The sequence below is a fragment of the Cinclus cinclus genome, chromosome 14, assembly GCF_963662255.1.
Source record: "Cinclus cinclus chromosome 14, bCinCin1.1, whole genome shotgun sequence".
NCBI lineage: Eukaryota > Metazoa > Chordata > Aves > Passeriformes > Cinclidae > Cinclus > Cinclus cinclus.
Genome location: NC_085059.1, coordinates 19,688,806 through 19,826,614, shown reverse-complemented (window position 1 = coordinate 19,826,614; position 137,809 = coordinate 19,688,806). Strand labels below are relative to the sequence as shown.

At 55.7% G+C, this 137,809-nt stretch overlaps 6 protein-coding genes across 6 annotated transcripts; 2 read left to right on the top strand and 4 right to left on the bottom strand.

Annotated features, from left to right (window-relative positions):
• Window positions 1-9,952: 9,952 nt before the first annotated feature.
• Window positions 9,953-10,594, top strand: IL17B (interleukin 17B). The gene is made up of 2 exons (XM_062502393.1): window positions 9,953-10,212; window positions 10,336-10,594. Exons 1-2 carry the CDS (start codon window positions 9,953-9,955, stop codon window positions 10,592-10,594), a joined length of 519 nt encoding a protein of 172 aa, XP_062358377.1.
• Window positions 10,595-11,700: 1,106 nt separating this feature from the next.
• PCYOX1L (prenylcysteine oxidase 1 like) lies at window positions 11,701-14,795 on the bottom strand. The gene is made up of 6 exons (XM_062502284.1): window positions 14,687-14,795; window positions 14,037-14,243; window positions 13,421-13,595; window positions 13,130-13,341; window positions 12,901-13,041; window positions 11,701-12,359 (listed from the first exon to the last, which is right to left on the bottom strand). Exons 1-6 carry the CDS (start codon window positions 14,793-14,795, stop codon window positions 11,701-11,703), a joined length of 1,503 nt encoding a protein of 500 aa, XP_062358268.1.
• A 5,411-nt stretch (window positions 14,796-20,206) lies between these two features.
• Window positions 20,207-27,924, bottom strand: GRPEL2 (GrpE like 2, mitochondrial). The gene is made up of 4 exons (XM_062502245.1): window positions 27,846-27,924; window positions 23,772-23,940; window positions 22,580-22,661; window positions 20,207-20,562 (listed from the first exon to the last, which is right to left on the bottom strand). Exons 1-4 carry the CDS (start codon window positions 27,911-27,913, stop codon window positions 20,207-20,209), a joined length of 675 nt encoding a protein of 224 aa, XP_062358229.1. The 5' UTR covers window positions 27,914-27,924.
• A 2,330-nt stretch (window positions 27,925-30,254) lies between these two features.
• AFAP1L1 (actin filament associated protein 1 like 1) lies at window positions 30,255-47,543 on the bottom strand. The gene is made up of 19 exons (XM_062502051.1): window positions 47,528-47,543; window positions 37,568-37,696; window positions 37,032-37,115; window positions 36,616-36,713; window positions 36,375-36,486; window positions 35,916-36,014; window positions 35,326-35,537; window positions 34,796-34,975; window positions 34,059-34,145; window positions 33,748-33,841; window positions 33,463-33,615; window positions 32,855-33,066; window positions 32,463-32,608; window positions 32,090-32,168; window positions 31,865-31,979; window positions 31,544-31,708; window positions 31,171-31,349; window positions 30,815-30,943; window positions 30,255-30,562 (listed from the first exon to the last, which is right to left on the bottom strand). Exons 1-19 carry the CDS (start codon window positions 47,541-47,543, stop codon window positions 30,539-30,541), a joined length of 2,313 nt encoding a protein of 770 aa, XP_062358035.1. The 3' UTR covers window positions 30,255-30,538.
• A 2,755-nt stretch (window positions 47,544-50,298) lies between these two features.
• ABLIM3 (actin binding LIM protein family member 3) lies at window positions 50,299-94,023 on the bottom strand. Its single transcript, XM_062501984.1, has 30 exons — window positions 93,931-94,023; window positions 93,071-93,096; window positions 89,936-89,995; window positions 84,086-84,147; window positions 83,776-83,907; window positions 74,112-74,212; window positions 71,706-71,839; window positions 71,358-71,590; window positions 68,828-68,965; window positions 66,443-66,626; window positions 66,182-66,294; window positions 64,045-64,171; window positions 63,869-63,962; window positions 61,022-61,109; window positions 60,442-60,500; window positions 60,155-60,226; window positions 59,651-59,806; window positions 58,782-58,811; window positions 58,207-58,336; window positions 57,340-57,438; window positions 56,062-56,112; window positions 54,710-54,844; window positions 54,393-54,457; window positions 53,720-53,867; window positions 53,077-53,106; window positions 52,635-52,693; window positions 51,763-51,823; window positions 51,571-51,578; window positions 50,753-50,833; window positions 50,299-50,412 (listed from the first exon to the last, which is right to left on the bottom strand). Exons 1-30 carry the CDS (start codon window positions 94,021-94,023, stop codon window positions 50,299-50,301), a joined length of 2,883 nt encoding a protein of 960 aa, XP_062357968.1.
• Window positions 94,024-107,580: 13,557 nt separating this feature from the next.
• On the top strand, window positions 107,581-121,139 carry SH3TC2 (SH3 domain and tetratricopeptide repeats 2). Its single transcript, XM_062502186.1, has 17 exons — window positions 107,581-107,839; window positions 109,587-109,691; window positions 109,907-110,034; window positions 110,425-110,530; window positions 110,819-110,962; window positions 111,067-111,268; window positions 111,756-111,829; window positions 112,550-112,745; window positions 113,903-114,039; window positions 114,443-114,484; window positions 114,738-116,441; window positions 116,536-116,716; window positions 118,194-118,344; window positions 118,808-118,930; window positions 119,421-119,571; window positions 120,514-120,710; window positions 120,948-121,139. The coding sequence occupies exons 1-17, from the start codon at window positions 107,581-107,583 to the stop codon at window positions 121,137-121,139; spliced, it is 4,092 nt and encodes a 1,363-aa protein (XP_062358170.1).
• The last annotated feature ends 16,670 nt before the right edge of the window (window positions 121,140-137,809 follow it).

Here is a 137,809-nt window from a genome sequence, read left to right as displayed (position 1 = left end):
CAGCCACTGCCGGTGTTTTGGGAGCAGAGCAAGAGCACAGAGGCAGCCATAAACCCCACAAAGGCAGCCCTGAGGGAGGAGAAACTGCCCGGGGAGCCTTTGTGAGGCCATCAGCCCTTCTGGCCACCACCTGCTCCCCTCCCCTGCAGCCAGGACAACGCTCAGCTGCTGACCCACACAGAGTCACTCACACACTCTGCAGCCACCACTGCAACTCTGGGGCTTTGAGGATGCAGCCACCATTCCCCAGGAGAGAGATGGAGCCAGGAAAACGCCCCTGGCTGGGATAATGTCCAGTTAGAGCCATTCCTGGAGGAGGGGGAGAGGCAGGGAACAGGCTGGGGGACCCCAGAGTCCCAAAAGCCATGAGCAGCAGGATGCTCCCAGCTCCCAACACTGAGCTCCAGCCCCATTCCCTCCCCAGCTCGTTTTCCCAAAAGCGGCAGCAGCACAGGCGACCAGAGGAGCCAAGCAGGGGTTCCATGTCCCCGCTGTGTGAGGAGCCCACCTGCCTGGGCTCACCTCTGGCTTCCCCGTTTTTCCATCCCATATATCCACAGAGCAGACAGCAACTCCTCCTCCATCCCCACATCTGAAAAGCTGGGCGAGCCCCACCAACCCAGCACCAGGACGGAGCTATAGGGACAGATTTTTGGGGAACCCCTTTGCCCAGGATCCCCTAACCCTGAGGAGGCTTTGGCCAGCTCAGTGCCCAGCAGCTTTCCCTGCTCTTAGCTGTGCTCCACTCACCTCCCCAGAGCTGCTGGGCTGGCACAGGGGGATACTGGAGGCGTTTTCCAAACGGGCAAAGCTCCCACACCACCAGAGATCCAACCTCTCCATCCCCACTGCCCCACACACCCAACCCCTACCCCCTCCCTCTCCCTCCATCCTCAGCCACCTACCTGCGACCCCACAGCTGCCCCATGGCACCATGGGGACACGGCCACGTGCCCGTCACCTCCTCTTGGCACACCACAACCCGCCACTGCCACCCCGGCCGCGCCGCGCCGCTCTTTTTGAAGCGTGCCGGAATGGGAGCTCTGGGTGCAAAAAACTCCTCGCGGGCTCTTGAGAAGCTGGAAAAACCTTTTTGTTTTTACCTTATATGAGCTGGCGGGGGAGGCCAGGCCGCGGCGGGCAGCGCTGTCAGGGGTGCTGTGGGGATCCATTGGCTGGGGGGCCATCACGTGGGGACACCGCCACCGCCAGGGCCTGTGTTGCTTTTACCCCCTAAGGAAGGGCCGCTTGACAATTTTCATATTTCTTCTAAATTTGGAGATTTCAGACAATGCTGGGAGGTTTGGCTCAGGCTGCCAGAGGCCCATGTGGAAGTCATTAAGGCGGAGAGGGGGAGAGGAGGGAAGGAGGGTTGGGGGAAGAGAGGGGGAGGAGAGCGGACCAGGGCTGGGAACCTGGGGCCATCCCGGCCGGAGAAAGTTGTTTGGAATAACGCACTTCCTCCCGGCATGGTGCACGGGGGGGACTCACATCCCACTGCCCGTGGGGAGGGGGTTCAGCAGGGCTGGACGGTGACGGGGAGCCGGCCAGCAGAGGAAATGGAGACGGTCCCTGGTCTGGCTGGAGGGGTCCCGTGACTGCAATGGCTTTGAAAAGCTCCATCTGGCCTGGGAAAAAAGACATTGCAGCAGCTCTGGGGCTCTGCTGGGAGTCCAGGGTGAGGTCTCTGGGATGGGATCCCCTGAGCATCCCCAGGGATGGGATCCTCTGAGTGCAACCAGGGATGGGATCCCCTGAGCGTCCTCAGGGATGGGATCCCCTGAGCATCCCCAGGGATGGGATCCCCTGGGTTTCCCCAGGGATGGGATCCCCTGAGCATCCCCAGGGATGGGATCCCCTGGGCTTCCCCAGGGATGCGATCCCCTGAGCATCCCCAGGGACGGGATCCCTGTGGGGTGGTGGTGGCAGGGTTGGGGTTGTAGGGCTGGTTCCATGTGGGTCTTTCCCAGGTCCCAGGAGCACAGGGATCCTGTGTGGGAGCTCCACCACCGGGCCCAGCCCCTCCTGGTCCTGAGAGTCCATGTATGGCCTCCAGCCAGCACTGGGGCCCCTGGGGTGTGGAACACCCAGCACTGAGTGCTTTCACCCTTTGCTCCATCAGCCCCTGGTGTGGCAAGGAAGGAGTTTGTCCCTGCTCTGGGCACTGCCTGGGTGATATGGGGCTGTGAATCCAGCACGGAGCTCAGCTCTGCAGCTGCTGCATGAAATAACTGAGGGAGAGCACAGGGACACAGCTTCAACTCTGGCTTTCCAAGGTGGTGACGTTCCCCGAGGGAGAGCAGAGCTGGGTCCTGGGCTCTCATGTCCATCAGAGGGTCCTAGCTCATGGGAAGGAGGCTGATCCTGAGCCAGGCACAGGCACAGGCACAGTGGTTGCTGTAACCTCGGTGGGGACAAATGTGGAGTAAGAGTCTGGCAGGGCAGGACTTGCAGCAGAAACACATCCCAGAGAGTGCTCCTACCATCCTCGGACCTCTGAGCCTGTTGGGACAGCCCCCAAAACAGGTCCAAGGCCTCTCTGCCATTATTTCAGGTTTTGTACAGGGGTGGTGTGGCGTGCTTGGCATCCCTGAGGCTCCCCCCAGACTTAGGCACCACCTCAGCACCAGAGCCACTGCTGCAGGAGCTGAGCATCCCCTCAGCACTTCTGTGTGTGTCCAGGGATATCCCTCATCCCCGAGGGAGCTGCCCTGGCAGCTGCAGGAAAGGAGAAGCAGGGAACTAGCCTGTGCTGGATGAGGCACCAGGAAGCTGCCAGGAGAGCAGGGATGGGAGCAGCACTGCCTGGATCTGCCAGCAGCATGCCCAGAACTGGCAGAGAGAGGCATCTGGTGGCCTCTGAGGAGCCAGAGCCACCAGCAAAATACCTGGCCAGGATTATAAAGCACTTCCCAGGGGCTGCTTGGGAAAAAGAAAACAATCCTTTTTTTTATATATATAATTGTTGCACACACAGAGATGCAGCGGCCCCTGGCAGCACAAGCCTTGGTTTTGCCAAGCTCCCAGCAGGTCTGCCCACTGTCGCCAGGGCGGAGATGAGCCCAGGCTCACCGAACTGCAACGGGAATTGCACAGAGCACAGCCCAGAGCAGGACATCCCCTTCCCCTGCTGCAGACGACCTTGCTGCACTGCACTGAGCTGGGACAGCACCTGTGGGATGTCCCCAGGACACGCTGGGGCTCTCCCTGGGCACAGACCCTCCCTCACTGCTTCCAATCCCCAAACCCATCGCTCTCCCCAGTTCCATCCCCATCCCACACCCTGGGAGCCAGCAGGGAGATCTCCCAGCCCTCTCCCTCTGATCTCCCTCTGCTCTCGGGGGGCTGGCTGTGAGTGAGGCACAACCAAGGGCTGCCATTAAACAAACACTATAATTAGAAACCAGGTTCCCTAAATGAAGTGAAAAATGTAACGTTAGCCTCTGTTTGTTCGCTGGATGCTGCGCTCTTGTTCCATGACCCAGAGGGGTCGTGCCCTGTGGTTTCTGAGAAGCCTTAATAAGGTAATGTTTAGGAGGTTACTATCTTTACAGCTCTTGTCTTATTACAACTCCATAAGAAAAACATTTGGGGCAAAGCAGGATTCCTTGGCGAGGGTTTGTTTTTGTTACTCCTTCACTAAGATGCTGCCCAGCCATCCTTCCTCACCACAGATTCAGTTTCAGTATCTCCACAAAAGTGACATTTTTTCCCACCTCCTGCTGACCTCCAGCCTCTCTGGCTGGGTGTAAGGGCAGGGGTCAAGTGGCAGTGATAGCTCTGTCCCAGGCAGGTGGGGAGGGAACCACTGGCTGCACAAGGGGTGACACCACAGGGCAGCGATGGAAAGGGAGCCCCTGGGCTGCTCCCACCTTCCCAAGAGAGCCTGGAACGTGGTAGGAGAAACTGTTCTCCTACAAGCCCTCTTAACATCCAAACACACCAAATTTAGAACCTTTTCATCTGCTGCCCGACATCAGAGGGGCTGCTGGAGGGCAGGAGGGCATTTCTCAGCTCGTATATTATTGCAGCCCCTGCCTCTGTCACCCCCTTGCTGGGGCAGGACAGTGATTAATGGGTGAGCTGGGCTGGAGCAGCTCTGAAGGTGACCTTCAGGACTGGCCAGTGCTGCCCTGTAAATCCCTTCCCTCCCTGGACTGCAGCACGCAAGAGCAGGGAATGGGGAGCAGGGCAGGAGATTGTCTGCTCAGACTTCAAGCCACCAGTTCCCACCTGGTGGTGATTCCCCAGCAGTTTGAGGGTCCCTGCATGGGATCTCTTGCCCAGGGACACGGAGAGAAGTTTGGCTTGATCACAGCTCTTCAGGACAGACATCAGTGCCACTGCTGAGGTTTCCACTTATATCCACCCTTCACCTTGCCCTGAGAACTGGGAACTTGGACTCCTGCCCACAAGAAAAAGCCACCAAAGCCCTTCAAATAAGAGCCTTTCTCCTCAGAGACCCAGAGGGCATTGCTTTCCTGGCAGCACATCCCTGGGATCATCCTCCAGCCCCCTGGCCTTGCAGGGAAGGTGGTGGGGATGGCTCCAGGCTGCTCAATGTGTCTCACACGGGGCTGAAGGACCAGCCCTTCCTCCAGCCTGGATCTGGGACGCAGAGGGTGCCCTGACAGGACAGCCTCATCTTTGCAATCCTGCACAAAATGAAGCCACCCCTCCAAAGCACTCAGAGGTTGGTGTCCGACTGCTTTAGGCTCCAGGGGGAAAGAAAACAGAATTATTTGGAAAACCAGCATTGCCCACACATGCTGTGTGCTGGTGAGCAGGGGGGAACAGGCAGGACAGGCTGGAAAAGGTCAGAGGACAAGCACAGGGGTCACGGAGGCAGCAGGGCATGTGGCCAGGCAGGATGAGGAGACCCACGGCCAGGTAGTGCCTCAGCGGTCCCTGCAGCCTCCCAGCCTGGAGGCGACCATGGTTCTGTCTCCCTCTGTCCTATGGGAACATGACTGACCCACACAGAGCTCCCAGAGGGGCTCGCTGGGACCAGGGTCTGCCCCTCCAGCCCTCCCCCAGTGCCACCAGCAGAGACCAGACACGGGGCACCAGTGCAGGGAGGCACCGGGGCGGCCACCAGCCCCGGGCAGGGACGGAAGGAAGGGGCGTTTTTCCAGCCCGGGGAGCGGCAGAGCAGGCTTTTTCCATCAGGTATTCTGTCTCCAGCAGCAGGAGGCAAAAGAAAACAAAAGGCAAGAGAGGAGCGGGCCAGGAGGAACCTGCGCGTCTGGATCGTGTAAAGCAGCAGCGCCGTGCTGTAAACGCCGGGCGGGTGATGGATGTACCGGAGGGGCAGCGCAGGATGCGCCGGACGCGCATCTTCCCCCGCTCCACCCGCCTGGCTCCGGTCCCCCCGCAGCCTCCTGTCCGGGGTGCTGCTGTCCCCCAGCCTCAGAAGAGAGTCCGGCTCAGCTCTGCCTCCCGACGCCCAAATCCGGCCCGAATCTGGCCAGAATCTGGCCCAAATCTGTTATCTGCCGCGTGCGATCCAAAGGGTGTGATTTACAGCCGCGAGCATCACCCAGCTCCCCGCCCGGGGAGGCAGAAAAGCTGCCGGGAGAGCTGGATTAGGGCTGTATAAATAATATTGTGCAGTGATGAAAAGCCCCGGGCAGCGAGACCTCGGGCTGCCAGCGTGCTCACCCCTCCTGCCCACCACACCCTGGCACCACAGTGGGGCAATTCCCCTTCCCTCCCTCCCATCCTGCTAGGAGGAGGGCTTCTGGGACAACAGGGGCACAGAAGAGGATGGGTTCTTGTCCCACAGCAGCAGCTGGAAGGAGAGCACCCATCCCTCTCGATGCCAGCAACAAATTCCTGGCCGCCCTGTCCAGCCGTGCTGTGTCTCTGTGTTTATGCAATGGCAGGAGCCGGCAGAATTAAGCACTTTTTGTTTTTCCCTTTTTTGAGAATGGGGAGATTTAATTCCCACCAAACAATGTTCTTTTTCCAGCAAGCTTAAAATAAGCCTTTTTGGCTCAGGCATCTCTGGAGCCGTTGTGCAAATAAGGATGTGAGCTCCGTGCTCTGGCTGGGCCAGCACTACCTGCCAGGGGGGTTTTGGGGGGACATGGGAGGCCCCCAGGCCTGACCCTCCTCCCACCACGGCACAGAGCTGGCTCTGGCCAGGACAGCTCGCTGGAGCTTTCCTTTGATGAGTGGAAAATGTTGCTCACACAGAGATAGGGGTGAGGCGGTGCTGGAGCCTCCTGCCAGACGCGCCTGTCTGGCCCCAGGGTGGGTGTGTGCTCAGGTGTGCTGGGGCCTCGCAAACCCCATGAGGAGCTGGGTTCTGGAGCAGCCTGGTGCCTGGAGAAGTGGCCATGCCCTGCAGAGTGGGCACCAACAGTGATGCTGCCCATTGCCCTGTGCAGATGGAGGGGCAGACCCCACACCAGCAGCTCCCACTCTTACAGGGACATTCCTGCTGGTGGGAAACTGCACAAAGCTATTTGCTGCCAGCGTGGAACTGTGGCCTGACTTCCCCCCGTTCCCTCACCTGCAGTCCCCGTGGTGTGCTCTGCCACACGATCCCTGCCCGGCTCATCCCTGCTGCCAAGCACGAGTGTGGCATGACACGGATGCCCTGCATCTCCTGGGCTGGGGTGGGTTTCATGAGGGTTATCTGGTAAATAAACACAGGCGGAGCTGTTCTTCACAGCCTCTCCTGCCCCATTTGGATCCCTGTTCCCTATGTCCAGGCCCTGCTCTCCACCCAAATTCCCCATGGCTGTGTGGCAAAGCGGTGACAGATGAGCACGTACAAAACCTGAGAGCTCCTCTCCTCTCCTCTCCTCTCCTCTCCTCTCCTCTCCTCTCCTCTCCTCTCCTCTCCTCTCCTCTCCTCTCCTCTCCTCTCCTCTCCTCTCCTCTCCTCTCCTCTCCTCTCCTCTCCTCTCCTCTCCTCTCCTCTCCTCTCCTCTCCTCTCCTCTCCTCTCCTCTCCTCTCCTCTCCTCTCCTCTCCTCTCCTCTCCTCTCCTCTCCTCTCCTCTCCTCTCGCCTCCGAGAAACCCCCACCCAGGAGAGCCCTAGGGGGCTTTCCAGCACTCCAACCCCAGCACACCCTGCTCCCTCAGGGATGGCACTGCAGCCAGGATGGGCACAGGGAGGACCCAGCCTCCCCATCCCAACACCTTCCCTCAGGCGAGGCCAGTGGGGAAAAGCCTCCCTCGCCCGCCCCCTCCTCCCCCAGCTTATCAAATTTGGCCATGTCTGAAAAGGCCTGGTTTCCTTTTCACCAAAAAAGATCAAAACTGGGTAATTGGCTGCCGGCACAGATGCCTCTGCGCCTCTCTCATGTGTAAACAGCATTGCCGAGCGCTGACACAACGCAGGCGGCCGCGGCACACGCAGGCGCCCCGGGGCTGCCACCAACCCTTCTGGGGTGCCAGAACTGGGGGTTAAGTGGCTAAGTGCAAGTAGGGGTTGGCCTAGCACCCCAAAAAACGCTGGTGACCAAAGGCAGGGTGCTGCCGTGCTCCTGAAGCACAGGCAGGTGGTTGCAGGGCTCTTCTGGCAGGTCCTGAGGTGACAAACGGGACACTCTGCGCTCAGATCTCAGCCAAGGGGACAGCAAAGCCTCTGAAATGCTGTGCTGGGGCTGTCCTTGGGGATGTTAACCCGGGCTGGAAGTAGCCAGACTGTTCCCTGCTGCATCCCAGGGCTGGCAGGAGGAGTCGGACAATGTGAGTTGGGGGTGCAGAAACCTTTACCCTATTTATGGGGTTTTCTAGAGGCACAGCTCATGGACTGGGAAAAGGAGGTTGGAAATTTCCCTCTGCCCTACAAAGCTCAAGGGCCTTCAAATCCCTGGGGATGCACAGTGAGGTGGGAGGAGAAGGGAAACATCCAGCGCTGCCAGCAAAGGAGCAGGGCAGAGCCTGCTGCCCGGGAGCGTGGGGAACAGCGCCGGGCATCCTCCTGCGGCTGGGGCTGGAGGGGAGGAGAGAGGGGAGGAGAGAGGGATGCAGGGAGGGATGGAGGGCGGGATGCAGGGAGGGATGCAGGGAGGGATTCAGGGAGGGCGGGATGGAGGGGCGGAGGGATGGAGGAAGGGTTGGAGGGAGGGATGGATGGAGAGGAGGAGGGATGCGGACGGGAAGGACGGAGAGCTGGGAGCGGTCGCGTGGCGGACAGCACCATCGCGTGGAACTTGACCGCAGGGACAGCGACAGCCCAGAGCAGAGGTGCAGTGCCAGCCCCTGACCCCTGGACGGGGAATTACAGCCCAGCAACCCCGTGCCTCAGTTTCCCCCACGGCAGCACCCTGCACCGCGGTGCTTGGCTCCGGGGGGACAGAGCAGCACCCACCAACACCCAGCATCCTTCAGACCCACGGCCAGCTGCGGGCACAGCTGTTGTGTCCCCATGGCAGGAGCTGGAGGACAGCAGAAAGGGAAGGGTTTGGGGCCAGACAGACAGGGGTACAGGGATACCATCATCTCATAGCTGGGCAGAAGGGTCTGGGGGCACCTGGAGACAGCAGAGCTGCTGCCGGTGGTGGCACAGAGGTGACAATGGGCTCTCAGTTCCAGGTTACCTGCTTACCTTGCAGGACACAGCCACCTCTGCTCCTCCTGCTTGTCCCTGCTCGCCAGCCCAGAAGCCGTGTGTCCTTCCAGCCCAGGCAGGGCTGTGACCATGCTGGTGGCACCATCAGAGCCCAAACCTCCTCCCCAGAGCATGTTATTGCCAAGAGAGCCCCTCAGGACTGCCTGCTCCAGAGGGGACCCGCCACTGACCACAGTCGCCACCGCCAGCGGAGCCAGCGCCCGGGGCGGCGACGGGTGGCCGAGTCCCAGACCACGCTGGCCCCCTGCCCTGTCTGCTCCGAGGCTCCCTGGCACCTTGGGGACCGGACACACCTCTGGCAGGGCACAGCCAGGGGCTGGGGCTTTCCCTTTTTAGCTGCCTGGCTTGCAGGGACCGGCCACACTGCAGGACAGCGGCCGGCACCGCTCCGTGGCCATGGAGCGGGCTCCAAACCTGGTAGGTGCCTCCTCGGCAGCTCAGGGCTTGCTCCTCGTTTTCCTTCTCTAATAGAATTATTTGCATGCTTGTTTACCTGGGGTTATTTGCTTTGGAGGCGCCCGCTGTGGCCTGCCAGGGCCATCGCTCCCGTGCCTGGCAGGGTGAGGATGCAGCAGCCCTGGGAGAGCAAAGCCACGCCAGGCCAGCTGGACGGTCTGAACAGGGAGACAGGGACAGGGAGAACAGCCCTGGCCTGGAGCACTAGCTGCCCCAGGGCACTGCACACCCACGGGCAGGGGCTGGGGCCGTCTGGGCCACTGCAGGGATGTGAAAAGCAGGGAGCAGGACTAAAGAATGCAACTTTGTTCCCTGCTGGGCAGCATGCCGGGTGGCAGTGCAGAGCTGCTCAGCCGGGCGAGGCTGGAGGGAGAAGGGAAGGAAAAAACCATCTTTTCTCTCTCACCGTCCTCAGAGCACAGAGGGAGGGAGAGGAGGGTTTGGATAAAGATCCCATTCTTGACTGCCTCATCTCTGTAAGGCTCCTTTTAAAGCAGAGGCTGCCCAGGTACAGCCTGAGCTGGGTCCATCCCAGCACACAGCTGGGCAGGGAGGGGACCGGGCACAGCTCAGGCAGGGACATTCTGGGCATCACAAATTGCCAGCTGCAAGGGTGAGGGGCAGCCACACACATGAGCTCATCATGACCGTGTGCCCACCATGCCTGCAAACTGCCCTCAGGTGTTTCTCACCTGCAAGCCAGCACTGCCTTTGGGCGTTGTATGTGCCCAAATGTGGTCTTGCCATCAGGACGACAAAATCAGGTCTTGCCCATTGTGGTCCTGCCATCACCTGGTGACCCCTGGGAGGATGGAGAGCTCCCCTTCCATGGCAGTCCAGCAACCCAAGCAGGTACTCACCATCCTCCTTCCTCCTCAGCTTCTCCTCTGCATCTTCACCTTTGCCATGGTCCTGGTTCCCGAGGCCAAGGACCAGAGCAAGGCAGCCAAGGGCAGGAGAAGGGCCCTGGCACGGCCACCAACAGCCCCCCCTGCCCTGGCCTGGGCCCCAGATGACCCCTACACCAGCATGGCAGAATACGAGCACAGCATCCAGGACATGGTGCGCCAGCTGAGGAATGGCTCCGAGCCAGGGGACGCCAAGTGCCAGGTGAACCTGAGGCTCTGGAGGTCCAACCGGAGGAGCCTGTCCCCCTGGGCCTACAGGTGAGCTTGGAACAGGGGCTGTGCTGGCTGCTGGAGGCTGCGATGCAGAACCCATTTCACCCCGGCCACCCACTGCCCCCATCACCATCTCTCCAGCCTTGTCTTGCTTTCCTTCTCCTCCAGGATAAACCACGATGCCACAAGGATCCCAGCAGACATCCCCGAGGCCCGGTGCCTCTGCACCGGCTGCATCAACCCCTTCACCATGCAGGAGGACCGCACCATGGCCAGCGTTCCCATCTACAGCCGGCTGCCCGTGCGCCGCCCGCTCTGCCCGGGCCCGCCCGAGCTGGGGCACAGGACCTCAGGCAAGAAGAAGTGCCACAAGAAGTACCAGATGGTGATGGAGACCATCGCTGTGGGCTGCACCTGCATCTTCTGACGCTGCAAAGCTACCCCCTGCAGCTCCCTGTGGGCATCTAACCAGCTTGCTCTCGCTTGCCCAGCTTGCCCAGCCCTTTGGGAGAGGCCACCTGGCTGGGCATCAGGGTGAGGGGAGGTCCCTGCGCAAGAGATCCTCAAAATTCCCCTGCAGACTCCGTCAGCCTCAGCTCCAGCAGCTGCCTTGGGGACACCCAGTCCCAGACACTGCCCCAAATCCCCAGGGAGGAGCTCAGCTATAGGCTGGGGGAGAGAGGGAGCCAGCTGCCCGTGGTCCCTCTGGCTGGGCAGGATGAGGATCAGGACCAGGATCAGGCCTCCTCCCTTCCCAAAGTCCCCACTTCCCTTTGTTCACTCCATCGCTGCAACAGCTCTGACAACACCCAGCCCTCCTGTCCTTCCCAGCCCTCCCATCCTTCCCGATCCTCCCCAGTCCTCCCCCAAGTTCCTCTGTGCCAGGCCAGGCAGTCCAAGGAGCGGGGTGAGCTGCTGGTGGTTTGGACAGCTTCTGAGGTCTCAATAAAGTGCATTGCTGGCCCTGGTCTGAGCTGCTCCTGCCTTGGCCCCTCACGCTGCCCCTCTGCCCTGCTCAGCTTCTCCCACTGAGGCTCTTCTGCCCCCCAGCACAAGCCTGGACACCCCTAGAAACACAGAACACCTGGCAGGATCTGGGACAGCCCTCCCTGCATCCCTGGGGCACAGGAGCAGGGTTAGGGAGAGCCTGTGGGATCTCCAGCCCTACCTGTGAATTACCCAAGGGCAAAGGCAGGCAGGAAGAGGCTGGTGGAAGCTGGGAAGCTCAGGGGGGACCTATGTGCTGCTAATGCCTGCCAACCTCGCCCCTGAAAGCCCCTCAAGATTCCTCCCAAACACAGTGACCCTTTTTCAGGAGAAGGCACAGGCTCCTTTCAATGGAGGGAACAGGGAAACTGAGGCACACGGCACAGACACAGCAACACTGGGCAGGAACTGTATTCCCTAAGGCCTTCAAATCACTGGGACACATCTTGTCCCTTGTGTCCCAGCCTCCCTGGCCTCCCCAAGGCAATAAATACTCCCCTAGGCTACCCCACACCAAAGCTCCTGGCCCACCACCCCTCACGGATGTCACAGCTCCGTCTTCACTTTGTGCATCAAGTCCTTCTGGTCGATCTTCTCCAGGTCCTGATGCCAGCGGTTGTAGGCTAGCAGGGCCACATTTTTGGCAGCCACTGCTATCATCTCCATGGAGCTGGCCACCCACTCCACACCGCTGAGGTAGAAGAGGTTCTCGTGGAGCACGATGGGTGGCAGTGCCTTGGCAGCGTCGTAGCGGGGATACGTCGGCCACTCTGCCACCTGCACCGAGTAGTAGGACCTGAAGAGGGTCTTGAGCTGGTGTTTGTCCAGTGGCTGCTGGGACAGGACTCGCCACACCGCAGCCTCCTGGGGCTGCTTGCGCCGGAACGCCGCCGAGATGTTGACGGGGCAGATGTTGTCCATGGCGTGGAAGAAGAGGTCGGGGGTGTCGGTGGTGAGGATGCTGGTGAAAGGGAACAGCTTGGGGTCAGGGAAGCCAAAGTAGGAGGAGTTGAGGTAGCCGTGCACCACGGAGGTGACGGAGGGATGGAAGGCTCCGGGAAAGTCAGCGATGGGAGGGTCGAAGTTCTCGAAGGTGAAGTTGCTCCTGCTGGGGTGCAGCGGAGTTGTCACCACCACCATGTCGTAGAAAGCCGAGCCCTGGCCTTCTGTGCTCTCGTAGTGGACCTGGTACAGGGCTCTTCCCTCTGAAAAGAGACAGGGGACAGTCGGGAGCAGCCCTGAGGCCCAGCTGGTGCTGCCCTGACCCTCTTTCTTCCAACCTGACCTCCATCCCCTGGTTTTCCAGTACACACCAGTGCTGGACCACAGCACCTGATGGTTATGGAAGAGCTGCTGATGCCTTAGGGTGGCAGAAAGGCTTCACTAAGACTCTGAGAAAATGTTTCCAGAGAACCCCAGCCTAGTGGGTCAAAGAAGACTGGGGGAACACAGGCCATATTCCAGGCCTCAGATATTCTTCTGCTGTGGTGGAAGGATGGACCACAGGTGGAGGTGTCACAGGATGAACCTCAGGAGGGAGGGAGGGCAACCTCAGGGCCGAGGATGTGAGGGCTGAGGTGCTGCAGGGTCCCCGCTGGATCAGACAAAGGGAGAAAGACAGACCCTCAAGCCCTCTCCCAAATGCCTCACCAGGACAAGGACACCCTCCAGTCACAGCATTCCCATGCTGCCACCACCAAACTCCCACCCTGGTGCACCCAGAGCCACACCTGTGCCCAGGCTCACCCGAGCTGTGCAGGGAGATGCCCGTCACCCTGGCTGAGATGACATTGGCCTTGGTCAGCTTCAGCAAACCTGAACACACCAGCTTATTCCCTCCTTCCACCGCCCAGGTGCTGCCCTGGGCTCCCGCCAGCGACATGGCTCCTGCAGAGAGGAAGACGAGGGTGGCTCCACAGCCTGGCCGCAGAAGGGACACCGAGGAGTGTCACACAGCAAGAGGAGGTGGCTTCACCTGCGAAGGCGGGCACCAGCACGGACTGGCCGTAGCTGGAGCGCAGGACGGCGGCGATGACGTCGTCCACGAAGCGCTGGGTGACACCAACCTCCAGCAGGGACTCGGCCACCGAGCGCTGGGTCATGTTCACAAAGGCCTCACCCCCCAGCGAGCGCAGCAGCTCCTCCAGGCTGGAGAAGGCGTAGCCATGTGCCTGGTACTTGTAGATCCTGGAGCGGACAGGAGCAGGGGGCACCCGGTGATGCCACGGTGCCAGGGAAATCCCCCCAGCCCAACAGGTGCTCCTACCTCATGAACTTCTCCATCACCTCCTCCACCCACATCTGCAGGCGCAGGAAGCTGATGCCATAGTGCCACCAGAGGCGGAAGAGGTTGAGCAGGTACCAGTCGGTCTCCTCCAGGACAAAGTGCTCCCCGCTGAAGATGGCACTTTTCCCGGCCACATCCCGCCGGTGCTTGAGGCCTGCAGGAGCACAGGGACCACGTGTGGCTGTCCCTCCCTGGGGCTGGCTGGCTCCTGGGAAAGGCCAGCACTGGACACATCCCAGCAGGAAAATAGGCAAGGATGTTCATGGGGGAACATCAAGAATGAGAGACCCCAAGGGTTCCCAGCTACATCATGGTGGGTGTCTCATGGAGCTGCTGCTGTCCACTGGGACAGACTGGGAGGAGTTTGTGAACAACACCCCAACACTAAAACCACCAGGACCCCCTGACGGTGACCACCCCATCCATCCCTTTCTCCCTCCAAGGCACAACAGAGCAGGGGTGCATGGACAGCAAGGGGATCACCACATGCCTGGGGTGCCAAGGGAAGCTGGCAGAAACCCTCCCCGTTATCCCAAGCACAGAGCCCGGGGGTGTCCCAGCCCCCCAGCTCAAACACTGCGACGCCCAGTCTCACCCAGGATCTTGACGAAGTCCTGCATGTGGAGGCTGAGGGCGTGGATGGAGCCTCCCCGGCTGTCATACTGCTGCTTGTTGACGGTGACGGTGGCCAGGCGTCCGCCCACGCCCGCCGCCTCGTACACGTCCAGCTGCACCTGCGGCCCGAAGTGCTGCTGCAGGAAGTACGCGGCTGCCGAGCCCCCCAGCCCGGCGCCCACCACGGCTGCGGGCGAGAGGCCGGGTCAGCAGCACCCCGAGGGTCCCGCCGCTCCCCCGACCGCGGTGGGGAAGCGCCAGCGCCGCCTGCCAGGGGGGACGCGCGGAGATGAGGACACGCAGGGACGGGGATGCGCAGGGACGGGGACTGGCAGGGACGGGGACTGGCAGGGACGGGGACTGGCAGGGACGGGGACTCGCAGGGACGGGGATGCGCAGGGACGGGGACTGGCAGGGACGGGGACTCGCAGGGACGGGGATGCGCAGGGACGGGGATGCGCAGGGACGGGGATGCAGGGATGCGCAGCCCCTTCGCCGCGCGGAGGTGCGGAACGCTCCGTGCCGGCCCCGGCGGGGCAGAGAGGCGGCCCGGTGCTGCCGGCCCTCTCCTCGGGCTTCTGGATGCCCACCCCATCGCACTTCACCCCATCCCATCCATCCCCCGCGTACCGATGGAGCGCGGCGCGGCGCGGGCGGCGGGCACGGCCGTGAGCGCGGCCAGGAGCGCGGTCAGGGCCGGCAGCAGCGGCAGCGGCAGCGCGGCGGGCGGCGGGGCCATGGCGAGCAAAACGGGGCTGGCAGTGCCCGCCCCGGCCCGCCCATCCCGCAGGCTCGGCCCCCGCGCCCCCCGACCCCGCCCCGAGCCCGGCACGGCCGGGAGAGGCGGCTCCGCGGGGCTGGGGTGGCGGAACCCTCGGCGGAGAGAGGCGTTGAGGGGACGCTGGGGACAAGGGCATCGTACGAGCATCCCGCTGCGCTGCCCTCCGCTCCTCGCACGCATCCCACAGCGCGGAATCAGGCCGGAGCTGCCCCGGTAGCAGCGGACCGAGTTTTCCGCACGGGTGATGCTCACAAAGCTCGGGCTCCGAGGAACAGGCTGGGTCCTGCCCGCCTCGTGCTGCAGCAAGGACGTTTCAAGTTTTCTGTCTCTCTCGGACTTTGTGCCCCGGGCAAAACAAGGTGACTGACACCGAGAGGTTTGTGCCGAGGGCATCCCACGGAAGCCCGCTGCTACTCGTATTACAAAGGCCGAACAAAAAATTCTCGAACAGGTTGGACGTGTAATTACAGATCCAGGGCTGGCTGGCTCCTTACCACGGGACAGAATTTAATTCGAGAATCCACCACTTGAACTTGTGTCGCTGGAAAACACAACACAAGCACAGGCCCCTTCCTTTCCCCAGCCAGGAGCCACTCCAGACTTCCTGCACGGGGAGCAGGTACAACCCTGAACCTCAAATGTGAATATCTGGGGTGGGCACAGACAAAAATTACCCTCGCTCAGCTCCCCCTCACAATAGGCAGGATCCCACCGGGCTGGGGATTTGGGGTTTCGATCCCCGAGCAGCTCAAAACACGGCACAAAAATATCTTTGTAGCACGACTCGGGTTTTAACAAGCTCTTACTTAACCAGTCTGATTTCCCCAGGGCTGTGGCCGACAAGAAATCTGCTGTGCACACAGCAGGGCTCCCAGGCAGGTCAGCACTGCTCCCAGTCTCCACCCAGCTTCCAGAAGTTCTGGAATATCATGCCATAAGCAAAACGCTTTGCCCCAAGCTCCGAGGCTTTTCTGCAGATGGTGGTTTGAGAACTCCCAACTCTCACTGTTGCTGCAGAGAAAAACCAGCAGAGCCAGAAATTGCCTAATGCGGCAGCAGGATTTCCTGGGCTGGGGTGGTTATACCAAACAATGCCCGTGCATTTTAGAAGGATGAGGAACAACAGCCCCTGTAATGGGCCAGCACCCCTGCATCACGGCTGGCTTTGCTGGCAGATCTTTAGCACGGAAATATTGATCTCACCCTCATAAAGGCTATTTGTAAATGGTCTTTTTGCAAATGCTTTTTCTTGCAAGAAGTGCCCGGGGGCATCCAGAGCTCTGGGAGAACAAGGCTCACCCACACAAGGTAAAAGCAGAAATGGAGGCCCAGCTATTTTTGCAGAGAATGAAATCTGTTACAAACAAACCCTTACAGAGAAAGCCTCGTCTTTTCTCCCACAAATCCTGAAATCACAGCCTGCCCCTGTGGGTACCACAGTGTGAATGCACCCTGTAAATTAACCCACCCTTAACTGCACTGCTGTACAATCCTCTGGCTGCAGCACAGCACACTCAGGAGCAAACAGGCAGCAGAGCAAAGAAAAATCCAGATTTCAGCTGCTGGCAGAGCTCTGCTGAACCAACCACCACCAGAGGCTGGCAGAAAACATTTGTCTCCACAGTCATCCAGGAACAGACACAGCAGAAGGTGTGGAAATACCATGGACTGACACACCTGGGCAGGTTATCAGTGCAGGAAGCACTGACACCAACCCTGTGCCTGTGCATTTCTGGGAGTCCTCCTAAAGCATTGTTAATAAAATGTTCAGCCAAATGCTGCTGTGGCCCTTTCACAGACATTGAGACCAGGAACAGCAAGAAACATTTCCAATGTGAAGTCTCAGCTGGCTGGAGTTGGAATGGGCAGCAGTTTGGGGCAGAGAAAAAGGCAAGAGAAGTCACTGCAATTCTTCTGTTTTATTAGCAAATGGACAGTACCTGGACATCTAAAGGAAATCAGCCATTTCCAACATCAACTCAAATGTCATTGTCAATTCCTTGCACTGCTCCCGCACATCTCTGTTTCATACAACCAGAACCTTTGGGTAAACAAAGAGCACAGAAATTCACAAAAAATACAATATATACATGTTTTCCTGCCACCTAAATGGCCTTAGATTTTTGGAGATTAGCAAAGCTTTGCTCGTTTGACTTTGCAAGTAATACCAAAACACCTTGAGTTTTAAAATAATAAAAAAAATACTACAGTATTCACAATATAAAACTTAAATACTATTTTTTTTTTTAATTAAGGGACTGCTAAGAGCTGTTGAGTGATCACAGCTCTTCCAACAGAAGCTCTGCTGCTGAAGGACTGGGAAGTTAAGGTTCACAAAGCAACATCCATTTCATTCTGCACTGCTCCTGGTGAGAGTTCAGATCTTGCCATGCTCATGACAGTGCCACTGGAGACTTGTCCAGGTGTGGAAATGGCTAAAAAGTACATGACACTTCCTCTCCTCTGCCCTGTTCATGTATTTCTGTGTTTTGTTAAACAGTCACTGGATAAAGTGACTGCAGAGGAGCAACTCATGGGTCAGTCCCTTCCCTGCAGGAGTTACAGAAATAGGGCAGAAAAGGCAGCAAGAACCAAGGAGAAATTCAACCCATCCTTCCACAGCCTCATCCAGGACAAAAACAACACATCATTAAGTGGCTTGAAAGGCAAGAGAATCAAATTTTACCTGTGAAATCTGGATTCTGTGATGGAATCCAGGTTTGGTTATTTCATTTTCACTTCACCTTTCAAAGGAAGCAGAAACTGGGACGAACAACAGCTACAGGATTTATCTCTTTGGTAACATCTGTGAAAGAGTCTCTCAGCATTGGCTCCATTTCACAGGAATCATAAAACCTAACAGGATCCTGTAGCAGTTTCACAGGTTTGACTGGGAGAAGAATTTGCCCCAAATTAAACAGGGCCTCTGTGAGGGTGGGAAGGACTGCACAGGAACTGGATCCCTCAGATTCCTGCTGCAGCCACACAGCAGAGCCCGTGAGAGCAGACACCAGACATAAAGCTGAATAAACCATCTCTCAGAACAGACAGAAGGTCTGGAGTGCATTTTAGGGTACTTCCTTAAGGCAGAAGTGGGTGAGTACTGGCTGAGGAGACAGGCAGAGTCAGACTGAGTGGCTGTAACATTTTTTTCACATCCAGTGGCTCCATGGGTAAATTTAAAGAGGATTTGGATCCCATCACTCCTGGTCACACCCAGCTGCAGGCTCTCTGTGACAGAAAACTGTCTCCTGTGTAAAATGCCTGTGCTTCTGTTTGGTTCCTTACAACTGGTTTTTTGCTTTCAAAGTTGGTTTCCAGCTCTCCCCTCACACTGCAAGACTCAGCTGGTACAGCAGGGGCTGAAGAGGCAGCAGAGACCCCACTGTTCCTTCCAGCTGAGGACATGGGATCCTCACTTTTGAGGAAGATTTGTAGTGCCACATTTTGTATTTTACCCATTCTTCTCTGGAGAAACAGTGTACCCTGGTGATCTCCTCAGCACAAATGAATAGGAAGTGCTGTTTATCTCTGAAACTTCCAAAAACACAATACAAGAAACTGAACAAGAGGTTTCACCATGAGCTAAAGCTGCCAGAAGTGCTGTTTCAGGGCTGAAATCTCCAGTACCTCCCTCAGAACCTGCTGCAGAGGCAGAAACCACACTCCAAAAAGGATCCACTACAGACTCACACCACAGTTGCTGCTAAAAGAGTTTGCATGGAGCAGGTTAGAAATGTGCAGATTCTTTAAATTTCTGGGATGCCAAGCCACCAACTGCACACCGTCTCCCCAGGTGAAAGACTGTCAATATTAAAGGCTGTGACAATCTTGAAGTCCACCACAAAAAGGTTTTTCAGCTGAAGCCTGCAAATGAGTGGGAGAAGAATAAATTTTCTTCCAAACCAGGGATGGCATCCACTCTAAGCAAGGAAGTGCATTTGTCAGGTTATGGAACCAACTGCAGAAAGTAAAAAGGAAGGAATGAACAAATCAGTAACAAAACAGCCTGAAAACCAACCATTCCTGGTTTTGTGGCTGTATCTATTCTTCTGTCATTTGACTGCTTGTTGCTCTACAAAGGGTTAAATTCTGATCCTCCTCAGTGACTGCATCCTTTCAGCTGAGATAAATGAACTCCCAAGCAATAGGGCCAGTGGGAAGTACATATGTGCTGTGACAACAACATGCCTCCAACCAGGAGGACAGCTCGAGGTCAGCTTTCACTTCCTCAGCCTTCTGCTTCTCTTGCTTTCTTGTCACTGATGCTAAAATTGGTTCAAGGGCACTTGAGACTTTGGAGCAGAGAAGATTTTTTCTCCTTGCGTCAAAACCCAAAAGGTTTAATATTTACCAGGATCATTGAAAGTGGGATCAGAATGTGGATTGGAAGTTGGTGTAATCTAAGGATCTCTACTGGAGAGATGAGAAAATAGAACAGTCCAGATTTCCTGCTTAAGGGCACAGCTCCATTTTGCTAGCAGCTGCAACAAAGAGCACACAGTTTATCATGCTTGAAAGCTGCACAACTACCCACCAGGGAAGAGAAATTACTCTCCTCTAAAACATACATTTAGGTTGGAGATTAAGAGATGTGAGGACAGTTTTGTGGCTCCACCACAAATCACCACTCCCTGCTTTACCTTTGGGAACCAAGAGTCAAGCTGGAATTTTACCTGGAGAAGGGATATTGACATTAGTCTGACCTAACAACTGAATTCTTTTTAAACCCTCATCTCTATTTAACTCTAGTATGACAGAGGTTCCATGAATTCCAGATTGTTTTCCTGAAGCAATGTAAGAAAAAGCTGCTCCTAAATGTCATTTCAAGTGATCATCTTCACTCCATCTGAGGGGTCTGGGGACAAGGGAAAACATCAAATCCAGATGATAATAATACTCATCCATCCCTCTGGACTTTTCCCAGTGCTTTGCACATGAAAAGCCTCACCACATCCCTGTGAGGTAGGTCAGTATTATTATTACAGTCCCTTAATACAGCTGTGGAAAGTGAGGCAGAGAAGTTCCTTTCCTGGAGGCCACGGCAGGAGTCTCCCTCAGAGATGGAACAGAGACAAGAAGAGGACTTCCCTTTCTCTCCTCTATTCCTCACACAAACCTTCATGGAGAAATAAGCAGAGAAAGAGGCTACAAATTTCTGACAGACAGCAGGACGCCTCCTACTACTCCACGACCTCCATTTAGGATTATTAAATACACAAAGTACCTCGGAACGAACGGCGACACCGCCGCGCACGCGACCCCGAAACCGTCACACGACACAAACCCAGCTCAATAAATAAGTAAATACATGAAGCTGTGACTGTCCCCAACTCAGGAAGGTGCCAGATGGAGCAGGTGAAGCCACATCACTCCTGTGCCTCCACGGCCACGCCGACCAGCGCGTGCCTGATGGTGCGGCCGTGCAGTTTGTAGCCGTCCTGCGTGACCAGCGCCACCGTGCCCGGCTGCATGCCCTCAGCTGGCACGTGGCAGATGATCTCGTGGTCGTAGGGGTCATACCTGCCACCAACAGGGTTCATCTTCTGCAGGCCATGCTTGGCAAAAACGCTCTGCAGCTTTGCCTCGATGAGGGAGAGGCCCTCGTAGATTTTCTTCAGGGTGGGGTTGGGATCGCTGGGCTCCGCCTGGCCCGCAGCGCTCTCGGTTGTCTTCTCCAGGATGTCTGCTACCTCCACCAGGTCCCTGCAGAAACTCTGGATCCCTGCAGGAAGGAAAGGAAGGACAGCTTACAGAACATCCAGAGCTCCTGTAGCAAGGACAAAGTGACAGTGGTTTGAAGGCACCTTTAAAGCTGCTCATTGATTTGAAGTTAATTTAGCGAGAGCAGGCGGTGTCTTTGGTTCTGGTTCCTGGAACCAAAGCTTTGACATTAAGAGTAAATCTAAATTAAATTAAATCTAAAGTAAATTAAGAGTAAACCTAAAGAATCCCCAAACCAAGGTATATGCACATCCATACCATGAACACACACACATATATATATATATATATATATATATATATATATATATATATATATATATATATATTTGGTATTCCTGACAAAGCAGAGCATTAATGTCTCACTCCAAACAGTTTTTTGCAACTCAGATTTGTCATTTAGGTCTCTGCTCCACATCCCCTGCCCCCAGTCCCACTGACAGAATTTTGTCACACAAATGCCCATTCCACAGGGAACAAACACAATGGGGGGAAGCAAAAACAATGCATGGCTATTCAAAAGTACAAAATCCCCCATTTATTCATAGTTTAAAACCATTGTGGAAGGACTGGACCAAAATGGACCCCGAGTTGGTCATGAAAAGCCAGGCAGGTTTTGTCATTAGAAAAACAGGGTTAGATTGGCTGCATTTCCAGCAGTGGTTTCTTGCACAGTGCAGAAATTCCAGGAAAAGCAGCCTCCCTCAGTTACATAAATGTCATAACTCCCTGACTGGAATGACACATTAGGGAAACAGAGAAAATGAGGCAATAGTCAGGTGCTGTCTGCAGCTGTACATGTGAACAGGCACAGAACAAAGGGAGAGGAAGGAGATGCAGCAAAGGAGCAGACAGAAGCCCTGCAATTAGCACTCCTTTCACGGAATCAGAGTCATTCAGGCTGCTCAAGACCTTTTAAGATCATCAAGTCAGCACTGCCAAGGTCAGCACTAAACGGTGTCACTGAGTCTCTTCAACAGCTCCAGGGATGGTGTCCCCACCTTTTCCCCGGGCAGCCTGTTCCAGTGCTTGGCAACACTCTCAGCGAGCAAATTTCTCCTAAAATCCAATCTAAATCTCCCCTGGCACAACTTTGAGGTTGTTTCCTCTTGTCTGACCTCTCATCAGTTGGGGAAAAGAGACTAACCCCACCTTGCTATGACCTCCTTTCAGATTTTCCTCTTACCTACAGAACTCCAAGTCTCACTCTGGAAGCAATTTCGAACAAAGAACTTATTTTTTCTTCATGCTACATATCAAATCCCAAGAGTTCAAAAAACCGTCTCAAAATCAATCATCCTGTTGTTGACTATCCCCAATCTCAGCAGCCATTTTATAGCACCATGGATGGAAGGTAAGAAAATACATCAGCTCTAATTTCAAGGCTGCTGGAATTAACTAACAATAAATCTCTGGATATTCATGCATTAAGGAGAAAAACAGGTTTTTGTTCTCAGAGATGGTTCTGGCACAGTGTAATGCCTGAACAGCACTTTCTTCCCCCTTCAACTGTTTCTTCTGCCAAAGCTACAAATCCAGCTCATTTCACTGATGCTAAAATATTTCTTTTAGTGGTTTTTAATATCCAATCTAGAGATTGACAACTACTGCCCCAGGCTGCATCTACCTCCAATGAACTGAAGCAGAGGAGGCTGTTAATATAGTAAAGGAGATCACAACCTGATGACACAGCTGAGTGTAAAATATACCCTGCCAGAGCCAATCCTCAGCACACAGCAGAACCTGCATTTTCAACCAAGTCAGCAGAACTAAACTCAGCTGCACTGGGACTATTAAAAAAAAAAAATCACAATTCTGTGATACTGTAAACCTGATAGGACAGGACACAGCTGGACACAGAGAAAAACAGATATCAACACAGATATCAAGAGTCCAGGCCAAACATCACAGCAGGCTTTAAAATAAATGAGGCAGGGCAGGACAGGGGGACAGAAAACCAGCTAATCAGCATCTTCTGGTCAGGCAGGCAGTGCAGTAAACACAGCTCTTCTGCTCACCAAAGAGTTTGGCATCTTCTACAAACTTCTGTGTTCTCCTCCGGACATTCTCGGAATCTGCCAAAGCTTTCCGGTACCGCTCCTGTAGGCACAGAGGGGACACATCAAACCAGGACCTAAAATCCCTTTCCCGACACTGGAAAGCCCTCAGAAATGCTTTAAAAAGAGAAGAAGGTTGTGCTGGGCTCCTGCATTTTCATACGAAGCCAAGTCCTTCTACGGATTAACCAGAAAGTGCAACTCCATCAGAAGATCCAAGGAAGGCCAAAAATGCGCTGGGCATTGAATGACTGAATTTAGGTGAACAGGCACTGTTAGGCTGCTGCTGAGATTCTCCTTTCTCTGTGACAGCTGATTTCTCACTCAGTGCAGGATTCTCAGGGTGATTATCTCCAGAACAGCCCCAGTGCTGTGGTATTTAATCTCCACCTCTGTCACATGTGGTCTTCAATATAGAACCTGATTTCCAGCTCACATGGGCATTTAGAAGGACTTCCCTTCTTGGATAATCTGGATCCAGTGTGACATAAAACTATTAAGGAGTGTCCAAAGGAGGGGCATGAGGATGGTGAAAGGCCTGGAGGAGCAACTGAAGGCACTGGGATTGTGCAGCTGGAAGAGACCCAGGGGAGACTCCTTGGGGTCTGCAGCTCCAATCTCTGTGACAGTGGCAGGAACAGCACCCAGGGAAGGGCTGGGGCTGGCTCAGGGAAGGTTAGGGGTGGATTTTAGGAAAGGTTCTTCCCCCTGGGCGCTGCCCAAGGATCCCCAGGGAATGCCAGAACTCCAGGAGAGTTTGGACACTGCTCCAGGGATGCCCAGGCTGGGATTGTTGGGGGGGTCTGTGCAGGGTCAGGAGCTGGACTGGATGATCCTGTGGAAATTCAGGATATTCCATGATTCTATGCCAACATGTGACACTAATTAGCACAAAGCCACTGCCATAAGGCTGTAAAAGAAGTGACCAGCTCCAGCACACAGCTTTTCCTGCCAGGATCACACCATCAGTGCCCTGCTGCTGGCACTGCTGACAGATGGTGTTTTGGGGAAGGCAGGGTGGAATTTCACCCTCTCACACTCCGGCCACAGCTGTTCTGGAGCTCTGTGTGTGTCACAGCATTTAGGGAAAAATCCAGGGCTAAAAACCAGACCATGCCAAGGGGACTGAAGCAAAGGCATCCAGCACACTCACAGTTAAATCTCGGACTTGCTCTTCCAATTTGATGGCTTTGTGCTCCAAGGCACAGTCAGAGAGGGGGTGCTTGGGCTCCTCACTGGGGTCCTCTGGGCCACACTCATCTCCTGTACTTCTCTGCTGAGCTGCAGTGCTGAAAGCACAGGGGGACCCTCTGAAATACAAACTAGGGACAAAGAAACAAAGCTGAGTTAACTTCAGGGTCAAGGAGAATTCAAGATTAGTGTCATTATGAAAAAGCAGGTTCACTTAAAAGAGGTACACAGGATTCTAGACACAATGGTAGTTCTTTTCAGAAAACACACAATCAGCAAAGAAACACAAAGAGGTGTTTTAAAATTCTTTTATTTTAGACTAACATGGTACACAGAGGCTTTACACCACTCTTTTGGCCTACCTCGAAAAGAGTCAGATTTTCACAGAAACACAGAATAAATGAGGTTGGAAAACACCTTCAAGACAACCAAGTCCAACCTGTGCCCAATCCCCACTTTGTCACCAGCCCAGAGCCCTGAGTGCCACATCCAATCACTCCTTGGACACTTCCACAGCCTCCCTGGCTTTTTATAACATAAATAATTCTGTGATTCCTTGATTGTGTTTTACTCTCCCTCCTACTACACCTGCTTTTACAAACCAACCTAGACAGGGCTCATTCCTGCCAGAATGAGCCTCAGCTCCACCTCCCTCTCACACCTTACACCAGGAAGAATCTGCAGGACAAAACAGAATTTACTTCCAAACCAGCTCCATTCAGGAAACATTTCAGTACACACCTAACAATGGAGGGTGTATTTTCCATTTTTGGAAATACCTGAGCTCTTCCTCTGAGCAAAGCTTTCAACACCTCCTTCATGCAATGTTTTATATTCCCTCTATGCAATGTTTTCCATACATTAAGTGCACATCTACCCCAGAAATCCCTGTGCTGGTACCAGCTTCACTCCCTGTGTTTTTACAGAACAATTCCACCGTGCAGAGACACGAATTTAGATCCCAGAATCGATTCAGCTGAGTTCACATTACCAGGCCTGCACTATGAAGCATTCTTCCTCTTTAGCAAGGCTGCATTGCCCAGGTTCAATGTCACAGAAGTGCACAGTTTGTTCTGGGGTCTATCATGAAGCCTCAGTGCTGTTCACCCCCCATTTATTCCAGTACTGGAGCTGAGCAGAATTCAATCTCAAGGAGTTAAACCAGCTGAAAAATAACCCTATAAACCAAGGGGACTTCTCCCTCAGTGTCCCTGAACAGGTCTGCTGACAGACCAGATCACTGCAAGTGCCAAAGAGAAGCCAAATATGTGAGATATGAGGCAGGGAGAAGGTGTCCCTGAGGTGGTTGGGGTTCAACCCTCAAAGCCCAGCTCAAGAGATCTGTATCTGCCCAAAGACCACCAGCCATCTCCTCCCACCCTGTGTTTAACAGTGAGGATGCTTCCTCATTTAAATTCCTAATACCAGGTTGCTAAATGTCCCACAGCACTAATGACAAACTTCCTTTCCCCACCTGAGGACATTTGCATGTGCAATTTTTGTTAAGGAGGTACTTAAAACATCATCTGTGTGTCAAACCACTCTTTTTCAACAAATCATGTGCCAAATAGGAACCTGAAAGTGCTTTCTTCTACTTACACTTGCTCTAGAGTAGGATGTTCCCCAGAATAATCTTTAAAGAACCAACTGGGTTCCAGGAATGCCAAAACAGAAAAAAAAAAATCCCCACATTTCATCCCTGGCTGCTGTTTGGGACACAAGACATCCCCATCTTGAATGATTTTTAAGATTTCTGTCTCATTCATTTTATTGACTGATTAACAGCACTTTAAAAGTCAATTAAACTAGAGGGGAGGACAGAGCAGGACCCCTCTACCAAGCCTTCAAAACTCAATCTGAGGCTTTCTTTGCACATAAAAACATCCATGGCAAGCACCAGCTACAAGCTTTATCCTTGATCATCTCACATTTCATTTCAAAGAGCTGCAGGGATGGAAATCAGCCACGCCACAGATGAACCAAAGAACCTGAAACGCAGCTGAGAAATCTCACTGTGCCCCTCAGAGGTGAAACTCCCGTGTTTTAAAAATAGGCTGTGCAGCTCAGTGAACTCCTCTGCAGCCAAGAAGCCAAAGCTGGTGAGGTATTTCCCCCTGCCAGTGGTTACAGTGCAGGGATGGGTGTGTTTTGCGTGGGAGAGGGGCATGGAGGAGCCAGTCCCAGCTGCCTACGTGGAGCAGGGAGCTGCCTGCATGGACTCCTCTCTCTGCAGCCTCTGAACCCAAATCCCAGAGTGCTCCCGCCATGCAGGGACATACTCTGGCTTTCACCTGCTGCCTGGAAAAGTTATGGCCAAGAAATCACAGCCTGACTCCAAAGGGAATTCTTCGGGTTTGTTACTCAGAGTTAAAAATGCCGCTCAATTTACTCCTTCCTGCAGGATGAAAGGAATCCTTCCCAGCAAGTGGCAGGAGCTATTTCCAGGCTGTCCGCTGACTGGGCTCCATCTTCTAAAGGCTGGTTTGATCACAGCTCCCCTAAAAATAGGCATGGATCCCACGGGAGGAAGCTGACACATCCTGAAGTGACAAGACACGTGGAAGTCGCGGGGCGTGCTCAGGGGGTCACACAAGTTGGCGTTACAGAAAGATTTACAAAGCCATGTCACAAAAAGCCAAAGAGATAAGAAAGAGCAGAAAAGCTGATTGCAGACATATGGCTTAAGCCAATTGTCTTTCAAGGTTAATATTTCAGTGATGAGATGGGGTTTCTGGTCAGAGGTACAATGGTGTCACCTCTTTCTGGAGCACCCAACCATTCCAAAGTGACCATTCCAAAGGGACAATCGGCTCTCTTGAACTTCAAGGGTCCCTCCTCGCCCCTCCTGGAACACCCCCAAATCAGCATGACAAAGCACTCGGGTGCCGAGACACACAGAAACATCTGCACTGGTTTCAGCTCTGATGAGCCTGCTCTGCAAGGAAATCTGATTACTCCCAATTCCTCCTCGCTGTTTCATCGGGGAGTGACTCCGGAGATAATCCAGTGCAAGGAGGGCACTGTACCCCTCTGCTCTGCACTGGGGCAGTTTTGGGTGCCAGGAAGTAAGAAAAACCTAAAGCTCTTTGAGACTGTCCAGAGGAGGGACATGAAGATGGTGAAAAACTCATTGCACCTCTTTTAGGGGGGCAAAGCACATCCACATATTTGGAGAATTTCCCAATGTGCATTTACATTTAGTCCCAAACACAGCTGCCTCTATTATGTACTGCCTCTTATTATGTACCCCATATTATTTAAATAGTCTTTAAGTGATGTTTCTCTTCTAGACAAAAAAAAACATTAACAGGCATTTTGGCTTTTTTTCTTTTCACCTGCCCACACTTCACTCAAATAACCAAAGCACCTTTATGGATTTCTCTCTTTTAAGCCATATGTAAAAAAGCATGAGTGGACACTGTTCCTTTGCCTAAATATTGACACAACTAAATGGATTCTCTCCCTGCGACCACCCAAATCACACTGCTAGCACATGCCCTGCCACACCACCAAAAACAAAACCCGAGGAGCACATTAAACCCGTAATTAATGAATAAATGGCTCAGCCGGGCGAGACACAGTGGAAGGAAACCACCTCCCAAACGCGACTTACTGAGCGCGGAAAAGCTCTGCCTTAAAAAGGAGCGTTAATTTACGCTCCCCCACCCCAAAAAAAATAATCACTTTTCCGAAAAAAAAAAAAAAAAAAAATCTGTTACGGGGTGGGGGGGGTGGGTATTTCTGCCGCAGGGAGAAATAACCTCCAGTTGTGAGGAGCGGAGCAAGTGTGGGGTTTTGGGGGTGAGATGGGGAGCGGCGGGGTTCGGGTTCGGGGTCCAGATCCGAGCCAGGGTCGTGGTTGAGGTCCGGGTCCGGCTCTGGGTCCGGCTCTGGATCCGCTCCCGGCGCGGCGCCCGCCCCGGCCCGGCCCCACAGCACTGCCACGTCTGTCCCCGACCCCACCGCGGCTCCGGGCCACCCCTGTCCCCCCGGCCCGGCTCGGCCCAGCTTGTCCAGTCCCACCCGCCCCACGTACCTGTCTGTGCCGGCTTTACCGGCCATGGGCAGCAGGGCCCTGAGGCGCCGCAGGGAGCGGGTGGCCATGGCCCCGCGCAGACCGGCCGGGAGCAGAGAGGAGGCGGCGGCGGCGACGAGCCCGCGTTAGATCGGAACTACAGCTCCCACACGGCCCTGCGAGCGGCCTGAGGGGAAGGTGACAGCCACGAGCCCGCGTTAGATCGGAACTACAGCTCCCACACGGCCCTGCGAGCGGCCTGATGGCCGAGGGGAAGGCGGGCGTGAGGGGAATGCTCCGCCCGCCGCCGCACACGCCGCTCTGGGATGCCGGCGCTCGGCTCCGGGGCCCTGGGGGGTGGTTCCGGGCAGGGCTCCTGTGCTCCGAGACTCGGATCTGGACATGTGGCACAGGTCCCCGGGACTGGGAGCCGGACAGGTGGTCCACGGCCACCGTGGTCACCCTGAGGGGATGGATTAGTTGGGGACAGGTGAGACAGGTGGGGACAGGCCCTGAGGGACACGTGGAGGGGATAGGTGGTGCTAGCCCAGGGCCACCGTGGTCACCCTGAGGGGACAGGTGAGACAGGGACAGGTCTGGGACTTGTGTGTCCCAGGTGTGTCCTTACCCGGGTGTGGTGCAGTGTGCTGGTGTCACCACCCAGTGCGGTGATACCAGAACGCCCTGTGAGTGTCCCCAGGTGTGTCAAATGTCCCCCAAGTGTGTCCCAGGACAGAGCTCCGGTGTGCCAAGGATGACCTGGACACGCAGCACTGATTTTCCATCCCTGGACGCAGCTCTGGTGTTGCAAGGATTGGAGCTGGACGTGCAGCACTGTTCCTTGGAGCTTGGCCCTGGACACTGCTCCATGCCCTGGGACTTAGACCTGGCTCCAGCTCTTATCCCCGGCAGAGTCCAGATCTAGACACCTGGAACACAACTTTGGTCCTGTGGCTCGGACATGGGCACACGGCTCTGTCCCCCATGGCTCAGAGCTGGTCTCCACAGGGCTCAGACCTGGACACAGCTCTGGTCACCCCAAGACACAGCTCCTGCCGCTGGCTGGGCAGGTTAAGGGGTGATAACAGGTCAGGAAAGTTCAGGAACGGACTGGAAGAGACTGCGAGTGTTCCTTACCCGTGGTGAATAAATATTAACCAAAGCCCAAAGCCTTGGCCACAGTTACTGCGGGCTGCCCACGGGGAGGATGAGGGGGATGGCCTCACACTGACAGAGAGCAGGGTTAGATGGGATATTGGAAAGGAATTCTTCCCTGTGATGATGCTGAGGCCTTGGCCCAGGGTGTTCAGAGAAGCTGTGGCTGCCCCTGGATCCCTGGCAGTGTCCAAGGCCAGGGTGGATGGAGGAACCTGGGACAGTGGAAGGTGTCCCTGCCCCTTGGAATAAGATGGGCTTTAAGGTCCCTCCCAACCCAAACCAGTCTGGGATTCTCTGATGTGCTTTCAGGGTGGCTGCTTGTCCCAGCAGCTGCTGCCACAGGGGTGCTGAGCCCACCCCAGACCCCTTCCCTGGGAGCAGGAGTGGCATTCCCATCCTGTTCCCTTAGCCAGAGGACCAGGCAAGCCAGTGCCAGCGTTTTTATTAAAAGCTGCTTACCTAGGTACTAACACAGGGCTGTAGAAGAGTGAGCTGCAGAGGTTAATTGTGGCAGTCCATAGCAGGAGAGTGTGATGGTGACTCCTTTGTTCCCAGCACAAAAGCTGGGACCTTTCCTTTCCATTCCTGTCCCTTGTTTCTGTCTGTGCTGAATGACCTTACTCTATTTCACTTTTCTGCTCCAATAGCCCTGCTGCTTTGGTTTATTTCTTAACTTTTAGACTTCCCTTCACTCCATTTTGATCACATGCCTTACCAACCTGTGTCTGAGTGCAGCAGCCGGAGTGTGAATGTGCTGTTCAGCCCTGTCCTGTTCCCTGCTCCCCCCAAAACCACCATGGGAAAAGGGCAGAAAGCTGGCCTGCCTCCATCCCCATCCCCCTGCAGCACTTCTAAGCTGTTTAGCAAAGGTAAAAGGTGTCCACTGTTAATTTGCGTTCCAGTGCTGACACTTGAGCTTCCTTCATTCCAAGGGAAGGCAGCATGCCTTCACCCTTGCTGCCTGGAGAACAAGAAGGAAATATTGGACAAAGGCAATATTGGTTGAGGCACAGCAAGCTCGAGCCATGAGGCACCCTGAGATGAGACCCTGCAGAGCTGGGAGCAGTGAGCAGGGTGAACAATTGGCATCTCCCAAGTGGCTGATTCTGAGCAACTCCTGAATCCCAATCCTGAGGGGGCCAAACCCCCCAACGAGTCCATGGTTGCTTTGGCAAATATTAGCCTGAACACATGCTGATCCCAAAATCTGGAGCACCCGCTGGGCAGTGCCACCTGCCAGCCCCAGGCTCTCCCCTCCTTCCTTCTGCACCCAGAGTTTGTGTCGGAATCCTGGCTCCGGGGCAGGCTCCCCCCAGAGCTGGATTTCCCAGCAGTTTGTGATCCTGATCCACAAGGAACTCCCTTCCCCACCCGCTTCCCAAATCCCCTCCCGCCCCCTTCCCCGGGTTTATAGTGGTGGTGGTGCCGCAGTGGTGGGGACTGGGAGAACGTCTCTTCCCACCACGCCTTCCCAGCACCCTCCCAGTGTCTTGGAGAAAGGGGGCTGGGAGCTCCTCTGTGATCCCCAGTGTGTGTTCGGGGTTTGGCAGCCTGACTTAAGTCTGCTTCTTTTCCCATTCCTGCAGAGGAAAAAAAAAAAAAAAAAAAAGTGAAAGAGATGAGGAGACATCACTAGAAAAGGAACACTTCGAGGTATCCCTCCCTACTGGGGGCTTTGGACCCAGCATTTTCCAACCATTTTTATTCAGTTGTAGGGGTGATGCTTTCCCTCTCCCACCCAGCACTGCACTTCCAGGATTTCATGGTCAAATAAGGGGCAAAGACTGAGATTTCCCGTGGGGCCAGAAAGGAGAGGGAGGGCTCAGCAGGACCTTGGCTTTCCGCAGCACGCTCCCCGTGTTGGCTGGGATGATGGAGGGGCTTCTCTTCCTCAGCTCTGCTGCACAGTTCACAGGGACCAGGTGCTCAGGGTGGGTCCCGTTTGGTTTATTTGTAGTTTCCTGTGGAAAAGGGGGAGCAAGAAAAGCTCGGGAAACCCAGCAAGCATCGACAACAGATAAAAAAAAACAAAAGAAAACAAACAACAAAACATGAACTCTAATGAGATAAAAATTGAGGTAACCAAACTGTCCACAATGGGACAAAGCCACGCGTGCTGCTCCCCACATACCCCAACCACAGTTTCCTGTAGAAGTTGAGTTCTGAGTGAGAAAAAAGGGAAGCCTACCCCATTCTCAGCCTTGCTGGTCACTGCCAGCCCCAAGGCCGGCCCTCCTGCCAGCGACTGCTTCAGCTGCTCCTTCACTTCGGTCAGCTTGAGCTCCAGATCGACCCGAGACTCCTCCTTCTGCCGGCACCGCTCCTCCAGCCCCGCCACCCGCTGCTCCAGCTCCTGCAGCCTCGGCCCTGCGTGCACAAGCACCCAGCTCAGCGCTGGGAGAATCCACCCATCCTCCTGCACAGGGACACTAGATGGGGCTGCCAACCCGGCAGAGCGCTGCAGCCGGCCCAGCTCCCGGCCACACTGTCCCTGTGGCCAGCCCGGTGTCCCTGGGCCGGCCCAGCTCTGTCCCCGAGCATCTCGAGTGGCTCCGACCTACCCGTGCTGCCCTTCATAGCTTCCCGCAGCTCCCGCTTCTCCTTCCGCAGCAACATCAGCTCGCTGCGGATCGCTGCCTTCTCCTTCTCCAGCTTCTCCTTCTCCGTCAGGAATCGCCTGGCGTCCTCCTCGGCCCGGTTCTTGCCGTACCTGTACTGGTTGGCACCTGCAGGCGCAGGGGAGAGCCCATGAAGGGCTGCACCGATGGCACCCGTGGTCCAGCTGAGCCCACCCAGCAGCCGTGGCTGCACGTCTCTCTGGGGAACAGCCCCGTCCCGCACTGGCCACGAGCCCTGGGGAGGTTTGTGGCCCGGGGACTCACTGGATGCATGTCTCTTCACTTTGACTTGCGGGTCCACCCGCCGTGATTTCTCGCTGCAGGACGAGGCGTGGCGCTTCACCTGAGCCCCCCCTGGCCGCCCTGGCTCCTCCTCCGCCTGATGGGAGGAGAGAGAGTGAGCTGAGACACCTGCAGGGCCGTCCCAGCCCGGCCACGGCTCCCTGAGTCACTGTGGTGGGAGACGATGAGCCGTGAAGTCGTGCTCACCTGAACCTTCTCATAGGGGACATCATCGTACACCACCCGAGAGGAGTCTGCTCGGTGATCCTGGGAGGAGCTGGCCCACCTGCAGAAGGAGGGGTGGGGTCGTCCTTTCCAGAACATCCTAGCCAGCCCCTCAGGGAGCCCCTCCAGCTCAGAGGGATTCCTGCATCCCACGACCACACCCCACCACACCCTTCATCAGCATGAAACCCTTTCAACTTCCCATCTTGCCCAAGGGAGCAACCCCTGGGGCACTGACTGTCCCTGAGATCACAGCCCAGCCTGTGCCCGTTCTAGGAAATCCCAAGGGCCAAGGATCACCCTGCCCAGCCCAGCACAGCATGCAGCCTCTGGCAGAGCAGGAGCACATCCTTACAGGTAGGAGTGCCTCACGGCCGTCACGATGTTGGCAATGGTCTCCACATCCACGTAGTCATAGTGTAAGGCCTCTGGGGCTGTCTGGGAGCCTGTTTCCACCAAGAGGAGACCCAGCCAGCGGCCCAGATCTTCAGAGCAGCTTGCCTGGAGGACAGAGGAAGAGTTGGAGTGCATGCCCAGCTCCCAGCCACTCATCCATGCTGCCTCCCGACACAAAACTCTTCTGTGCACAAAGCTCCCATGCGGCTCCCCTAGGTCACCCAGAAGCTGCCCTGAGCTTTCCAGGGGAGCACAAAACAAGGCACCGCTTGCACAAGACATCGATCACCACAAAGATTGCTCCTCCATCCTCACAACCCCATCCTCACAAGCCTGTTCCCCCCCGCTCACCTCCAGCGCCGTGACCTCGTGCCCGTGGCGCAGGATACGGAAGGCAAAGGGGTGTTTGGGGCCCAGCCCGGGGACCACCTCGCAGCCCCGCAGGACGATGGCGTTGACGTGCGTGCGCAGGTCCGTGCGGTCCTTGTGGAAGTAGAGGGTGTTGCCCTTGAGGCGACACCAGCGCTCCTTCCAGCACTGGTTCACCAGCACGCTGAGGTAGCCTGTGGGAGGTAGGGGGAGGGAAGGGCATCACCACCTGCTCGGCTGGGCCTCAGGCAGGTTTTGAAGAGACAGAGGTTAACAGCATGGCTTCCTACTCATCCAGCCCTTCTGTGCCTCAGTTTCCTCCCCAGACAACCAGCTGGGCCCAGGGGAGCTGCCAGCTCAGTACCACACAATCCCCCCAGGCTGTTTTTGGGAACATGGCTGACCACTTGCCCACTCGCCACTGGAATTTGCAGAGCCAGGCTTGGACAGCATTTCCCAGCCTGTGGCAGTGTCACAGCCCCACAATGAGTTCATACCCACCTCTCAACCCCTACAGCCATACAGGGGGAAGGACATCACTCCCCACTGATCCCACTCCACTCCCATCTTTGCCCCCAGCCCACACGAACCGCAGCAGGGGATGTCCTCCTCAGTGGAGGAGGTCTGGGTGTCCTCAGGGGATGGCTTCTTCTTGGAGAAGCTGATGATCCTGGTGATTTTCTTCCCTGCTGCCCGGCTCATCGAGCCCTTCAGGTCAGCCAGACCGCTCTTTTTGCCTTTCCCTGGAAGGACAGGGATGCTACTGTGTGACCCTGCTGCATGTCCTGGAATCCCACCTGGCTGCAGAAGATTCTGCCCAGCTGTGGGCACACAGCTGGAGCTGGCTGGGTGGGCAGTGGGGACAGGGGCTGTACCGTGCTCGCCGTGCTCTCTGCGGGTGGCCGGGGACCCGGTGTCACCCATGGCCACACTGTCTGAGTCCGAGGTGTGCTTCTCCTGGGACAGCCGCTGTGGGAGAGCAGAATCCCATCAGCAGCATCCCCGAGCCACTGCCAGCCCTTCATCCCCCTGCACAGGGCTGGGATATCCAGCTCCTGTTCCCCTTCCCAGCCCTGCAGAGCTGCTGTGAGAATGGCAAGGGCTCCTTGTGCAGCCTCAGGAATTCAGGGTCCTCCAGCTCCGTGTTCCCCGGGTTTGTCCACACGGGACCCTAAGAAACCATCACCTTGTCCAGCTCCATCTTGCACAGCATCACTGGGGAGGTGGGGGCTTCCATCCCGCCTGCTGCTGGACTGCTGGCTTCCTTTATCACCTGCAGAGACAGCCCCAGCTGTCACTTCAGAATGACCTGAGGGCCAGGGCTGCCCTCCCTGGCTCAGCTCCTTCACTATCACAGCCATGATGACTCAGGGGGACAGGTCCTGGTCCCCCCACATCTCAGGGCAGCAAACCCAGATTGGGACTGCTCACACCTTGGCCCCTTCAAAACTTCAACAAGTGTCATGGATTTTCTCAGGGATCTTGGAAATCTCAGAAGGGAGAGACTTAGGTGCCAAAGCCAGCATCATCCTGCCAGTGCAGGACACTGTTTTAAGGCATGGCATGTCCTGGCTGTGTAAAACAAGCCCGTTCTCCCACATTTGGGGTGACGGCTGCGCTAGTGGTGTGCTCAGAGGCTCCTTTCCCACCCGCCACCCTTTCCCCGCAGTCCCCACTTCCCGGCCCCGAACAAAGACAGGAAAGGGCCCTGGGGCAGAGGAAGGGGCGAGCAAACATCCCCCCAGCCGGGGCTATCAGTGCCAGAGCCACCCAGGCCCTGGGAAGCGGCAGATAAGAGCCAAGAGCAAAGCCCCCTTCCCCTTCCAGCGGGGCAAGGCCATTCCCAGGGCAGCCCCCTCCCAACCTCAGGCAGGGAAGATGCCAAGGGGAGTCTGGGGATGCTCCTGGGAGGAGCAGTGGTACCTTGAGCCACTCCTCAGCCTGCTCCTTGCTCTGCACTGCCAGCACCAGCGCCTCGGCCCCCGGCAGTGAGAACCGCAGCTCGTGCTTCTTGCGCCGCCCGTCCTTGGGGACATAAATGACGTTGCAGGTGGTCAGGGGCACCTCCACGTGTGGCTGCCGGTCCTTGGAGCTTTTGTAGCACTAAGGGAAGCAGAGAGAACTCAGATAAACCTGCCTGGCTGGCTGCCGTGCTGGAGGGAGGTCTCACAGGAGGCACTGGGTCTCAGGGTCCCTTGCTGGTGGCACAGGTGGAGGTGGCTCAGGCCATGCTGTTGCCTGAGGATACCCTCTCACTCCGTGGTGTCCCAAAAACAGGGGAGCCCTCTGTTCCCTGGCAAGGTAAGCGAGGGCAGCTGCTGCTTGGGTGGCAGCCTTGGGGCAGGGGTTTTGTTTGGATGGTGATTTTTTTTCTTCTGTTTTTGCTCAGCCACCCTCCCAACCCCCCCCCCCTCCCCCCCCAGGGGGATCCTGTGCCCCCAGGCCAGGCTCACCAGCAGTTTGCCATCCCGGATGATGGTGAGCTGCTTGGCCCACTGCCCAAAGCGCTTCTTGCGCAAGAGGAACGCGCAGATCCGGCAATCCTTCACCAGGTTCATGGAGGCCTCCTCCGAGGGCCACTGGTGTGTCAGCTGCTGGCCTTTGGCCTCCTCCTCCTCTTCATCATAGGACTCGTAAGAGCTGCTCATGGCATCCGAGTCATTGTCTGGAAGGAAGCAGGGGAGTCACCCTAAAAGGTGCCACACACCCTGGCAGGGTTCCCCATGCCCAGCAGGCTCCAGACAGAGCTGGGCTGGGTGCCAGGATAGGTGGATTCTGTGTCATCCTCTGGAAACAGCAGCGTTTGGCACCAGCCCTCTCCATTTCCCGTGGAATCTCAGCAGGACACTCGCGGGCTGAGTGCCAGCCCCAGGTGTATCTATCCAGAGCCTTGGGCTCTGTTTATGTCTTTGCAAGGCTCACACTTTGAAATCCTGGTTCTCCAGCCTCAACCCCAGCACCCCCAGCCCATTGCTCAAGCCCCACCTTGGGCTGGACTTTGCCAAAACTCTCCCCTCTCTGTTGAGGACATCCAGATACCTACAGGAATTTTTTTGCTCCCCGTTTATCCTGGTGACAGGGTAGTTGCTGTCTGCATCCTCGTAATAGCCGTCCTCGATGGAGTTGGGGGGGCTGGAGCTATCTGCAGGGGAAGCAGAGGGAGCTGGGGCTACTGCACCCAGTTTTCCCTCATGGATGCTCAGGGGGGCACAGCCAAGCACACCCTCCTAGGGCATCCCGGCATTGGTCCTCCCATGGCTCTGATCTCTGCCCATCACCTCATTCCCAGTCTGGCTGGAGCAAACAACTCCTTGCAATAACAAGTGGGATGGAAGGGAGTGGGACAGCAGCGGTGCTGGTGGGAGTGGTGACAATTCCTTCCCTAGGATGAGCAGTCCAGCCCACTGAGAGCTGCCTGCTTCTTCAGGCAGGTGAGGGATGCAGTGGGCAGCTCGTGGGGCTCCCCCCACCCTCCTGCTGGCCTGGGTGGAGCAGGACTCACTGCGGGAGGTGATGTACTCGGGAGCCTTGCCCGGGCCCAGGGGCAGCGCTTCCTCGTAGTAATCCTCAGGAGGGGGAGTGGTGGGCAGTGGAGGAGCAGGATCCACAGGAATCTGGAGCAAAAACACCTCCAGCATGAGCCAGGCAGCAGCAGGGGCAGGAGCCCCAGCAGGGCACAGGAAAGGTCCCGCTCCCTCTGCAGGAGCAGAGCAGACCTGGCCCAGGGACAGCCAGGCACTTACAGGTTTGGCTGTCTGGTTCCTTGCCAGCTCCATGCCAATGCTGTCACTGGTGTCCCCCTCCTCCTCCTGCATGTCCTGCAGGTCCCGCAGGTCACAGTCTGCACAGGGTGAACAGAGAGTGAAGGGAGCAGGAAAGCAGAGCTGCACATCCCAGCCGTGCCCTCCAGAGATCTCCCTCCAGAGCCCTTCCCTGGGAAGGTGCTGGGAGAAGGGAACAACTGGTAAACACAGCTGGAGCATGGATTCCCTCATGGCCAGCCCCCAAACAGCCACAAGGGAGCAGGAGCAATTGCCCGGAGAGACGATGCCCAGTCTGGATACAAGGATGTAGCTGCCACCCTTCTTCCCAAGGACCCCAGGACCAGCATACACCCAGCATAACCCCCAGGGCATCCCTCCAGCTTAGCGACACGTACCAAACTCCTCAAAGAGGGACTCCACGAAGCTGGTGCCATTGCCCAGGGACGCTGTGTTGACATACATGTAGTCCACATCCTTCCCTGGAATTGAAGGGGATGCTCTGAGCCTGGGGCAGGCACTGGCACCTCTTGTCCCCGCAAACACCAGCCCAGGGGACACAGAGCAAGCCCTGGGGTTGGAGGAACCCCCAGGAGAGCAGGAACGGGGAAGGCTGTGAAGCCCCAGGTGCACAGTGCCGGCCTTCCCGCGGAAACCCCTGCACTCAGCACAAACCCAGGGCAGGAAAAGCTCTGGGAAGCAGCGTTTCCTCAGGGAGAGGATCCAGCCCTCCTGCATCCAGGGCAGGGCTGACGCCAGCCCTGCTCCGGGGGCAGGGAGGAGCTGGGAAGGGAAAGCAGGGAGCAAAGTGCCCCGAGGGGGTTGAGCAGGTGCTGGGCTCATCCCTGCCCTGCAGAAGCTTTTCCCTGCACTGCTGGGGACAGCCACTGCCTTTGGGAACAGCCACTGGCCACCACAGGAGAGGGACACAGACCTGCAGGTGGCTGCAGCTTCTGCAGGATGGTGGAGACAGCCAGCTTCTTTTCCTGTGTGGTGGCACTCAGGTACTCATGGTCCAGCAGCTTGAGCAGAACGCTGAGCTCTGGCAAGAGTTGGTCCAGCACTGAGGGGAGCAGGAAAAATCACATCAGCTGGGGGGATGCTGGGGTGCTGGGGTTAACACAAGGCAAAATGGGCCTGAACTCCAGCAAACCTGGAGCTCTGGAGAGGGCAGAAAGAAAGAGCTGCAGTTCCTCCCAGTGCAGGATCGCTCCTCTCCCAGAACACCCCAAACCCCAGGCTGTGGTGTCACCAGCATCCCCATGCCCTGCCACGTGTAGGACACGTCCCATCACAGCCACCAGCTCCGTGTCAGGGCTCTGGGCCAGCCAAGGGCACGAGGGCAGCCTGGTTTCTATAAATAGTGCCAAAGCAAGCGGGGAGGGGGGCGAGGGGACCCTGCTGGGCACCAGAGCCGAGTGTGCCTGATAAGCCAGGGCTGCTGGCAGGGGCTGAGCTCAGCAGCAATGCCCTGAGCTGGGCACACTCAGCACGGACAGAGAGCTCTGAAGGCGCCTTTGTTTCCCCCCAGCTGAGCTGTCCCCTCCATCTCCCTTGTTAAACATCCTCCAAAATACAAGGGGGGGAGGGAGGGGGCAGTCAAAGAGGCCTGTGATCCCAGGAGGGCACGTTGAGCAGAGCCTGGGGGAGCGCAGGGAGGCAAGGAATTAATTTCCTTTGCTCGTTAGGCTTCCAGCCTGAAGGAGCTTAATGGGGGGGGGGGGGAAGGCTGCAGGAAGTGAGGGGAAATTGCTGCGGGGGGCAGCAGGGGATGGTGTGACACCCAAGGTCACCTGGCAAGCCAGGACCAGCACAGACACTTGTCCTAGAGCTGGTGGGAGTGAGCAGAGACCTGCAGAGCTGGCCAGGGGACAGGGAACACGTCTGCTGTGCTGGGGGTGGGCACTGGTGTCAGTGCGTTTGGGGGCTCTGAGCCCCGGGACAGGGACAGCAAAGGGCTCCTGGGGAGGAGGGGCTGGGATGTCAGTGACCACAGTGACACAGCTGGAAATGGACCCTGTGTCCCCTGCTCTGGTGCTGACCAATGGCTCCCACTGGCTGCTTTCTGCTGGGGCTTCTCCTGCATCCACAATCTGTGGGATCACCCCACTTCCCTGCAGTCAGGCTTTGAACACAGACACCCCAGGACAGACAGTGACGCCAGAAACTCCCTCCTCTCCACGTCTCAGCCTGTCTGAGGCAGGATGGGAGATGTCCATGAGCTCCCTGAGCCTGGGAAGGCCAGGACTTGTGGCAGCAGATGGCTTTAGCATTAACTAACAGGGCTGGATGGGCTGGGGGGGACCCAGGGCAGCTCTGCTAGGGGATGGGGTGACCCAGGGGACAGCACCAGGACACTGCTGCCATCCAGGACACCGGGGCAGTGCTTCCCCTGCTGCCAAATCCTGCCCTGGCAGCAGCACCAAGCACGGTGCTGCAAAGGAGCCGCATCTCCTCCAGCTCCTCTCCCCACCCTACAGCAGCCCAGCTCTATTTTTAGACCCCACAAGTGCTCCCCTCCTCAGGGACCCTTTCCCCAGTACAGAGATAAGGTCTGGACACAGCCTGCAGCTGCAGAGCCTCCCTGCCCCTCTCTGGCTCTGCTCCAGCACAGCAGCAAAAATCAGGTCCTGCTCCAGTAACCTGCAGAGAGGAGGAAGAGGAGGAGGAGGAAGAGGAAGAGTCTCTGGCCAAACCAAAGCAGGAGTTTCCTGGTGTAAAAACACAGCTTTTGCAAGGGGAGAGATAAGACAACCCCATGGAGTTCTCCCTCCAAGTAAAGCCCAGTCTGCAGCTTGAGAGAGCGCTGGGGAAGGGGAGATGCTGAATCCCAGCTCTGAAATGCAGTGGGAGGTGCACAGGGACTCCTATCCTGTGGCCACAGCTCTCCTGCCTCTGGCCACACTTCCTCCTGCACCAGGTGATGACTGGGGCCGAAGGCGGCCGGGGGAAATCGGATGCTGGGAGTAACAGCCATTGTTTGTAGCTAAAATAAAACCCAGGCACAAATAAATCCTTCCTGTTGGCACAGGCAGGGCCCTTGGCCGCTCTGCCTGCTGGTACAGGGCTCCTTCCAGCTGCCACCCACAGCAAACAAACCTTGAGAGCTCCTGGGATGCCCTAAATTGGTGGGGACAGCACCCAGTGACACCCCAGCCCCTGGGGGAGCCCTGCAGGGAGATGCCCGTGGGACAAACAGACCCAGAGGAGTTCTCTGCAGCATACAAACTGTGCTCACCTGTCCACAGGTCGATGTGGAGCCACCTGCAAGAGCCACACAGTGCTGGGACGTGTCCTCATGCCTTGCTGGGTGCCCCAGCACAGGCATCACCAGAGGGGTGAGATGGTGGCAGCCCCCTCCAGCCCCAACACTGCTGCTCTTTGAGGAAGCCCATGGCCTCCTGAGTACTTTGCTGAGCTCCCAGGGCAGTTCCTGTTCCCATCCCCATTCCCAAGAAGGTTTCTTCCCACCGGGGAGGAGGAAGTGCCTTGGTCGGGGTAGCTTGGAGCTCCCAGAATTGTTCCTTTGTGCAGGGGACAGGAGGACAGAGCTGCCTGCACCCTGCCCGCGGCCACTGCTGTGGCACTGCCCTGCCAAGTGGGCAGGAGAGGGGCAGCACTCGGCCCCGGAGGTGGCAGGAGCCAGCCAGGCTCTGCTCCCATCACTCAGCACCTGCTGGGTGTGGGGCAAACTGGGATGGACTGGTAGGGCCAGGAACAGCAGCCTGGAAACCACCCCCGCCTCCTCCCAGTCTGTCCTGCTCCAGGCCGGAGGGGTTTTAGGGAAAAGCCAACCATTAATGATCACACTTGGACCCTGGCAACATCCCCTAAGAGTGGAAGATTTGCTGAGGGGCCACTCGGTGCACATGAATCATCTCCTCCCTGCAAACAAGGGCCCCTTGAGTGGGGCGGATGGGGGGAGCCTCTGACTCTGCATCCAACAATTCCAGCAGGATCTGAGCACTCGGGGCTGGCTCCTGCCTGGCTGGGACCCTGCCACCCTCCCTGGCCCTCCAGCTGCCCCTCACTGGGATAACTCAATGTTCCTGCTCCCAATTCGGGTGCTGCAGCATCACTGAGGGGCACAAGGCAAGCTCAAATCTCAAGTCTCAGCATATCCCCACGGCCCCACCAAGCAGGAGCAGAGCAGCCATGCACAGCTCCTGGGGCCCTCATCATTGTGGCCTTGCAGTAATTAATATCCTTAGCTGATAGCCTTGGAAAATCAATCTTGGGAGATGAATGTGAAACCTGATTGCTTGAAGGGGGCACAAACCCCCCTGGTTCTGCCTCCCAGAGCAGCAGCTTCTCCCCTTACACAAGGAGCCCGCAGGGCTTGGAGGGCTCCTCTGTCCTGCTCTGGCTCCAGGAGAGGGGCAGATGAGCCACCAGAAAGGTTCAAAAGCACAAAGAGTGTCCCGGCTGTGCCTGCTGAGCCTCCTCCATTGATCCCTGGGGATCCCTTTCCCAGCACAGCTCCGGTAGCACCAGCTCAGCCATTCCAGCTGTGCTCATGGAGGGTCCTGGGGCTGTCCCAGTGCCTCTGCCAGCACAGGCTCCTCTCCCCAGGATAAACAGCCTTGCACAAAGCCTTATCTCATGGCCTTGCTCCCACCCCAGCAGAGACCAGTCAAGCCCAGCCCAGAGCTGCTCCCTCAGCCAGGCTCTCTCTTCCAAGTCCCCTGCCTCACCCTGCACAGAGCAGTTCTGAGTCCTTACCACCTCCCAAAAAGGGGGGAAGAGCAAAGGGAGCTGTGGGACACACCTGGAGCCACAGCTCTGCCCTGCACAAGGGAATTGGACACGAGCAGGGCTCCAAACGTCCCCCTCTGAGCACACTCTTTCCTGGAGGAGATGCAGTTTCTCACATCCTCCTCCCTGTCTTAAACGAGGAAACAGGAGTCCTGAATAGAGGGAAGTGTAATTACAGCCTGATAGAGCGTGCAGAGGGCAAAGATTATCACCTGCATTCGTGTCCCTGGCAGCTCACACACTGCAGGACCCATCACTCACTCCGGTGAAGCCTCTGCCCTGGTGTAATTAGATTAAATAGGAACGAGGGGGTCCCACCCCCGGGGCCAGGAGGACAGCCCAGAGGGATCCCCAGGCTGGGTCCAGGCTCTCCTGGTGGTGCCACCCACTCAGTTCACCCTTCACACTCCCCTTGGCACCCAGTCCCTTGGGCAGTGCCTCCCCAGCACAGCCATGGGGCATCAGAGGGACAGAGGCTCCCTGAAGGGACACTGTTTCTGGGACAGCCCCTGCTGGGTTGCAGGCAATGTCCTTCCTCACAGCAGCTTCAGGAGTGCTGCAGGTAATAATTAACAGGCTGATTAAATCACCAACAAGCACCTCCGTGTGACCCAGGCTGCCAGTGACCCCCCCAGTACTCCGTGCCATGGCAGGACCCCTTCTCCAGGGGCTGGTTCCCCCTTTCTCTGCCTCCTGGAGAAGTTTGTGGCTGTTTGCTTTAGCTCTCCCAAAGCAAACTTTATCCCCCTGACCTGGAGGCTGCAGCTACCCTCAGCCCAGAGGAGCAGGGGATGGTTGCTGCGTTGTCCCTCTCACAACTGAGCCCAGCAAGATGCTGAGCAAATAAAATCACCCAGGTGAGAGATCTCTGAGTGACCCTGCTGTGTCCCCAGAGGGGAGCCTACAAACTCTGTTCCTAACCCCAGGTACGAGGAGTTTCCAGTCCAAGCTCAACACAATGAGCCCTGGAAAATCACATGGAGCAGGTTTAGTACTCCCAGACTACATTTTAGAAGTCGGTGCCAGGCCCAGACTACATTTCAGGACTCGGTGCCAGGCTCAGCAGGCTCATGGCAGGATGCTCCAGCCTGGGAGCAGGGCTCGGAGGCTGCTGGCTGGAAAACACATTTAAATAATGAATGAAAAGGAGAGGTTTGAGATGCCCTTTAAAGGAATAGTCAGTCAGGGGCAAGACCTGCTGAGTAATGTATAAAAAACAAGCTTCAGGCAGAGGAGAGATGTTAGGATTACTCAGAACCCAGAATAAACTGTGTTTCCTCCAACCAAAATTTTTGGTGTCGGCCTTTTCCAAACAAACTCCAGCTACAGGTTGGCCTGGGCTCCTCTCCAGCACTGGGATGGTGCCCAACCCTGTGCCCACCGTCCGTGGTGGGCAGAGCAGTGGGAAGCTTCCCTGGGTCACACCTTCCTGCCTGTGGGGACCTGAAGCTGTCACCTCCAACCTCAGCTTCTGGGAGAGTCAGAATTCCAGCTAATTGCAGGAATTCCAGCTCATTGCAAGTGTTCTAATGGGAAACCCCAATTCCCACCAGTCCACAGCACCACTCAGGGCTGGATCCAGCCCCCACATCCCCAAAATCTCCTCTGTTGGGGTTGGAAAGCTCTCTGCATCCCAAGAGACACTTCTCCACGTCTTATACATCCCCAGACCCAAAATCCAAGTTCCAAAATGCCTTGGATGCAATTCCCAGCCTGCAGGAGTGAGACATGGGGAGGCCACCAGAGCTGGCACATCTTGGGAGGAGAAGTCACACGGGGGGGGCGTGTGACAGGATCCTGAGAAGGAGGGGAGGATCCAAACCCTCACCTAGCCGGGTATGGGCAGGGATTTGCAGGAAGGAGCTGCTGGGTCAGCTTTCCCAAATCCCACTGCACATTCCCAAATGCTGTCACCAGCGGGATGTGGATCCTTCTTTACAGAGCTGGTGGGAGAGGAACCACGGATGCCAGTGGGGGAAATATCCTTGTGGAGCTGGGAAGGGAGATGTGCCCTTGGCATCCCTGCCCTGACCCCGACAACGGCCAGGAATGGCAGAGCTGTGCTGGACACGAGTCCCCCTGCCCGGTGGGGGGGGGTCGGGACCCTCTCAGTGGCCACCTCAGGCTTGTCCCCATGTCCTCAGGGCAGGGCACAGCACAGGGTCTCGGTGTGCGGGGGCTGGGGCCGCGCTGCCCCTGAGGACACTCGGTACAGAGCAGGATAAAGTTATTTTCTCAGCCCTTCCCTTTCCTTCCCTTGCCAAGCTCCGCCGGGAGCATCAGGTGCAGGGACAAGGCCACCATCCGACAGCATTTCCGACCCGTTTAACCCCTGCAGGGCAGGGCTGGAGGGGCAGGAAAACCGGGATATCCCAGCGGGAAAGGTGACAAGGTGTGGCCGACTGCTCTGGTCACTGCCGGTGGTTCCACCAGAGCTGGGACTGGTTCTGCTTTTAACTCCGGGGCACCAAATCGAGCTCTCAAACCTGTTGCTACTTAAGTTCTATTCCTTGTTCTATCCTTCACAACTATGGTTTCCCAAAATTTTGGACCACGTAAAATGAGCAGCTGCTCCTCCATCACAAACTTGGGTGGGTTTAATGCTCAAAGAAACCTCCGGAGAAAGTCAAAGCCACTCTACAAAGTGCTCCTTACACATCTCATGCTAACTGCCAGCAATCAGAGCACACCAGCATCTCCCCCAGCTCCCTCTCATCACTTCCAGGATCGCATGCACATGAAAACCACTTCAAAAAAAAAAAAGAAAAAAAGAAAAAAAGAAAAGAAAAAAATTATTTTGAGCATGGAAACCCCTTGCAGCAAAGCTGTTTTTGTTCCAAACTGTTACGAAACGTCAGTGTTTTCCCTCGCCTGCCAAAGAGCCGGCTTTGATGCCATGGGAGGCTTTATCAGGAGCAGGAAAAGAAGGGGCTGCAGCAGCCGTGCCTCGGGGAGAGGCTCAGAGAGGTTATTTTATCCTTTTATTTTATCCTTCCCCGCTGCAGATTGTCAGCCCAGAATCCACAGAGGGACCTGAACTCCCCAAATTCCGCTGCTTCCAGCACCTCGGGGTGATGACAGGCGGCTGCTGCCGGCCAGGGTACCCTCCCTGCTCTGTCACCTCCTGGGTGCCAGCCCCTTGTTTGTGCAGGGCTGGCAGCAAAAGGTTTCCAGCCCCATTGTCCTGTCGTTGGCCCGGGACAGTGGCATTTGATAGATATTGCACAGGACAGAGAGTTGTGTCGTTAATTTTTAAGGTTCCTTATATGCAGGAGAAGATGTGCTCCTCAGGAGGGAGTTTCAGCTGTGCCAGACTAGATAATAGGGAAGGGTTAAGGGGTTAGGACACAAGTCTGGGATGCCAGAAACCACTTCAAGCCTCTACTCTGCTCCACTGTTATCTCCTGTCCCCAGCAAGTGATTTGGCTACTGAACAACCGGCAGAGCTCGGGTCGAGCCCAGTGTTCTCCTCTGAAAAGGCTTCCCACTGCTTGGGATGAGACAACTTCTTCACAACCTTAAACAAAGTTTTCCTGGGCAGGGATAGGAACCTCCTGCAGGCCCATGGGAGCTCAGCTCCACAGCAAAGGGCACGGCAGCCTCGCAACTCGGCACGTTTGCACAGGAAAAGAGCATTTCCAGGTCAAGAGTGGGAAAGAGGCAGGTTTTCCAGGCACTGCAGGCAGACAGGACAGTCCCCAGAGCTCCTGGCTGGGGGCCGTTATCCCACAGTGTCCTTCCCCCCTCCAGCAGCCCCTCCGTGCCCCTCCAGAGCTTCCAGGAGGCTTCACACGAATCCAGGGATTCCCTGCTAAGGCCACCACTGCACGCAGCAGGATATTGGAAAATCCAGAGAAGCAAACAACTCCAGCCCTTCATCAGCATCAGCATCCTCAGGACCACCTCCTCCCACCCTGTTTTACCCACCCCAGGGAGGCTCAGATCCCTTCCCCACCACGCTGGGGCTGGGAACAGGCGGTGGCTGAGTTTCCAGCGGAAGGAATGGCTGCAATGCGGAGGAGAGCTCGGCACTTGCCCGGTGCTAACAGCTGGCCCGGGCTGTGCTTCTCACCAGCCCAGACCCCTTCCTTGCACCGGCAGGATTCCTGCTGCCAGCTCGCAGGCGGCAGGGCAGGAATGATCCCGGCTCCCTCCCACCCATCCTGCAGCCTCCCCATTCCTGCGGGCGAGCTGGAGCCAAGTTTATCCCTGACACATCTCCGCAGGCTTTGCTGGATTTAGAGCCCAGATAAGTTTGGGGCAGGAGCTAAATTCTGGTGGCTCAAAAGGTCAGGGAAGAGACACTAATGAGGGAGGAGAAGCCATGTGTGAGCACAGGGGTGTTTGAGCAAAGGATCGCTTCCCAAATCGCACATTAGGAGCTGGGTTCTCCATCAGCACAACCTGAGAGAATTCTGCCAACAGCCCAGAGCACCATTCCCCCCAGTTAGCCACTGGTGTGGAGCTGGGCCACACACTGGGCACTGCCCAACCTGCTTGGCAATGAGAAAAAACTGGCAGATGATAAAATCAGGATATAGCAGAGCTCCAGGTGAAGGAAGGGGCTGCCAGAGAGCAGAGACTGGGAATGGGCATGGAGCTCCTGCCTAAGGCCAGACCCATCCTTTTATTTGGGAAGGGAACCTTCCCTCCATCAGTCACAGACCCCAGAGGGATCCAGCAGCTCTGGCTGATGAGCAGGAGGGGCTGGGGGAGGTTTACATTAGCAAAGAGCCATCCAGGTGCCAACAGCAATTCATCACCAGCACTCAAAACAAAGCAGGCAGGCACCAGCGACGGGGATAAAACAGCTCTTCCCTGGCAGGGTCAATCTGTGGGGAGGCCAAACCATGCCCAGACACGGCTCCCTCAGCTGGGCACACCCTCCTTCTCTGCCATGAGGTCCTAGGTTTGATTTTTGGGGTGGGCTGAGGTGCAGAGTGGGGATTTCCCCTCAGCTCACACAGCAGGAGAATGGGGATGCTCTGCTGCCCCGTCCCCAGCAGTGATGTCCTCTGGGGCCCCCAAGGACACCACCAAATGTCACTAACATTCCCCCTCATGCCACAGCTCCCTTCAGAGCTAGCAAAGCCACCCTGGCTGGACACAGCCACAGGGGCTGGCTGTCCCTGTCACCGTCCCTGTCCCCTCCTGGGCCGCAGCCACTGGCACTGCTCCCCAAGCACTGACACCGTGCCTGTGTTTCCAGCAGTCCCAAACTCCTCAGAGCTGTTTCCACTGCGGAAACGCCACCCCATCCTTTTACATCGGCAAGGGGAACTCTTGACCCCCTGGGTCTTTGTGGTGCTGACCCAAGGCTGCAGACACAGCACTCCTGAGCTGCCCTGGGACTTCAGTGTGCTCTAGCCCGTGCAGCCAGAGAGGCCCCGGCCACCCTCTTATCGTTTTTGGCCAGTGTTTCTGTAGCACCTCCAAGGCCAGGTCAAGGGCCAGGACCCCCGTGCTCCATCATGTCACCACCTGCCCCTTCTGTGCAGCCCCAGGCAAGGAGCAACCCCCGTGCAAACCTCCCTCTGCTCCCTGCAGGGACCTGGCAGCCCCAGCAGAAAGCCAGGACCTTCTCTGCAGAGTTGGCCCAAAGCCCTGGCAGGTTTACACAGATCCCAGATCAAAGCCCAGGAGCTCGGAGAGCCCGATGCCACAGGCGGGAATCACACACGTGTGGGAAGGCAGCTGCTCCCCAGCAGGGTGGGGATCAGGCCCTCCGTGGCTTTTCCAGACAGGGAAACCCTCTGAACCCCATCAGCTCCATCGGGGAACGTCACCTCCCTTTCCACGACCACAATTTCTCCTAACAAGTGCTTACACCCCACAGCCTCCCTTGCAGGATCTTGGCATTTTACCCATCCGACCAGCAAAGAGAAACTGGTTCCAGCTCATGCCCCAGCCAGCCCTGCTGGAGGACTGAGGGGCAGCAAAGACACGCTGGGACCAGGGTCGCACAGGGAGCCGCTGGGATGCAGCCGCTCGGTTGGGATGGGATGCGCCACCCGCGATTCCTGCGCCTGGCACGGGAATCCCCTGTGCCCTCCGCGTGTGCTCGGGGAGGGATGCGCGTCCTATTCCGTCCCGTCCCATCCTATCCCATTTCGTCCCGGTTCCCGTCCCGGTCCCTTACCGCTGAGCCGGTCCATGGTCCGGAGCCGCGGCTGCCCCCGGGAGCTCCGGGCGAGCGAATGTCCCGGGCAGCGGCCGCCCGGCGGGGCCGGCTCTCTCTCGGGGTGGCCAATCCCTTCATCCGCCCCTCCCTCCCTCGCTCGGCAGCGCCGAGCACCGGCCCGGCCCGGCACGGCACGGCACGGCACTGGGGACGCCCTGTGGGGACAGCCCGGCCGCGGCTGGGGTCCCCTGCCTCCCCCGCCACCGCAGCTCCGAGACCCCCCTGGGAAGGGTGGGGGGTCTTGAGCGCTCCGCCTCCACCTGCTCGTCTTGGGCAAGTTCGGTTTAGGGGGGAAGGAAATCTCCCTGACCCCTCCGTCCTTGTTTCCCCCGTGCCCAAAATCCCGTCCATATCTGCTCCCTCCTGGTGTCCCTGCTGTGCCCAGCGTGTCCCTGGCCATGCCGCTGTCATTGTCCCTCCCCAGCACAGACCCCAAGGGAGACTTGTGGGGTGTGTGACGCACGTGTGACAGTGTCCCAGGCGTGGCAGCAAGGACAGAGACTCCTGGCACTGCCAGGACAATCCAGGTGCAGATGAGCCTTGTGTGGACAGCAGGATGGGACAGAAACGTGATAAGGTTTCACATGTACCCAATTATTATCACTTGGGGAAGCAAGAATTGAAACATCAGATGTGAATTAGCAACTGGCCTGGAGAAATTCCCCTTTTGGGGCAATTTCAGCCCAGGACCACTCCCTTTCACCCCCTCCATGCCCAGCTGGGAACCAGTTCCTGCATGGATGGTGTTTGATGGTCTCTCCATCCTGGATTGAGCCCCAGTTTTCTTCCACAACTTGGGATCACCTTCGGGGCTATGGTTGGGGCAGGAATCTCAGGGCTGCCAACACTGCCAGGCTGCTTTGGGAGTTGCAGGGGCAGCTTCCAGGGCAGGTGGTGACACCTGGGGTGTCCCTGCACCACCCCCCAGGGCAATGGGACACCAGCAGGGACCCTTGGAGTGTCTGCTGTCCCAGAAAGGAGCTGCAGAGCCTGCCCTGGCTTTGAGAGAGAGAGAGAGAGAGAGGAAAAAAAAAAGCCCTGCCTCAGTTTCCCCACCTTTGCCTTGTGGAGGAGAGTTACTGTCCATAAAATCCTTTGGAAATGAAAAGATCCTGCTGTTGCTGTGTTACTACTGTTATTAATAACATCCCCCAGGCTTTCTCACTGGAGCTGCTGCTGGAGAGGGAGGATTCCTCCAGCCACAAACAGTTGAGTTTGATTTAGAGAGCCCTATTTTGTATGAGTGAAATAATTATAAATAAACTCGGCTCATTTACTGCTGCACTAAAGCAGATGAGCAATCATTTCCCAGGGCAATGTTGCCACCTTCTCCTCAATCCCCAGCCCTTTCCTTGGCATAAAGCTCCAGAGCTGGAGTTGCTGCTGATGGGAGAACTCCTGCCCTGAGCCCCTTGAACTCAGGCAAACCCCTGCAAGGGGAACCTGCGGGTGGATTTTTGTGCAACAAACTGGGCAGCTTTGGATGGCAGGGAGGGCATTGAATCCACTTCGTGGGGCCACCAAGACAGGAGGGCTCCAGAGGGGACCAGAATGCAGCCCATAGCACAGTGAAGGTAAAACCTGTGCTGTCCCCTCTCAGGAACTCTGCTGACCCAACTCCTGCTGGTACCCCATGGTTCCCTGGCATGGTTTTGGGGCTGTTCAATCCTGCTATATGCCTGAAAATCCTGCAGGATGAGCAAATAGAAAAGCACAGCACCACAGACACCAGGGAAGAGGTTTGTGTGGAAACGACCTTATTTGTTTTATGAAAAAACAAACAAACAAAAAAAAAAAGTTATCCCATAGAGACTGGGATATAAACATGTTGAGTTTGCAGTAGGGGGAATTTGCCTTCATTCCCAGAGGGATTCATCAGGGACTCAGGCAGCTGTGATGGGGAATTCAGGACAACCCAGGAGAGGTCCAGCAGGTAGTGGGACCTGCATTTCCCACTCCTCTCCTCTGGCCTTCCCTCAGCTCCCAGCTGGAATATCCTGGAATACTCAACCCTGGACAAACCTGATGAGCAGCAAGAAACTGCACAAGGCAGGAGGTGGCTTTGGCTGCTCCACTTAGGAAGGGCTGGATTTGGGGATGGAAAGTGGCTGTTCTGGAACCTTGGGAGGACAAACTGGATCTGGAACAACCCATGCTTTGCAGGGAAAGCCACCAGCCCAGGAGGGATTGGGACTCAGGGTCACACCTTGGCCCTGTGGGGTCCCCACCACTTCTATCCCCTGCCCTAAGCTCTGCATTTCAGATCCTGAAGTGCCCCCAGTCCTGGCCATGTAAAGCCAGGGATGGATTTAAAGAGCCTGGAGTCAGATCCCACTTTCCTGCCATTGTGTCCAGAGCCTTTTCCACCTCTACTCCACATCCCAGCTGAGCAGAAGGGGATAGGACACCCCTATCCCCAAGCCCTGCTCTCTTCAAGCTCCAGGAACCATGGCTGCAGGAAAATCCTCCCCTCTCTTTGTGTCCCTCTTTGTGGGACAGCAGTGACAGACACCAAGTGTGGGGAGAACCCAGGCACGGATACAGAAATCAGGCTGGAAAAGGAAAGGAAACACAGAGCATCGAACGATCTGCAAGACTCCAATTCACTCTCAGTGGGGCAGAGAGGGGCCCTGTGCCCCGTACAGCCCCGAGAATCATACAGAGCTGCCATATAGAGATCTCTCTATGTATATATTTATAGGTATGTATATATTTATAGTGCACTGCATTTAAAACAGCCGGGCCTGCTTCTTCAGCTCGTTCCTCTTCCACAGCGCCAGGCGGTCGAACTCGGCGATGGTCATCCCGAAGATCTGGTAGAATTCCTCCTGGGATAGGTGTCTCTGGGGAGAAATGGGAGGCTGGGCCAGAGCTGGGCACCTTGCAGGGTCAAGCAGGGGATCTGAGGGTATCCCCTTCCCGCTGGGACAGTGGGGTGACACAACCCCCAGCACCGCTCCCTCGGGAAAGGGGCAGGACCTGCCTCCCTCCTGCCCCTGCCAAAGGCACAGGGGAGCAGCAGGAGCCCTGTGACAGTGCCCTGGCACTCCTCAGTGTGCTCCTGAGCAGATGTGGAGATGCCCCTGACATGGCCACCAGCCACACACACTGCGTGCCAGGGCCACCCCTGGGATCAGGTCTCTCTGTGCCCTGATTGTTCCCAGTGAAAAAGGCTCTTCTCACCTCTAACCGAGTCCTGTCCACATCTTTGGGCAGCTGGTTCCTCCCCCTCGTCTTCACCAGGAGCAGCTCGTAGGGGTAAATCTGCACGGGGACAGGGACAGGGACACTGTGGGGCAGCCATGAGACACTTGGGCACACTTGGGAATGAGGGCAAGGCCTCCTGCTGGATTTAACAGGGTTTGGGTGGCACAGCTGACTGCAGGGCTTGGATGGGACAAGGAGAGCTGGGAATTGTGTTCAGGGTGACTGAGCCACCCTGAATCTCTGTGGTGGCTCTGGAATAACCTGCTCACTCTGCTCACCCCAGGCATGAGTGTGAGCACAATTTTTCTCCAGGGCTGCATGTGAAACTGCAAATTGCTTTTTTTCATCCCTTTTCTGGGGCTGCTCTGACTCCTTTATCCCCTCTGCCAGCCGACCAAGGCTCTGCTGCCCCTCCCACAGCTATCCCTGTTGTCACTGCCAGCTTTTGCCCCATCCCTCACAACAGGGACATGGTCCAAAGTCACACTCGTCCCCCACTGAACCCACTCTGCTGCCCAGAGCAGAAGAAGGAGCATCCCACCATCCACCAGCACAACCCCCTTGCTCTGTTCCTCACCCAGGGGACAATTCTGCTCAGCCAAGCACCTGGGACCTGGTAGGAGGGGAGGGATTCTGTTCTGAGCTCCTCAATCCTGGGCTCAGTCAGGTCGAGGATGGAAGAGAACAAAGGCAGAGGGCAAAACTTCCCTCTGCAGAGCCTGGGGGCACACGGACACATCCCTGGGACTCCCACCTCTGGCTGGTGGCCACTCCTTGCAGCAGAAGGGTCTTACCTTGTACTCTGTGGGGAGAGAAAACAAACGAGACGTGAGCCACAAGGACCCCTGTGCTGCCACTGGAGACTGCGGGGACCCTGCCCGTGTCCCCCCATTCTCCCTCCAGCCTCCCCCTTTCCAGAGCTGCCTGTGGGGGGATTGGCAGCCCCACAGCATCCCCGGGGGTCCCCAGCCCCGTGCCCCCCATACCTCTCATCCCCCAGTTGACTGCATTCGTGCTGTCGTAGTGGAAAAGCTCCGCGCTGGGAGGCTGCAGGAGGAGGGCAGAGAGGGGGCACTGAGAGAGAGGGAGGCTCCTCCAGACCCTCAGAGTGACACCTTGTCCCCACCCACCAGCAGGGAAACCCAGACAGGAGGTGAAGTGACAAGCCCAGGTCACAGAATTCACAGAATTCACAGAATTCACAGAATTATTAAGTTGGAAGAGACCTTCAAGATCATCGAGTCCAACCCAACACCTGAACTAGACCATGGCACCGAGTGCCACATCCAGTCTTTTTTAAACACATCCAGGGATGGTGACTCCACCACCTCCCCAGGCAGACCATTCCAGTACTTTATTATTCTTCCAGAGAAAAACTTTTTCTTAATATCCAACCTAATTTTCTCTTGACCCAGCTTGAGACTGTGTCCTCTCCATGCCCAGCACCTCTCATCAGCCCTTTCCTCATGCCATTCTTCCCTCTCCACCCTGCAGACCTCTCGAGGGGCTGGGGCTGTGCCGGGTGGGACAGAGGGATGGACAAGACACAAGGAGGCAGGAGCACAACTCCTGATCCCAAGCAATCCCGAGCCCAGGATATAAAGCAAAACTCTTCTGCTGGAAAGCAATACCAGCATCCCTCTGGAAATTGCCCTGTGGGAGTTTCAGGGCAGACACTGCCTGGACAGGGCACTTTGGAGCCCAACGAGGCTCATTTTGGATTGGCACAGGGCAGCAGTGACAGCAGGGATGCAGAGAAGGGGAAAACAGGACATCCCAGTCGTGGAAAGGGAGCACTAGGGGCTTGGAGGAGCCTGGGAGAGTAAGGAATGTCTGGGAGGATGGGGAATGCACTTACCCTGTGCAGCCCGTTCCTCCTGTAGGCAGGAAGGGAGGCCGACTTAGAAATGAGGGGATCTGCAAGGAAGCCACCGAGGGGCATCAGGGGAAAAGCAGGAATGAGCCTCACACCCCCGGACAGACCCTCTGCCTCTGTGCTCCCAGTTCTGTCTCCTTCCAGCTCCAGCTCATTTCCAGCCTGGCTTCCTCCCACGCTGATCTTCCTCTCCCCAAAGTCCCATTCCTGGGGCAGCCGTCCCACCTCACCCGTCAGAGCATTCTCATCTCCCTGTTTCCCCGACTCATCCTCTCTGCCCTGCTTCACTCTACCCCAACCCAGGCTTTCAAGGGCTCCTTCTTTGCTTCCCTTTACCCCTCCCTGGTCCCAGCAGCTCCTCCAGCTCAGGCTCTGGACCCTGGGCTGGGGGAGCAGCTGGGGAGGGCTCAGGTCAGGCACTCACCGCTGTCGGCCAGGTAGTGGGTTCGGGGAGCTGCAAGGAGAGCAGAGCCGTCTGTCAGGGAGGGCCAAGCACCCCATGCCGTGCAGAACTGCCCGTTCCCAGCCCCACAGATCCTCCTTGGGGCTCCCAGGAGGGCACAGGGCTGAGGGGCTCCCTGAGCATCCCGAAACAGCTCCGGGAGGGCAGATGTGCCGTGGGGAAGGAGAGTATGGAATGGACAGGGCTGTCTGTGCTGCCAGGCTCTGAAGTGCCCTCCCAGTCCTCCCATGGCCCCAGGGGCAGGGCTGGGTGCCCTGAGCAGAGCAGTGCAAGCCAGGCAGCCCTGGGATGCCAGGAGGTACCAGAGTTGCCAGCCCAAAACAGGTCACAGCAACCTCGGCGTGGCTGTGCTGCCAGATTCCCAAGGGATCCTTCAGCCATTCCATGAGGCACTTCCAGGCTGCCCGGACACCACTGAGCAATTCCCCATCCCATCTGGGGCACAGGGAATGGACAGAACCCTCCAGGGAGGAAAAGACCACCCTGAGATCCCAGCTCCATGCCCAGCACCTCTCATCAGCCCTTCCCTCATCCCATTCTTCCCTCTCCCGAGGGGCTGGGGCTGTGCTGGGTGGGACAGAGGGACGGACAGGGACGGCCTTACAGCCATTGAGGGAGCCCTCGTAGCCCACTGTGTGCAGGGCCTCTCTGCTGCTGGCTGAGCTGCGAGGGGGCGTCCAGGGGTCTGCGTAGGAGTTGGACCGAGCCTTCATCTCCTCCCTCAGGATCAGCCTCCCGATGCCACTCTGGATCTGACAGGGAGGGAAAAGCCACCTTGCACCTTTTTCCTTTCCTTTCCTTTCCTTTCCTTTCCTTTCCTTTCCTTTCCTTTCCTTTCCTTTCCTTTCCTTTCCTTTCCTTTCCTTTCCTTTCCTTTCCTTTCCTTTCCTTTCCTTTCCTTTCCTTTCCTTTCCTTTCCTTTCCTTTCCTTTCCTTTCCTTTCCTTTCCTTTCCTTTCCTTTCCTTTCCTTTCCTTTCCTTTCCTTTCCTTTCCTTTCCTTTCCTTTCCTTTTTCCCAGCTCTCTGGGTATCCCCTGACATGGGCTTGGCATCTCCTGAGGATGAGGTGCTGGGGAGAGAGGGGTGCCTGGACAAGGGGATGCTATCCCTCTCCTTCAGAGCCCACACTGGGGGTGGCCAGGAGGGGACACATGGCTGAGGGCAGCAGGGAGGGTGGTGGCACCTCCTCGGGTGGCAGAGCTGGGCTGAGCCTTCTCCCCAGAGCCAACTGGGGCCAGTTTGGTGCAGTCTCTGTGCCCAGCTGGGCTGGCACTCACCTTGTGCATGCCCCGGTCGTACCCATCCTCCTCGCCACCTGACGAGAACCTGCGGGCCCGGGGAGCTGCAAGGAGACACGTGAGGGGTCAGATGGGGACAAAAGTAGGGGCAGGCAGGGAGGGGACAATCCCCAACTGCATTGGCACAGCTGGCTCCCAGAGACTGCTCGGGTTTTGGCATCACCTTGGCAGGTATCTCAGCCCAACCCCACTTTTGTGTCCAGACCCAACTCAAAACGGGGTTTTTCCTCCCAGCAAACCTGCAGGATCTGCAGGAATGAGTTTCTCTTTCTCCCAGCCCAAGGGGAATCTGTTACCTTTGGGTGAGCTTTGGAAGGACCAGTATTCCGACTCAGAGTGGTAGTAGGGATCTGGGGAATAGGCGGGGCTGTACTTGGATGACTGCGCGATGTCCTCGCTGGTTTTGCTTTTCGTGGCTGCGGAGGGGATGTCTGCAAAAGGAGAGGGCAGAGCCAAGGTGAGGATCTGCAGAGACCCACCCCAAATGAAGGCAAATCCTCTTCCCTCCCCAGTGACTGCCAGGGATTTGTGTCTGGGATAGCACGGAGCAGAGCTGGGAACAATCACTTTTCCAACTGCTGAGGCAGACGGTGGGGACAGTGACAGTGACAAGCAGAGGATGTCATTGATGTGGCTGGGAAGGGACCCGAGTGGCTGAGAGCCCACAGTGCTGGCTCCTGCACCGTGCTTATCTCAGTGCTACCTACCAGTGCCACCCTGTGCTGTCCTGTCCTGTCCCCAGGAGCTGAGAGAGGGGATGGAGGAAGGCTCAGACCCAGCAGCCCCTCCATGGGGCTCTCTGGGCTCTGCCAGGTAAAGGTGGCAGCAGGGGGGGAGCAGAGGGGCTCTGGCAGGGCAGGGACACACAGAGTGCTCAGGCTGGGGACAGAGCCTCAACAGCACCAGGGGAAGCCCAGGAAAGAGTTGTGCTGCACCAGGGACCAGGAGAGTCACAGGGAAAGGAGCAGCAGGGACAGGAGGTGACAGAGCCATCCACCAGCTCCGGCAGGCACAGGGGACCCAGCAGGTACTTACAGCAGCAGGAGCAGCCAGCAGCAGGCAGTGGGGATTGGGCAGGAGGATGGGGAGAGCCCAGGGAGAAAGAGGAGACACAGTTACTGCTCAGGGGAGCTGCTGGCCCTCCGAGAGCAGGAACAAGAGGGGACAGTGCAAGGCAGCCCCGCTGAGAGCCACCAAAAAACGAGGGGCACCAAACCCCGAGGGCCACCAAACACTGAGAGCCACCAAACACCGAGGGCCACCGAACACCCTCCCCAGCCTGCAACACCCCCAGGCCTGCTTCAAGCTGGTACAGCCACCCAGGGTGGGTGGGCTGCGATTTTCCCCCAGGGCTGCATGTGAAACTGCAAATGGCTTTTCTGAGGCTGCTCTGACTCCCTTATCCCCTCTGCTGCCCCTCCCACAGCCATCCCTGGTGTCACTGCCAGCCTTTGCTCCATCCCTCACAACAGGGACACGGTTCAAAGTCACACCTGTCCCTCCCTGAACCCACTCTGCTGCCCAGAGCAGGAGCATCCCACCAAAACCCAGCACCCAAACCTTGCCCCATGTCCCACCCAGCCCCTGAACACTCCAGTCCCCTCCTCGGGGTGACATGGGGACAGGGGACACAGCAGCCAGACCGTACCGTGGCGCTTGTAGATGGGGGGCTTCCTGTAGATGTTACTCTCACCAGCAGCTGGTTGGAGAAGAGAGAGAAAGGGAAGAAAAAAGGGGGAAAGGGAGATCAGTGTGGGAATACTGAGGGCGCACAGGACACGGGTCCTGCAGGAGCCACCACCCCCACGCCACATTTCCATCACACACGGGCCTCGGAGCCCACGAGTGACCCGGGAGGGCTCCGGGGCCGGCGGCACGGGCACAGGAGCACGGTCCCGATGTGACAGGACATGCAGTGAGCACCCAGCGACAGCATGCACCGGGTCACAGGAGGGCACAGCCTGCCAGCCGGCAGCGAGGCACCCGGGGCGCGTTCTCGGGGTGCCAGCACCTGCAAGAACCGCCTGCGAGCTACCTGGGGCGAGCCAACATCAGCCAAAGCCTCTTTCCGCAGCAGAGAGAGAGAGAAAAGAGCGAGTCGGGAGGGAAAGCGAGCTGGATGGAGCCTGGCGCCGGAGCAGGGAGGGGGCCATCCATAAACCACCGAGCGGCAGGAGAAGGGATGGGAGCGGAGCTGGGGGAGCCTCTGGGTGTCCTCAGGGTGTCAGGGAGGGTGCCACGTTTTTGGGGCACGGGGAGATGCCAACAGCTGAGTGGATGGTGTGGGGGGTTTGACCCCGCTGAGGGGTTCTGGGCAGCTCTGCCTGCTTCCCAACCCATCTCTCCCTTCCTGCCCGCTCCGTTCCCCGTCCCCGTGGGCTCTGCGTGGCCGGGAGTGGCTTGGTGGCCCTTACCTGGTGGACCCCTGCAATCCCTGCAGAAGGGGAGCAGGCATCTGGCAAGCCCAGAAGACACTGGGGGGAGGGAGCGGCGGGCCCTAGGGGGAGTATAAAATAATCATCTGTAGCGGATGGGTGTGGAAACGCCTCTGGAACACACGCTCCGGCTGGTGACCCTGGGGGGAAGGCAGGGCAGGGGGACAGGCTCTCACCAGGACACTCGTCTTCGTGTAGGGAGTGGAGGGAGGGCAGGGAAGAGGAAGGACAGGGATGTTGCAAGGATCAAGCAGACTCCGAGCGCCTCTGGGACCTCCGGGTGGTGACGAGGTGAGGGGAGGGGGGCAGAAAGGAGGAAGGTTCAAGCCGTAGGTCCTGTTTATGGATGGCCTCTACCAGGGGTAGATCCTGCTGCCAGCTGGCTCTAGGCAGGCGGCGGAGCTACACATGCGACACAGCGGGGATGGCACATGCGGGCATGCCACGGACACGGCGCTCCCCCGGGGCAGCGGGGAAGCTCCGGAGCCTACCTGGGATGTGGAAATGCTTGGGTGCTTGGTATGAGGTTGGAGTGGAGGACCTCACATCTAACTGGCTATAGTATGGGGAGCTGCGCCCGCTCTCGGTGCCTACGCGGGGCCGAGCAGAAGCAGCCGTGAGCGACCGAGAGAGAGAACAAGAGGCAGAAGAAGAAAATGGGTGTTAAATGCAGCGGTGTTAGAACAGCACGGGTGACCCGGTGTGTGACGGGGATGTGCGCCGGGACGCGGTCCAGGAGTGGCAGTGATGGAGAGGGCGGAGATTTGAGATTTCCCGCACCTCCGGAGGCGGATGGGATGCGGAGGAAAGCCCGGTGCGTGCCCGGCCCGGGGCAGCGCTGCCCCAGCACTGCCAGGAAAGCCGAGCGTGCTGCAGAGGCAGGCAGTGATGAGAGCCCTTGGAGGGGCTCTAAGTGACCTCGGAGTGTTCCAGTCCTTCCTCCACAGCTCCAGAGGACAGGACACACGGCCCAGGCACAATCTGCTCCCCTGCCATGCTCCGGGGGTGCGTGCATGTGCAAGGAGCTCCCTGGGCACAAGCACCTTCCTGCACAGCCCTTCCAGAGCCACCAAGGCAGCTGAGGGGTTTTCACTAGAGCTGTCTCCCACCCCATCCTCCACGAGCCTCAGCTCGTGCCTGAACTCCAAATCCCCCTTGGCCTCTCCTTGCTGCTGGCAGGAGTTTGGAGAACCAGAGGATGTGCACAGCTGGGCACTGCTCGCATCATGGGCCACCCCAGGCCTCCTGCTGCTTTCCAGATGAGAAAACACAGAAATGCCAGAGATATTTTCTGTGATTCTCTCTCCACTTGGTGGTGTGAGCTCAGCTCAGCCTGGGGTTGTGGCCAAAATCCTCACCTGAGCGGTAGAAATGGTGGGGGGACCTGGGGATGGTGGGGGACATGCCCTGGCGGCTGTAGGTGGGGGAGTCGATGTAGCCAGGGCTGGAGGCTCGTCTCTGCCGTGTGTCAAAGCTCTCGTAGATGTCCTGGGGACAGGAAAGGTGTGGAGAGACCGGGATTAGAACTGGCAGGAGGTGTCCCATGGATGGGGGTCCCCTGCCTGGGGCAGCTCTGTGTGTGACACTGGCAGTGTCTGTGTCCTCTGAGGCTGGAGGCATCCCCAGCCTGCCCTGCCTCCCCCCTGCCAAGGCACAGGCAGCAGAGCCCAGGCTTTGGGACCAGGTGACAGCATCCAGCCAGAGATGTCAGCCAGATGGAGACTGTCCCCCTCCCTTGAACTCGTTCCCAGTTATTGGTGTCTCCCTCATGGGGCACAAGCTGCACCCTGGCACCATTCTGCTCTCTTTGGGGTCTGAAGAACAGGACAGTCCCCCCATCTCCCCACACCCTGGAATCAGCAGAGCCTCTGGGCAGAGGGACATCCTGCGGCAGCAGCAGGTGACAGACCCCCAGCGCCCACAGGGACATTACCTGTGAATATGGGGAGAGGGTCCCCAGGGACTGGAGGCAGCAGGAGGAAAAGTGAGGAGGAAAAAAAAGACAGAGAGAGAGAGAGAGAGAGACAGCACACGGTTAAGAGGAGCAGTGGCAGACTGGGGTCCCACAGCAGCTCGTTTTCCCCGAGGTACCGCGAAGTGAGAGGCACTGGTGTACAGCCAGAGCTGAACTGGGGCAGGACACTGGGCAGGAGAGGAACTGGCAGGAGAATCAGCAGCTGCCACCTCTCAGAGACTTCTGTGGACAGGGGGAGGCACAGAAGGCCATGGCTGCCTGCACCACGCTGGGCTGGTGACACCAGGCTTATGACAAAATCTTGGGGATGGAAGAGATGCTGCTGCCAAATCCTCTTCCAGCACCACTTCAGGTGTCCCACCTGTGTGAGATGCTCAGACCCACTTCTCCCATGGACTCCCTGAACTCACCAGCAGCTCCAGCTGGACAGGCAGGACCCTGAGCATCCCCTCAGCACAGCCCTGCAGAAATGCACTGCCCCAGCCCCTTCCCTGGCTCCAGAGGTGCTCCAGAGGTGCTCCAGAGGTGCTGTGCTGGCTGGGCTGCAGGACTATCTGCCAGGGGCCAGGCTCAGGGCTGTGAGGGGTGAATCCCTGCCCATCACTCCTCTCACACAGCACTCTCCCTCCCTGCACATGTCCTACTGTTATCTTTCTGACTCTACAGCAGCACCACTTTACCTCCATCACAGACCCTCCCCGAGCCTCTGGGAGAGTTCCTGCCCCACTCCTACTTCCCTGCACTGTTCCCACTGGCATGAACAAACTCCCACACGGTTCTCCCCCAGACTGGGGCCCATCCCAGCAGGGTTTCTGGAGTCTCAGTACCTCCCCATAGCTATATCTCTCCAGCGTCTCATCCGACGTGTATCTGTGATAGGGCTCGTAGGAAATGAGGTCAGGACGCTGCACTTCATAGATGGCTTTAATCTTGGGAAGAGCTGCCAGGTCTTTGTAATTAAGGATCTCATTATCCACTTTAGCCTAGGGAGAGGGAGAGACAGAGACAGAGAGGCAGAAAGGAAGAGGAGGAGAGAAGGGAAGGGAGGCTGGAGCGCACAGAGTGGAGTCAGCACAGGGCAGACAGAGCCCAGCAGCGGGGACAGGTAAGAGGAGAGGCCTGAGAGGCAGCAGTGGGAGGGCAGAGGAGCTGGGAGGGCAGCACCGTGCCCCTCTGAGTGCTCCTGAGCTGTGCCATGGCACTGGTGGCACGGCACGCTGCTGGGACAAGGGGACTTGTCCATGCTGTCCCCAAATTCTGGGCTTGTCCCACTGAAGCAGCACTGGAGGCTGCTGTTCCCATCCCTGGGCGAGGGGCAGGGCTGGACTTACGCAGATGACACGATTTGGGGAGCCAATGCTGGAGCCAGGGGGGGAGATGGAGGTTTCTGAAGTCCGTCTGTGCTGTGGAGGCACAAAGGGGGAGGGCAGGTGAGAGCATGGCAAGGAGGGACCCCTGAGCAGGCAGCTTGTTGGTTTGGGGACTGAATTTCACTTCCACAGCCCCAGCCACGCCACCCATCATCCTCTGGGCAGCCTCAGGTTTGGGCACTGCCAGAACAGTTCAATTCCAGCAGGGACTGCAGGACAATGAGATGCCCCTCACCCTGCTTGCCTACCTTCAGCTTCTTCTCTGCTCTGGCTGCCTGCTTGCAGATGGGGTGCCACACTTCAGAGCCTGCAAGGCAGCAAAGGGACAGTGTCATCCCTACACACGGTCCCCCCCCCCGCAGTCAGGGGTCAGCCAGGTCACCCTGCAGTGTCCCTGCCACCTCCAGCAGTGCCGTGGCAACGTGCAGGGCAGTGGGGATTGTGTGTCTGTGATAAGGAACAGAACAGCTCCAGAGCAATGAGGGCAGGGGCCAAACCTCAGCTGGGACAGCAAACTCGGGTGGATTTGGGGTGGCCCAACCTGCTCCTGCTGGTTAAACCGGGGTGACACTGAGCTTGGGGCACCACAACACCTCCATCCTTTGGGCTGGAGTGAGCAGAGGTTGGGCTTTGCCCAGGTGTGCGGGGAGACAAAGAGTTCCCAGCTCAGCACAGGGAAGGTTTCGTGCAGAGCAGTGATTTTTGCACACAGGAGCTGCACAGCAGTGGAGAGGGGGATCTCTGGCACTGCTGCTCAAAGAGACCCTTCCAAGTGCCACAAGGACCCAGACCCCAAACTCCCCCCGGCCATGCTGGTCCCAGCCCTACCTGTCAGGTACATCTCCTCTCCCTCTGTGAACATCTGGTGGCAGCGCACACATCTGGCACAGGTGGGGTGGTAGTGCTTCCCTCCTGCCTGCACGGGTGAGCAGAGAGGAGCCCCTGAGCAGGGCAGGACACGGTGACCTGCCCCCGTCCCCGAGTGACCCTGCCAGCCCCCAGACTGTGACAAGGTGAACAAACTGTCCGGGGTGGCCTTGGACACCTCCACATCCCATGGAGAAAACCAGAGAGTGTTCATCCCTGTTTTTCACCCTGCTGGGCTGTGAGTCACACCAGGAACCTTCTCCTTGCAATGTTCGACACCAAGCAGAGCCACGAGGTCCCAAACCTGGCAGGGACAGTGTCCCCACAAAGCAGACACTCTGGGGATGGCCAAGACCCTTTGCAGCCAGACCTTTGCACCAGCTCTTTCTCCACAGATTTGAAGAGAAACAGCAAATTTGGCCCCAGATATCACAGCAGGGAAGCAGCAAAGGGAGAAGAAGGGCCCCAAAGATCTCCCTATCGCTCCAGTTCCTCTCCCTAAAGGAACTTTCCTCTTCTTCTGCTCCAATTTCAGTGCTAGGGACAGGCTCTTCCTCAGCTGAGAGGAAGCTGGGCTGCTCCTTCAGCTCTTTAGACAGGGCTAACAGCTGAAATTGGGAACTTGCTCCCCCTCCAAGTGTCTGTTAGCATTTCTATTATGGGCTGGGAGCTGGGAGCCAGCTCAGGGCAGCAGGAATCTGGGCTGTTACAGCTCAACCCTAAAGAACTTTTTACTCCTGTAATAAACCAAGAGAAGAGGGAGAATAATTGAAGGTGGCAGAGGGAAGATGAGGCTTTTGCTTAAAAAGAAGAGGGTTATGATAGAGGAGGCTGGAAACAGGAGGATCAACAGGGAAATTCACTGCAAGGATAACTGAGAACTTGGGCTGCCCTTAAAATCAACCTGAAATTCAATGTCTTTGGGGTGCAGAGGGCAGTTAGACCCCCCAGTTTATGCTGAAAAAGCAGGTGGTTTTATGACAGGTAGGAGGATGAGTTTGGAGCCCTCTTCCTTTCCTTACATTGCAGGGAGGGGATAGCCCTGTGCCAACCCAAACCACTCCATGGGGAGGGAGGCTGGCTGCTCCCCCAGGAACGTCCCAGCCCATTCCCAAACTTCATTTCATCACAAACCTTCTCCAAAAGCCACTCAACACCTCCAAACTATGCACAAACCTTGTTCCTTTTATTCTGGTTATTACTGCAGCTTGTACAAGGCTGGTGGAGCTGTGAGGGAAGGGACCTGCTCATAATCACTGGGGTCCCTTAAAGACTCATTAATCATCCAAGCCTGGCTGGGCAGCTTGGAGCAGTTGGGAATGCCTGGAGGCTGCCAGGATAGCATTAGGAGACTCCTTAATGCCTAAATAATTTAAAGGCACCCTTTCCATTTCACACTCTGGCAGAGAGGACAATTAAAGCCCCTGCATTCACAGATGGGAGCAGACACATCCCAGGGAGGGTGAGGAGCTCAGGCTTCCATCCCTGCAGGTGTCCAAGGCCAGGCTGGATGGGGCTTGGAGCAACCTGGCACAGTGGAAGTTGTGCAGGGGGGGTTGGAACGAGATGATCTTTGGGGTCTCTTCCAACCCAACCCAACCCACTCCATGTTTTTATGACAGGAATGCCAGGTCCCCTCTGGCTCCTCTCCCGCTGCTCCCAAGCCAGGTAACACCACCCTGCTCACACCCACGGGTCCCTGAGGATGCTCTGAACTGGCACGGGGCTCTTGGGGGATGGCACAGCCCAGGGGAGGAGCAGCAGCAGCAGAGATCTGAAGATTTGCTGACCCAGTGAGCTCGTGCTGGGCCTGGAAACAGGCTGGAAACATTCTGGGACCACTCTAAACAGGCTGGAGATGTCCTGGGTCAACTCTCACACAGCCACTGCCACCCCTGCCCACCTGCAGAGCCTTGGTGCCTCTGATATTGGGGTGCAGCTTCCTGCCACTGCAGCCTGGGGCTGGCAGAGGTGTGGGAGCCCTTCCCTCCTGCTCAGCCACGTGGAAAGGGAGGTCTCAGGAGTGACAGAGCACAATTCCAGCATTGCTGCCTCTCTGTGCCATCACAGGGTCTAAAAATCACACCAGGATTCCTTCTCTCTGTCTCCTGACCCTTTAAATTATGCTCAAAGTGGATTTTCTGCCTTTTTTTCCCTTGCCAGCACTGGGACAGAACAGAAAGCACGAGAGGACACATCACTTCCAGGGGATGGGAAGGACCAGCCCTCTCTGTCCTTCCCCAAAACCATCCCTCACTCCCCTCACCACTGTCCAAAACCCATCCCACAGCCACCTGCTTCCACTGGGGAATCCCTGCATCCCTCCCTGGCTCTGCCAGCGCAGCTCCTGCTGCCCAGCAAAGCCTCCCCCAGGGGAGGGGAGCCCCTGCTCCGGTTTCTGCCCTGCCGAGGGGTGCTCCCTGCCCGCGGGAAGGGCGCTGCAGCCCCTCAGCCCGGCTCCGCAGCAGTGCGGGATGTGTTTCCAAGGCAACGGGAAATCGCTGGGATCACTGCTGGCACAGTGACGGGGACACCCAGAGCCGGGCAATGGCAGCAGCTGCTTAGGGCTGATGTTCCCACACCTCCAGACATGTCCCAGCACCCCAGGCCGCCGTGACTCTGGCTGTTTCCCCGAGCTCCAGCACCCAAGGTGCTGTTTCCCCACCCTCTGGAGAAGGTGGTCAGGCTGTGACGGAGCTGCTGCAGGAGCCACGACCTCCAGAGATGGAGCGTGGCACCTCTCACACCTCCCCAGAGCATATCCCTGTCCCCGGCCCGGCGTGGGGTGGCTGCAGCCCCGGGATTCACCTCCAGGACACGGCCACTGATGTAGCGGTCACAGGTCTCGCACTTGATGCCGAACTGGGCGTGGTAGTCGGACTCACAGTACGGGATGCCATCCCTGGGGAGGGGGACAGAAGGGGTGAGCGGCAGGTGAGCCCCTCGGGGACAGCTCGGGGATGTCGCAGGACGGTGGCACTCACTTGCTGATGTACTCGCCGGTGAGGATGATCCCGCACGTTTGGCACTTGAAGCAGCTGACGTGCCACTGCTTCTCCAGGGCCAGCAGCGACTGGCCCTGCTTGATCTCCTCCTTGCAGCCAGCACAGTCTGGGGGGACAGGAGGGGATGTGGGACACGGCAGGGACAGGGCAGGGACAGGAGGGGACAGGGCAGGAACAGGAGAAGATTTGGGACATGGCAGGGGCAGGAGGGGATTTGGGACACGGCAAGGACACCCACAGCTGCTGTGTGTCACCTGGGACTCCCTTCACACCCACAGCTGCTGTGTGTCACCTGGGACTCCCTTCACACCCACAGCTGCTGTGTGTCACCTGGGACTCCCTTCACACCCAGAGCAAAGCCCTGCCCCAGAGGACATTTCCAGGGACAATGCTGTTACAAACACCCTGCTCCTGAGGCAGCCTCGTGGGGATCATTTCATTACAGAAATCTGCCACCTCTGCTTGTCCCCAGCACGGGAACCAGGAGGAAAACCTGGGACCTCTGAGGTATGGCTGGCACCAAGCCACAGCACAGAGCTGGATCTCCCTCAGGATGATGAGTCTGAGCCAGGCCAGTTGGACATCAGGAAAAAAATTCTTATCTGGAATCATCTGCCCAGGGAGACGCTGGAGTCACCATCCCTGGATGTGTTTAAAAAAAACCTGGATGTGGCACTCGGTGCCATGGCTCAGCTGATGAGGAGCTGCTAGGTCACAGGTTGGACTCGATGATCTCAAAGGTCTTTTCCAGCCTGGCTCATGCTGTGATGGGCTGTGGGAGGGCCAGGCTGGCCTGGCAGGTGCCCAAGGGTGGGAAGTGTCCGGCAGAGGAAGGGCTGTGCTGTCTGGCAGCCACGTCCGGCCCCGCTGTGCCGCTCACCGGCCTCCCTTCCTCCCCTGCTTCCCCTGGCTCCAGGCAGGCTGCAGCAGGAAGCACATGAGCCTTGGACCCCTGACCTTGCCTCCTGCTCGTCCTCTCCTCCCCTGGGCAGCAGGTCTGCCTGGAGGGGGGGTTTCTTTAACCCCCTCCCTGCCACAGGGGAAGCAGGAGCATCCCAGGCTGCTCCTGCCTGCTCCAGCAAGGCAGGGGGAAGATTTCTGAGTCAACAGGATCTGTTCCCTCATTCAGGTCCTGCTGGTTTGGGGTTGTTTGCAGGGCTGGGGCTGAAGGGGGAGGCTCAGCATCCTCCTTTTAGCACCAGCAGCCCGCTCAGCTCCCCTGGCACCCTGCTGGTGGCAGTGCCAGGGTCACCAGGGTGGGGAGGGACATGCTCTGGTGCCTGCAGCTGCCGTGAGTAAGGCATGGTATCCTCAGGTGACCCCGCTGCAGGGCTGGAGGAACGCCGGGAAGGGGATGGGGAGGGAGAGGAAGGCGGGAGGGAGGCAGAGCCAGGTTCTGGGAGCCCATGGAGGGAGATGAGGAATTCCTGTCCTTTGGCTCAGTCCAGCCCTGCCACATCGAGGGCTGGGGTGAGGGAGGCAGCTTGAGGGGCTCACAGGGGGTCCAGAAACACCAACCACACCACCAGCAGTGCCACCACGGTGACTGGGTGACAAGGACCGTGGGTGACAACGAGTCCTGGCTCTGGCCCTCTGCAGGATTCTGTGTCAGGCACTGACCTCCACAGCAGGAAGGGAAGGTCTTCCCAACCTGGGGTGAAAAGTGAGGCCAAACCCACCCAAAAGAGCTTGTCCATCACCCCAGCTGACTTTTAGGGGTTCCCTGCGGTTCACCAGGGCAAGGGGATGAGTTGAAAAAACCTTCCCGTGCCTGCAGACCCAGCAAGGAATGCCAGTGCTGTGAAAGTGCCCAGAGGATTCCCAGGGCAACCTCTTGGACACAAGGCAGCTGACTCAGCTCCAGAACCTCCCCATGAGCTCAGACAGCGCCTGCCAGGGTGGTGCCACCTGCCCAGGTCCCAAACAGCCCAGAGGAGACTCCCAAACCAGCCCTGAGCTCCAATCCTGGCTGCAGCCTCAGGACTGCCCCGTCCCTCCTCCCAGACCTCTGTGGCACCCGCAGGGCTGCACAGTGGCCCCAAAGTGATCCTGTCACCCTCTCCAGGGGCACAGGGTCCCTCTCTCTGTATCCACCACAGGACAGCAGCGAACTTACGGCTGGGCCCGTGGATCTTGATGGGCTTGGTGCTGAGCAGGGACTGGGAGCAGTTTTGGCAGACGCAGTCCTTCCCGCTGAACGTCACCTTGTCTCCGATGGGGAACGGCTTCCTGCAGCCAAGGACGGGTGGAGAGGGGTCAGCTGCTCATCCCCCTCCATGCAGGGCTGCCCAGGAGCTCCTCCTTTCCCAGGACCAGCAGGGAGCACCAGGCTCCTCCAAAAAGTCACCAACCCTGGGCGGTGATAACTCCCACTCACCTGCAGGTGCTGCAGACGAAGCACTTGGGGTGGTAGGTCCTGCCCAGGGCAGAGATGACCTCGCCGGTGATGAAGTCCCCACAGCTGTCACAGCGGGTCCCGTAGAGCTGCTGGTAGTCGTGGGTGCAGATGTACTCCTGGTTCTTGAAGAAAAAGCCCGACTGGGCCAGGTCGCAGCCGCACACTGGGGGAAAGGACACGCAGCCATCACGGCAGGTCCCTGAGCCACCTCTGAGCCACCTCTCCAGCTTCCTGCAGGTATCTCCGAGGGTTTCCCTTCCCATCTGAGCTCTGGGGTCTCTCTCGGCACCACAAGATGTCAGTGTTGGGCTGTGGGACTGGGATTCCCATAGGGAATCCTCCAATCTGCATCTCCGCCAACTTCCACTGGCGGGCAGGAGCCCCTGCACTGCAGCGCTGCTGCACCACGCACAATGCCCAGGGCTGGGCATCTCCTGGACCTGCTGTGCCCACCTGGGGCCCAGCCCCTCCCTTCGGTACTCTCGTGGTGTCAGGAAGATGAGGACAGGGCTGGCAAAGAGCTGGGAGTGCCCTGGGGAGAGGTTTTGTCCCTGCCCTGTGGCACAGCTGCCACCTCTGTCACGAGCCATCCCCACTCCCTGGGCATGGAGCCGAGCCCTGACGGGAAGAGCTCCCGGGAACACCGGGCTTGGAGCTCTCCCTGCTTGTTTTCCCACAGGTGTCCAGCCCAGGCTCGCTTCCTTCCCTGCTGTGGGAAGTGTGGGTGGTGCACAGCCCATCACAGTAATCCGAGCAGACGTGGCCAGCCCTGGCCTCAGCATCATCTCCCTCCTACGGCTTCTCCAGCCAGAGGGACCTGGGGAGCAGCAGAGCCTGGCAGTGGAGTGGCACAGGGTGCCCCTGGAGCCTGTGCACGATGCCCGTCCCCCGTCCTGCACGGTGACAGGGTGGAGAGGGGACAACAGAGCGACTGAGCACCCGCTGGCACAGCCCACCTTGGTCTCTGCTTTGTCCTTCAGCCCCCTCTGTCCTGCCCCTGCACCTGTGGGGCAGCCCTGGGTGACAGGGGACAGCTGGACCCGCTGCTGCAGGGCCCATGGGGGCAGAGGTGCAGCTCCTGTTCTGTGGAGCATCCCTTGGCCGAGCTCAGGGTACCCAGCAGGGGGAATTTGGGTCTCCCAAACATCCTGTCAGCAGCTCGGGACAGGCCAGCAGCTCGGGGACAGCATCAGGAAGGAAATGCAAGAGAAAACGAGGCTGCTCTGTGCCCAGTTTGCTGTGGGAACAGCACATCCCATGGCTTCACTCCTGTGCCAGCTCCCGGGGACACACCAGGGACAGGCAGCGGGGCTGGAGCCAGCCAGAGGTGGCAGGAGGTGAGAGCAGCGAGGGAAGGTGAGACAGGAGGATTTCCTCTCATTATTTATTCCCCTTCACTTGGAATTCGGGCAGTGAGCACTGCCAGGCTCTCCCTGCTGCCTCCCGGGCCCTTTGAAGCTGTCTGAGCTCTTTGTCTGGATGCTCAGCTCCTGCTGGATCCTGGGAAAGGGCAGGATGCTCAGCACGGGGACCTGCAGGTGCAAGTCAGCCCTGAGGGCATCCCGGGACAGATCTCCCTTCCCAAAAATCTGGGCTGCCCGTCCCAGGGGGCACAGGGCTGCAGCAGGGTGGGGACAGCCTGGGGAAGTGTCACCTCCAGCCTCACTCTCTGTTCCCTGGCCAGAGGAATGGGGATTTTGCTTAGCACAGGGAGCTTGGAAGACCAGAGGATTTTAAAAAGCCCTGGAATGGGGAATTTTATGGAATGGGGAATTTTACAGCCTGCAGAAGCTGGGTGAGAGCAGCTGCTCCAATAAAGGAGCTGAGGAGCCCTTCAACAGCAGCAGCAGCTCTGCACCATGAGCTTTACAGCCCTGCTTTACATCCCCTCTGGTGCTCCAGGAGGATCCAAACAACTTCTCTGCTCCACTCCTGCCAGCCCTGGGGGCCACCAAGTCCCAGCTGCATCCCATGGGCAGGTGGCAGAGACATGCCACCCAGCCCCAGCTCTATCAGGAGCTGCTCTGGGCACCTCCCCACCCCGCTGCCTCTCAGCCAGGCTGGCAGTGCCTCCTCCCCCTTCTCCTCCTCCTGCTTTGGGAGCAGCTGAAGGACACTGTGACCCCTCCCCAGACACAGATGGGCACATTTGGGACCTGCAGGCTGCTCCAGGGTGGTGACATTGGACAACCCTTCACTGGCTCTGGCATCGCTCAGGGTCTCTGCCTGCCCTGCGCCACCTGTGCCACCCCAGGTGTGTCACCACATCTCAGAGGGCCAGGTAGGTCTGTCTCCAGCCTTTTGCTTTGACCCCGGGGCTGTGGGACAAGCTGGCCACCAGCTTTTTGGGGATCCTTCTCCTACCTTGGCAGGTGAAGCAGCGGATGTGGAAGTGGTTGCTCTGCACACGCACGACCTCGCCCTTGCAGGTGTCCCCACAGCGATAGCACTGGATGGCAGAGGAGCTGCTCCCAGGGGTGTAGGGGTTCTGCTGGTAGGGAACTGCTGGCAGAAAGGAGGGAGAGCAAAAGGAGAGAGGGGAAGGGTCTGTTAGGATCTTGGTGTCACCGCACTGAGCTCAGTCCCATGGGACATCAGGCCAGCACTAAGGGCAGGGCACAGCACCCAGCCCTCTCTGGATTTGGGATTTTCCTGCCCCACAAAAGAGGCTCACAGGTCTGTGCAGGGCACCCTGTCCCTGCATGGACAACCAGGTCACAGCACCACCCCAGAACTCCCAGCTGCTCTCCTGTCCCCACAGCAGCTGCAGGAGGACTCTGCAAGGACCAGCCCTGGTGGCTGCTGACCCTCTCTGGGACAGCCCAGCGAGCTCTGGGCTGGCAGCAGCACGGGAAGGAACCGCTGCGTTTTTGGAGCTTCCACTTGTTTGCTTAGGAACTGGAGGAAGAAGTCGTTTGTCAAGGAGCTTTCAAACATCACAGCAATGGAGTGCTTGGCCCTGGTGAGACTGTCACCTCCTCAGCAAGGAGCAGCAGCCCAGTCCCATGGCTCCTTCCAGAGCTGCAGGGAGGTTCTGGAAGGAGCTGGGGGCTGCAGGGGAGAGCAGCCGAATTTCTCCTTTTGCAGACAATGCTGGGATTCACCTCCACTCATCACCCCCACTCTGGGAACACCACACAGGTGATGCCCAGCAGCCTCACCCCACGCTCCAGGGTAAAACCCTCCTGCTCCATACGGATCCTGCTGCTGTCTCAAGGCAATTCCCAAACACACAAAAAGAAAAAAAAAGAGCAGCTCCTGCTTTCCCTGCCCCACCTGGGAGTGCCTGGGCTGTGCAGGAGCTCCAGCCAGGCTGACACCAAGCCAAGCACTGCAGGATTTATTTGCAGTAAGATTTCCGAAAGGGAGTCACACTCCGGGCAACTCAAGCAGCAAAAAAAAGGAGGATTTCAATGGGCCAGAGTTTTTCTGACCCAGTGCTGAACTGCATTCCCAGGAACAAGAGAAGCAGCTGATTGAAAGCAAGCCTGTGAAGTCCCTCCAGAGCAGGGAAGAAGGGGCACAGGACAGAGGAGATCACTCATCAGAGGCTCCTCGCTCACTGAGGGGCAGATCAAGTGACAGGGAACAGAAACAGCCCATTATCAGCTTCAAAAGCCAAACAGGAGAAGTCAAAATGACATTGAGACGGTGTCACAGTCAAATCCCATTCCCTGTGCCAAGTGCCCAGACACAGGGGCTTAAACTCCTGGAGCTGCTGGGAATGGGCTACGAGGAAAGCTCTGAGTCCCCAAAGCTCAGACTCCAGCCACGACTTCCAAGAGCTGCTGGGACTTCCCTTCCCTGCAAGCCAAGAGCTCCCAGAGGTACCTGAGGCACTAAAGGACACCAAGTGCCAGCAGAGGAGTGACACAATGGGAGTCAGGCCGAGAGCTAGCCCAGGAGAGACTAATTAGTCTAGACCTAAATCACCCAAACAAAATGAAGAGAGCAGGGAACTGTCACCCAAGAGACACCAGCCCTGGGAACAGGACTCCAGCACCTCCTGTGATGGTTACTGGTGGTAATGGGTGCCCAGGAGCTCAGCAGCTACCTGAGGGGACCAACAGGATTCCCCAAGGCTGGAATAAATCAGGGATTTTCTCTGCAGGGGTCTCCAGCAGAGCAAGAGTTACAGAGCTGAAACTTCCTCCCACGCACCCACTGCTCACACCCTGGCCCAGAACGAAGCCAAGCCCTGGGACACAGCCACGGAAATCCACAAAGCAGGACAGAGGTGGGGGGGAAAGCCAGGAATTCATCATTCAATAAAGAAAGGGGGAAGACAAAAATAATAATCTATGTCAGAACACGCAGGCATCACTTAGTGCGGGCTTCTGGTCTCCAGGGAAAACTTCCTGGTGTCCATAGCAACACATCACCAAACCCTTGCTTGGTCTGATGGGAGGAAGGCAGAGGAAAAGGAGCTGAGGATGGCAAGGATGCTTTTAGCTGTGCTCCAGCATGGCCAGAACTGGATCTGACCCAGCCACTGCTGGCTGTGCCCATGGGGATGGGTCAGGACCCAGCTCAGGGCACCACCCCCCCTCCCACTCTGTTCAGCTCCCAGATTTGTGCTTAACCTCCAGGCCAGGCTGGAATTTTGTCTGGGAACATTGCTGCATTGTGTGCCTGTGTTCCAGGCAGCAGCTGCCCGCCTCGTGGCCCCGTGCAGGAAGTATTACACATCCCAGAGCCCCGAGCACAGGGCCAGCTGAGCGGGGCAAAGCTCATTACACCCAAATAATCCACTAATAATGTAAGTAGCATTAGTGGCCTCGCAGGCTGGGATACAGCAGGCATGGAGAGGGGGTGGGAGCTGCCAAAGGAATGCCATAATCTGCCCCCAGTTTGTTTCTGTTTTGCTCAGAGCTGGTTTGGGCCAACAATTCACGTGTTTGTGCTCCACTCTCGGCGCAGAACATGCCCAGGGCCAGGCTCCTGTGGGGCTGTGCCCGTGTCCTGGCTGGTTCTTGATGGGCTGTGGGTACAGCCAGGCAGGGAACTGCCACGGGGCTGCGCGGGCACTCGGCAGAGCTCCCACTGATCCGGATTAAGGTGGCACCTCCGGTCAGGGACTGCAGCCCCGGGGTCAGGCAGCGGTGGCCGTGCACAGCCAGAGGTGATCTGGGCATTGGGACAGCCCCCAAACAACCCCCAAACAACCCCCAGGGCTGTACAGAGCAGCTCTGCCCCTCAGGAGGGCACAGGGACCCTTGCCCATGGGCTGCTCCAGGCTCACAGGCTGCAATTCCCCCTGTGCATCCCTGGGCAATTCCCCTCCTTCGTTTCAGGAGGGTCAAGGACCTTGTTTGTTTTCCTGCGCTCTTCCTGCACAGTGTCCAGGCAGCAGCAGGATGGGGAAATGCTGAACCTCTGGAACACTCAGAGCACTTCAGGAGTGGAAGGATAACAGGGATAATTTCTATCTGCCTTGGAGGGTTTGCTGCTCACCACCAACACAAATAACAGGGCACAACCCCCCAGGCAGCCCCATACCCTACAGCCCCAAGCAACAGCAAACCAGGAGCAGCTTTCCACGAGCGCCCAGAGGCATTTTTAAAGATCCATCCACCTTTCCTTACTGGGAGTAGAGCACGTGATGCTCTTTTCCCACCTATTTCCCCCTCTTTTCCCACTGGCCCTCCAGGAAGGTCTATCGGGGAGAAGCTGCTCCAGGTAGGGTTTGGATCCACAGGTAACTGGGAATTCCCACCCAGCCCTGCTGCCAGCATGTTTGTGACACGGCATGTCCACAGGAAGATGGGCATGCCTGGCTTAATTAACTGCCAGTAATTAATATTTACACAATGCTGAGAGAGCCACAGGTGAAGGAAACTGTGGAAAAGCAAAGCATTCATCCAGAAATTAATATAAGGAGAGGTGGTGCAACCATGGGAAAGTGAGTTTGGTGGGTGCCAGGGGTGGTGCAGGGACTGAGAGTTGCCACCTACAGCAAGGGGGTGTCACTATGGGATGGATCCAGCCCCAGGAATGCTGGACGTCAGTTGGATGCTGGGGGGCAGCACAGATAGTGCTGGCAGGAATCTTCACACCTCGGTGGGGCTGGAGTCCCTTCCAGCAGCTTCCAGCATCTTCCCAGTGCTTCCCAGTGCTGCCTGGCAGTGAGCAGCTCCCCACCCCATCCCTGCAGGCTCCCTGAATTGGAAATCCTCTTCTCAGAACCCCCCTGCAGGTGGTGGCACCAGCACTGGGGTGGGATGCAGCTCCAGCAGGGAGGGTGAGGAAAGCTGGGCATTCCCGGTGGGCATTCCCAGTGGGCACAGCTGGCAGACCCCAGGAAGGGCCGATTCCACGGCTCTGGGGCTCCGAGAGGCTCAGGAAGAGGAAGCCCAGCCCTGGCAGCACAGCAGCCCCGGAGGCGTCAAGGCTAAGGGGAGGCAGTGACTGGCCAGGAAGGAATTTTGCTGGAAGCACTGGAGGCTGAGGGAGAGGCCAGGGTGAAGCAGAGGATGGGACGCAGAGTGCCGGGCTGGGGGCACACAGCGAGGTAAAAGAAACCTCTGCTGGGAGATGGGGACAAGGAGAGGGCACTCCAGAAGCCTGCACCCCAAATCCTCCAGGGATCCAGGCTGGCTCCAAGGGGGAGGTGAGGGCGAGGGGGAGGATTTCCCCTCCAGGCAGGAGCTGTGCTGTGTCCCAGGGGTAGCCAGGGAGGAAGGGTGGGAACTCCAGGGCCACGGGATATGGGTTTCTCATCAGCAGCGGGGCCAAAGGCTCCTGCCTGCTGTCCTGCAGCGGCCAGAGCTTGGCTGCAGCCATCAAAACATCTTGGGAAGGAAGGGGAGGATGGGCTGGCAGCCAGATGATGCTGGTCCTTCAGCAGGCACGGGAGAGCCTCAGCCTTGGCCCTGGCACGTGGGAATGTGCCTGCTCCAGACACAGAAACAGAATTAACCGGGTTGGAAAAGACCTTTGAGAGCACTGAGTCCATCCCTGCTGAGGAGGTGATGCTGAGGGCGCCAGCAATGCAGAGGGACCCAGGTAAAGGATCAGCCAAATCACCCCTGACAGAAAGGAAGGGACCAACATTTGGATGCTCAGCTCTGATGATGAATCTGAGCCCTGCACGGCCATCTCAGTGCTCAGCCTCCCCATGGAGCTCCCACAGATAAAATCCATTTCCATCAAGGAGAAAATGCCAGATTTACCTTTGGACAAAAGATTTTTCTCTCCTGATCCTTCCCCTCAGTAAAATCAGAAGCACCACGTGGTTCCTTATTTAATATTTACATTTTTAAGCTGGGGTGGGCTGAGCACTCCCGATGGGCTGAGGGCAGGTCCCAGGGATATTCTGTGGGATGTCTGAGTCTGCAGCAGCTCCGGCTGCTTCTCCCACTGCTGGTACTGAATCCATGAGGCTGGAGCAGGGACAGGCACTGGCAGGGTGGGACAGAGGGCTTGGGGCAGTAGGGACCACCCAGCTCACCCAGAGCAGGTTCTGGGCTGTTCCCAAACCTCAGAGTGTATTCCAGGTGGGATTATGGACCCCATCCAGCCCATGCCAGCCTCTCCCGACTCCCAGGCAAAGCCATCTGTGGCTTACAGCTAAAAACCCTCCACTGTCACAGCTCCTAATCCAGCCCTAGGCTTTCCTAATTAGATCAGGACCAATTATTGCCCCCACCTGGCTCACACTGGCCCCTTGCCCTCCACTGCTGCCACTCACTGTTGGGACAGAGGACACAAACAAGCCATGGGTGCCCTGAGGATGGCACTGGGCCAGCACTGGCATCACACGAGGGAGGGAACACCCTTTAGCTGGGAAGTGGAGGCAGGGAGAGTGGCTGGATGTCACAGGTGCCCAAATAGGTGCCAAAGCATCACGAGGGCACGGCAGGACATTGTGCCAGGGTGGGAGCTGGGTCACACAGGGACACGCTGCAAAAAGAGAGAGGAGTGAGGTCAAAAACACCCAGAGGAGACAAAGGAGGGAAGGAGACAAGGAGAAAAATCAAGAGGATAGAAGGAAAACAAAACAAAAATCCAGGGCCCTGCCTGCACAGCAGAATTTGCTTCTGGCTGCGTTTGTGGAAATAATTCTCTAAATGAGTGTGGAGGAAGCTGTGATTGTCTTCCCATGCTGACCTGGCTGCAGGCAGCTGCCCGTGCCTGCCTGCAGGATGTTTACTTCCCACACAGGCAGGGCTGGAATGTGCCAGGGAAACCCAAAATACCCCGCCGGGGCTCAGCAGCTTTCACCTCCTGCCCTGCAGGAACCCCCAGCCCCATTCCAGCAGCATCCTCGGGTGTCCTGAATGAGGGATCTGGGATCAGCCTGCTTTGCTGGAAGCACTGACTGCTGCTGTGATTTTCCCAGATTCCCAAGGCAAAGAGGAAAAAGTTGCTTTTCTAGTTCTTGGGGCTGCGGGGAGATTTGATGACCTGAGTGCAGACAACACAAAGGCACAGCACTGCTCCTGACCTTCCCCAGCCTGACAGCTACACCCTGGGCTGTGCAGAGCTGCATCCCAAGAATTCCACTGGATCCCAAGAGTTCCCACCCTGGCAGCCACCAGGGAGCACCATGGGAAGCTCCTGGGTATCCTCACACACAGGGATGTCACTGCAGTGACGGCCCCCAGGCAAAAGAGGAGGGTGAGTGTCCCCTTCAGCATTGTCACCACCTCCCTGGGCAGTTCCAATCCCTGAGCACCCTTTCCATGGAGAAATTCCTGCTGGTGTCCAACCTGAGCCTCCCCTCTCCTCCTGTTGCTATTTGGGAGAGCTGACACTTTCCCTTTCCTGGAAGGACCCTGCCAGGATGGCTGTGTGGGGGCTGGAGGAGGATGAGGAGTGGGGCTCTGTGAATTTGGGGGGCACAGAGCTGGGGAAGGGGGCTGGAGCAGGGGAGGAGACCCCGGGGGTGTAACCCTGGAAGATCAGAAGTTCATGAAGTGCAGTTGAACATCAATGCTTGCAGTGCACAATTCCCATGGGATCCACGTGCCCTCCACGCTGGCAGCTTCCTCCCATCCCCAACTGGATCTTTTTTGGTTTTTTTCCAGGATAACACTTGTACAGCTTGTCATGGCAACAGGATCCCCTGGAACTGCAGCTGCAGCCAGGGCTCCTGGTGCTCACACGTTGTGTCTCTGCCCCTCCCAGCAGAGCTCTGGGCGGCACAGCTCCCAAACTGGGAGTGACTGGGAACCCCAAAAGGGGCTGTGCCTCTCTGCCCATGCCAGGCGCCTCAGCTGGGATGGAACTGGGATTTGGGGACAAGTGCTCCTGTGGCTTCTGCCCAGCTCTGCTCCCAACATCGTGTTTGCAGCAGGAACTGCCCTCCACAAGGATTATGCACAGAATTCCAGAATTATTTCAGCTGGAAAAGCCCATCCAGTCCAAGCTGTGCCCCATCCCCACCTTGTCCCCAGCCCAGAGCACTGAGTGCCACCTCCAGGTGACACCTCCAGGGATGGGGATCCAAACCTCCCTGGGCAGCCCCTGCCAAGGCCTGAGTACCTTTCCATGGAGAAGCTCCCCCTGCATTCCCAGCAGGGCTGATATTTCCAGAGTGTGGAGCTGGAGATGTAGAACCCGACAGGGAATCGCAGGCTCCAGGAACAGCAGTAAATCTGAAAGGCTCCACTCAGATTTCCCAGGAACTGCTTAATTCCTCTCCCTATTATCCCCGAGAATATCTCAGCAGTTCTTGGTGTCTTGGGGAAAGGATGAGAAAGGATAGTTTGCATTTTAATTAATAATTGCTGAAATGCACAGCCGCCCTGGCAGGGGCCGTGGCGAGCCTGGAGCAGGGAGCTGTGGCCAACAGGAGGGGACAGCACAGCTGTCCCCAGGTGCCACAGGGCTGGTGGCAGGTCCTGTGCTGGGGTGGGTCCCCAGAAGAGCTGTGAGCAGCCCCCTCTGCCACTTTCCCAGGCAGGAGCACTGCACCTCAGCCACCCCCTCCTCTTGTAACCTCTGCAAGGACTTTCAACCCTGAGCTGAAATCCTGCTCTGACACGAGGTCAGGCTCAGGAGGAGCCCAGTGATGGGGGTGCTGGCCCAGTGGGGACAGGTGACACCAGGTGTGGCACAAACTCAACCCTTCCACACACAAAAAAACAACAGCAACGTGGCCAGGAGCGTGGCAGGAGCCACCAACACCTTCCTGCCCTCTCACCTCCCACTCATCTCCTGCCTGCTGCTGTTTGCTGGGGCTGCAGCAGCTCCTGCAGCCCTGGCAGATGTGCAGCGTGCCCTGAGATCTGCATTTTGGGCTGCAGGAAGGTTCAGTGCAGGCAGCTGAGGAGGGAACCCTGCCGAGAGGCTGAAGATGGGATTTCCTCTTCACATCTGGTGCAGTTTAAAAACTCTGGCCTGAGCTGTCGTGGATGCAAACAAACAGGGCAGGAGCGAGGGGGATGTGAGGGGGATGATGTGCCCAGGCACAAAAGCAGGGCTGGGATGGGAACAGGGACACACAGCACGCCAGGACAGGGACCTGGGTGAGCACAAATCCATCTGAGCAGTCACGGTGACACGTGTCTGTGCTTGGTGTCCCTCTGTGGATTCCAGGGACAGCAGGACCAGCTGAGGCCACACTCTGGAGGACATCACACCGCAGCCAGTGTCTGGCCAAATCCTTGGGAACAGCTTCCCTGTGGCCTGTTGGACCTGCCACAGGCAGGGCACAAAGCCCCAGCCCCAAATCTCCAGTGCTCCAGAGCAAGAATACCTGAAATACATCCCCACATCCCCTCCTCCACTGTGCTCATCCCACAGCCAGGCTGGAAGGGACTTGGAGCAGCCTGGGATAGGGGAAGGTGTCCCTGTCCAAAGCAAGGGGTGGAACTGGATGATTTTTAATGTCCCTTCCAACTCCAACCCAAATTCAGGGATTCTGTGACATCGCCCACTGCGTCCCACCCACCAGGTGTGGGGCCAAACCTGAGCTGTCACTGCCTGCAGGAGCTTTGGGCCACCCCAGCCTCCATCCTGCTCCCCTGGCAGGGTGGTCTCGAGGGACACAGCCCCCTTGGCAGCCAGGCACTGGCCAGGGTCCATCTCCTCCCCTGGATTTGATTCCTGAGCTGTGACAAGTGGGGGGGTCCCAGCCAACTCACCCAGCCAGAGCAGGAGGGGTGGCCTTGACAGAGGCTTGGACCCATCCCCAGCTCACAGGGTTCTATTTTCAGCTCCAGCTGAGCTGGACAGGTTTTGGGGGGTCCATGCAAGGGGCTACACTTGAGTTCTAAAGTTGAGGGATGTGCAGAGTAGAAGAATCTAAACTTGAGGTCCTGGCCAAAAGCTGGAAAGCCTGAGCTCATAATTTTGCTGAGGCCAGATTTCCTGCTAAACAGAGGCTGTGATTAGTACTGGGAGACAGTCCTGGCTGTGTGGGAGTGCAGGGACTGTCCCCTGGCTGCCAAAGCCCACCCAGCACCACCCCCAGCCAGGGCCACAACAGTCTGGGCCAGCTGGAGCACAAGGGACCCACCCCAGCTGAACCCCCCACTAAAACAAAAAAAAAAAACAAAAAAAAACCAAAAACTCTTAACAAAAACCCCTAAAAACCCCAAAGACAAAGCAGCAAAGGGGCTTTCTGAGGAAGGGAAAGGCCAAAGGAGCTGTCAGATGGTGGCATCTCCTGCTGGGCACTGTGGAGGCAGTGCCAGGGTGGCCAGGACAGGAGGTGACACAATGGAAACATTCAGGCTTGCTGCTCACATGAGACAGGCAGGACAGAAAGGAGCTTATTCCTGGCTGCTGCAGGAGGCATTTGCTGTTTGCTGCTGCTGTGTTTTGTGTTTGCAGCTTCCCGTATGGAAATGCTTTTTCCCTTTAACCTCCACCCACCAGCCTGGTGGTTTTCAGTGCTGCTTCCCAAACATATGGTGCATCCATCAGGGACATAAAGGGTGCTATATTTAAAATATTACAAAAGAAAAGCCAAGAGCTGCCATTTTTTAAAACTAGGGCAGCGTCTGAGAGGGAGAAATGTGGGGATTTAGGATTTTCTCTGCCAGATCAGAGAAGCAGCCCCGTCGGATGAGGCAGAGCCAGGTTGGCACCTCGCCACCTTGCAGCAGACTGTTGCTTCCAGAGTCTGGGAGCACTTTTGGGAGAGGATCTGCCTGCTCTGTCCCTGCCTGCAGCTTCCAAGGAGCCTGAACCCAGCTCTGAATCCCTGTCCAGCTGAGCCTTGGCGAGGTGCTGTGCACGTGCTGCTCCAAAGCAGAGTGCACTGAGCTCATTCCTCTCCTGTGGATTCTCTGGGGGGCTGAGAACCTCCTGAATCCCCCCCAGTCACTCTGTGTGTGCAGCATCATTGATCTCCCAACAAGGGAGACAAACTCTGGCCTGTTCTCTAAAACCAGAGGTTCCTCCATATCTTCTGCCTTCTCCCATTCTGCAGAGTGCAGAGCACTCCCTTGTTTTATTTTAAAACCCTATTCCTGTCGGCATTGTAACTCCAACCTGGGAGACTCCGTCATAGCCAGGGAATGAGGGGTGTTGGAGTTGCTATTTTTAACTCTTTCTACTCCGGGGAGCCAGCTGAAATCAAATCCCCATCCAGAGGCACTGTATGGATATTAATGCAACGAAATGGGAATTTGGGCTGGGGGTGACAGCTGGCAAAGCAAGCCCTGGCGTCACCGAGGGGACAATGTCCCCAGAAATAGGCTGCAGGGCAGGGATTTTTTTACAGAGCCCTCTCACTGCCACCAGCACGAGAGCAGCAGCCCCCAGCCAGTCCCATTCCAGGGGATGAATTACAGCTCAGAGCTGGGGGCAAAACTCCAGCAGGAACTTCCCTGGCTGGCTCCAAATTCCTCCAAGTGCTCTCATAGCCTGGGAAGGTGTTTCTGAAACAACTGGGAGCTCTTTCAGATCTGGGGCTGCACTGCCATGTCCCCTGGAGCCCTCCTGAACCAAACTCCTTGCAAATTATGGCGTTGGAAGAGATGAAATCCATTCCTGCAGCCCCCTAACCCAAAAATGGTGCAAAGCCTCAGAGGGGAGCTGAGCTGAGCCTCCAGGGACCCTGCACCGAGGGTGTTTACTGCTTCTTAATCTGCTGTGATCCCCTCTCTAATTCTGTTAAAGGCAGCAAATGGAGCCTTTAAGTGGCCCTAGAAAGATTGTCCCCAACTCCCAGGGAGCTCATTTGAGACACCTGGCCTTGCATATGGATGGCAGAGGTGGATGCAGCAAGTGGGAGGGGACAGGGACACGCCAGGGACAGCCCCATGGCCCCAGACAGAATCCTTTGGGTCGGACAAAATCTCCAGAGCCCAAACTGTGCCTGATGCTCACCTTGTCCCCAGCCCAGAGCACTGAGTGCCACCTCCAGGGGGACTCCTCCTGTGGTGTTTCAGGCACCACAAGCAGTGCAGGACAACACAAGGCATCCTTGGGGTAGTGCTGGAGAACCCCACATTCCCAACCCATGGCTGCCTGATTCCATCCTTAATGCTGGGCTATGACCCCACAGGACAGAGCTCTGAGGAGCCCACACAGCCCCTTGGCACTGCCAGGGCCAACAGAAGGGCACCCAGAGGGCTTTAAGCAATACCTGGGCAAGGTGATGCCAGGCTGGTGACAAATGACAGCACCCGGGGCACCTCTGAGCCACCTGAGCCTGGCAGAGGTGGAAGGAGAGTTCAGAGGGAGGAAATGCCAGGCAGGGATGCACTCAGCAGTGCCAGGGACAGAGCAGGCTGGAGTCCACAGGCCACCCCTGGGAGCTAGCCTGTGGCTCGTGGCACTGCCAGCCCTGCCTGTGGCTGTCACCAGCACGCACAGCTGGGCACAGCTGCAGCCTGGCATCCCTGCTCCTCCACGGGCTCAGGTCTATCCTGCTGCCCCAGGAGAGGCAGATTCCCCCTGGGCTGGGCCCTGGGAGCTCCTGGTGTCACCCATCAGTGCTCAGCCGCTGGCCTGGTGTGGCTGCACTGGTCAGGGATGAAGCTGTCCCTGTTCAAAGGCAGCAGGTTTTGTTCTCCCTGCCATCTGTGTGTTTCTGTGCTTCCCACACCACCACAATCAGCAGCCTGGGCTCCAGCCAGGCTCAGGAGGAGCTCTCAGACATCTCAGCAATTTGAGCAGCTTCATCATTTCTTTCATGGCTCCCCCAGTGCAGACTCATCACCAGGATCGCCACAGCCCAAAGCGGCACTCCTGACAGCCCTGAGACTGCAAGGATGGGGGCTAAATTCCAAACAATCCAAAACCTCCCTCACCTGCGGAGTCCAGCAGCCCAGCTGAGGCCAAAATCCCACACCCTGAAAGGCAGCAGCAGGTCTGCCTTGCCCCCAGCAGGTCCCCAGCATGGAACACGTCACCAGAGCTCTGCCACAGCCACCCAGCTCTCTCTGCCCTCCCTGAGGAGCGCTTGGTGCAAAAACAAGGAGATAAAATAAATCAGCGTGGCCCCAACAGCAAACAGAGCCCAGTTAATGGCTGGAGTCTCTTTCCAGCTCCAAAGAAAGCTGGTGGCACCTTGTTCTGCTGGTCACCTCCTCCCTGCACGATGTCCCCACCCTCTAAGCCCTCCACCTGCATTAAGGCTGCAAAAGTCACTACAGTGACCCCAAGGGTGGCCAGGACTCCACCAAGCCCAAGCCAATCGCAGTTTCCACCCCAGGCAAGAGCTGCTAAAAGCCCCCACGTGGATTCTGGCCATTCTGTCTCCCCCGCCTGGCATGCTCCAGGGGCACAGTCTCCTCCTGCTGTGCTCACTCCAACCCCAGCACCAAGACAAGGCTGGGCAGAGGCAGGCCCAGCAATGTGGGAGCAGCAGCAGGAAGCTGGGATGTGCTGGATTCTCCGTGTGGGATCCCAGGAGAGGAGTTGTGCTCTTCCTGGGACTGCTCTGCCTTGGCAAACCCCATTCTGCTTTCAGGCTGGCTGAAAAACAGATTTGAGCTTGCACATCCCCGACATCTGCCCCAGGCAAGCACCAGGACACATATGCACAAGCAAATTTGGCAACTTGATGCGAGTTAAATGTGCATTTAATTGAGATTTATAGGAGAACTTGCAATGGCAATTGATTATCAAAATCAGATTATTTATGGAGGTTTAGCAGCTATACAGGAGATTAATGCTGGTTGCAGAATAAATCCTCAGTAAATGTATGTTTCCCCAGTAATCAGCTAATAACATGTCAACCTAATTATCTCCTGAAAGGGGCCCAGCAATTCTGACACACACTGCAAGGAGATATTGTCATCTGCAAATCGCCACCAGAAGGCCACAAGCAGCTCTGCCTCCACACCCACAGGGACTCCCTGTGCTGCAGCAGCTCCTCTGTTTTCCTCAACTAGTGTTTGCTCATTAAAAAAATACTTATTGATGGTTTTATTGGCATGTCTCTGGCAGCAATAATGCTGTGCCATGCAGCCAGCCCTATCCTGAGCTGCTGAGGGCCACCCCACGCTGTCCCCTCCTCTCTCCAGATGCCAGGATGTGCCACAGGGATGTCCCCAGAGGATTCCATTCCTAGGAGGAGGTGGCAGATTCCCCCTGGGATGGACAGGAGGGTGCCCTTCCTCTCACCATGGCCAGGGCAGGCACGGGGCCACTGCTGTGGGATGCAGAGATGCTCTGTCAGTCACCATGGCAACCCCAGTACACAGCCTGGAGAACAAAGCTGCCAGGAGAGAAACAGGAAAAGGGGAGAGAAAAGGAAGGTGGGGTGGAAGGAAAAAAAGCAGGAAAGGTAAATGGTCACGGAGCAAAGGCTGGGGCAGGAGGGAGCCTGGGGAGGGAAAAGAGCTGTGGTGGAGGATGGACCTTCAGCCCAGCCACCCTCTGAGTGCAGCACTGAGATGTTTTCTGTCTCCTTCCACTGTCCCAGCAGGGGATCCCTCCATGACACGGCCTGTCCCCCTGCCAGGGTGAATGTCCACTGTGCTGCAGGAGGTGACACCTGCCAGAAACCCCAGAGGAGCCCTGGGGCAGCTGTGAGACCTCAGAAACCCTCAGGGGATGGATGATGGATGGATGGATGGATGGATGGATGGATGGATGGATGGATGGATGGATGGATGGACGGATGGAGGGATGGATGGATGGATGGATGGACGGATGGATGGAGGGATGGATGGATGGATGGAGGGATGGATGGATGGATGGATGGAGGGATGGATGGATGGATGGATGGATGGACGGATGGATGGAGGGATGGATGGATGGATGGAGGGATGGATGGATGGATGGATGGATGGATGGACGGATGGATGGATGGATGGATGGATGATGGATGGATGGATGGATGATGGATGGATGGATGGATGGATGGATGGATGGATGATGGATGGATGGATGGATGGATGATGGATGGATGGATGGATGGATGGATGGATGGATGATGGATGGATGGATGGATGATGGATGGATGGATGGATGGATGATGGATGGATGGATGGATGATGGATGGATGGATGGATGGATGGATGATGGATGGATGGATGGATGGATGATGGACGGATGGATGGAGGGATGGATGGATGGATGGATGATGGATGGATGATGGATGGATGGACGGATGGATGATGGATGGATGGACGGATGGATGGATGATGGATGGATGGATGGATGGATGATGGATGATGGATGGATGGATGGATGGATGGATGGATGGAGGGATGGATGGATGGATGATGGATGGATGGATGGATGGATGGATGGATGGAGGAATGGATGGAGGGATGGATGGAGGGATGGATGGATGGATGGATGATGGATGGATGGATGGATGATGGATGGATGATGGATGGATGGATGGATGGATGGATGGATGATGGATGGATGGATGGATGGATGGATGGATGGATGGATGGATGGAGGGATGGATGGATGGATGATGGATGGATGGATGGATGGATGGATGGATGGATGGATGGAGGGATGGATGGATGGATGATGGATGGATGGATGGATGGATGGATGGATGGATGGATGGAGGAATGGATGGAGGGATGGATGGATGGATGGATGGATGGATGGATGGAGGGATGAGGTTATTCAGCACCTTCCCCTTTCCCAGCACAGACAGCTTGGCTCTGATTTTGGGTCACACACATCACAGCAGCTCAGGGCTCTCCCACTCCACCCCAGTTTTGGGCTCCAGGCACATTTCTCAGCCCAGCTGTGCCAACTCTTTGTCCTGCTGCATCCCAAGTAGAGCAGGGCTGCCTGACCCCCCTAAAAGGTATTTTAGGGGTCAGAACACAAACAATAACCAGTCCCAAACCCACAGCAGTGGCTGGTTGTGAAAGGAGCCTGGAACCAGTGGAAAACAAAGTACAGGACAATTCACTGCATGGCTTAGGGCTCACCTGAACCCCAGAGCAGGGTCAGAGTCAGAGGCACAGGGGCAACCACCAGCCCCTTGTACAGCAAGAACATATCCACACTCTCCACTCTCCTTCCCACTTCAAAGGCAGAGAATCCAAAACCAGACACCAGGGCTTGGGACAGAAAGCAGCAACTCCAACCTCTCTCAGTGGGAATGGAAAATAACATCCCAATCCCACTTGGCTGTTTATTCTAATGAAATAACAAATCCCAGAGGGAAGATCCCCCTCTGCAGAGCAGCCCTGACTGTAGCTGAGCAGAAAACAGACACAGCCTCTGCTGGTGCCTCACCCAGCTGTGAGGACAAGGATGGGCACTGAGGGGGCAGGAAGAGGTCACGGGGACATTGAAGCCTGGCAGGAATGGGAGAAAAACTGGGAAAACACCCAGGAAAAGGAGGGGTGAAGCAGCTGATCCATTTTAGCAAAGAAGTGATAAAAGGAAACACTGAGGTGAGTGGCACAGGTGCCAAGGAGCTGCTGGAGCAGGGGATGGGCACCCAGGAAGCTGCTGCAGTGGGACAGGAATCTCCAAAAATAAAACCACACCTCTGCACCTCTGAGTGTGACACTCCCAAGGGGGCTTCACACCCCCAGGCACATCCTGAGCCCCAGCTGGGGGATGTGGGGCTGCCCAGCAAGAGGTTCCAAGCAGGGCAGGGCCACACCTGGCTGGGGACGTGGCAGGACAAGGCACACCTCAAACAATGAACTGCCCTGGGCACACGAGGGGCTGGCACAGATGGAATTCCCTCCCCTCCTCCTTCCCACACTCTCCTTGGCTCCTGCGTTCTGAATCCCGATTTCCAGAGGAGGGGGAGCTCCAGGCAGGCAGACAGGGCTGGCTCCTGCTAAAAGCTTTTGGTGTTTTCATCAGGGCTGGGGAGAAAACAGCCTTGGGCTGGCAGGCTGGAGGAGAGGGGCCAAGCCCTGGCAGTGGGTCCTGCTGCCCATGGGCCACTGAGACTGAGTCCTGCTGATGCCTTGGGAGGCTCCCTGGACACCACCTAGACAGAGTTAAAGGAATAAAGCAGGGATTTATTAAAAGCCTTCAAGGGATTCACCTCGGGCAGTGCCAGAGCCTGCTCGAGGCTACACCCCAGATGGACCCCAAGTCAGGAGTTTTTTATAAGTTTTGGTGCATTTCCACCTTGGGGTTCATTGTCCCATCCCAGCTCCAGGCTCTGCAGTCCCACCCTCCCAGATTCTCTCCTCAATTCTCTGCTCTTTGCACTTTCTGGGGCTGAAGCTGCAGCGCTGTCCTTGGTTGTGGGCTGGAAAAGGATTGTTTTGTGTGACTGAGCTGTGAGCAGAACTTGGAACACTTGGTGTGGAGTTCAGAGTTATATCCTAATGCAGCACAGAGTCTGGGAAATATAAAAGCCAAAACTTCACGCATCATTCCCACCTGGGCAGGGTGGGTTTAACCCTCTCCATCCCACCTCTCCATGTGTGATCTGTGTACAGGAAAGCACCAGAGACCCTTTTAATTCTGCCAAGTCAGGGCACGGCGCTGCCCTCGGTGCTGCGGGCACAGGAATTGGAGCATCCCTCGTTAACAAACCCATTCATGCAGCTCAGCTCACCCACGCCGAGGTCACGGCTGCCTTCCCTGCTGAGATGTCCCTCCCAAGCCGAAGCGACAGTCTGTCCCCAGGAGCCTCTGGATGCCACTTCGCCCAGCTCCTCATTAGCGACAATTAACAAGCAATCAGTGGGCCCGGCAGAGCTGGCACTTTCCAGGGAACAAGTCCCCTTTCAGCAGGGGGAAAAAATGAGCATGGCTTTTGTTGTGCTTTTGGTTAAAAGTGAGCCAAAACCTGCCTCCCAGGGAACAGAACTGTGTCCCAAACTGGATCCTTGCTGCCACCTGCCCAGGCAGGCAGAGAGGGCTGGGGCTGCTGCAGGTGTCCCCTCCTGGCCAGCATTCCCTCTGGACATCCACGGGATGCTCCCAGCCAAGGGAAGGCAAGGTGGGAGCAAGGACCAGAGGTAGAATAATGGAATAGCTCGAGTTGGATGGGACATTAAAATTCATCTCATTCCACCCCTGCCATGGCAAGGATACCTTCCACTGTCCCAGGCTGCTCCAAGCCCCAGTGTCCAACCTGGCCTTGGGCACTGCCAGGGATCCAGGGGCAGCCACGGCTGCTCTGGGCACCCTCACAGAGATGGAATTTCATCCTAATTTCATCCTAATTTCATCTAACCTCACTCTCTGTCAGTGTGAAGCCATGCCCTGCATCCTGCCACTCCATCCTCTGTACATTTTCTCCACATTTCTTGCAGGTTCCCTTCAGGCACTGGAAGGCCATAATTGGGTGATCCCAAAACTTCTCTTCTCCAGGCTGGATGATCCCAAGTCTGCCAGCCTTTCGTTTGCTGGGAGCCAGAGCAGGACGCAGCACTCCAGGAGGGCAGGAGATGGACACTCTCCAGCCAGGATGGTGCTGCTGGCTCAGAACCACCCACAAGGATCAGGCAGGATCCCTCCAGCTTCACTGTTCCCTGGAGTTGGGTATTGCCAACCCTCCACAGCCTCTGCTTGCTGGGTTCCTGTCTAACTGAGGGAGGGAGAAAAAAAAGATAAAAAAGACAAGGAAGCAAGAGGGAGATGGCCTGGATGTGACAGGCTGGCGGGTGTGACACAGGAGCCTGGGTAGCAACATTTTCTCCCTGCAGTTGGAGCAAGGGTAAAGCCAAGGAGTATTTCATGCCTGCACCAAACAAAACCACCTGCACAGGGCTTTTCCTGCCAGGGGTAGAGCTGGGGAGGGCAGCAGCACCTCAGAGCTTTGGGAGGACAGACAAAGCAGTGCTGATGGCTCCCGCCACATTCCCAGGATGGGAAACTTGTCATCCCTCCAGCCACCCTTCCTGTAAAACAAGGGGAGCATTTGACTCCACGCCGTGCCTGCCAGGGGCTGGGTTTGGGGGGTTTCACATCCCAAAGTGAGGTCACAGTGCCTTGTGTTACTGGATATTGGGACCACAGGTCCTGGCCAGCCCGGGGGATGTGATGGGACCCAGGGATGTGGGGATCAGCGGCCACAGCAGACTCCAGCAGCTCTCCAGGGAATCCAGAGGAAGGATCTGGCAGATCTCTCACTAAGAGCCCTTTGTGCCCAGTGGCTGTGCTGTACCAAGAGAAGCCAAAGCAATTCGCATTTCTTGGAGACACTCTGGAAAATCTTCCCTGAGTGATGGGGGGAAGCTGCCACAAGCACAGCAAAGGGCCTGGAGCCACCTCCCAGCTCCGGGAGACGCCGTGCTGGCAGTGCCACACGGCAGAGCAGGACTGTCCCCATGCAGGGCAATCCAGCCAGGCCCTGGGGAGCTGTGCCCTCACTGAGCCCCATCCCAGCCCCAGCACCCCCAAATCCCAGCCCTGGGCATTACAAACTGCCAGACAACGCAAAGCCAGGGCACAGGCAGCTCCCAGCACCTTTCCTGCAGCACAGCCCAGGTGGGAAAAGCCACCAGGAGCGACCACATCCCTGAGCTCCAGCCTGGAGGCAGGGAAGGAGCAGGGATGAGCTGCTTGGGAACCACACAGGAGCAGCAGCTGGCCAAGGCAGGGATTATTTTTAACAGCTACTTGTAGAATGCAGTGAGTGCCTGTGGGCCCGAGCTGCTGCTCACCCCAGCCCTGTCCCCAGCACGTGCAAGGCACAGATCTCCCAGGCAGGCTTTTTATAGGGTTTCCTGCTCCCTCTGGGCACGCAGCTCAGCGCTAGTATGGCCACACCACCCCCTCCCTCAGCAGCCACTCACATGCCGTTCACCAAAGTCTTTCCATTCCCTCTCGAGCTGTTTCCTCTCCTCTCCTTATTAGGGATCCACCTACCTATCCATCTTCTCCTTCTCTCCCCCTCCGTGGCTATTTTTAAGATGCCATAAAAGCTTTCAACAGGGAGCATCCTCAGGGAGGCAAGGGATTTTATATGTAGCCCATCAGAAGGAGTCATCACCACATAACTCACCACACAGGCAGTGACTTTCCTTTTTTATTTTTTTCAAAAGCAGGGGAGGGGAAGAACATCCACACTCAATGCCTCAGCTCTCCCTAGCCAGCTCATCCAGGCACCTCCTTTTCCAGAGGGGAAGGATCAGATCCAGCCCACTCCTCTCCTGGTGAGGCACCAGGGCCAGATGTTGGGACAGCAGTGCAAGGTCTCTCAAGTCACATCTTGGGGGTGGATGAAGGGATGGTTTTGCTCCCTGATCAAAGGCTCCAAGCCAGGATCACCCAGCTTCATGCCTCAGCAGAGGAAGGATGGGCTCTCCCTGTGTGCCCACACACCTGGAAGCTGTTCTGCTTCGTGGTTCATGGTCAAAAGGTGGGGGAACTTCCAGAAAAACTGCCTCCAAAGGTACAGCCTGGACAGACAGACACAGACAGATGGGAGCAAGGTGTTCCTGATGCCTCGGTGATTCTCAGTGCCTGCTCTGGGAATCCAGGCTGGGAGCAGCTGGGACTGGGAGATCTCCACCACACGTCCCAGCCAGTGCCTGTGAGCCAGGCAAAGACCCACCCAGTCCCCAAGAGGATTTAAAAATAGCTCCCATTCTCCAGCAAGAGCAATCCCTGGAAGTGTCCAAGGCTAGGCTGGGCAGGGCTTGGAGAACCCTGGGCTGTGGAAGGTGTCCCTGCCCATGGCAAGGGGTGGTACAAGAACTTCAAGGTCCCTTCTAGCCCTGGCCATCCTGAAGTTCCATGGAAATTCCATGGTTCCCAGGGCTGGCAGCACGCCTGGGATGTTGGGAAGGACGGGCAGGGCCTTGCAAGGTGCTTTGACAAGTGAGGTGTTTCTGAGAGGGCTCCACAGGACCTGGCACGTGGATTTGGGAGCTCACACCGAGCCCTGCTCGACCTTTGGCTTGTCTGATCCTGGCTGAGGTTCTGGGAAACAGCCACGTAACTCCCCAGGTCAAATCCTGGAACTCAGGCTGGGTTGAGGAAAGGTTATTGAGGCTAGCATTGGCACCAGAAAAGCTTTTCCTGCCCCACAGCTCTCCAAAATGTGCCACTTGTTGCCAAGAAAAAGCAGAAGCCAAGGGGATGGCTTCAAACCTCAAGCACCTGCTCCCTTCTCTCAGTGCTGTGCTCCTCAGAGAAGCCTTCCCACAAGGACTTTCCCAGTTCTGAACCTCTTCCAAGAGTCACAAAGAAGCTGATTCAAAATGGAAGTGGAGTAAAATGTCCATGAACAGAGAAACAAATGATCCTCAGGGCTCTGCAGACCTCGCCAGGCCAGCAAGGGTAAGAAGAAAGGAAGGTCAGACAGGCTGGCTGAGGAAACCACAGCAGCAGCAGCTCCTTTTTCTTCCTGCTCTCCGCCCCAGGCAGTGGAGAAAGCTCATCAATTCCCAGGCCAGGGCTTATGGCTGATACTGATAAAGCATTCAGAGAACTCCACCTGAGCTGAAAAATGCACAAAGGAACTGGGGCCTATCAAATACCTGAGCCACCAGCAAATAAATGAGACCTGTGCAGCTGCGTTTGCTCCTGGGAGAGATCACTTTGGGCCTGCTAAACCTCCATCAGCCCTTTCCTGAAATGCAGGAGTGCATTCCAGCACAGTGGGGAAGAGCATTGCAGCTGTTCTACACCCCCAGGGATGCACTGAGCCCCCTGACTCCAGAGGTGCTGGGCACAGGAAGACTTGGCACAAGCATTTCCATGCTCCAGGCTTCCAGTCCCCCTGCCTGCCTTGCCCACAGCCAAAATCCCTGAGCCTGAGGCACCTGGGCCTTCCCTCCATACTCCCTTTCATCCTGAAAAATCCTCCATCATTCCTCACCCCAGTTCTTGCCATGACCACTCCACCCCCAGATGCTTTCTGGAGGTGCTGCAGCACTCACAACTCATGCACTGATCTATTTTAGGACTAAAAATATCGAATGAGGTGTTCCAACCACTTCGTGATGGCCCCATCACGACAGGACTGCAGGGTCTGGGTGGGTTTTTCTTCCCTCCTTCCCAAGCAATGGCAGCAGCAAACAGACTCCTGTCATCAGCCCAGCCTGCTGGCATCCCAAATGCTGTTATCCTGCTGAACCAGTCATCACTCCATGATTAGAAAATGTGCTCTTTATTTTACAAGAATTAGAAGAACTCAACCGCTTCGATTGACCTTACAGCACGCACTCCACTGGCTGCAGGGCCACTTTCTGTGCTTCCTGCTCTTCCAAGGGCCAACTGCCAGGAAAGAGGGTTTGAAAGAGCCTGGATGAAGCCTGGAGAGAGGACAGAGCCCATGCACCAGCCCAGGGACAGAGCTGCTGCTTCAGACTGGAATTCTCTGGCAGCAAAGCAAATGCAATGGGTGATTGTCCCTGTGCTAGGCTGCCCGGGAAAACAGGGAATGATTTGTGTCTGGGTGTTTGTCACAGTCAGGGTATTGAGAGGACTAAAATGTAGGCAGGGAGTCTGGGAGTTCCTCTCAGTGCCCAAATTCTGGAAAACACCCTGCTCATGGCATCGACAGGCTGATCCCTCCGGGTTCCCTGCATTTCTGAAGGCACGGAAAAACCAAAAAACCCTCCCTGCAAGACCCTCCCAGCTCCTGCCCCACAGGGTGGGGACACCTGGTGAATCACCTGCATGAGGAGCAGAGCTGGAGCTCCCAGCGATGCACAGCACCACAGGATTCCTCTTTAATTACACAGGGCCTTAATGGAGTTTGCTGGTAAACACCTTGTAACCACATGTGCCTGGAGATTACGGGGTAATTACGCTTAGAGGATCACGATCTAAGAGCAAGCATGATTTAGGGAAGACAAAAATAACCAGGCAAACATGCTGCATTCATCAGGATCTGTCAGGAAGCCTCCCTTCCCAAATGCTGTCCAGCCTTTCCTCACAGCTCCTTCTCAGAGTAGGAAATTCCTCTCGGCAGGAATTTGAGAGGTGGCAGGGACAGGGATGAAACTTTCCACTTGGCATACCAAACCTTCTTCGGGAGCTCTCCGTGCTCCAACAGGCTCCCAGCTGCTCCAAGCATGGGGGTGAATGGCTCTGCCCACCCTGAGTTGACTTGCCATCAGATTCTGGCCTTTTTTTTCTCCAGGTGCACGCTGGACACAGAAGGGAACGTGGAAGATTTTAGGTTTGTGAACCAGTCCCAACGTCCCAGTGCCACACGGATCCAGACCCTGCCAAAGCCAGGAGCTCGCCAGGGTTTCACCTCCCCAGGAGCTGGGATGTCCCTTGTGAGACCCAGAACAAGCAGGGACACCTTGCTCCTGACAAAACCAGAGCCCCTGGTTGTTCTGGGTCTCACAAAAACCAGCAGCCCCTCTCCCAGCCCAAAGGGATGAGATGTGCAAATCCCACGGCGTGACTCACAGACAGCACTCCAGGGACCTGCAGCACCCAGACCTGCTGGCTCCCTCCAAGGCAGCAGAAGGGATTCTTCCCACTCATTTCAGAGGCTGAAACCCTCGGGGCAGTGCCAGCTTTAACCCTTTCAGCACAAACACAGCGTTGGTCACGTCAAGCTCCCTGCCCAGATCCCAAGGGGGATGCTGGGCTGCAGGCAGAGTTGATTCCAGGAGCTGATTTTAAGAGATGTTCTCTTGGCCAAGGGTCTGTCCTACAAGCTCCAGCTGCCATGGAAATGCCAAGCAGCACCACAGGCCTGTTTGCTAAGGTAGGGATCCATTTGTAACCAATTAGTGAGAGGCAGTGATAGCCTAACAAATGTAAACACCAAGGCCATGCCCTCCAAACCCTCACAGCACACCAGCAATCCCAGGAGCAGAGGCCACCTTCTCACCCTCAGGGCCACCTGAGCTGCTCTGCAGCCCCAGGATAGGAGTTTATGCCTGAGATGAAGTGTTTTTCTCTCTTCGCCTCAAACACAAAATTTTCATCTGGCTTTGCTTTCACCACGATGACACGTGCTCTTCAAATCCAGGGTGAAAAGCAACCCCCTGTCCCCTCAGCAAGGGCTGGGGTGGCTCCTGTGTGCTGTGCATGGAGCATCTCCAGAGATAAACCTAGCAAATCCTGCCCAGAGCTCCTGAAAGCCTTGCAGATTTGCTCACCAGCATGGCTCGGGGCCAGCTGTGGCCCACAGCCACAGGTTTCCTGCCTCACATCAGCTCCAGACAGGAGAGAAGTGCTAACAAAATGCACCCAGCAAAATGGGAAGCAGTGGTGGGAATTCACAGATCAGATGGTGGCGTTTTTTATCCTCAGCTGTGCATCTCCTTGGCTTGCCAGCCTCAAAATTTTAGCCCCACAGGCACAGCTGGGCATCAGAAATTTGTGCACAGCCTGGCTTCTTCAGCACTTGTCCTTGGGGGAAAAAAACAGCCAAAAAAAAAAAAAAAAAAAAAAATCAAAGCTGCAGACCTGCCCATGCTGGGAGGGCTGAGAAGCCTCTGACAAGTGGCATCAAACTCCACTGAGCCACTGGCCACCAGAAGAGGGGTAAAGAAGCCACGGTAGGTCAATGGCATCACAGGGGGTGACACAGAGATGGCACTGACACAAGGCTCCCAGGATTTGGGGTTTTGTGCCTCGTGGGCAGATGGCTTTGAGGGATGCCCAGGGCTGGGCAGTGCTCACAGCAGTGCTGATGGCAGAGATGGCTCCACAGCCCAGCCTGGCTCACAGAGCCACTGCTGGGAACAGAAGTGAAGCAGCTTTTGGGCCCTGCTCAGAGTGCTCCAGCTGCTGGGAGAACACCTGGGAGCCCAACAGGGCAGAGCCAGAGCCCAGCAGGGTCTGCACACCCCCGGGACCTGGAGTGACCCAGAAATCACCAACGCCCAGCACCGTGAGTGCCCAGGAGATGTCACAGAGCTGCCAAGCCTTGACTCAAACACGTGGCTACTTAAAACGGGGTTGTGGCAATTTAGGCAAAGACTGCAAAGCCCCCCCAAAAAGGGCTTGGCAAGAACCCTGGCAGCTGCTGGCACTGCTGAGTGATGTGCCTAGGGCCACAGAAGGAGGGGCAGCTCTGGAGGGACTCCCAGCTCTGCCCAGCTGTCTCCCCTGTGAGGCAGGGCAGAGCAGGGACAGGCAGCAGAGTTTGGCTCCCTGGCACCTCTCTGTGCATGTGGGAGGCCACAGCTGAAGGAGTTTTGCAGCACAATCAGATAGCTGGAACACCCCAGTGCCATAAACAGCCCTTATCTCCTGCAGCAGCCAAGCCAGCTATTAAGAGCTGGGAAGGAATCCCATAAGGAACCAACAGGCGTTTGTCAAAATTGGCTTAGAACAAGCTCAGTAGTCCCACCCGACCACGGTGGCCACTGACCCCACCTGTCCTCTGCATCAGGCCTGAGCTGCTGGGCCAGAGGAGCAGAGGGAGGACCCTTTGTTATCAGGCATCCTGCAGGCTCACAAAGAATCAGTCCCTATTGTTTCCTACCTAGGCAGAGCCAGCCCTGCTCCCCCGGGAGGGGGGATTGCTCCTGTCCCAGGTGTGGCTCAGGCAGAGGGCACCTGCAAAGTTTCCTTGCCTGTGACACAGCCCCACAGAGCTGGAATCACCTGTTCTGTTGGCTCACAGCGTGCCAAGGCATTTTTCACGGTGTTTTGCTCGGGAACCACCCCAAGCCCTGGGATTGAGAAACCTCAGCATGCCAATGCAATGGAGAAGTTGCTGCTCTGCTGTTTTGTGCCTGGGGGAGGGCTCTGCTCCTCACCCAGCTCCAGGACCCACAGGAGGGGCTGGGGAGGTTTCCCTGGAGAGGTTATCCCAGGAGGAAACCCCTCAGGTGGCCATCAGCATCAACTCCTTCACCAGGGACTTGCTGCTTTTAAAAGAAGGGATCAAAGCCGTGCCAGCGAGGTGGGCACAGCTGTCACACAGCACGTCAGGCAAAAAAGAGAAATTGATTGTGACTTGCTCAACCCTGATCAATGTTCCCAGACTTTCAACCAAGGGCACAGGATCCAAAGTGAGCAGCCTGGTGCCAGTTCTCATCTTATGCAGCACATTTCTGAGCTCTGCTTCTTTAGAAATTCATCCACAGCGCATGAGTGCCTCTGTCCCTGTCTCACACGCACAATAGGAACACCCACACCCCCAGCTGCAGAAGGTTTGGGCTTTTTTTTTTTTTTTTTTCCCCTTCAGGATTGCACCTGTGCTTTGCTCAGGTTTCTGGGTCTCTCCTCACCTTCCTCCTCCTCTCACATCCATTTCTTCCCAGGCAGAGGCAGCAGCAAGTGAGGCTGTGCCCGTCAGAGCGCTCCTGGCCGCCTCTCACCATGTTGCGTATCGACATTTCAGTCGATGCTCTGCCCTCCAAAACCCCAGAAATCCAAGCCAAGAAAAGTACTCCGTGGAGATAAGCCCCACGGCTCAGCCCACATCAAACACAGCCGAGCCAGAGCCTGTCAGAAAGCAGGCAAGCAAAAGGCAGGCAGGAAAACAACCCCAAATTCCATCCCACTAGGCTTGTCAGCGCTGTTATGACATTTTCTTTCCAATTCCTCCCAGCCAGATCGGTGCGGTATCAGCCCCATTCCCACAGCCAAGACCAGAGGACGCCGTACTCACTGCTAGTGCTCATCCTGCCGCTCCTTCCCCGTCCTTCTCATCCAACAAAGGGGCAAAGATGCTCTTTAAATCCGCTTTTCCTGCCGCGGGAGGAGACTGCCGCTCTCCTTCTCCCAGGAGAAATATTCCCGGTGCGATCCTCCGCCTAAGGCATCCCAGGGCTGCTGGATGCCAAGGTCACGGCCGGCGGGGAGGGGACACGGGGGGCGACCGGGACCGGCCCGGGGGATGGTCCCGGTGGAACAACCGGGGTTTGACCGGGCTCGGCCATGTACTGCGGAGCGCTGCCGCCCGCTTATAGCGGCTGGGAGCGGCGGCGGGGCCGAGCAGAACCGGGACCGCCCCGGCACCGCCCCGGCACCGCCCCGGCCCGGCGGCACCGCCCGCGGGCAGAGACCGGCCCGGCCGCACGGCTGGGGATGGCGGGGATGGGCAGGGCGGTGTCCGCACGGGTACGGATCCCTGCACGGACACGGAGGTGGTTGAGGGATGCTCAGACTTGGCAGTGCCCTGCCCTGCCTAGCCCTGCCCTGCCCTCAGTCCTGCCCGCTGCCCTGCCCTTCCAGCTGCCCTGCTTTCACCCTCCTGCCCTGCTCAGCCTTCAGTCCTGCCCACAGTCCAATCCTGCCCCCTGCCCTGCCCGGTTCTGCCTTCAGTCCTGCCCACTGCCCTGTTTTGCCCTGCCCTGTCCTGTCCTGCCCTCTGTTATGGACACAGTCCAGTCCTGCCCACTGCCCTGCCCTGCCCTGTCCTGTCCTGCCCTGCCTTCAGTCCTGCCCACAGCCCTGCCCTGCCCTTCCCTTCCATCTGCCCTGTTTTCATCCCCCTGCCCCAGCCCTCAGCCCTGCCTGCAGCCCCCTGGCTGGTCCCTCCTTGCCACAGGGCTCCTGCCCAGCCCTGGGTGCCACCGCTGCCTGCCCTGCACTGTTTACTCTGCAGCTTGGCCCCACCATGGCTGAGCATCCAAGAAATGCTGTCCCAGAACAGAGGGATGCAGTTCATGCAGTAAACTGGATTTCCTCCAGTGCCAAGATTCCCTCCTGCAGCTGTCCAGTCTGGCACCCCCAGCTCTCCTGGCAGCCTGGGCATCTGTCCCACGCCAGGATGGGGAAGAGAGCACGGCTGCAGGATGGAGTGGGGCTCTTCCCTCGGGATCAGAGCAGCCTTCCCTGCTAGCAGCACCTCAGGATCCCTGGAAGGGCTTCAAATCCCTGAGCTCCTCATCCTGTGGGTGAAACACTCTCTATCAGAACGAAGCCATGCCCAGGCTGCTCCCACGGAGCCAGAGCTGTGCCCGCCTGCCTGCAGAACCCCTGGGAAGCTGTGCTGGGATTCCAAGCTGTGATTCTTGCTCTGATTCCAGGATCTGAGCTCCAGCCCTGCCACTAATGAAAGAGGTTTTTCATGCAGCGTGACAGGCGCCGCGTCTCTGGCGCTGCTGGGGCTGGAGAGCTGCTCGGAGAGCCCCTTTGGCTTCGCCTTTCTCTCGCTGTTTTATTTGCAGCAGATGTTGGTGGTGACGTGACAAGACAGGTAGCGGGGTCGTGTGAGCCGTGCTGGTGCTGCCAGCTCTCTGCAAGCCCTGCTGCCTGTCCCCTTTGGCTGTCCCCTCCTCTGAGGTGTCAGGGGAGAGCAGGATGAGCAGTGGGAGTGGGAGCCTGGAGGTTCCTGCAGGGCTGGGGGCCACGGAGCTGCTGATACAAGAAAGATTGAGAGACGCTGTTTACAAGAGCATGTAGTGACAGGACAAGAGGGAGTGGCTTTAGAGGAGGTTTAGATTTGATATTGGGAAGAAATTCCTCCCTGGGAGGGTGGGGAGGACCTGGCACAGGGTGCCCAGAGTAGCTGTGGCTGCCCCTGGATCCCTGAAGTGTCCAAGGTCATGGATGGAGCTCTAAGCCACCTGGGCTAACAGAAGGTGACCCTGCCCATGGGGTTGGAACTGGATGATCTTTAAGATCCCTTCCAACCCAAGCCATTCTATAATTCTGTGGTGATTCCATGACACGGCATGGTGGGATGGCTCAGTTTGGCCTTTTGTAAAGTTTCCTGTGCCTGCTGAGTGTCCAGGTGTCCCCATCCCAGCCAGACTGACGTGTGTGGTGTCAATGACACCCATCTGAGGAGTCCATAAAGCAGCCACGACGCGAGCTGGTCCCCACGGTTCAGCAGCTAATTGAGCTTCTTCCACTGACCTGGTTTCCAAATCTTGTTAACTTGCTGCCTTTAGAACAACTTGAAATTTCCAGCGCAGACAGGCTGGGGTTGCAGAGGGCTGCACAGGAGGATGGGGTGCTGTGCTGGAGCTCAGGGGGCACCAGTGCAGAACCTCAGTCCTTCCATCCCCTCCCCACCTGGGTGGTCCCAGAGGTGCTCTATGGGGAAGGGGAGTGGGCACTGCCAGGTGGGCAGGGTTCCAGCTGCTCCCTGCAGTGGGATCTGTGAGTTTTGGTGCTGGGGAGGTGACAGCAAGGAGCTCTGGCCCTCGTCACCTCCCCAGCTCAGCCAGCAGAGCTCAGAGCCCCTCACCATCAGCGTGTTTTGGAAATCCCGTTTCCTTTCCTTTGTCTGAGGGAGCTGCCTGAGAAATCTGCCGTAAAAGGATGTTCGGGATGCCTGAGACAAGAAGTCAGAAAGGAGGAAATGTCAGGATGTTAAGGCAGCCTCCTTTCATCCCTTTGTGTCTGTGCACTGCAACATGAATTTTCACAGCAATTATTGGATGTGTTTTTCCCACAAGGCTCCTGCTCTGTTCAGCACCTGCAGGTCCCACAGAGCTCAGGCGTGCAGAGGAAGGGGCGTCCTGCATCCTTCAGTGAGAAGTGACACGGGAGTGATGGAGATAGGAGAAAAATGTGCTAATTTAATTTAATTTTCCTTCCCTGAACACTGGGATTTTTATCCCTTCTCCATGCAATAAAATGCTGAGAGTCACCTGAACCAAATTTCCTTCCTTGCTCGATCACTGTGTTCCTTCTTTCCCTGATGCCTGGTGGAGAGCTGGAAGCTGCTGGTTGCACGTGGAATCACCGGGAGCTGGGCTCGAACACATCTTGTGCCCCACCTGCACCAGGAATTCCGAGAGATCAGGCTCAGGACCTCCCCATGTGTCTCTGACGTGTGTTTCCATGTGAGGCTGTGCTCAGCTGCTGTCCCTGGGAAGGGATTTTGGGGAAGGGAAGGGAAGGGAAGGGAAGGGAAGGGAAGGGAAGGGAAGGGAAGGGAAGGGAAGGGAAGGGAAGGGAAGGGAAGGGAAGGGAAGGGAAGGGAAGGGAAGGGAAGGGAAGGGAAGGGAAGGGAAGGGAAGGGAAGGGAAGGGAAGGGAAGGGAAGGGAAGGGAAGGGAAGGGAAGGGAAGGGAAGGGAATCCCTCCCGACTCCTGTAGGACTTGGGGACAGATGAGGAATGCTGAGGCTGCAATGGAATATCGGAAAGCAGGTCCCAGAGCTGGGAGAGACAGAGTTAGGAGAGGTTAAAGATCTCATAAACACCCTTATCCTTGAGCCACAGGGGGGTTGGTCCATCAGCAGTCTCTGCTCTGGCATTTCTGGGTTTTTTGGAGCAGGAGCATCCCTAGGAGCACACCTGGACACCTCACACACATCCCTGCTTGCAGGACCAACTTCCCTGCGCTTTTTCACCCACTTCCCTTCCACTGGGGTCATTTGGGTGCACAGCCTTTGCTGCCGGGCTCTGAGAATCCCCGGAGGGTTGGAAATGACTCTCCCGGGGATGGCAGCTGCAGCCCCTGCCCGCGGGTGCTGCAGCACCGATGTGTGTCCGTCTGTCCGTCTGTCCCCGGGGCTCCAGCTGGCCAAACACGGCCCTGCCAGCTCCAACCCCCGGCTCAGCTCCTGCCCCTTGCTGCCAGCGAAGCCTCTCCTCTCTCAGCAGGGAGATCTGAGTGCGAAGAGCAGCAGGGAGATGCCCGTGGGCACAGCCCCACGCCTCGCACTGGGCAGGCTGCAAAGAGCCACGACTGACTCATCACGAGCTGGTGACATTTTCCAAAAAAAGCCTCTAAGTCCGGGGCTGTGATGTTCCCAAAAGGCAGCAGAAGAGCCTAAGGGGGGCTGGAGACCCCATTCCACCACAGCACATGGGCTGGGTCAGGGCATGGAGGAAATTCTGCCTCGGTGGGCAGTTCCCATCTGTTTTTCTCTTGCCCCTGGTTCCCCTGGGAGGTGGGATCTGGCAGGGGTAAGGTCAGGAGTGCTCAGATGCTGCTGTCCACTGCCCCAGTGCAAAGCCAGGCATTCCTAGTGAGGACAGGATTCTTTTCATGTGATGGAGATGAACATTTTAATTTGTGAGTACCCACAGGGCAGCTGGGACCAGAGGCAGTGAACTGGGCAGTGGGGCCCTGGTGCCTCATCTACCTCTCATCATCATCATCATCCTCCTCCTCCTCCTCACAGCCACCACCAAGGCATTTGCCAGTGGTTTGGCTTTCTTCCAGTTTCCCCAGCAGCCCTTCCCAGCAATTCCCCACATCAGCAGGAGGAGACACAGCCTGGCAAAGGCAGCCGTTCCCTGGGCTGCCTGCATTAAAGTGATAATCAAATGATAGATTATTTTCGAGCAAACTCTCATTTTCAGGCATTAATTTTAGTGCTGTGCAAAGAGAGGCAGTGGAAAGAGCACCCAGGCAGTGGAGGATGGGTGGGATCTGGATGTGCTCCAGGGACAGCTTATGCACCATAGCCCATCTGTACCTGTAGCCATCCTGCAAAGCCACCAAGGGATGGCTCTATCCTTTGGCTCCGTCCTCCTGCATCCTTCTTATCCTCACCAAGGCTTTCTCTGGGTCAAATATTCCCAAACCAACAGCAGGTGAGCCAAAACAAGTCCTGCAGAATCTGTGCACATCAGGAATGTTCACATTCCCTCCTGAAAGACCTGGACACCAGGAGAGGAGAGGGGCTGCATGGCCTGGACTGATGGAGGAGTGATGGCAAAGGTTTAAGGGCGTTGAAAGTCTGTGGTTTTTCCTCAAACCTGCAAATCTTTCACCCTGGAACCTTCTGGAAAAGTCGAGGAATAGTGCTTGTGTCACACAGCAGGGCTGGGGCTCCCAGGCTCTGTCAGAGTTTAATTCCCGAGCTCAGGGCTTTGGGAATTTCTGTCACACCCTGTACAAGACACAGAGGGACCCTTTTAGGGGACAGCCACCCTGGTGAGCCCAGCTGGCAGCTCCTGCCTGGCACAGGGAGCTCAGTTCCAGCTACAGCCTCAGCTCCTTGTCCTTTCACCCCACTAAAGGGCAGGGGAAGTCAGGATTAATTTTAGTTTTCTTTATGAAGTTGCCCTGGAGCAGTGAGGGCTGCTGGAAGAAGGAATTCCTCCCCTTGGATTGGGATCACGGGATGTTCATGACAGCCTTGCCCAGCATGAACCACCTGTGGGAAGCCCAGCTCTGGGATCTCTGCACTCCTGGAATTTGCCTGGAATTCTTCCTGCCTTCCCAGAGCTCCTCAGGGAGCATCCCCTGCTCAGAGGGAGCGATTCACCTCGGGAAGTGCTGCTGCTTCCTTATTGCTGCAGTGCTATTATCACAATAATTCATTTTTCCTTTTCTTCCTCAAATTATTCCATGGGAAAAACTGGGAATCAGGGTGATTCGGGAGGAATTTAGGGCACCTCCAGGGACTGGAGCTCAGGCCAGGTCTCCAGATCCTCGGGAGGAGGTCAAATGCTGTAATTAAGGAGAGCTAATTTCTTTTTCCACTTCTAAGCTGCAGAATGGCTCGCCCCAGGTAAGCAGCAGGTTATCTCTTTTCTAGGAAATCTCACTCGTTTTTTTGTGTTTTTTTTTGTTCCTCAGTCTAAAAATGGAATGCAGACCCTGAAAATAAATTCCCAGAGAACACCACTGTGCAAACATCCCAGGCTTTGATTCAAAGTGTTTGGATTAATTAGCTTAAACTGAAAGCTTTCATTCTGATTTCAGCCTCGGCTTTATGGACAAAAAATTAAAGCAGCAAAGCTTTGGAAGTTGAAAAATCAAAATGTTCTACCGTGGAAATATCAAAACAAGATGCTGAGCCTTGCTGAGCTGCTTTGTTGCTTTCTAAAGGGAAATGGCAACGAGACCAGCACCTTTACAAGAAGCTTGGATCATTAAGGACTTCAAAAAAAAAAAAAAAAACCTAGTTCAACATAAGCAATTAATTTCTTAATTAGATTTTCTCTTTTTCTTCCAGAGAGAAGTCTAAAAATATTGATTTTCTCTGTTTTATCCAAAGATTTCTTTAAATATGATCCCCTCACTGGATGGTTAAGCTGGAGCTTGAGCTGTGGGAATTATATGGGACGGTTCATATAAATTCACTTTGTCATCTTTCCTTCTTGTCCTGTTTATTTCTGTTCCAGTGGCAAAATAGGACCAGGGTAAAAGCAGAGGATAATACAGGAAATCAGAGCCTGGAAGGGAAATTGAACATGAACATGAAGTATTTTGGAAGTCTCATTTTCTAGAGGTGAAATACATTTCCTTTGGAAACCTCTCAGAGGAGAACAACTGTGATGTTTGGAGAAGTTTTTCCTCCTGATTTTCAGCCAGCTGCATCCAAAGCAGCACCTGGATGAACCTTGGCCGGACATTCCCTTCAGGATTTGCCAGAGCATTACCACACCTGGGGTGTCTTTAACTCAGGAACCATAAAATCCCGTCTGGAACTGCGTGTGGCCTCACTGACCACTCACTACTGACTCATACCCAGCTGTGAGCTCCCAAAATCCCTTGGAGAACATCTCCAGAGGGTTCTTTTCATTGGAGATGTCCTCTAGACCCAGCTCTTGTGCCCCTGCTGCTGCTCGGGATGCTGCTCCCTTATTTTGGAGCTTTGCCTCATTTTTCTTGGCGATCCCAATTCCACAGCCCCACAGAGCTTGGTTTGTTTTTTGGTTTTTTTTTTTTTTTTTTTTTTTTAACCAGTCTGTGGAGCTGCTGGTGCTCGGGGCTGAGGACAGCAGGGCTGGGGACAGCAGGGCTGCAATCCTGTTTTTCCAACGCCGGCATGCTGTGGAGCGGTTCCTGCTGCCATCTAATGGCTCTGACAATGAATATCCATCAGGGAGGGCCTGGTTGCAGTGAGCACTGCTGGGGTGGGCAGTCCATGAGCTCTCCTGAGGGCTGCAGGAGGCCACAGCAAACCCAAAACACGGCGCGATGTCCCTGAGGTGACACTGGGCACACGGACAGATTCCTATTGCAAGGATTAGGACAAGCTCCTTAGGAATGATGCTTGTGGTGCCAGCAGCTCTGCCCTTCCTGGGGCAGGGTGAACCCACTTCACACCCTGAAGTGCATGGATAAGGGAATATCCTGAGCTGGAAGGAACTCCTCACCCTGCACAGCCCCAAAATCCCAGCCTGTGCACCCCTGGGAGTGCTGCATCCCTCCAAACCCTCCTGGAGCTCTGGCAGCCCCTGGGGCTGTGCCCATTCCCTGGGGAGCCTGGGCAGTGCCCAGCACCCTGCCTCTGGTCTTCTCTTCCTCCTTCCCATGCCTCATCCATGGCCTCACTTCCCTGCCTCTGTCTCAGGGCTGTCCTGGGTGGTGGCACTCAGGTGCTGTCCCTGGAGTGACGGTGACAGGCAGGAGCAGGGAGGATTCCTGGGATTCACACCCCAGTGCCAGGGAGGAGACATCAAACCACAGCTCCTGGCATAGTGGCAAAGGCTGATCCCAGCCTCCAGACCCACACAGACCCATCCAACACACACACACACACACACACACACACACACACACACACACACACACAGAGACACATAGACACAGCCTTCCAGTTTTCCAATTCTCCAATTCCCCAGTTCTCCAGTTCTCCAGTTCTCCAGTTCTCCAGTTCCCCAGTTCTCCAATTCCCCAGTTCTCCAGTTCTCCAAGAGAGTTCATTTCCTCCTCTGGCTGAAAACAATGCAAGAGGAGCAGGACTCAGCATTTCTGAACACGAAGCGCTGAGTTCAGCTCAGTTCAGCCCCAGAGCCCTCTTAACCCTTTAGTTGTGGGATGGAGCAGAATTCCCAGTGCAGCAGCAGCTCCTCTGGGTCACCTCTCATTGAGAAAAGTTGGAAAGGGCTTGGAGGTGGAAGAAAATTCCTGAGTGAGGGGCAATCATTGAGAAGAAAGATCGAAATGCCAGGCTGCACTCAGGGACTGGTCACACCAGTTTGGCTGTGAAAGCCTTGAGATTTCCTTGTGTCCTCAGCCATGCATGAACCCCCGGTCCCCAATGCCCCAGCTGCCAAAAAAATCTGGGAAAATGCTGTCCCAAGTCTTGGGGATGGAGGTACATGAGGCAGGTTGTCCAGGTGTGCAGCCCGAGGGCTCCTGGATTCCTGGAGGGTGGCAAAGCTGGAGGGGGGGCAGGTGCTTATCGCTGCTCTGTGCCCATTTGCACGGGGTGAAAGCCAAAGCAGAGCGCTGGAATGAGGAAATGTCCCCGAGGAAATGTCCCCTGTGCTCCTGCCAGTGTCCCAGCCCTCCCCCACCGGGATTTCAGAGGGAGGGAAGGAAAGCTCTGCTCCATCTCACACCAACATAGGTACCTCCACCCATACCAGAGGATCAAACCATGAACCGAGAGTTTCTCTCACACGAAACCTTTCATCTTTTTGTTTGTTTGTTTGTTTGTTTGCTTTTTCTTCCACCGAAACCGGGTCTGGGCTGACTTCCTTTGCTTTGAGGCTCAGTTTGAAATAAGCTGAAAAGCCACGAGGGTTCATTTTTGAACCTGCCAAGGAATGGCCGACTACAGAAAAAAAACCCCAGAAATATCGGGAAAGTTTGACGCTAACTGTTCCATTGTTTCCAAGAGGAAAAAATTCCCTGTGGTTCCCTCTGCCGCGGACTTTAGCCTGGATGCACAAATACTGCTGGGTCCACAGATCTCTTGTTCTGCGCGCCTGTATTTGCATTTTGGCAGGGAAGAAGGGCGCTTCGGAGCTGGAATTCCCGGAGGGAATGCTTCTCCCGGGATTTTGCTGGCGCACGGTGAGGACACGGGAGATTCCCAGCTCCAAGGCCGCGGTGCCGGGGCTGCGAGCAGGACACAGGTGAGACCGGGAGAGCCTGGCATGGGAGAACTTTGAGGTTGGCATGGGCACACCGTGCCCGTGGAGAGAGAAGCTCCCTGCAATTGTTTCCTGCGGAGCTGGGCGAAGAAAGCACCTGGGAATTCCGGGAGCCGGCGGTCTCCAGTTGATAGCGCAGCCCTGGGTAACTCCTTGACCTCTGCTGGGAAGAGGAGGTTCCCAGGATGATAAGGAACTCCTGGAAGGAACTCCGTCCCTCGTGTGAGGGAGTGGCAGCGCTCTCAAACACGTCCGCAGCCCCGGGAGCTCCATCCCGGCAGAGCAGCGTTCCCTCGGGGCTTGGAGAGGCTGGAATTCCATCCAGGAGTTCTCCGGGAGGGAAGCGGAGCTGGGAGCAGGTCAGTCGAGCCTCTGTCTGTGCCCTGCCTGTGCCCTTTGTCCCTGCTGAGCAAACACTCTGGAATTCCAGAGTGGAATTCCAGGCTGGGACGTGGAGTTTGGGAGTTTTTAGAGGCTCGGCTGTGACAGGGACGAGCAGAGCGGGGAGGGACAGGTCGGGTTTGGGTCTTTTGGGAAGTGACAGGAGAGATCGGAGCTGGGGTTGGCAAAGGGAATTTGGTGCCAGGGCTGGGTTTCAGCCCTGCAGAGCTGCGGGGGCTGTGGCAGCTCTGTCCCCGAGCCGGGGGTGCCTGGAGAGCCACTCTCATCCCGTTCCATGTCCTGGTTGGCACTGGGATTGCAAAGAGAGCAGACCCCTGGAGAGCTGGCACAGGCAGAGAACCCCCTCTGGAACAGGAAATATTCCATACTTATCAAGACAAGTATATATATAATATTATATATTATATATTATATATAATATATAATATATTATATATAATATATTATATATTATATATTATATATTATATATATATATCTCCCAGGAAATATTCCATACGTATCAAGACAAGTATATTCCAAATATTATATATATATATATATATATATATATATATATATATATATATATAATATATATATCCCAAATATTCCATACGTATCAAGACAAGGCTTTTGCAGGGAGGCCAGGCTGCACCAGCAGCAATGGGGGCTCTCCAGATGAAAGCCAGAGTTGGGTTTTTTTTTGGAAGCAGAAAGGTAGGAAGTAGAGTGAGAGGTTTTCAGCTCGCTGGCCAAAAGGCAAATTCCAGTTCAGGTCAAGCAGGAGGTGACACCTTTGCTTGTACAGGGATGGGTTTGGTTGCTAAGTTGTCAAGGTAGACTTAAAAATAAAAAGACATTTCACAACCTTAAAGGAAGATACTTGTGTTTAAAAAGTTTAAAACCCCAATTTTGTTGATTTAAGTAAAATAAATTTTTCCCCTGTGTAGAAGAAATCATGTAGATTGGAGAGCAGGAACTGCTAAAACCAGGAATCTTTTGAGGAGAGCAAAACGTTTTCTTTAAAAAGACTGCCCTGCTAGAGCTCTGATCTCTTGGACAGCATTAAGACCAAAGCAGAGACACCTCTTTTGTAAAGATGTGCCTGAATCCATCACAAAATCCCACCTGCGTGCTCTGAGCACAGGCAGGCTGCATTCCCCCTTTGATTCCTGCACCTTCAGAGCACCCCCAGGTCAGCTGGGAGAGTTTTTTACACTTCCCAGGGTTGGTGAGGGATGGAACAGGCACTGCCTTTGCCACAGGGGGAGCAGCCCTGGCCGGTCCCAGCACTCCCCTCCCTGCAGCCCCACAGCTCTGAGTGCAAAGCCCAGCCTGGAGAATGCCCCGACACCTGGGGCTCTGCAGGAGGATGGAGAGGATGCTCCCTTGTCCAGGCAATCCCAGCATTTGGAGATGTGGATGAGGAATCCCCACTCCTGCAGCCTTCTCTGACTGTGGAGGAGCATCTCTCAGTGCAACTCTCCCTGCAGAGGATTTTGGCTTCACTTTTGTGTGAAATTCCCAGCCAGCTCCATGCATGCTCCATCCTTCCATACCCACAGCCTGGTACTCCTCATGCTTTGCTTTAGGGGCACCACATTTGTGCCAGGCGTGGGAATCTGTCTGGTGAGAAATTCCCTCTCTGGGTCATGGAATCATAGAGACCACCAGGTTTGGGTTAAACACGTTAAAATGTACCTCTGTTCATAGCCAGGAACACCTTCTAGTGCACCACAGCCTCATCCAACCTGGCTTAAATCACTCCCTGGATTAATTATTCCCTACTCTGGAGAAGTTCAAGGCACTGCCATAGCTTGGGATGCAGCCTGGGAGAGCCAGCAATGCTCCTGGAGCAACCCCAGCACACAAATCCCTGCAGTGGTGGCACTGTCTGGTTGCTGGAGTAAAAATCCATCCCTAAAAGCCCTCCCAGTCTGCAAGTTGTCTCCCTAAACCTTTCGTGGTTTTTTTTGCAGGGGTTGCGCTGCTGTTGCCCAAAGATGCTCTGCAGACCACCCACAGCACAGTGAACCCACCCAACCATCCCAAATCCTGACCCTGAGAGCTGGGGAAGGCCTGAGGATGTCAGTGAGGAGGGAATGAAGCTCATCCTCATCCTGGGATGCCCGAGGGATCCTGCACAGCAGCCAACCCATTCCTGCTGGAGTTGGAGCTGAGCCCCGGGGTGCCCGCAGTGCCTGGGCTGCAGGAACTCACCTGGATGTAGCTGGCAGAGATGCCCGTGGTGCTGCCAGCTGTCCCCACGGTGCCAAGGGAAAAGCATCGGGCAGGGAGGAGGTCCAGGATCACATCCAGCCCCGGATGGAGGATGCTGGATGGACCCCAGCTGGACATCCCCACAGGTGAGGGAGGTGCCTGCAGCCGTCAGGAACAGCTCTGCCTTTGGAACTGGGGGAGATCAGCTTGGAGGGAGCAGCTGGGAGCTGGGGCAGGCTTGGCAGAGCGAGGGACTCCCGAGGAGCAATGCCAGGAATGTGCCATGTGGGATGGGCACTGCCCTCCCGGAGGCAAAGGCAGCCTGGAGAAAAGGAGGCTCAGGGGGAACCTTCTGCCTCTGCACAACTCCCTGACAGGAGGGGACAGCCAGGGGGATGTCGAGCTCTGCTCCCAGGAAAAAAGACACAGGATGAGAGAAAATAGTCCCAGGTTGTACCAGGGAGGGTTTGGGTTGGATATGAGGGAAATTTTCTCCATGCAGAGGCTTGTCAAGCACTGGCACAGCCCATCCAGGGCATGGTGGAGTCCCCGTTTATAAGACAGATGTGGCCCTTAGGGGCATGATTTGACACTGGCCTTGGCAGCATCAGGTCTGTGGCCAGACTCGATGACCTTAAAGGCCTTTCCAAAGCTGAGTGATGCTGTGACTCCAACCGCAGCCCTTCCCTGAGCCCGTGCCCGCCGCCCCCGCCGTGCCAGTGCCCTCTCAAAGGGGACAAGGGGACATTGTGCATTGTGGCCGTGCCCAGCCGCGGTGCCGGGCGGGCAGCGAGCAGCCCTGCCTCTGCCAGCCCCCTGCCAGCCCACTGCTGCTGTCACTGCACACATGGGCTGCTGCCTGGGGACCCCCTGGCACCAGGACCTGGCACTGGGATGCACAGGTAAGGTGCCTGAGGGGCTGTGCTGTGCCAGTGGGGCCGTGGGAGCTGGGGCTGGCTCCTTCCATGGGATGGGACCCTTGGGGACACTCTGGTGCTGAGCACTGGCCCCTCTGGCTACTTGCCTTTTCTGGGATGGCTTCTGATGCTGTCTCCTCTTGGATTAGGGTGTGTAGGGAGTGGGGCAGGACATTTTGGCCAGGGAGGGGACAGGGTTGTTTTATTCCCATGCTGTTGGCTTTTCCCCTCGCCGCCCTCCCTGTCCAGGAGCCCTCCAAGCACAGCCCGGGGGTGCTGGCATCCCCCAAGGCACCATTCCCATTCCAGTGAGCTGGAGGAAGGACGTGGCTCAGGGCCAGCCACCGTGGCCACGTGTCCCCCAGGGCCACAAGGTGCCCTGAGCAGGCAGCCCTGGAGCCAGGAGTGCAGCCCTGAGTGCTGGGACCTGTTCTTGGCTCAGGGCTGGAGCTCTTTCCTGCCCACTGTTACAAAATATTTTGGCACTGAGGAGGTCAGTGAGTCACTGGCACGACTGGGAACAACACCCCAGCTGCGGTTTCAATTGGTGCCTTGAAAAAAAAAGAAACTCCCAGTTCCCCTTCTGAGCCTGGCTCAAATGAAAATAAACACTGAACCTGTGGGAGCAACCAGAGTGAGCCCTGGCCCCTTCCTGGCTCTGGGGAGCCATGGACAGGCTCTGTCCTGCTGCTGGCGTGAGCAGCGTCCCACCTGCCACCTCCTGTGGCACATCCCACGGACACATCTCAGGCAGGGAGAATCTTGCCAGGCACCCGGACGCCTCTGCCCACCCTCTGTGTTCCCCAGGTGAGGAGTGTGAGTCCTGCTGGCCCCGCTCCCCCGAGCTCCTGCCCCGCTGGCACCAGGGACAATGGTGGTGGGACACGACCACGGCATCAGGGACCCATCCCCAGGGAATGGCATCAGGTACCCATCCCCAAAGAATGGCATCAGGGACTCATCCCCAGGGAATGGCACCAGGGACCCATCCCCATCCCCAGGGAATGGCACCAGGGACCCATCCCCATCCCAAGGGAATGGCATCAGGGACTCATCCCAAGGGAATGGCACCAGGGACCCATCCCCATCCCCAGGGAATGGCACCAGGGACCCATCCCCATCCCAAGGGAATGGCATCAGGGACCCATCCCCATCCCAAGGGAATGGCATCAGGGACCCATCCCCATCCCCATCCCCAGGGAATGGCACCAGGGACCCATCCCCATCCCCAGGGAATGGCACCAGGGACCCATCCCCATCCCCAGGGAATGGCACCAGGGACCCATCCCCATCCCCAGGGAATGGCATCAGGTACCCATCCCCAAAGAATGGCATCAGGGACTCATCCCAAGGGAATGGCATCAGGGACCCATCCCCATCCCCATCCCCAGGGAATGGCACCAGGGACCCATCCCCATCCCCAGGGAATGGCACCAGGGACTCATCCCCAGGGAATGGCACCAGGGACCCATCCCCATCCCAAGGGAATGGCATCAGGGACCCATCCCCATCCCCATCCCCAGGGAGTGCCACCAGGGACTCATCCCCAGGGAATGGCATCAGGGACCCATCCCCAGGCCCAGCCAGGGTCTGCTGGGACACACAGAGGGGAGGAGGACGTGGAGAAGTGCAGCAATGGCAGGAGCTGGCTCAGATTTCATTCTGCCTCTGCCTCCTTTCACTTCCCTTCTCCGTTTCCCTCATGTGGAAGGGATGGAGCTGCCACATGAAATGTTAAGGCTTTGTGAAATGTAGACCCTTTTCTTTCAAAGCAAAACTTATTCATGACCTGTTCAGCCTTGGGCTGTTCTTTTCTAATTGCTGGCTCTACATAAGAATTCTATTTCTCTAAATAAATAAGAACCATATTTCTGCATGCAAATACCAGTTTATTTGAGTGACTTAACAAATACCAATTTATTTGAGTGACTGGCAAAGCTGGCTCAATAAAAAGAACTGTAGGGCAGAGTTCTGGTCAAAGAAGTGACTTTAAAAGGCTGCTGCACATTCCAGCCCCATATTTCCAGGTACATGTTTATATTACAAATCCAGTCTGATTGCTGACAAAAATTGGGGTTTAATCTCGCTATCCCTCCATGGCCAATGCAGCTGTGGGGGAGCGGGACTGGAGTTTTGTGTGCCTCAGCTTTCATTAACATAATTAGCAGCTCAAGTTGCAGGCCCTGAATCCTTTATGGCAATGTGTGGAGAAGGGAGAATGCTGCTTGGATTTTGGATACCCACCAGAGCAGGCAAGGGAGAGAATCTCATTTTGACTTTCAAATTTTTGAACAGAGAGTTTTGCAAGGCCTTGGCTCTCCTGCTCTGGGGAGTTGAGGTCTCCTCCAAAAAAATCTCTGTTGGGGATTCACCCTTTTATCAGATCTGCTCACCTGAGGGTCTGGCCAGGAGAAAGGAGGGAAAATCCCCTCACTCCAGAGCCACTCCAGCACTGGGAAAAACCCCAGAATCAAGGGAATGATGGAGTTAGACCCATGGATCAATCTCATGGATCTCTCCAACCCCGAGCGTGACTCTCGGGTGGTTCCAGACTCACACCATCCCCAGCCTGAGCTGCAGATCTGTGCTCCCAAGAGCTCTCAGCAGCTCCTGGACATCCGAAAGCTCTTCCACAACATTTCCCAGCAGCTTTGCTGTGTCCCCTCCTCTCCAGGGAAGGCTGGGCTGCCAGAGCAGAGCAGCCCCACTCCCGAGGCGAGACAGGGCTCCCCAGAGCCCCCAGTGGTGCTGCTGGCTCTCAGGGACACCTTTCCACCAGGTAAGGATCTGCCGGGGAGATCTCACAGATTTCCTGGGGTGCCTTGGCTGAAGGGTGAGGATGGGCTGGGGTTGTGTGGTTTGAGCATCACAGCCAAGCTGGAGGCTCTGGTCAGAGGTGTCTCTGGGTGGCAGGGGTGGCTCTGGGCGGCAGGGGTGGCTCTGGGTGCCACAGAGCTCCTGCTCCCCTTCAATCCTCCTCTTTCCCTTCCCAAGAGATCTCGCTCTCGTTCTCCGTCGAGAGCCGCTCCTCGCGGTGCCGCAATTCCCAGCTCCAGGAAGCTGCCAGGAAGAAGCTGTGGGCTCTGGAGAGCGATGACAGAAGTGTCTGTGCCCTGTTCAAGGTAGAAATCCCATGGCAGCATGCTGGAATGCTCCTGGAATGATGGGGGGATGTGCTGGGGTACCAAACCCAACTCTGGAACTCCTCCAAGATCACTGCAGGGGACTGTGGAGAGGACTGGAATGATGGGGAAGGTGAACTGATGGCAGATGAGAGGCAAAGCTGAGCCTTGTGCTGTTTTGGGGGGGTTCTGAATAGCCAGGAATTCACAGCGCTGGGATCACCAAATCCGTGTCCCTGCTGGAGGTGACAGCTCTGGGCAGGCACAGAGTTCTCAGGTTGGTTTTTATAGAAACAAATCCTAGTGCAGAAGGGATTCCTGGACTGAACTCTCCTTCCCTGCTGGATTTCAAGGACCATACCTTGATGCTGCTTTGTGTCCCATGTGCAGGAGCTGTCAGCCAGGCTGGTCTGTATGCAGGCCCACGAGGATCGCTTCCTCCTCACCTTCAAAACCCTGGAGGAAGTCTGGAAGTTTTCCACATATCTGACTTTAGGTAATGTTCCCAAAGTCTAAACAGATCTTTTGTGTGAGAAGAGTTTTTGGAGAGGGCATTGGCTGACACTACAGAACTGTAATGTTGAGGGTGGACAATGAAAATATGAATTAGAGAAATTCGCAATTTATGAAATCTCTGCTTGGATCAGCGAGAATCAGGAGGATTCCTTTTGGGAAATTTTGGAGACAAAATTAGAAGCATTTGCCTGACCTTTGAAAATCCCAAGACCCTTCCTGCTGCCCAGGGAAGGAGGTGCTGATCCTGATCCCACTCTTGGCTCCTCAGGGTACGTGGGGACCTGCCTGGAGCAGCTGCTCTTTGCCCAGGAATTCTGGCTGGACTGTGCTCTGGTGGAGGACACCGAGCTCAGGGTCACCATGGATGAAGAGCACCTGGCCACCATCTACATGGATCTGCTCCTCCAGGAAGGTGTGATGGGAATGCACATGCAGGGAATTCCTGAAAATCCTACAGCAGGGCTGGGCTGGCACCACTGATGCACTGATCCAATCTCTGACTCTTTCTCCTTGCAGGGAACTTCTTCTCCAGGGCAGTGCCTGGCACCTGGAAGCCAGAGCAGGAGGGAGAGGAGGGTCTGCAGCTCTGCAGGAACGAGCTGATCCATGTGAAGAGTGTTGGGCAGGATTCCAAATGGGAAGGGATGTCCCTGCTGACGGGGCAGCGAGGCATGGTGCCCGTGACAGCTCTGGAGCCAATAGCTCAGCCCTTTTACCAGTAAGTGCTGAATTAAAGGGCTCAAACCAGGATTCTTTCCTGATCCTGGTGCCTGACTGGCTCCAAAGGTGGCTGGGAAACTCCTCTTGCCTCTGGCAAAGGGCAAGAGCCTCACAATTCCATGAGGGTATTCCCAGGAGGATCCACATTAGACATAAAGACTGGAATCAATGCAGGTGCTGTCAATGGGACACAGCAAGGACATGCTCCTACTTCAGATGATGTTTTTGTAAGGTATTGATTTAGGTCATACATGAGGTTATCTCTGATTAACAGATGAAGAAATGGCAAAAAAAAAAAATTAGGCAATGGCAACCAAAGTGGGGATTCACATTGGTCACCTGTCTGAGCCTTTTGCTTGGAGAAATCTTCCTTAAAGATGGCAAATTTATCCTGCTCGTCTCCTGTGGTGTGACACCATCCCTGGGGCTGGCCTGGGTTCAGGAGTGCTCCCAGAGGACCAGTGAGGGTCCCTTTTGCCTTGCAGGTGGTTCCTGAAGAGTTATGCTGTGAGTTTTGGCCTCTCCCAGGAGATCAGTGGGACGAGCTCTGGGGCCATTGGTGAGTGACCCCTGTGCAAGGCACTGTCCCAGGGCTGGGCACAGCTCAAAACCCGGGTTTGGCCACAAGTGACCACAAATCCATTTGTTGTTCTGGGCCTGAGCCCACTACAGGGGCTCCAAGGGAATGCTGCATGTCTGGACTCTCTGGAAGTTGCAAACCACGTTCTGAGGAGCACAGAAGGCTGCTGGTGACACCCTTCTGCCACTGGTTTTTCCATGTCCTATTTCAATTTTACGTTTCTTTAAATTCTTTCAGGAGGGAGGTTTCAAATCATGAGGTTCCAACCTTGTGTTCACATGAAACCTGTGCCCACCAGCCAGCCCTTAACCCCAGTCCAGTCCAGTTCACAGCAAGCTGGACACAGGAGCTCTCTGCAGGTGTGACTTTGTCCTGTAGGGACATTTACCCTGTCCAAGATTTCACTCCTGGCAGAATTGAGATAGGGCAGTCTGTGAAAATCCATATTTCCAGTCACCTTCCAGGCTGCAGCTTGCAGAGATGTGGAGTTTATCCATCCCTCTTTTATTTTGTGTTATAATCCACTTCTCAAGGAGAAACAGCACAGAGCTGGATCCAAGATCACAATAAATCTAAGGGGGGAGAGAGGCAGCCCTCTCCAGCTGGAATCAAACCTCTCCTTGCCCAGGTCTTTCCAAGTGAGGAGGTTTTAGCAGGGATCCCACTGAAATTCCTTTTTTTTTTGCCTTGGTTTCCCAGTCAAAGGCAAGTGCATTGCCACCAAGGACCACAGAGGAGCAGCATGGGATGAGCTGAGCTTCTCCAAAGGAGACCCCATAGAAATCATCGGTTTCTTCATCCCTGGACTGCCCTGGTTTGTGGGTAAATCACTCAGCACCGGGAGCATCGGCTTCGTTCCCACCCAACACGTAAATCCTGAGGCTTGTGAACCTCTGTGAGTTTATTTAATTTAAATCCTGGAAAAAAAGAGAGGGGAGGCTCTGAATCCCACCTCAGGGCTGTGTGAGAGCCTAGTGCAGGTGATTTCCTTTTCAGGAGCTTTACAGAGGGTGGGTTTGAGGTGTGAGCAGAAACCTTGGCCAGGCTCTGCTGCAGCCCAGACAAAGAAATTGCATTTCTTAGGTGATTCTTGGAGAGGAACAGATCCAGCCCTGGGCTGAGCTGGCTTCGGTTTGTAGCTCTGAGGGGCTGGGGAGAGCATTCCCTGCTGAGGAAACCAAATCCTGCTTTCCTTCCTCCTGCCGCTGGGTGTGGAGGCAGAATGGCCACTGGCACAGAGCAGAATTCCACCCCTTCCCAAGGACACAGCAAGAGCTGTCCAGGGAGGGAGGATGAGAAATCCCACCCTGACTCAGGCACTTGTCTCTGTTGGTGGCTTCCATTCGATGCCTGTCCCAAAAGGCTTCTCCAAGAGTGTGTGGAGGAGGACAAGGTTTTAACCAAGCTCTGCTGGGCTTTCCTCTCTCAGAGTCACTCAGGGTGAATTGTAGCCCTTTTCTCTGACACTCCAGAAGGGACAGAGCAGATCAGGTGGCATCCTGTGGCTTCTGCATTCCAATAATGACCAATAGGTCTCCTTTTCCTTGGTACTCTTCTGGTCCTTCATGAAGAACCTGGGTGGGGAAGGTGTCCAAAATCCGGTGTTCATCTGCAACAGAACTTCTGTGGTGGGATGAAAAGAATGGATGGAAAACATCCCATCCCATTATCCCATCCTGTTATCCCATCCCATCCCATCCCATCCCGTTATCCCATCCCGTTATCCCATCCCGTTATCCCATCCCATTATCCCATCCCATTATCCCATCCCATTATCCCATCCCATTATCCCATCCCATCCCATCCCATCCCATCCCATCCCATCCCATCCCATCCCATCCCATCCCATCCCATCCCATTATCCCATCCTGTTATCCCATCCCATCCCATCCCATCCCATCCCATCCCATCCCATCCCATCCCATCCCATCCCATCCCATCCCATTATCCCATCCTGTTATCCCATCCCATTATCCCACCCCACTCCACAGGCCAGCTGCAGTGGCAGGGGCTGGGGACACGCTGACTCTTTTCTCCTGCCCCACTCCACAGGGGAAAGGGTTTTGTGTTTCTGAGCGAAGAGGAGAAGTCCCCAGTCCTGCACGTGCCCTGCAATGGTGGGGAGCAGCACTTTGCCACCCTCCTGGGGGACCTGGCACACACTGACATCACCTCTGTGTACAGGCTGGGTGAGTGTCCCCTACCCTTCTATCCCAGTCCCTGCATCTCCAGGGAGAGCTGGGCAGTGCCTGGAGAGCCCCAGGATCATGGGAATGCAGTGGAAGCAACTCCTGGGGTGGAGGTGGCACCAAACCCATGCTCAGCCTGGTGATGGAAGCTGGAGGAGTCCTTAGGAGGTGACCCTGCCATGCTGGAGTTTGTGGGGATCTTCTGTGCTCCCAGGGCAGCTCCTGAGCTGGGATTCACCCTGGCAGATGCTGCTCTCCACTGAGGCTGGCCTGCAGGACCAGGGTCAGGGTTTCTGAGGTGTCTCTCTTCCAGCTGGGTGGTTTGGGGACTTCAGCTGATGTCTGCACATTGACACTGACAAAAGGATTTGGGGTTTTGTTTTCTGTTTGTCTCTCTGTACAGCTGGTTTTGAGCCCGCAGCCGCGCTCCCACAGGCACCACCAGGTGAGTATGAGGAGGGGACAGAGGGGGAGGCTTTGGTGATGATTTCTGAGGGTGAATTTGGATATGAGGAAACATCAGAGGAAGGTTTGGGTTGGGAGGAACCTTAAAGGTCATCCAACCCCACCTCCTGCCATGGCCAGGGACACCTTCCACTAGCCCAGTGTCCAACCTGTCCTTGGACACTGCCAGGGATGGGGCAGCCACAGGGAACCATTTCTCCCTGACCCCACTGTGGTTTCCCTGTCCCTTCCAGAGGCTGCTCTCCATGGCAGTAAAGAAATCCAAGTGCTCCAGTCTTGGGAGGAAATCAATGACTGGGCTACCAGCAGCACCTCAGAGCTGTCCAGCCCAGGCAGTGAAACAGCCCCTGCCACTCTGGAAGATGTTCTCCTGGACAAGCTGGACGATTTGGATTATCCCAAATTCTTCATCGACCTCAGTGCTGGACATATGGAGGATGCTGATGTCTTTGACCCCATGTTGACCTTCCTCAACCAAGACAGTTTTGTGCCCAGTTTTCAAAGCTTTTATGATCTCAGCTTTTCCTTTCTCCACTCCACTTTTTATGGTTTCTCTGATGAGGATGAACTGGTCCTGTACCTCGAGACTTCCCGCAACTGGGCCAAGAGGACTCGTTCAGTTTGGGCTCACGTCAGGCTCTGTTTCCTCTTGGGTAAACTCTGCATCAAAAAGGTCAAGCTCTCCCAGGCTCGGGTGTACTTTGAGGAAGCCATGAGCGTCCTAGACAGGGGTTTTGGGGATCTGCCCCTGCTGGCAGCGCTGCACGTGAGCCTCGCCTCCATCTACCTGAAGCAGAACATGAAGCTCAAGTTCTCCTCCCTGCTGGGGAAGACGGTGACCTTGCTCGTGTGCCTGCCTGGCCGCTCCTTCAGCTGGGAGAACGAGCTGGATCTCCTGACGTACATCCTGAGGGAATCCATCGCCGTGGGCAACGCTCTGCTGGAAGCCCGGATCTGCTTCCTCATCGTCAAGCTCTTCCTGCAGCTGGGCAGAACCGAGGAGGTGCTGCCCTTTTTGGAGCATCTCCAGTGTCTCAGCATCACCTGGCTCGACCCAGACACCCGTGCTGGGCCACTGGACGCCGCTGCCACCTTGGGCTACCTCTACGACAAGAAGTGCTTGCCGAACATCGCGCTGGCCTCCGTCAGGTCCTTAGCTCCCAGCAGCACCAAGGGGACACCCACCCCTATCTGGAGAGCCGGCTTCATCCTCCAAAACGCCTCCAAGCTCCTGGGGAAGCAGCTGGACAGGAGCAGCATCCCGGCAGTGGCTTGCTTGTACCTGAAGCAAGCGCTGCAGTTCTGCTGCGACACCAGGGCTGTGCCCATGCAGAGGACGCTCTGTGCCGTGCTGTCCAGGCTGTTCCTCCAGCACGGGCTGCTGGATGGGGCCGTTTGTTACGCAGCCAGAGCCGCAGCCCTGGGCAGGCTGCTGGGGGAGGAGGAGGCTTTTGAGTCCTCGCTGTCCTTGGGGTGGCTGTACCTCCTGCAGCAGCAGCCGGGTGCAGCCGGGGACATCCTGCGGCAGCTGCGGCGCTGCCTGCGCGGCACGGCCAGCGAGACCCAGGGTGGGGCGGTGCACAACCTCCTGGCCATGGCCCTCAGGGGCGAGGGGAGGATTCAGGAGGCTGCAGAGAACTTCCTGAGGGCCCTGCACAAAGCCAAGGAGATGGGGAGCAGGAGGAACCAGGCTGTGGCTCTGGCTAACCTGGGCCAGCTGAGCCTGTCGTGTGGGGCTGCCCAGCTGGCTGAGCTCTACCTGCTGTGGTCAGTGCGGCTCTACGCCGAGCTCCAGGGACACCGAGAGCTGGACATGGAGCTGGCACAGGTGCTGCTGTGGCTGGCACAAGCCATGGTGGACAGGCAGAGGATGGAAGATGCCAAACTCTGCTACGAGCTGGCGCTGGGGTTTGCCCTGAAGTGGCAGAACCTGAGGAGTGAGTACAGAGGGGAGCCGGGCAGTGTTCCACCCTGCCAGGTGCCTGGCGCTGTCCCCTGACCTGTCCTTCTCCCTTTCCTCGTGCCACGCAGGTCAGCTGCACGTCACGGAGTGTCTGTGCCATTTCTACAGCAGAGTGTGCCCCGACCTGCAGGCATGCATCACCTACCACGAGCACTGGGCATCCTTGGCACGGCAGCTGCAGCACAGGGAGCTGGAGGGCAGTGCCAGGCAGGCCCTCAGCCAGCTCTACCAGGCTTTGGGCACACCTGAGTGAGTGCCTGGGGCTGCTGGATACTGCCAGAGTGCGTTGGCTTGAGCAGGGTGGGAAGGGGTGTGGTGGCTCCATCTGCCCCACAGTTCTGGTTCTGACATTTATGAGCTGTCCCTGTGCTCTGAGAGGCAGCAGCTCAATGTCAACCAGAGCTGGGCAAACGCTGTCCCAGGCAGAGCTGGATCTGGCCAAACACAGTTTTCCAGGACACCTCCAGCCTTCAGCAGAGTGACAGGGAATTCACTGCTTCCTTTGGAAGCTCATCCCAATGGTTAATCACCACTCCCCAGTAAGAACAGGCTCCTTATCTGCTCTTTGAGTAAATCTGGTTCCAGCTGCCAAGGCTGCCCCTCCTATATCTGCTGTGATGTTGTCCCCAGGGAGGGACTTTGGACCCACAGGAGCTGCTTAAAACCCGGTGTCAGCTCACCTTTAATCCTCTGCCTGACACCTGTGTGGGACTGATTAAATGGAGAGGAGAGGAGAGGAGAGGAGAGGAGAGGAGAGGAGAGGAGAGGAGAGGAGAGGAGAGGAGAGGAGAGGAGAGGAGAGGAGAGGAGAGGAGAGGAGAGGAGAGGAGAGGAGAGGAGAGGAGAGGAGAGGAGAGGAGAGGAGAGGAGAGGAGAGGAGAGGAGAGGAGAGGAGAGGAGAGGAGGACAGACCAAAGGTGTGCAGAGGCAGTTCCCACTGCCAGAAGGACAAATGGGCAGGGCTGTCCCCAGCTGGGGTGTTCACCTCCCCAGCCAGGTCATGGTGAGTGCAGGGGGAAGGTATTTAGGGAGCAGATGCCTGTCATGTGAACGGTGCTATTTAGGATCACAAAGTGCTATTTAGGATCACAAAGCACCCCATTCCCTGGGCTCCCAGGACAGCTGGGGCCTGGCTGCCAGCAGAAGGGACACCAAGCCAACAAACTGCCCTGGACACTGCTGGCTCTTCCTTCCCCACAGCTCATCCCACTGCCTGTCCCTGTGTCCCCCAGTGACCAGGGGCTGGAAGAGAGGTTTGGACGTGTAGCCAGAGATCTCTCTGTGGCTGCACAAAGGACAAACACCGGGCAAAGTTGTGGGTTTGGGTGCCAGGTGCTGTCTGGGAGATGTAAGTACAAGCATTCCCTGCCTCTGCTCCCATGTGGAGCTGGGAGTGACTTTGGGAGTCAGCTCAGGGAGGCAAATTGGGCTTGTGGGTGACCTGGATGAGCCCCTCTTAATCACAGAGGGGCAAGGAGCAGCCTGAGAGGGTCCTGAATTGTCCTAAGGTGGCCAAATGACCATGAAAGCCTGAGAATTAGAGCATGAGACCTCCATGATCCTACCAGTGCACATTGCTCAGAGCTCCCAATGTCCTTTTGTCCCCAAACTTTGATAACTACAGGAGGAGAGGGCAGGGGCTCAGTGCCATGGGGAGGCGGCGTGGGGACAGCTGAGAGTGTCCTGTAACTACTCTAAAGTGGCTTTTTGCCTGTTGCCATCTCAGGGCTTTGAGACAATCCCTGGACTGCACCAAGCAGTGCCTGAGGATCTTCATCGACCTCGAGGAGGCTGCGAGGGCAGCAGAGGCCTGGCTGCAGGCAGGAAAACTCTATTATCTTCTACAGGAGGATGAGCTGGTGGAAATGTACTTCCAGGTATGGAGGAGGTGGCTGGAGTTGTCCCATGCATTCCCATCACAGCCTTTTGGGGCTGGAAAACCTGGAAGGGAAAGTTCTGAGCACTTCCAGCACTCCTGCTGGAAGGAGGAGCTCTTGCCTTACCCTCAGGCTCTGAATTTCCTCTCTTTCTCTCCATCCACTGAGTTTAGAGGATTTTGGGGTGAAAATAAGTGAATTCATTGAGTCAGAAAGTGATGTAGGAGTGCCAAAGGAAGCTGGAGGTGCCAAGTGACCAGTTCCCATTGAAATATCCATAAATAAAGGATAAGTGCCAGGGAAGTCCTTGGAGTTGAAGACTTCTGGCATCTCTCCATCTCCAGCATTATTTTATCAGCTGAGCTGCAGAGTAGAAGACCAACTCCTAAAATTAGGGTTTCATTTAATCATACCAATGTCTCTGCCTTTCCAAATGTCACTCCAGCCCTATTTTTCCTTCCAGGCAGGCATCCAGACTGCTCTGAAAGGGGACAACTTCTCCTTGGCCATGGATCTTTATGAGAAAGCAGGTGACACCTTCTTTAATGGCAGCAGGAACAGGGCCCGAGCAGTGGAGTTTTACAGGGTATGGAGCCCTCTGAGCATCTCTGACCCCACAGGGAAAGGGGCCGGGGGGCTTTGCCCCAGGGCAGAGCAAAAGGATGGAGGGTGGAGAGGGATGGGGTGATCCTGAAGGTGCCAGAGTAGGAGGCCTGGAGCACAGGTTTTCAAAACAAAACAAAACAAAAAAAAAAAATCCAAAAAAGCCAACCCAGAGATCATTTGGGATTGGGAATGGATTCCTTCCGTTACCAATTCTGGTGGTGTTAAGTGTGAGCTGGTCACTCCTGGGTACACCCAGTCAGAATTCCAGGTACCCGAGGAAGGGCAGAGATGTGAAACTTGAGAGCTGTGCTCTGGGATTTAAAACTCACTTTCAAAGGAAAGAAAGGGTCTAAAACCTATCGGTGCAGTGCCCATCCCCTGTCTTGGTCCTTGTCCTGTTGCTCTGTCACCCCTCTCAGGCAGTGCTGATCCCTCCAGGAGCCCTGAACTCACCGTTCTCTCTCCTTTAGGGAGGTGCTGTGCCCTTGGCCAGGAAACTCAAGGCCACTCAGACAGAGCTGCGGTTGTTCAACAAACTGGCAGAGCTGCAGATCAGCCTGCAGGGCTATGAGAAGGCTCTGGAGTTCGCCACGCTGGCAGCCAGGCTCAGCCTCAGGGTTGGTGAGTGATTTACACCCAAAAGTTACTGGGAGTTACTGGGCGGCGGGTGATTTTCACCCACAGGTGATTGGGAGCCACTGAATCTTGTGGGTGAGAACAAAATCCATGTGAAAAGGGGATCTCCTGCTTTCCTAACTCTGCTGGACCTATTCTTACCCAAAGTTAGGACCTATTTTTAAGGCCACTTCCCTTTTTTTCAGCTGTGTGACAGCAGTGGGGTTTTGTTCCCCCAGAGCACAGGAAGTCTGGTGGAAGCTGAAGACTGAGCAGTTCCTCTCTGCCCTGGTTCTGCTAAAATCCTCAACCCTTCCCGTTACAGAAATAGTTTGGGTGGGCAAAATGCCAGTTTAAATGTATGGGATGGGACCAGTCTTGTACCAGCTCCTTCCAGCACCCAAAATTCCCCTGGCTGAGTGACACTGCTGGTCCAGCTTGGGTATCAACAACCCTGCCCATGGCTCTGTTTTCTCTTGGAGGTATCCATGCCCCCAGGCTGCTGAGAAAATGAATCCAAAGTGGCTCAGCAGGGCTGGGGGCAGATTGAGCTGGGTCAGCAACTTTTCCAGACCCATTGTAGGACCTGGTTGATTCCACACAACCTTCTCCAGGGGATCCATGGCAGGATCTGGTTGATTCCACATTTTCTTCTCTTTTCCGGATCCATTGTAGGACCCGGTTGATTCCACCCCTCTCTTTTCCAGGGAATCCATGGCAGGATCCAGTTGATTCCACTCCTCTGTTTTCCAGGAGATCCATTGTAGGACCTGGTTGATTCCACACAACCTTTTCCAGGAGATCCATGGCAGAATCTGATTGATTCCACCATTCCCTCTCTTTCCCAGGGGATCCATGGCAGGATCTGATTGATTCCACCATTCCCTCTCTTTCCCAGGGGATCAGCTGCAGGATCTGATTGATTCCACCATTCCCTCTCTTTCCCAGGGGATCAGCTGCAGGAGCTGGTTGCCTTCCACCGCCTGGCCACAGCCTATGACTTGCTGCACATGCATGAGATGGCCGAGGATTGCTACCTGAAGACGCTGGCCCTGCGTCCCCCCGTGCTGCAGGGCTCAGCAGAGACCCTGTACTACTGCAAGCTCTACTGGCACCTGGGCAACCTGGCTCTGCACAAACTGCAGGTGAGAAAGGAGCCTTCCCATGCTGCTGTGGCTTGGGTGGAGAGCTGAGGGTGGAGGTCACATCATCTGGTTTTTTGAAGGGGGTGAAGGTAATTGGGAAAGAAGTGCTGGCACGTAGCAGCATTCCAGTGAAATCAGGTCCTGCCTGGAACCTCCAGGCTCTGCTCCAGCTCCCTCCTGCCCCGTGAGCTCCGGTGAAGCCCCTTCCTAACACCTTGCTCTGTGCTTTCTGCCCAGGATGAACAGGATGCATCCTCCTACTTCCTGCTGGCCCTCGCCGCAGCCGCCGAGCTGGGAGACCAGGAGCTGCAAGCCCGGCTCCGTGCCAAGCTGGCTGCCATCCCCAGAGCCCCAGGGGGACCTGAGGGCACGCCAGGCTGTGCCACGGACCGGCCCCGGTGGCTGAGCGGTGGTGGCCACGTGGTGTGACCCGTGTGCCACCCTGGGAGCCATCCGGGAGCACCGTGCCAGGGCTGTGTGCTCTCCAGAACCAGCCCAGGAGACAGGAGAGGTCCTGCAGCACGTCCTGAGGGGCTGGAAGGGTTTGGGCCCCTCACCCCAAGAACTTGGGACCCTGTCCTGGTTCTTCAGGAGCAGGGTTGTGCCCCGCAGCAGAGGTGGCACAGCCAGGGCAGGATGCTGGAGCTGGTGGTGCAGCAGGGTCGAGTTCCTGGGGGGTTCAGGAGTGTCCTGCCCAGGATGGGGATGGGGATGGTGACAGCTGCCATGTGCCTGTCCCCACAGCTGCCCCACACCTTGGAGCAGCTCAGCCCGACCCAAACGTGTTTGAAATAGCAACTCCTTTATTTATGCCTGGTTTTTATCCTCGTGATGACATCTCTGGCAGTCCCCTCTCCTGTAAAATGCACCACCAAAGCTTTTGGCAGTGAGAGACAGAATTGGGGAAGTGAGGACGAATAAAGGGCTGGTCCAGGCTCAATTGGGGGCAGAAAAAAAGAACCCCAGCCCTGCCATCCAACCTCCGGTTCTAGAGCAGGAAAAGAGCACTGGAACCGGGACGTGCAGTATCCCCGTCCCTGGAGGTCTCTAAACGCAGATGTGACATTTTGGGACACGGTTTAGTGGTGTGGGAATGGTCGGGCTCGATGATCTTAGAGAGATTTTCCAACCTGAGTGGTTCTCCCGGGCACAGGGCAGGTATGTGCAGTTCTGAGACGGCCACCAGAGAGCAATAAAAGCTCATTTTTTACAGCGAGAGCGGCTTCTCTGCAAACTCCGGGATGGAGCACAGGGAAGAAGGAGCGATTTTCCACATCCGATCTCTTTGCTTTGGCAACCAGTGGCCATCTGGGGCTTTCACAGCCAGACCCTGCTCCCAGTTCCCTGCCCCTGCTGCCCTGCATGGGATTGTGAAATGCAGAATATTTATTTCCTCCCTGCTCTCTGCAAACGCCGAGTTCAGCTTCCTCTTCGAATCCCTTCGAGGCGTTTGTCACCGAGGCAATGATTATTTACAGCTTGTTTACCGAGCAGCCTCAGACCCCAGCCCAGAGGAGGGAAATCTTCATCCTTTTGCAAAAGATTCATCCAAATTTTCAGGGTGAAAGCCAACGTGCTCAGGGCTCCCCAAAATCTTCCTGCCCCACCCCACTGGGCTGCTTGAGCTCAGTGCAGGTGCTTGGTGCTCACCATGCCAGAGCAGGATGTTTTCTGCAGTTTTTATTTTGGTCTAGATGGTCTTTAAGGACAATTCCAACCACTTAACATTCCCTGGATCTTCTCACGAACAGGGGGGGAAAAGCACGGTCTCACATCTTTGTGCCAGGAGGAAGATGGACAACTGGAAATTGTGGGGAGGAGCTGGGATGGTTCTGGTTTAAACACACAGGCTCAGTGTCTGAGCTGGCCGAACTCAGCCCAGCTCCAGGAGTCAGAGAAATTCTGATTTGCAGGACTCTGGAGCTGCTTGGAAACCAAATGCGCCCTCCTTAAATCACAGCAAAACAGATTTTGTGGTGCCTGCAAGGGGAGAAAAAGTCTTCCTCCTTGGGAGAATCCTATAAAAGATCATTTTCCCTCTCCCTCATCTGCCTGCCCGCTCCCGCATGCTGCGATGCAGTGAGATGAGAGCTCAGGGTGGCCAGGGCTAATTAAAATTCATAATACAGCAAAATTTAAAGCTGTTGTTCATGTGTACCGCTGGGTCAGTGCCCAAGGAAAGATGAGGATATCCCATCCCTCCAGCCACCAGTTTTGTGGGCAGAGAAATTTGGGGACTTTGTGCTGGAGGAGGTCACCAGGTGCTGGCTCAGCTCCTGGAGCTCCTGTCATCCTCCACCCTGTCCAGGCTGGGGGTGCTGTCCCTCATTCCTGGGACGTTCTTTGGGACACAGCAGCAGGGAGGGACCCTCAGCGTGCTGAGGGGTGCAGAGCCTGGCCAGGGCTGTGCTGCTGCTCCAGGAAGAGAAGGAATGTGGGAACACAGGAATTATCCTGCAGAATAACAAAATAACAGCAGTGTACTTAAAAAAAAAACACACAAAAAAAAATTAAGCCCACTAATACAAAAAAATAACCTAGCAAACCAAAAACCCAAAAAAAACCTGCCTTACTAGCCCTACATAAAAAAAAAATCACAAAAAACCAAAAAAACTGTACAACTTATAAAAATAATTGAAACAAATTCCCATGTCATACATATTTGAACATTTTAAAATAAAAATAATACACTACATGTATAATAACCCAAAAACTGAACATTACCTACTGCATAAAAACCAGTATCACATCTTAAATTTTACCATTCAAAAAAACCCCAAACTAAACCAAATAAAAACTAAAATAAAAAAAATAAAAAGAAAATACGAACTCCCAAATGGCCAAAAGGTCCTTCCAAAACCTAAAAATAATACAATGGTTTCATTAAAAGACCCATTAAAAAACCCAGACATTAGTTAATCAATTTACAACTAAATATAGGTATATTAAAATATATAATATAACCAAACAAGTCGTAAAAAACTACCTTATATACCAAAAAATTAACAAACACCAATTAAAAAAAAAAAAAAAAAAGAAAAAAAGAAATAGCCCACAGGCCATTTACCAAAACACAAATAAACTTCACCAAATTACCAAAAATCGAGCAGCAGCGTCCTCCGAGGCAGAAATAGGGGAAAGGGAAGGGATGGATCAAATCTCCCCTGACACCAGGTGTGCCCTGGCTTGTGACCCCTTCCTGAGCCACGTGTGACAGCCTGTTCTGTGCCCAGGCCAGCAGTTTTCCTTCCTCCCCGCAGCCAGACAGGCTGGAAATAGATTTGGTGGGAGCCACGTGCAGCAGCGCGTGCTGCTCAGAGCAGCACCTTCCTTCCCAGAGCTTCCAGAGCTGCAGGAACATCCCTGCTTTGCTTTTTTGGGGCTCCAATCCTTCCCCAGTTTGACCTTGCAGGCACCAGCACTCCCAGTCCTGACATAGCACCCAGCCTGTGGTCCTGTGTTTGTTTGATTTCTCAAGGGGGTATTTAAAGCCTGGAGTATCGAGGGGCTGGGATTTCATTCTTGGACAGTGGAAATACCACGACAGGAATAATTACTGCATCATCTGAGCTCTCCCGTGGAATCAGGAGAAAGGAAATGCCGATAAATGGAAATACAGAGAGCCGGATTTATTTGGATTTTCACTGAAATTGCTATTTTCTGCGGAAGCGCAGCACCCAACAACAACACTTGTTATCAGCAGACATTTTTTTTTTTTTTCCATCGTTCCTTCGTGGCACAGTGGTGCAAACCGGGCTGGATGAGAGAGCTGATGTGGAGGAGCAGCGAGGCTGAGGCAGAGATAAACCTGGAGCTCAGCTTATCTCAGAGGTGGCTGCTCCTCTCTGGGCAGCATCTCCTGGTGTTGCCTGGATGGGTAATGAGGAGTTGGTAAACACCAGCTGTTCTGCTAAGCAGAGCTGGGGGGAGTGCGTAAACTGGGTAATTTAGATTAAAAATCATTTATTTGCACAGCAACCTGCTTGTTCGGTGATAATTGGGGCCATAAATATTTATGGGAGGAGGAGGAGCAGGGGCTGAGCCTGAGCCAGGAGTCACCAACTGTGGCTGCAGGGGATGAAATAAACTCTCCATCTCTGCACTGGGGTGTGTTGGGATGAAAACACCTGGAATAGGCCTGGAATTCCTGCAGTGCTGCTGGCCCTGCCCTGAGAGCTCACCTTGTCCCTGGGGGAAGGGAGAAGAGGCAGAGGAGCAGCAGGGAAGTGACTCTGGATAGGGAATAGTGAGGCCAGATGTAAAAATAATTCCCAGTAGGGATTTGAAATTAAATGTGCTGAGGTGGCATCAGGCAGGGGGGCAGTCCTGGAGCTGTCACCTCTGCTGTCACCTGAGTGTCCCTGGCATTCAGCACCTGGGATGGGAGCCCAGGTCAAACATCTCTGTGGGCATGGAGAGGGCAGGGAGAGTGAACTGGTGAAGAAAATACAGAAATCAAACAGAAAATCCAACTCCTTCCAAGCACCCAACCTTCCAGGGACACGTGGAAGGACAGCTGGGTGCCAGGGGTGGGTGACAGCTCCCTGTTCCTGTCTTGTCCTGGATTAGAAGGTGCCAGGGTGAGCTGGGGGTTGCTCAGAGCTCCCCAGCTCCCATGGGCTGTGCCAACAGTGGCAGCTCCTCGCCCAGGGAAAAGGGAAGGAAAGAGGCAGGAAAAAGCAGGAAAACTGGCAGGAAAGAAGTAGGGGAACTAGGAGGAGACAGGTGGGAAACAGGCAGGAAAAAACAGGGAAACTGGGAGGAAAGAGGCAGGACAGAGGAGGAAAACGGGGAGGAAAGAGGTAGGGAAACAGGATGGAAAGAAAGGGAGAAAATGGAGAAAAGAGGCAGGAAACTGGTAGGAAACAGGAAAACTGTCAGGAAAGAAGTGGGAAAATTGGCAGGAAACAGGCAGGAAAGAAGCAGAAAAACTGGGAAAGAAGAGGCAGCAAATAGGCAGAAAAATGGAAGAAAAGAGACAGAAAACTGGGAGAGAAGAGGCAGGAAAGTGGCAGGAAAGAAGAAGAAAAACGGGAAAAAAGAGGCAGAAAACTTGTAGGAAAAAAAGCAGGAAAACTGGCAGGAAAGAAGTGGGAAAACTGGCAGGAAAAGTGGCCTAAGAGTCTCCTCTCTCCACAGCACTGGGGACAAGTGTAAGAAGCAGCACAAGTGCCAGCAATTCCTGTCACACTGCAGGAGAGGGGAGGGAAATTAAAAAGACTCCACATTTGGCCGTGGAGACTCTTGGAAAGCAGTCCAGGAATCAGGATGGATGCACAGAAATGAGCTCCTGAGCAGCAGATGGGTTTTGAGGAAGGAAGAATAAATCCTTACATAACCAAACTCCCTCTGTGCTCTGGTTATGGGGTGCTTGTTTTCTTTTGCTGTTTTGTTTGATTTTTTTTTTCCCTTTCTTTTGCACCTGCTCTGACTGTGGCACTGGGGCCACACAAGAGTGTAAATATTGGTTATAAATACTACACCTGCACGATTTCTGGGCTGGTTGTGGGGTTTAATCCTCCCTGGGACACCCTCAGATCCTTGCAGCTGATTGTTTAATGGCAGCACGATTTTTGCTTGCCCTGTATGAGATTTAAGACAGGCTTGTTCCCAAAGTACTCCTACAACATTAATCAGGTTACAAAACCTCTTCCTCCAGTGCTGTGGGAAGGATTTAATTAAGTCCTGTGTGACTCCAGAGCATGAGGAGTCTCTCCTGGATTTCCCTGACCCATCAGCTGGGTTTTGCCATTTTTCTCTCCTGATGAGGCAGGAGGATGAGCTGCGTGCTCTGGTGGTGAGGGTCAGGGATGCATCCACAGGAAGCCAAACCTGGCACCGTCAGAGCCATCTCTGGCTCCTGTGCCTGCACCACACCTATTTTGGGAGTTATTTGGTATCCCAGAAGATCTGGGGATTACAGGACCTGCTTTGTCCCTGTCCTGCCTTCTCTCAGTCCTTTCTTCCTGCATCTGCTGAATTCCTCCTTAAATATTCTTTGCTGGGCTTGACAGATTTTCTTCTGAAATCTTCTTGCTGCTGTTTTGATAAACTCCCAGGCACGAGCTGCTTTATTCTCAAATTCTTTCCAAACCTGCCCTACAAACTGGCACAAACTACTTTTGTGATGTGTCCTTCTTCCTTCTCTGAGTTCCTCTCCAACTGGAAATCCCTCGATCTTCTTGTATTTCCAGCTGGAAAGGTACAACAGCCTAATGGTCACTTAGGGAAGTCTCTGGTGGACCCTCTGCAAATCCTGCTGGACCTCTGGTGATTTATCTTTTTTTTTTTTTGCAGGAAGGCTCTTGCGTTTGGAATTCAGCAGGTGATGCCACAGCAGCTAAAAATTCCACCAAATTTTGCCCCGCTCACACTTTTATTTATTTATTTATTTATTTATTATTATTTTATCTTTTTTCTTTTGGGGGTGGCCGAAATGCTGCCAACACCCTCTGGCCCAAAGCTGTGCGAGTGCACAGGGTGTGGGTGTGAGAGAAACTCGGGGTTAATTAAGAGCTCGTTAACATTTCCTGCTCTCCAGGCTAAAGGTCCGTACCTGGAGCAGCCTGCAGACACCGCTGGCATCTCGCAGGCATTCCCAGCCCATCCCTGCCAAACCGCAGCTGCCATTCCTCTGGGATTTAGGGAAACGAGCCCTTCCCTTTTCCTTGCCCTCAAACAAGGGTGAAAGGTTTGGCTGATAGAAAAAAAAAAAAAAAAACAAAAACAAACAAACAAAAATAAAATTTAAAAAAATAATAATTAAAAAAAAAAATAAACACAGGACAAATGGGTGTCCCCATCCTCCCCTCCCCAGAATCTCCAGAAAAATCTGTTTCATCCCTGGCAAAATGGGATTTCTCCCAGTATCTGGATTTCTGCCTTGTTTTGGGTTAATTTCCCAAAATCTGGCATGAGGAGCAGCGCTGAGGGAAAAGGAAGCAGCAGAAAAAGGGGGACTGGAAGGAAAGGAGGGGGACACTCCTGGGAGCTGTGGGGATGTGAAATATGCTCTGGCATCCCCTCACCTGCCAATCCAGCCCTTCCTGAGCATCCCAGAGCAAAGCCCAGATGCCTGGGAGGTGAAACTGGGCCGGGAGCTCACTGGGAGCACATTTCCCTCCCGCTCCTGCTCGTCCCATCTCGCTCTGAAGCTGCAGAACAGGAGGAGGGGATGGCACCTGGAATCAAGCACAAGCAGGATGGAAAACCCCTTGGAAATCCACTGTCGGGTGGCGCTTCAGTGGGGAAAAGATGGAGCAGAAGGCGGCTGGGAGCTGCCCTCGGTGTCACCCTGTGCCTGGTGGCGGTGGCTCTTGGGGACAGGCGGCGAGGGGAGTGCCAGGGCAGAGCTGGGGGGGAGCACTCATAGCCCTGAGCTGCTCTGGGAACAGGAGTCTGATCCCAGCCAGGACTCACATCCCTTGGAATGGGCTCCAAGGAGCGTTAAATGAGCTGGATTTACTCAGCTCAACCCAAAACGTGTCCTGGGTGACTGCAGTGCTCTCACACAATCAGACCCCGCTAAGTGACAACCACTGTCAGCCTCTGGCACCGAGGCTGCGTCCATCACCCTCCTGGACCTCCCAGAACTCCTCCAGGAGGCTCGGGGAGCTCCTCTGCTCCCACCCAGCCCAGACTTTGTGTTCTCACTCCTGCAGAGCAGCCAAACCTCCCTTCAGGAGCTGGGAGGAGCAGCTTTGATGGATGCTGGGATTTGTGCGCATTTGTGTCCCAGAATCCCAGACTGCTTTGGGTTGGAAGAGACCTTAAAATCATCTCATTCCACCCCTGCCGTGGCAGGGACACCTTCCACCATCCCAGGCTGCTCCAAACCCATCCAACCCAGCCTTGGGCACTTCCAGGGATCCAGGGGCAGCCTCAGCTTCTCTGGGCACCCTGTGCCAGGGCCTCAATTTATTCCTAGTATTTAATTTAATTGCCTCTCTTCCAGCTGAATGCCAAAAGCTTCACTCTGAAGAGGCAATTCTGCGGTTTTTTCCCCATGTTTTCCATGTGCAGGAAGGATTTTTTTTTGGAAGGCTAGGGCTGCACCTCATGGACTGGCCCAGGGGATGAATTTTTGAGGGACAACATCTCAAAGTCAGAGCCTGCCTGAGAAAAACACAGCCAGGGCTGGCAGGTGGGAAGGGGTTACCATGGCAAGGAGCTGCTCCCAATCCCTGGATCTCTTCCAGCCCGAGCTGGAGCCTGTAGAAATCACCCACAGCAGCCAGAACTGCTTCACATCAGCTGAACCTGTTAATTCAGCTGTACTTGGACAGTAATTACGTTTATTAAAAACAAAATCCGGATTTTTTAAAAAAAATGACTGACGTTCAGTGACTGCCCAGGAGACAGGGATTGATTTCCTGCTCGTTAGACAACCCATAATTATTATTATTATTATGATTGGGCATCAATGGATTGAGTTTCACAAACAAAAACTGATGAACCCCAAAGGGATGAACATGAGATACCTGTAACTTAATTTATGTGGAAGAGCTTTATTATTTTATTATAAATAAATAAATAAATAATGAAATAATAAAGAGTTTGATTATATTCCAAGCCTGGAACATTCCAGGAGAGTTTTTCCCCCCAAAAAAAAGATTTAAAAAAGGTCATGTCTCACTGCCTTGAGGAGGGATAGACTCCCAGAAAAGCAGAATCTTCTCCCACCCCTCCTTCCAGCAGTTGGGAACGCAGGAGAATCCACAGGGTTAAAGAATTTTGAGGGATTCTGAGCGATTCTCACTTTCCAAGGGCTCCCATTTCAGTGTTTCTCCTCCCAAATCCTGTCCCACTCGGCTGCCCTGTCACTCCTTGTGCAGTGTCACAGCCTCATCACGGCTCATTAGTTAATTAGAGGACAGAGGAGCAGCCCCACAGACGGTGGGAAAATGTTCAGCAGCGCCAGAGGTGCTGCCCTGGGTGACAGGCACAGCTTGTCCCTGTCACTGGTGGCTGCTGGTGACATTCTGGGACAACTCCAGTGGGGGGGGAAAAAAAAAAAAACCTTAAGAGAGCACCTCAGTGCAATGGGAAAATCAGGTGGTATTAATCAAACTAAAATTTTAAAAAATATAGTATCTCTGGGGAAGGAGAGAAAAGAGAAAATTCACATTTTTTGCTTGCAGCGGGTGGAGGGGAGCATCCCCAAACCCCCCCTGTGCCACAGCCGCCTGGCCAGGGCAGCATTCCCGGCTGATTCCCGGCGGGACATCGCTTTTCCAGCCCTGGCTGATGCTTCCCGAGGTAGCTGGGATTCCTGCGGGGTTGGGTGGTGCCCGCTCTGCTCCGGTATTACCCAAAGTTTCATCTGTTCCGTTCATTTATTTGCCAAAAAAACCCCCCCAACATTTCCCAATCTCTGCAGGAAACCACAAGCAGAGAGGGAACCCCAAGCTCCTGGAGGAGGACACGAGAAAATCTGAATTTGCTCTGCCCAAAACAACTGGAAAAGTGGAATATTTTGCTGTGAAATTTCCCCTCCTCCTGCAGCCCCCAGCACGCGAGTAAAGAAAAGCAGGAGCGACTCCTCCGTGGCAAAATGGACTCAGGGCTCCCCAGAATTTCCTTTTCCATGTTGATTTTTAAAACCCCTCTGCTGGTTATTTACTGCTGAGCTCTACATTTTAGGGAGTATATTGTACCTGACTCATTTTATGGCTTGCCTTGCCTTTTATCTTGCCTTGCTATTAATTTAACCCAGCAAATCTCTGTGTTTGTCAGCTCTGATTCCTGGGGTACCACAGGACTTGGTCTGGAAATTGATTTGTGCTTCCTGATGCTCCAATAAAGCCGTTTGGAATAAACACAGCTCTTCATTTCCCTGGCAGTACGTGGGGAACAGGCAGGAGCTGAGCACAAAAATAGACATTTATTTCACAAGTGGAGCAAGGGGAGGGCAGCAGGGACAGGGCTGCCTCTAAATAAGGTGAAGATTGGAGGGCAAATGAACCTGGTTTTATCCAGCAGGACCTGCTGGATGCAATATTCTGATTTTTTTGGTGTCTGCTGTGCCCAGAGAAGGAGTTGTGGGCTCTGCTGAGCTCCCCCAGCCTTGCTTGTCCTGGTGGTTCCCAGCCGTGGGTGTGCAGGGTTGATCAGGAATCCAGGGAAAACGAGGCAAAACTGGGAATGGGGCTGGTCCCTCACCTTTGGAGAGGTCACAGATTCCCTGCTGCTTCTCCCCACTGCATGAATCCCAATTTTCCATGCCCATTCTCTCCATTCCCTTCTCACACCTGATTTCTCACCAGTCAGGAGTGGCAGGAGAAAATGGCAGGATTAATTTTTTTTTTCATTTTTTTTTTTTGCCAGCGATTTTCCCTCTGTTTTATCCTGCAGGACGCCAAGGCTGCAGCTTGGAGAGCTCCCCATTGCCACCCTGCCCACGTTTTCCAGGGAAATGGGCAGCTGGTTGAGGTTGGAAGGAACTTTAACCATCCTTAACTTCCACCACCCTTCAAATGAGACAGGAAAAATTCATTGTGAAGCCAAAGAGAAAGGAGCTTAAGTGGCTGCTTTACCAAAATGCACATTTTTCTCTGAAATTAATTAGCTGAACCCTGACAAAGCCCATTATTAAAAGAGCACCCTTGTCTTTTTAATCATCTGAGCTGTTTATAAAGCGTTCCCGGAGGCTGGAAATCAAACCCTCTCCTCCAGCTCTTTTTGTTCATTTCTATCTGAGGAAAATTCATTAAATAATTACCGACACCCCTGAGCCAATGGCAATAGGCATCTCCAAAAGTCCTGTAATGAACAAGCACTGTCAAATGGCCAAATAAAAGGAAAAATAGGACAGCAAAACACAACTTGGGCAGTTGGCTGCCAAGCGGGGGCTGCAATTAGGAGCTGTGTGATTCACACCCCAGCACTCGCCCACCACTGCTCTTTTCAGGATGATTCAAGGATTGCATCACTCCAGCTCCCTGGGACTTTCCTTTTGGAGGTGGGAAAAAAAAAAAAAAAGGATGAAAAAAGGATGAAGGCAGTTGGGTAGCTCTAAACCTGCCAATGCAAGCGAAAATGTAAAAGTGAAGTTGTCTCGCTTGTGGCACGGCCCCAGGACAGGTCAGAGTCGGCCTGGAGTTGTCTCCTTGCCACTGTGGGGTGGGCAGAGGGTCCAGGTGAAGGAGCTGAGGGGACCCTGGGAATGGAGAGTGCACAGGGATGGGGACAGCATCCTTTGGATGAGGAGGCACCCGGGGATCGGAGGGAGCAGCTCTGCTGGGAGAGCTGGGATTGTTCACCTGGGCTGGAGAAGATTTGGGGTGACTCAACTGTGGCCTGAAGGAGCTGCAGGAAAGATGAAGAGAGAGGATTTCCAAGGGATGGAGTGCCAGGACACAGGGAATGGCTTTCCACTGCCAGAGGGTAGGGTTAGATGGGATATTGGGAAGAATTCCTCCCTGTCAGGGTGGGGAGGGGCTGGGGTGGAATTCCCAGAGAAGCTGTGGCTGCCCCATCCCTGGAAGTGTCCAAGGATGGGGCTTGGAGCCACCTGGGACAGTGGAAGGGGTGGCACTGGATGGGCTTTAAGGTCTATCCTATCCTATCCCATCCCATTATCCCATCCCATCCCATTATCCCATCCCATTATCCCATCCCATCCCATTATCCCATCCCATTATCCCATCCCATCCCATTATCCCATCCCATCCCATTATCCCATCCCATTATCCCATCCCATTATCCCATCCCATCCCATCCCATCCCATCCCACCCCATCCCATTATCCCATCCCATCCCATCCCATTATCCCATCCCATTATCCCATCCCATTATCCCATCCCATCCCATCCCATTATCCCATCCCATTATCCCATCCCATCCCATCCCATCCCATCCCATCCCATTATCCCATCCCACCCCATCCCATTATCCCATCCCATCCCATCCCATTATCCCATCCCATTATCCCATCCCATCCCAACCCATCCCAAACATTTTTCCACAGCTGCCACGCTTTGGGAACTTTTCCCTGGTGCTCCATGGGCTGTGTGCCCACCCCCCATGTGGGGACCAGGGCAGGAGTGGGCACTGCAGCATCCAGCTGCACCAATATTCATCCAATATTCATCTCCCTGCAAACCCAAACTGCTGCTGGGAGCCACTCCAGACGATTCCCATCGATTCCACACCGTAAATGACTCAGTGCAATGTTCTCCAAACCTGTGCTTAACAAGAAAACTTGATTGGATTTGCTGTTGGAGGTCGGGTTGGTTTCAGTTGAGTTGCTGGGGATTTATTTTTATTTTTTTCCCTTTTTCTCTGTGGAGCATGGTGTGGTTTTAGAAATGAGGAATTCCCCTGTGGCCTTTGAATGGAGCCCTGCAGCTCTGAAGGACTCACAGGCTGCGTGGTCATAGGTGCCACTGTCACTGTCACCTCCCCAGGGCCACCATGGGCAGAGCTGCAGCTCCTGCATCCCCTGAATCTCCTGCAGCTCCTGCATCCCCTGCATCCCCTGCATCCCCTGCATCCCCTGCATCTCCTGCATCTCCTGCATCTCCTGCATCTCCTGCAGCTCCTGCATCCCCTGAATCTCCTGCAGCTCCTGCATCCCCTGCATCCCCTTCATCCCCTGCATCCCCTGCATCTCCTGCATCTCCTGCATCTCCTGCAGCTCCTGCATCCCCTGAATCTCCTGCAGCTCCTGCATCCCCTGCATCCCCTGCATCCCCTGCATCCCCTGCATCTCCTGCATCTCCTGCAGCTTCTGCATCTCCTGCATCTCCTGCATCTCCTGCTGCTCCTGCAACTCCTGCAGCTCCTGCAGCCTGAGCTGGCCTGCCCAGGAATCCCAGGCTGGAGGAGAGGGACAGGACAGGTCCAGTGAGGGCAGAGAATCACAAAATCCCCCTCTGCCTGTGCATGGCATCCCTAAGGACAAGAACAGTTGGACAAGCTGCTGTCCTGGAGAGAGCTTCCTGCCTTTACAGAAGGATTCAGAAGAGAAAATGCAGGAGTTGATGTTTCAAATTTCCTCTTGGCAACGCTGGGAAGAAATCCCAAAAATCCCAGTACAATGCAGTGCTTTGCCTTGCAGATTCCCATTGGGAATCCATCCATCCATCCATCCATCCATCCATCCATCCATCCATCCATCCATCCATCCATCGCTCTGGATCTCACATTTACTGTTAAGTAAAAATCTCTACTCTTGACTTTGTGTTTGTTTGCACCTCAATGAGGGCAGAGGAACCTCTCTAGTAATTTTAAGGACTGGATTTTAACAGTGGGGACCCAGAACTGGCCCCAGCCCTGAGCTCTGTGCCTGGGCAGCCAGATGGGAGCTGTGGGCATGGAGATGTTCCTGCTCTCCAATCCCTGTGCCTGAGAGAAGCTGGACAAATAAAAGTGACCTGGAGGTCCAGAGTTGCATCTGGTTGGGCTCAAAGAGATGAAATCCATTTTGGGATCTCTCTCAGTGGTGTCACTCTGGTGCCAGGATTTTCAAGGCACCCGTCAGGGATATTTTGGGAAACAGAGGCTCCTGCCTGGTGCCCCTGTGCACAGAATTCCACATCAAACAAGCTCTGCTGGAGCAGGGCTCAGGGGAAGTTGTGCTTTAGTGGGAAGCCAGGATGAGAAAGTGGCTTCTGAGACCCCTGTCACACACAGGGGCAGCCTGTGCTCTGTGGGTTGGGGTTTGGCTCCTTCTCTGTGACTTCCACCTCCAGATTTTGGCTCTGGTGGAGTCATCATGAATCTTGCCCACTCCCAGGGACACGGAGAGGCTTTTCCCAGGGATCTGGGAAGGGAAACAAGTTCAACATCTGCACATGGAGCCTTTCCCCGACACGCTGAAACAGCTCCTGGCATCCTGTGGGCTTCTAGTGCTGGGCAAAACACAACATGGCCATAAATGTTCTGACCCCGGAGTTTCAGGGGTGGCTTTTGATGTCAAACCCACAGGGAGGCTGCAACCCCTAAACCTGCATGGCCTGGGGTCCAGCTTGGTCCTGCCCCACTGCCCCAGAACAGGTTTTGCCCACCCACGAGAGCAATTTTTGGAAAAACCTCATGGTTTATCTCCTTAATTAGGTCACAATTCCCCTGATTTTTTGAGTGGCAGGACCTAAAGCGACCACAGGCACCTTTCCATGGGCACAGCTGGGCTTTGGCAGAGCAGAGATTTGCTTGGATCGTGCTTTGCTTGATCCAGGAAAACACAGGAAAAAGCACCTAGCAGAGGGACAGAGCGTGTTTTAAACCAGAAACTACAACAAAAAAAATGCAACTGCAGGAGGAATCGTCGTAGCTGAAGGATCCTGCTGTGATTTAGGTGTGGAGTGACACAGAATGAGCAAATCTGGCAGCCAGGAACACATTTGCAAGATTATGTTGCAATTAATGGGGTTTAATGTCAGAGCCTCTTTATTGTTCTCTCTCTCCCTACAGGACCGCATCAGATGAAAGCTTTCTCTTCAAGAATCACAGAATTATGGGATGGTTTGGGTTTGGGTTGGAAAGGACTTTAGAAATCATCTCATTCCGTGGGCAGGGACACTTTTCACTATCCCAGGTTGTTCCAAGCCCTGTCCAGCCTGGCCTTGGACACTCAGGGATTCCCTGGCATGGGGGGCAATGACCACTTCCATTAATTTAATTTATTTATGGGAGGATTGAAAGAACTCTTATTCATTCCCAATCGCAGCAAATTGCTTATACATTCTCTGCATCAGCAGAAGTATTTGATGTTGCTGGAGGCTTCATTAATCATTAAAAGACAGGAATCATCTCCCACTGGGATTTATCCAGGGGTAGGGAATGCAGACACAACTCAGCTCCCTGGAAGGAAACTTCCCACTCAGAACTCCTGGTGATTTTCCAAGTTTTGGGTTCTAAACCACTGAGGGTGGAGGGAAATGGGGGAAAACAGGGATGTCTGTGTGGGTGAAGCTGCCCCAGGTGCAGGAGGGAGCAGGTGAAGGTCACAGGTCAGGTGTGAGGGACACTTCTCTCATCACAGAGACACCAGTGCCCTGACTCCATCCTGCCCTGGGGGGATTAATCCTGAAGAACAGATGGAAAATCAGCCCTGCCATGAGTCTGGAGGGAATTCCAGCTGCAGGTGCAAGGCAGGGTGAATCAGGCTCTTTTTGTTACCTCTCATAATCCCCTGAGAAGGGGCTCTGGAAGCTCTGTGGATTTTTCTGCTCTTTGTATTTCCTGGCCCTTGGCATTATTGTCCCCAGTGCTGTCAGCATCTTGCTCTGGACCTGCTCCATCCCATCCATCCTGGCCTTGGACACTTCCAGGGATCCAGGGGCAGCCCCAGCTTCTCTGGGAATTCCACCCCAGGGTCTCCCCACCCTTACAGGGAAGGGTTTTTTTTTTTCCCTTAATATTTAACCTTAGATTTCCCAAGGATTTCAGCTTGGCCTTTCATTTTCCCAGCTGGGACAGAGTTTGTGGCTGAGGAAATCCCAATTCTCTCTTGTGCATTTGGGGCTCCTTAATCGTCCCTGCCCTCAAGCAGCTCCAAAAATAGCTCTGAGCTCCCTCCTAGGGCAGCCTCAACAACAGGTGATGCCCTGGACTCCACTGGAATTTTTCCTGCTTTTATCCTGGCAGGAGCACCTGGGATGTATCAAGAGTTTGGGGTGGAGGAGGCAGGATGGGAGAGCAAGGAGGGGTTCTACCTCTTCCACATGTCCTGGCAAAATCCTGGCAAAATCCTGGCAAAATCCTGGCAAAATCCTGGCAAAAACCTGACAAAATCCCAACAAAATTCTGGCAAAATCCTCAAAAGTCCTGACAAAATCCTGGCAAAATCCTGGCAAAGTCCTGGCAAAATCCTGGCAAAAACTTGACAAAATCCTGGCAAAGTCCTGTCAAGATCCTGACAAAATCTGCCCTGTTCCCAGTTTCCCATGTGGGATGTGGGATGTCTGTGGCTCGATGCCAACTGGGATTCTCTGCCTGTTTGCCGAAACCATCACAGATTTGCACAAGGACCAGCAGGAAACACCCAACTGCAGCCACAGGATGGAGAGCTGTGAGGGACACTTTACCCTGCTTGGCCACAATTTGGGGATCAAAGAGTTCGATTCCATCAAATCCATCTTTCTTTCCTCAAGAAAAAAAAAAATTAATTTCTGATTACACTTTTTTGGGGGAGGCTTCTGCAACATGGAAAAATTAATTTTGGATTGACGCATTCATTTCGCTTTGGTTCGGATGATAAAAGAAAAGTGGAAAATTTAATTTCCTCTTTGTTTGCTCTGTCCTGGAATGCACTTGTTGAGATGATGCCGAGGGTGTTCTCATCTCTGCCCCATCCCCCTCCTTTGCTGTTTAAAACCCATCAAAATCACAAAACTTCTCCGGCTGGAGGGTGGAAGGAAGTGGAACAATCCCTGGGTCAGTGCACTCCCCTCGCTGCTGGAAAGGGGAACAAAGCCACCACGGAGCTGTGACTTCCTTGTTTTCTAGAAAGAAACATCTGAAATGATTTCTCAAAGCTGACAAACAAAACGCAGGCCCTTCCCCCAGATCTGCTCGGTGTGGAATTCCTTTCTGGCTCTGCAGTTTTCCTGATGTTTCATGCAAAACTCCAATGTCCAACCTGGCTTTGGGCACTTCCAGGGATCCAGGGGCAGTCACAGCTTCTTCAGTGCTCTCCACCCTGCCAGGGAACAATTCCTTCCCAAAACCCAGCCTAAATTTCCCCTCTTTGTCCCTAATGAAGAATCATCCTTTCCTCTGCTCCTCATTTCCTGATGTTTCCCTGACCTCTGCTGGACCAGGGATCCCTTTGGATGCTGTTGCTGCCTCTGGGATGTCGCCTCTGCCTGTTTTTATTCTCCCTTCTTGAACATTTAGATCCTGATCTTCCAGGACCAGCCTTTCCCACGTGGCTTCTGTGACACCTGGAGCCACCTGGACTCTCTGCTCGGTTGCCTGGTGGCCATTGCAAACACAGCTCATTGTCACCTGCATCCCTGGATTCCCATCCAGCCTTTCCATTGGCTTGGGTAGCCTTGGAAGGAAGATTAACTCCAGAAAACATCAGCTCTCCATGCAGGCTGCAGCCAGAACCTGCAGTGTGTAGTTAATGGTTAACAGAGCTGAATAATTCC

What these genes read in the sequence shown, in the direction of transcription:
- IL17B (XM_062502393.1), top strand. Translation starts at nt 9,953, where the DNA reads ATGGTCCTGGTTCCCGAGGCCAAGGACCAGAGCAAGGCAGCCAAGGGC. An exon ending in CTGTCCCCCTGGGCCTACAG is followed by an intron (nt 10,213 to 10,335) that starts GTGAGCTTGGAA and finishes CTTCTCCTCCAG; the next exon opens with GATAAACCACGATGCCACAA.
- PCYOX1L (XM_062502284.1), bottom strand. Translation starts at nt 14,795, where the DNA reads ATGGCCCCGCCGCCCGCCGCGCTGCCGCTGCCGCTGCTGCCGGCCCTG. An exon ending in CGCCGCGCCGCGCTCCATCG is followed by an intron (nt 14,244 to 14,686) that starts GTACGCGGGGGA and finishes TCTCGCCCGCAG; the next exon opens with CCGTGGTGGGCGCCGGGCTG. An exon ending in GGACTTCGTCAAGATCCTGG is followed by an intron (nt 13,596 to 14,036) that starts GTGAGACTGGGC and finishes GTGCTCCTGCAG; the next exon opens with GCCTCAAGCACCGGCGGGAT.
- GRPEL2 (XM_062502245.1), bottom strand. Translation starts at nt 27,913, where the DNA reads ATGGCCACCCGCTCCCTGCGGCGCCTCAGGGCCCTGCTGCCCATGGCC. An exon ending in GGTAAAGCCGGCACAGACAG is followed by an intron (nt 23,941 to 27,845) that starts GTACGTGGGGCG and finishes CTTTGTCCCTAG; the next exon opens with TTTGTATTTCAGAGGGTCCC. An exon ending in AGAAGATGCCAAACTCTTTG is followed by an intron (nt 20,563 to 22,579) that starts GTGAGCAGAAGA and finishes TCCTTCCTGCAG; the next exon opens with GGATCCAGAGTTTCTGCAGG.
- AFAP1L1 (XM_062502051.1), bottom strand. An exon ending in TCCCCTATGAGAAGGTTCAG is followed by an intron (nt 31,980 to 32,089) that starts GTGAGCACGACT and finishes TCCTCCCATCAG; the next exon opens with GCGGAGGAGGAGCCAGGGCG. An exon ending in AGTGAAGAGACATGCATCCA is followed by an intron (nt 31,709 to 31,864) that starts GTGAGTCCCCGG and finishes CTGCGCCTGCAG; the next exon opens with GTGCCAACCAGTACAGGTAC.
- ABLIM3 (XM_062501984.1), bottom strand. Translation starts at nt 94,023, where the DNA reads ATGGTGAGAGGCGGCCAGGAGCGCTCTGACGGGCACAGCCTCACTTGC. An exon ending in AAGGGGCCAGTGTGAGCCAG is followed by an intron (nt 71,840 to 74,111) that starts GTGGGGGCAATA and finishes TGAGTGTTCCAG; the next exon opens with AGGTTCAGCATTTCCCCATC. An exon ending in CCCCAAATCGTGTCATCTGC is followed by an intron (nt 59,807 to 60,154) that starts GTAAGTCCAGCC and finishes CCCTCTCCCTAG; the next exon opens with GCTAAAGTGGATAATGAGAT.
- SH3TC2 (XM_062502186.1), top strand. Translation starts at nt 107,581, where the DNA reads ATGGACAGGCTCTGTCCTGCTGCTGGCGTGAGCAGCGTCCCACCTGCC. An exon ending in TCCCCAGGGAATGGCATCAG is followed by an intron (nt 107,840 to 109,586) that starts GTACCCATCCCC and finishes CCTCCTCTCCAG; the next exon opens with GGAAGGCTGGGCTGCCAGAG. An exon ending in GACGAGCTCTGGGGCCATTG is followed by an intron (nt 111,830 to 112,549) that starts GTGAGTGACCCC and finishes TTGGTTTCCCAG; the next exon opens with TCAAAGGCAAGTGCATTGCC.